Raw genomic sequence first — 144,179 nt, 5'->3', positions numbered from 1 at the left:
ATACATTTCAAAACATATTTCAGTATTTGTTTAAACAATTGTGATATGCATATGTTTTATATCTACGTATCTGATATCACTATATACTAGAGATGAGCGAACACTATTCGGAACAGCCGTTCCGAATAGCACGCTCCCATAGAAATGAATGGAAGCTGCCGTCACACGCAGACGTTGCCGGTGGCCGGTCGCTTAACCCCTCGCATGCCGGTTACGTCCATTCATTTCTATGGGAGCGTGATATTCGAAACGGCTGTTTCGAATAGTGTTCGCTCATCTCTACTATATACTCGTAGCTGTATTGGTGAACCTATGGCACACGGGCCAGAGGTGGCACTTAGAGCCCTCTCTGTGGACACCCATCTGGGGAACAGATTATTTTGTGTGGGGGCCACTGTGGAACATATTGTACTATGTGGGGATTTCTGTGGAGCAGATTGTACTGTGTGGGGGCCCCTCATTATTTATATTGCACACTATCTGTTTTATATCGGACATGAGATATTAGTACAGGCTGTAATAACATTGCAAGGCTACTATAAAACAGATCTTGTGTGATGTAACTAGTGGTGAACATTAATTGTTGAAAATGATGCCAAATGCAAACTTCTACCTTTCAGTATAAAGTTAAAGCCCTATTCAGTATTCAGTAAAGCCCTATTCACACGACTGTATTTTGCATGTCCGTAGTTGTCCGCAATCGTGAATCCAAACAGTATTCAGGTTATATTGTTGTGTTTGCACTTTTTGACAAATTAATGGATTTTGGGTTGCACTTTGGGCACTCGTTCGCTAAAAAGTTCGCCATCAATGATATATAGTATTAGACTTCTTACTCATTTAGTATTTGCCTTGTGTAAGCATAGTTTTTCAAGCATTTTTCTGTTGTTTTTATTCCTATAAAGAAATATAAGAAAATAAATAAATCTCCATAGCATGCTGCATTAGAAAAAAGCCAAAAGAAGCAAAATACGCCAGGAAATTGCTACAAAATGTCAAAGAATAAAAAAAAAGATTTCCTCATACATAGTTTATTCTGGTTGTTTTATTCTAGTTCTATTTTGGATATTATTGTTTTGTGTGTTTTATGCATACTCCATTTTTCAGGTGTCTTTTTCCAATAATAAATCTAAAATAGAAATAAAAGCCAGACAGAGTTTATTCTGTTTTGAAGAAACTGCACTGGAAGCAAAAACACAGTGAAATGCTGTGAAAATAGGCAATTTATGGCCTTTTATATTTGCCTATAGAGTTACCTGTGAAATCTGGTTGTGGGAGTATTTTGTTGTAAAAAAAATATGGCAAAAAAACACTTAGAAACTGCCCCCCAAAAAAGAAAATTAACATGCACCAATGCTCATTCAGAGAAATAAAGTAAGTGATTCCAGTTAAAGATGATATCACCTGTAAGTGGTTTATATGATATGACATATACAGATATGTAAGACCATGTGGAGGTGCCCATTTCCACAGGAGGGTAACAAATGAAACAATGGAAAGTAACAAAGGAACACAAACGGGAGAAACAAGGGGATGGAGACGATAAGTGAAGTAGGGAAGATGTCAAGTAAGCAGAGAAACACAGAGGCATGCCTAGAACAGGAGATCACAAGAATGAGACTAGAAAGTCAGCTGACTACTGGAACTCCACCTACGGCCGCCAGAGTGCATCAAACTTGGAGATGTCTCATGAGTCACCCACAACTAGAGTTTCCACACCTGTAAGTGTTTTAAAGAAGAAAAATATTGAAGTAGAAGTATCAAAAGATCAAAGGAGTCCTACCACTGCCTGAGATTCTCGCTTTGTTTCCAAACCTCTCTCTTTCCTTCCTCCATGTCCAACACCTGAAAACCTGCTTAAGCCTCCTTCCTCAGAAATTTACGCTCAGGACTAAGCTCACGGAGTTTGAGAAATTGATGGTTTCCAAGACCACCCTTCTCAGGAAGACCTCTCGTCTTTTACAATGATATATTGACCCTGTCCGCTATAACAAACCGCACTTTATCGACTCATGGAAACAGGAACTAGGCATTGCTTTCCCGGATCATGTGGTCGATTCCATTTTACAGCACTCTCACGGTCCGTCCAGATGCATACGCCTACAGGAAAGCCACTATAAGTTTTTAACGAGATGGTACCGCACTCCCTCCTGGCTACATTGCTAAGGTCTTGCCCCCACGAACCAGTGCTGGAGATGCCTTCAGGCAGAAGGCACTTACTTACATATTTGGTGGGAATGTCCCCTCATCCAACAGTACTGGACTGACGTCAGAGACACGATAAGATCCATTGGATACCCTCAGTTTGAGTTCATGCTGGCTATGATCTTCCTCTCCGCTTCATCACCTGAGTATCACCCCTCCAAACACATCCTTATTTCTCACCTCTTGGCTGCTGCGAAGACGCTCATACCCCTTCACTGGCTACAAACCGTCCCCCCGACTGCTCAGAATTGGATTTATAAAGTGAATCTCATTGCACGATTTGAGGAACGCCTTAGTTGGGCCAATAGGTCGCATGACAGGTTCTGTCAAGTGTGGTCACCTTGGTTGGACCGTGCCACTTGACCTTCCGCCTTCCTTCCTCCCCCCCCCCTTCTCCCCTGCAGCTCAGCAATTACCGGACTTATGATCCTAGGTGCCTATCTGGTGAGTTTCCCCTATTCCCACTTGATTCTACTCCCCATCTCCTATTCCCCTTCTCCCTTTGTAACCCCCTCCCCCTTTTTCCCCTCTCTTCTCCGCGTGCTTCCCCCTCCTCACTCGCAATGGCTTACTTTCTCTCATCCCCCCCCCCTCTTCCACCCCCCCCTTCAGTACATAAATTCTAATGGTGGTGTCCCGGGGGGTCTGCGTCCCCCCATTCCTGTTTGTCTTCTCTCCATTGACATGTAATCTACATGCCTCACTCTCATATTCCGCTCTTCTTGTCTCTATTCTTTGCTCCTCAATACCCATCATTGCACTTCCCTTTTCTGTGTGCCGTACTGCACGTTGTGTAGGTATTGATTGACGCACTTCTTTATACAGTTATTTTTGTTCATTAACTATACCCTCATTCTGTTTATAGTACTATGTTATTCCATACTCAATTCACTGTACTTTTTTATGTTTGCCATATATCGTTCAAAGCTTAATAAAACTTGTTGAATTAAAAATCCACTAATCCATTGCAGAAGCTCTGGCGATCCGCTGTCTAAATGTGGCCAGTATGTCTATATGTGGGCGCATACCTTACCACTGACATCATGGCTCACATCGGTGAATAGATATACCACCAGTAGGGCACATGACTAGGACCACTGATTGCTTGCAGAATTCCCCAGACTGTATGGACCTAGAAATATAGCAGGACTATGCATTTTGGAACAGGTTATGCTCCTTCCTCATGGCTATGTTTCTACACCATTAACCAACTCCCTGTGATTACTATTTAACGGTTTTACTGAACTAAGAATAAAAGTTATATTTTATTGAAACCACCTGGTTGACGCTGGATTTTACTACTTCAATATATTCAAGTACGTTCAAATCTGCCTTGATTCCATGCCTCCCAGGAAGGTGATATACAGAACAGGGTGAGCTGCAAAAACATTTGTTTCGTCTTCTGCAAGACTATGTGAACCACCTGAGCTTCTGCACTGGTTTCCTGGGTGATTGGATGACTTTTTATTTTTTGTTATTTTATAACATTTGCTTCTTTTTTCCACCAGGGACCAGTTTCAGCAGGACAATTTTTCTATGGCCCGGTGGGGGCAGGAAGGGGTGTGGATGGGGTGGGGAAGGGGTATAGTTGAGGGCGGGGTTAAGCATGGGGATGATCGCTGCGCAGACCAGAAGATGCTCCCCGGTAGACACTTTGCAAACTCATTTAAATGAATGGGTTTAAAAAGTGATTGCCGGTTTCCATCTCCTGTCCAGTTTCATGGGGAAAGGAGACAGAAAACTGAAAGCAGAGACCAGGCGCAGGTGTGAACCAGCCTTCATGTCACTGGGTCCATACTTTTATCCTCAGTTGTGAATAAAAAGTATGGTTATGTACATTACAGCTTAGTAACTCCATGTGCCTCATAGTAATAGCAGTTAACCCCATCATGTCCCTCACATTAACCCCTGTGTGCTTTACATAAGGGTTACTGATATGTGAGACATATAGAGGTAATAATTATCTTCATCATTGAGGTCCTTTATTAGTTCCTGAATATGTCTCACATATTAGTAACCATTATGTGAAGCACACGGGTTAATGTGAGGGACATGATGGGGTTAATTGCTATTAATCTGAAGCACATGGAGTTACTAAAACTAGTTTAATAACCCAAAATTCCTGACATTAATAGAAGTAGCCCCGCCTCCCCTCCCCCCGGTAGGTACCTGGTGGTTTTTCTTTTTCACTTTGCTCTATGGAGCTCTTCTCCTCCTCCTGGGGGAGACTTTGCAAGATGCAGATGCCAGGAGCTGAGCTGTAGCAGCAGCAAGGCTTCACACGGCCCCGCACCCATTGCTGAGCTTGAGACTGGAGGAGGCGGGGCTATAACCTCTCATACAGCAGCTCACAGAGCCTGCTTGCGCAGCTAGAAGTAACTACAAAGCCCAGCGGCCGCTGAACAATGAGTGCCCTCCCCCTAATGCCGGCCCTGCGGACCGGTGCAACATGCCCTGCGGCCCGGTACTGCTCCGCTGACTGGCGGTTGGGGACTCCTGTGCTAACCCATTTAAGCTCTTAATACCTTAAGTTTGGTAGTCTTGTTCTTAATGGCATGGCGTAATAATTAAAAGTATAGTGTGACTTTATGTGGATGCATCCTACTGTGATAACATTTACAAATCATATCAAATTAGATTGAAAATACTCATTTGTTTACTTCTGTCAAAATTATTTTGCTTGTCTATTTCCATAAAGATTATCTCAGTAAGCATTTCAAAGGAATAGAAATGATTGATGTAAATCCAAATGATTCCCACTTCACAAATCACTTGAGTATGTATGAAAGATTTGTGAAGTGATTAGAGCCTGTTTATGAACTTTTCATAGGAAAAGAAATTCTGACATATTTGTGTAGTGTAAAAATAATAGTATCTGGACTTTTGTTCCAGATCACTGTCACATGAGTGTAGACAAAATCTGCCCAAAATTTTTTTAATACAATTAAAAAGACTGTTGATGTTATATTGAAAACAAGATTCCCAAAATAGCTGTTTGGAGAAGGGTGTCTTTTCCTTTTGTAGCAGTGTAACATCTTTGCCCGTTCAGGCCACTGGGCCATCCTCTGGTGACATGATACAGTACAGGAGGGGTGTCCATTTGTGATCTTTTTCTCTTGCTGTTTTAGCACAGCTGAGTTTCGTTGCTATGTGTCAGTCCAGCCAGTGCTATTAGTCCTCTGGTCTCTAAGGAGTTAAAGTTGTTAGCTATTTGATTGACAATCAAGCCTAGTGCAGATTACCTTTATATAGTGTTCCTGCCCTTTCTATTATTCTTGCTATTGCTTCTTTGTGCGTACTATCTTTATACGGTTTTCTGATATTCTTATATATATTCCTGACCTTAGCTATTCCCTGTGACTACTCTTTTGGATTCTGATTCTGTACTTCGTTGCTAAATTGATTTAGATCCTTGGCTTTCTTGACTACCCGTTCCTGTTTGTTTGTCCTGTCTATGTTTTGTGTTTTCACTTGCAATATAGGAAGGGACTGTCGCTCAGTTGTCCTTTACTGCCTAGGGCAGTTGAGGCAAGTAAGCAGGGATTGGGGGTGCGTTCAGTATTAGGACTCACTGTCTTTGTCATTACTCTTCCTCCCAGGTTCCAGAAGCAGCTGCAGGTAGGGGCGTAACTTGAAGGAGTGCAGCGGATGCAGTCACACTGGGGCCCAGGAGCCTTAGGGGGCCCATAAGCACTCGTATTAGTATTGAGATTGCAGCTTTCATTTGGCCCATATGCCAAGGAGACCCACAGATTACCCTAACCACACTAGGGTTCATTAAACTCCTTAGCACCCGTAACCATCTCTATCAAGAATTCACTTTAGAGATGAGGTAGGGGACCCCAGACAAAAGATTGCATTGGGGCCCACAAGACTTTAGTTATGCCACTGACTACAGGGGAATTGCTCAACAGGCAAGTCCCTAACAAGCAGATCCCAAGTCATTTCACAAGGCTTGTTTTGGAAATTTGGGCATTGATATAGGAGCTACCATGCATTATGTGGCACTTCAGGCACAGTTTACTTTTTCCAACTAGGAAAACTAATTTGCAACCTTTTCCAAGAATTCCTAGAATTTCTAGCATACATGGCCTCTATGTTTCCTTGTTCTGGTACTGTGGTCTTTTCAATGACACAAAATACATTTGCCCTCCTAAACCATGTCAACAGCTTCTCCTGCACCAATAAGGGACAAAAACGCCAAAATAGCTGCCTGTGGATCAGTGGTCTTTTCCTTTTGGAAGGGATTTTCTGTTTTAGCTCATATCCCAAATCACAAATACAGAAGTTTTTTTTCTAACATCATAAGGACAGATTTAAGAAGTCAAAAATACAGCTGCCAGTTTCAGCAACTAAAAATGGCAAATACTGAACGATTGCTATGGGCACCAGTTTTCATAATTCTTTATACTCACCTTCAACAAATCAAGTTTGATTTCTCCACGGTAATAAGATATGAGTTTTCTGTATATTTATTCCAATACTTAAATTAATTTTAGAGCAAAATGAGGCGCATATATCTGTGCAAACTCATAAAACTAGTCTTCTGTGTTTTGCTTTTTATGATTTTTGCAAATGTGTGATAAAACGACCAGCATGATCTGGCTTCTGGTGCTTTATCATTATCTTTCTGCCTGTACTATTGCCTGTTAAAAGAAGCCATGCGAGAAGACTGTTACTAAAGAGGTATATAAAAATCTGGATAAATTAAGAAACAAGCATAGTGTGACTGAGATGAGAATTTAATGTATTATATGCAAACATACTGTTGGCTTGTAGGATTGTACAGTGTTTTTATAGATTAACTTAATTGACACCAAATATACTATATCAAAGCAAGGGTGATGGTTATAATTAGAGATGAGCGAACAGTGTTCTATCGAACACATGTTCGATCGGATATCAGGGTGTTCGCCATGTTCGAATCGAATCGAACACCGCGTGGTAAAGTGCGCCAAAATTCGATTCCCCTCCCACCTTCCCTGGCGCCTTTTTTGCTCCAATAACAGCGCAGGGGAGGTGGGACAGGAACTACGACACCGGGGGCATTGAAAAAAATTGGAAAAAGTCATTGGCTGCCGAAATCAGGTGACCTCCATTTTAGACGAATAGTGGATTTCAAATCCGGGTCATATGAGAATGTGAACTTTGTGACTATGAGACAGGGATAGCTGTACAGGCAGGGATAGCTAGGGATAACCTTTATTTAGGGGGGAATGTTATTAAAAATAACTTTTTGGGGCTCTATCGGGTGTGTAATTGTGATTTTTGTGAGATAAACTTTTTCCCATAGGGATGCATTGGCCAGCGCTGATTGGCCGAATTCCGTACTCTGGCCAATCTCTACTTCATCGGGCTAATAGAATGCATTGGCCAGCACTGATTGGCCAGAGTACGGAATTCGGCCAATCAGCGCTGGCTCTGCTGGAGGAGGCGGAGTCTAAGATCGCTCCACACCAGTCTCCATTCAGGTCCGACCTTAGACTCCGCCTCCTCCAGCAGAGCCAGCGCTGATTGGCCGAATTCCGTACTCTGGCCAATCAGCACTGGCTAATGCATTGTATTGGCGTGATGAAGCAGTGCTGAATGTGTGTGCTTAGCACACACATTCAGCTCTACTTCATCGGGCTAATAGAATGCATTGGCCAATCAGCGCTGGCCAATGCATTCTATTAGCTTGAACTGAGTTTGCACAGGGGTTCTAGTGCACCCTCGGCTCTGCTACATCAGATTGCTACATCTGATGTAGCAGTGCCGAGTGTGCATCAGATGTGTAGTTGAGCAAAACTGACTCAGCACTGCTAAGTCTCTGCATTCGCATAGGAATGCATTGGCCAGCCTTCGGCCAATCAGCGCTGGCTCTGCCGGAGGAGGCGGAGTCTAAGGTCGGACCTGAATGGAGACTGGTGTGGAGCGATCTTAGACTCCGCCTCCTCCAGCAGAGCCAGCGCTGATTGGTCGAGTTCCGTACTCTGGCCAATCAGCACTGGCCAATGCATTTCTATGGGGAAAAGTTAGCTTGCGAAAATCGCAAACTGACAGGGATTTCCATGAAATAAAGTGACTTTTATGCCCCCAGACATGCTTCCCCTGCTGTCCCAGTGTCATTCCAGGGTGTTGGTATCATTTCCTGGGGTGTCATAGTGGAATTGGTGACCCTCCAGACACGAATTTGGGTTTCCCCCTTAACGAGTTTATGTTCCCCATAGACTATAATGGGGTTCGAAACCCATTCGAACACTCGAACAGTGAGCGGCTGTTCGAATCGAATTTCGAACCTCGAACATTTTAGTGTTCGCTCATCTCTAGTTATAATAAGTGAAGCTTACCAGTGAAACATGATAGCTAAGATTAACCCCTTAAAGACCCGTCTAGTATGGTCCTTAAGGCCCTGGCATTTTTTTCTTTTTCTTTTTCATCCTTGAGTTCCAGAAACCATAACTTTTTATTATTTTGTCAATTAAATTTGTTTGTTTGTGAGACGATTTGTACAAAAAATATTTTAGGCTATGGCCCCACCTAACAGGCCGCAGCAAAGAAGAGTTGCAGAAAAAAACACTGCAGCAACGCATTGTGCTTTTTCCCGCAGCAGTTATCACAGAAAGTTCTGCGAGAATTTTGCTTCTATTATGCCTATAGGGAAATCACTGGCATTTCTGTAGGTATAATTGACATGCTGCAATTTTCAAAACCGCAACGGTTTTGGAAATCACTGCATGTATTTTTCCGCAATGTGTGGATGGTCCACTTTCCAGTGACTGTATAACACTGCATTTTTTTTCGTGGCGTTTATGCCGCAGAAAAACTGTGGCATTTATACAACAGTTTTGGGTTCCGAAATAAAAAGAGTGATTCCTTGCCAACTAGATCATGTGGTATAATTGACATGTTAATTACATTTGACAAATAGTGTCGTGGCAGAGGAATCCCCTTCCTCTGTCTAACTACTGCCATTGTCACTGATACTCGCACTAAGACAGCAAGCTCCAACTGCCATGACAACGCAATGGCACCCTACAATTGTGTTGGAGAAACGCTCACGCGTTCTTCTTATCCATTGATCTCTCTGGGATTGCTGGGATTGCTGGTGGATCCCCACCAATCAGAATCTTATATATTACTAGATGAAAATTGCAGTCATGTAGATCAGAGTATCATGATTCTATAATCCTTGCTCCAGACAGAGAAACACGGTTTAAGTTGTCACCACCCACCCACTGGTTACTCATGTGATGTTACTCACCAGAGCCTCCCTGCTCCTGAGATTCGGCTTGAAGTCATTAGATTCTTCTTCTTTTACCTCTGTCTCTATGCAGTCTTTCTCCCCCAACATTTTCACTTCTGGACATTCGTCCATGTAACAAACATGTCAAGTTTTCAGGCCTATTCACTTAGTCAGTATTCAATTTCACTCGGCCATTAACTTCATTAATATATATATCAAGAGAATGCCAAGAGTGTGCAAAATAGGAATCAAAGCAAAAGGTGGCTACTTTGAAGAACCTAGAATATAAGACAGATTTTCAGTTGTTTCACACTTTTTTGTTAAGCATATAATTCCACATGTGATAACTCATAGTTTTGATGCCTTCAGTGTGAATCTACAATTATCATAGTCTTGAAAATACAGAAAACTCTTTGAATGAGAAGGTGTGTCCAAACTTTTGGTCTTTACTGTATATATGGAAAAATGCCTAAGTAGGTGACACTCCATAGATAACGGTGAAAAAAATTGGGTTTATTGCCTTTTTCAAGCCTTTTTTCTGCCAAAATTGACTTTCCACATCAGGTGCAGCAGAATAATGCAGGGTCTCCCAGATGCGAGTGCCCAGCGGTGTACCCACAATCAGGCACTGGCTCCTAACTGATCGCGAGCATTTAATCCCTTAGATGCCACAGTCAATTGTGACCTATATATCCAAGGGATGTTGGAGGGAGGGATCAAGATCACAGGGGTCCGAGGCCTTTACATGGCAGCCAGGGACCTAATGAAGGCCCCTAAGGCTGCCTATGTACATTCCTATTAAGTCATACCTAAAAGCTGAATTTTTTAAAATTCAGGCCACGGCTCCATATTGCCGCAGCAATTTACAGACACTGCAAAACGAATCCCATCCAGACATTGCAGTAAAATATGCTTTCTGGTCATATACTATGATTGTGATATAGGAGCAATGGGTTACCATTATGCTGTTGCTTTGGTGCGACCTCCTTTTAGTGTGTGGGTCGGTCGTTTTCAATGGTCCTTTATGTATTAATATGCTTCTCATTAATTTAAGTGACTTTGAAATTGGTAATGCTGCTCAAGAAATGTATTTCTGCAGAAAGGCAGAGCATTGTTACGCTGTTGTGCGAGAAAATAAGTCCTTGAAGGATAATGAATACTTTCTCGCTTTTATGCAGTATTCTTGATTATTATGATTACTGTTGTTAGAAAGTGCAGGTTATGTTGATGTGAGGGATCAGATCATAGCAGCGTTGTATTACTGCTCTGGTATAAATTACTCCCTCTGAAACATTTCTTTTCTAAATAAAAGGTATCCCTTGTGAATGTGGCCTTGTGATGATGTGATATTCCATCACATAAATTAATCACTGCTTGGAGGATAGCAGAGAATATTAGTTGGTTGTATAAATCTAAAGACCACGTATTGTAATTATATTATTAGGATGAGACACCCACAATTTTTAGATGATTTACAAGGCTAAACCATATCCGACATGCTTCCCTTTATTAAACGCAATCACTATATGACGTAGACCACCATGGCATGGAGTCATACACACTCTATGTACCTAACTTTGGTGCCCAATTATAGAATTTGTTTCTCCTTTAAGGCGCTGTAATATAATATCTGATATGGAATAAGTAGTATATAGAGAAGACTATGTATTGTATTGTATTATGGCCCTGTATGACTTATATGGAGCTATAAGAAGCTATTGTAAATACACCTTTAGGCCAAAACAGGGGAAATACCAGATTTGCAGAAAACCAAAACTCACGTACAGATTGACAGTAAAGTTGCTGCAAGAGTAACAAATATGGGTGCTGAGACCCCAACAATCAATGACACAAAGGGCAGTAGTGCTGTGATCGTCTTTCCATGGTTCACTTTGGAAAATTAGGTTTAGGGTCAAAATGCGGTCCAAAATACCCCGTGTGAACCCGGCCTAACTTATGTGGTTGCTGAGACTTTCACCAATCACTGACACAAAGGGGCAGTAGTGATGTGATCATCTGTTCATTGTTCTCTATGGAAAAGTAGGATTAGCTGAAGTCAACATTTTCCGAGCTCTTCTACAGCTGCTAGAAAAGGTAAAGAAACACAGCTGAGAATTACAGAATTTTGGCTTGAAAACTGCAAATAGCATGAAAATAATTAAACCAGAACTTGTCTATGTAAGAGCAGAAATAGCTAAGATAAATGCTACATCCGACTCAATTGTAGATCCGATATTATTGCTTCGGACAAAACCCTGACTGCAAGGGGTCAACAATGTTCAAACATTCACAAAAAAAGTATGTCCAGCAACCATTGAATAAAATCTTACATGCTCCAGGAACAAGACAGAGGAAAAAATATCAGCTTACGCGTTTCGGGACATGTTGTTGCGTCTCTTAGTCATAGCTATGACTAAGGGACGCAACAACATGTCCCGAAACGCGTAAGGAAAGGGCATGCCGTATCTGAACGAATCTAAAGAATTGGTGCCTTGGAATCCCATGGGAGGAGGGCAGGGAATAAAAGTGACAAACACCCCTTGTGAATATAAGTCAGCCAAGGAAGACACCCCATATCTGGACCAGGACCTGGCATCAGGTAATACAAACAAATCAGGTAGCCCAGGATTGTCCCATAAAGGGGTCTCCGCAGGAATATCTGAATACGAAGACACCTTCCGGGCCTGCTTCCAGACCTGTGCTGCCAAGGTATCTTATTGGATTTTACAAGTCGCTCAGTGCTTTACATCCTTTTACGTCAATCAGTGTGTCAAGGGTGAGGGTTGAGACGTTTGGTTTTTGCACTAGTTCTGCCTCAACATAACGCATTATTTTTATTAGTTTGCTGCACGCCATCTTTTATTCAGTCTAATAAAGATTTTCAAATTGTTTTTTTTTTCAGTGATAGTGTATACATTTTCATCCCCTCCACCTTCTGTGATTTTGTGTTTATTTAGTGATTTATTTTGTATTTGTACTTTAATAGTAACATAATGTGGTTTTTTGCATATCTCTCATCTGGGAATATCTTCCAATTTTGGAGGTTATTTGCTACTGACATATTGAGGGTAATATACCTTTTAGATGGTTCTGTGTCAGGATAGGTCCTTGGTGGTTTTAAATTACAATATAAGTAATAGTACCAATTCGAAACACGTAGCAGACATATGGAGTTTTATATGATCTGCTACTTGACTTAATGTGTTAAAGTTGTAATAGTTGATTGGTGCTGGATTGTTCTTCTGTTCTGTTGAGTACTATTTCTTTTATTGTTTTATAACATTTGCAGCTGTTTTAATCATTTTTTTATTATTATTTTTGGATAAACTGCTTAACCCCTTCCCACTGCAGTCATTTTTTATTTTTTCTGATTTTCATTTTTATACTTCCTACCTTCCAAAAGTCATTTTTTTTGTTGTTTCCTTTACAGTGCTGTATGAGGGATTATTATTTGCAGAACAGATTGTACTTCATGGTTGTACAATTTAATATTTCATACAATGCACTAGAAAGCTGCAAAAAACATTCAGAATGTGGCGGAAGTGAAAAAAAAAAGCTTTTACGGCATTTTCTGCAATCAAAATGAAATTTTAGCCTTGTTCTGCAGGTCATTATGATTAGGGCAATATATATATATATATATATATATATATATATATGTATAGTTTTTGTTATGTTTTAATTCCTTAAAGGGGTTGTCCCATCTCAAGGATCCTATCCATACTGGTAGCTTATGTAAATTGAAGACTTTTCCTTTGCTTTAGAAATGCTGCTTTGTTTGCGAATTTATTCCTCTCATTGTTTACACAGCGTTGCTATAACCACGGACCAATAGGACAACTGACGTCACTTACATGCTCTTGCCGGCAGGACAATCCATTAAGATAATTGCAGTTTTGCTGATAAAATGTTAGGGAATTGCTAGGACAGCAATTCCCTAGTAGCTGTTGAACCCTGGGACTGGACACAAGAGACAGTGAGCCCTAAGCTGAAGCCCCCAACTGTCCCTTCCTATTGCCATGCCCTATCCTATGTAATAGGCGACAACCACGAAGACGATCCCTCCCTATATATGTGACACACAAAACGCAGACAAGACGGACAACAACAGAGGGAGGTCAGCTAGCCAAGGGTTCGGTAACAGTCGAGAGATGCAGTGCCAAATCAGAGTCCAAACAATAACAAGTAGGGAAAGCCAGAGGTCAAAGATTAGAATGCAAACAAAAATAGTGGCAGCAAGGAGCAGGTACGCACAAGGCAATAGCAAGCACTGGTGTGAATGAAAGCCAAGACTAAATAAGGAGGAAGAACCCGCCCATGGAGTTTACAGGAAGGCAGGCTGTCAATCACAGGGCAAAACAAAACTTAACTCTAGAGGAGCAGAGGGAAATGAAGGTGAAGGAGACGGGTGTGGTGGAAAATCAATTAACAAACTAGAGCCGTGTTCACACAGTGCAACCAAAAACTTTAAACAAAGAACCAAATGCACACGCCTCCTGCTCCGTCACATGCGAGCAGAGGGTGGTGCAGTGACCCGAACAGGCAGAGATGTTACATAAAGCCTGGTCTGTTATCTCTCTATGTAAACACATAGACAACACTGAGTCCATTCTGTACAAGCATATGCATATTAGCTGGCTTGTATAAGTGTTCTGTGTCCTGTTCAGCAGGAGGGAGTTGGGAGGAAGAGAAATTCAGGAAGTGAGAAGCAGACACTACAGGCAGCGTACAGAAACACTAAGATGGGAAAACCCCTTTAAGGAAAAAACAAAACTATGAAAAGTAAAAATAATTCTTGGAATCGCTATATTCTTTTATATTGTTATATATGGTGGCTCCCATGTGCTGCCAGTGATCTGATGTCTCAGTCGCATTTGACTGAGGCATCAGATGGATTATTTCCCACGATCAGAGAGGAAAGCTTAGACTTTGAGTGCGCCATCTGTAAAATGGTGATCTTCCAGGTACAGTAATAGTGCGATGGATGTTGGTAAGGGGTTAAGAACATGTTCTATATAGCCATATGTAAATGCTTACTGATGTGTTTTTGACTCTCTTCTATCTCTTCTCTCTTCTGGTGGGAACCAAGGAAAGTTTGTTTTATTTTATTTTTTCTTCAGCTTTTTTATTCTTGATATGATGTAAGTCTTCTAAGGATGTACTGAGATGGGAAGGCTTAGAAGCCAAGGCAAAGAAGACAAAATGTTTTTGCTTATTTTGTTCCCCATTGCAGTAACACAGTATGCTATGGTGCTATTTTTACATCCGGCAGCTGCATATTACACGCTTAGAGCTCTGGGTGGAGATGAAGTGTCTCTTGTTTTGTTGGGTTGAATTGTGTCTTCAGAATCATTGACTAAACGCTCATTATCTTCGCCTGAAACAAAATGTTTTCATTTCATTTGGGATACAAATCTCAGTCAGGAATCATTGTTCCCCTTAACTGTGAAGCAGCACTCACCGCATACAGGAAAGTACATTTCAGTACAGACTGATGCTATTGCATTTGTATGTAGAAAAGTTCAGTAAACTGATGATCATTTTACTTTCACAGACTTAATATCATAAGATCAGGGGTTTACCCAGGATATTCCAAAGCAGGGGTCTACATGTGCCACCATTCCCCTCCAGCTGCCCAAGACTGTTAGCTATCACTGCTAACCCAGTGCTAACCCAGGGGTCTCCAAACACTGGTCCACGGACCAGGACCAGGCTTGTCAGTGTTTTTATCCATTTTGATCCATGGGCCAGGCAGCGGTTTGCCCTCAGTTTTAGCAGGATACTTCTCACTAGCCTAGCTCACTGAGCATCCCAATGGAGAGCCTTCCCGTCCACATGGTGGAGCCCGCCTATAACCTGGCCCCCATATGACCAAAGCCCTGCCACTGTCCCACCCCCACACTGCCCTCCCGGGCCATGGAAAAAAGGTCTTGCTTGAAACCGGTCTCTGGTGCAACAGAGGTTGGGGACAGTGGCGTAACTACCGCCATAGCAGCGGAGGCAGCTGCCACACGGCCCAGGACATTTGGGGCCCGGTGACAGCTGCTATCATTATACTCGGGAGTCTTTTCGGACCCCCGAGTATAATGATTGGCGGACCGGGAGAGGTAAGAAACATAAAAAACATGTTACTTACCTCTCCACGATCCTGCCAGACCTCCTTTCCGACGTCCTTTCTGACGTCTCTGACATCACATGAACCTGGCCTGCGTCCCGGGTCATGTGAGGTCCGACGGCAGAGGAGAAGGCAGCGGAGAAGACCGCGTAGGAGCCGGGAGACAGGTAAGTAACAGTGGTTTTTTTATGTTTCTATTCTCCCGGCTCTCTGATTATTATACTCTGGGGTCTGAAAAGACCCCAGAGTATAATAGTTATTTATGGGTGTCCACAGTGGGACATAATACTGTGTGCAAGGGACACTATGGGGGATAATACTGTGTGCAGGGGCCACTATAGGACATAATAATGTGTGCAGGGGACACTATTGGGGATAATACTGTGTGCAGGGGGCCACTATGGGGGATAATACTGTGTGCAAGGGCCACTATGGGGGATAATACTGTGTGCAGGGGCCACCATGGAGGATAATACTGTGTGCAGGGGACACTATGGGGCATAATACTGTGTGTAGGGGCCACCATGGGGGATAATACTGTGTGCAGGGGACACTATTGGGCATAATACTGTGTGCTGGGACCACTATGGGGTATAATACTATGTGCAGGGGCCACTATGGGTCATAATACTGTGTGCAGGGGACACTATTGGGGATAATACTATATGCAGGGGGCACTATGGGGATAATACTGTGTGCAGGGGACACTATTGGGGATATTACTGTGTTAAGGGGCCACTATGGAGCATAATTGAACAAGCAGAAATGCGTAGGAGGGGGGTCGGTCAAGGTCTTCGGTGTCGGTCGGGGGGGGGGGGCATGGCAAAAGTTCGCCACGGGGCCCCGACATTCCTAGTTACGCCACTGGTTGGGGACCACTGCCCTAACTCATTGCAATCTTGGCTCTCCTGAAGTTCTGGTGCAGAAGAACGACTATGCTTGTATGAGATCAGTGCTGCCGCTCTTCTGCACTGGGACTTCAGGAAAGCATATGTTTCCTCTACTATCAGTAGCACCACTCTCCTTATGGTCATCATCATCATTCACGAGAGTGCAGGATTGCTGGGAAAAGCAAGGGGGCAGCTTTAACCGTCACATTGCCAACATTGTGCACGCCTATGGATATGATATCAACATGCAATTCTATTCAGAGTCTTAGACTGATCACACATTTAATTATATATTCCTTTTACAACTGAGAAAGCCCCTTTAATAAAGTATGTTAATTATGTTTTTTACTGCATTCTTAATTTTTAGTATATATTGTAAAAGAGGGCCACCTATGTGTAATTCATAGCATGGTTAGGTATATGGTATGTACAGAGATGTTATATAAAAGTCATGGCTCCAACACATAATCCGAAAAAGGGTCCCACATGGTCCACTGGGGTCTTTTATGTAGCAGAGGTGTCTTTGGCTTCCTTTATTAACAAGGCCCAGTAGTGACGGCTAACCCTGCAACTCCTATAACTATGCCAATGAGTAGGTAACAAAAGAGTCCAAGGCTGCACAACAAATTATACAACCTTCCACAGATCAATGGTTGCAAATCCAAGAAGACTGGCTAATCTGCTCCATTGGTAGAAACAGGAAAAGGCAGCCCTCTAGGTTCTAAAAGGAAGTGAATCTACTTTATTCCAGTGCAACGTTTCAATCCACGCACAAACCTTTCTCAAGCAGTATCTCAAGTGATATAAGACAAAGTGCAAATTGCAATTAATTATGCAAAGTCACTAATGCATATCCAAAAATTTATATTTGATCAATCAAGAATTATAATTTATACCAATAAGACTCACATTGTTATATTAGTGGGATAAAGTGCATAAATTGTGCAAAGAAACAAACAACAAAAACCCAAACAACAAATTAAATATGTAAATTACAAAGAGAAGAAACTGTAAGGAAATAATGAGTACTAGTGTAATCATGGGCAGGACAGACTGACAGACTATTGTTGATAGTTCCATGAGTCACTCTAGTATTAGAGATGAGCGAACACTAAAATGTCCGAGGTTCGAAATCCGATTCGAACAGCCACGCAGTTTGACTGTTCGAACGGATTTTGAACCCCATTATAGTCTATGGGGGGAAATGCTCGTTTCAGGGGTACGCAAAATTTGATAAAATTATTAGAGATGAGCGAACAGTGTTCTATCGAACACATGTTCGATCGGATATCAGGGTGTTCGCCATGTTCGAATCGAATCGAACACCACGTGGTAAAGTGCGCCAAAATTCGATTCCCCTCCCACCTTCCCTGGCGCCTTTTTTGCACCAATAACAGCGCAGGGGAGGTGGGACAGGAACTACGACACCGGGGGCATTGAAAAAAATTGGAAAAAGTCATTGGCTGCCGAAATCAGGTGACCTCCATTTTAGACGAATAGTGGATTTCAAATCCGGGTCATATGAGAATGTGAACTTTGTGACTATGAGACAGGGATAGCTGTACAGGCAGGGATAGCTAGGGATAACCTTTATTTAGGGGGGAATGTTATTAAAAATAACTTTTTGGGGCTCTATCGGGTGTGTAATTATGATTTTTGTGAGATAAACTTTTTCCCATAGGGATGCATTGGCCAGCGCTGATTGGCCGAATTCCGTACTCTGGCCAATCAGCGCTGGCCAATGCACTCTATTAGCTTGATGAAGCAGAGTGTGCACAAGGGTTCAAGCGCACCCTCGGCTCTGATGTAGGAGAGCCGAGGCTGCACAAGGGTTCAAGCGCACCCTCGGCTCTGATGTAGGAGAGCCGAGGGTGCACTTGAACCCTTGTGCACCCTCAGCTCTGCTACATCAGAGCCGAGGGTGCGCTTGAACCCTTGTGCACACTCTGCTTCATCAAGCTAATAGAATGCATTGGCCAGCGCTGATTGGACAATGTATTCTATTAGCCTGATGAAGTAGAGCTGAATGTGTGTGCTAAGCACACACATTCAGCTCTACTTCATCGGGCTAATAGAATGCATTGGCCAGCGCTGATTGGCCAGAGTACGGAACTCGACCAATCAGCGCTGGCTCTGCTGGAGGAGGCGGAGTCTAAGATCGCTCCACACCAGTCTCCATTCAGGTCCGACCTTAGACTCCGCCTCCTCCGGCAGAGCCAGCGCTGATTGGCCGAAGGCTGGCCAATGCATTCCTATGCGAATGCAGAGACTTAGCAGTGCTGATTCAGTTTTGCTCAACTACACATCTGATGCACACTCGGCACTGCTACATCAGATGTAGCAATCTGATGTAGCAGAGCCGAGGGTGCACTAGAACCCCTGTGCAAACTCAGTTCACGCTAATAGAATGCATTGGCCAGCGCTGATTGGCCAATGCATTCTATTAGCCCGATGAAGTAGAGCTGAATGTGTGTGCTAAGCACACACATTCAGCACTGCTTCATCACGCCAATACAATGCATTAGCCAGTGCTGATTGGCCAGAGTACGGAATTCGGCCAATCAGCGCTGGCTCTGCTGGAGGAGGCGGAGTCTAAGGTCGGACCTGAATGGAGACTGGTGTGGAGCGATCTTAGACTCCGCCTCCTCCAGCAGAGCCAGCGCTGATTGGTCGAGTTCCGTACTCTGGCCAATCAGCGCTGGCCAATGCATTCTATTAGCCCGATGAAGTAGAGCTGAATGTGTGTGCTTAGCACACACATTCAGCTCTACTTCATCAGGCTAATAGAATACATTGGCCAATCAGCGCTGGCCAATGCATTCTATTAGCTTGATGAAGCAGAGTGTGCACAAGGGTTCAAGCGCACCCTCGGCTCTGATGTAGCAGAGCTGAGGGTGCACAAGGGTTCAAGTGCACCCTCGGCTCTCCTACATCAGAGCCGAGGGTGCGCTTGAACCCTTGTGCAGCCTCGGCTCTGCTACATCAGAGCCGAGGGTGCGCTTGAACCCTTGTGCACACTCTGCTTCATCAAGCTAATAGAATGCATTGGCCAGCACTGATTGGCCAGAGTACGGAATTCGGCCAATCAGCGCTGGCTCTGCTGGAGGAGGCGGAGTCTAAGATCGCTCCACACCAGTCTCCATTCAGGTCCGACCTTAGACTCCGCCTCCTCCAGCAGAGCCAGCGCTGATTGGCCGAATTCCGTACTCTGGCCAATCAGCACTGGCTAATGCATTGTATTGGCGTGATGAAGCAGTGCTGAATGTGTGTGCTTAGCACACACATTCAGCTCTACTTCATCGGGCTAATAGAATGCATTGGCCAGCGCTGATTGGCCGAATTCCGTACTCTGGCCAATCAGCACTGGCTAATGCATTGTATTGGCGTGATGAAGCAGTGCTGAATGTGTGTGCTTAGCACACACATTCAGCTCTACTTCATCGGGCTAATAGAATGCATTGGCCAATCAGCGCTGGCCAATGCATTCTATTAGCGTGAACTGAGTTTGCACAGGGGTTCTAGTGCACCCTCGGCTCTGCTACATCAGATTGCTACATCTGATGTAGCAGTGCCGAGTGTGCATCAGATGTGTAGTTGAGCAAAACTGACTCAGCACTGCTAAGTCTGCATTCGCATAGGAATGCATTGGCCAGCCTTCGGCCAATCAGCGCTGGCTCTGCCGGAGGAGGCGGAGTCTAAGGTCGGACCTGAATGGAGACTGGTGTGGAGCGATCTTAGACTCCGCCTCCTCCAGCAGAGCCAGCGCTGATTGGTCGAGTTCCGTACTCTGGCCAATCAGCACTGGCCAATGCATTTCTATGGGGAAAAGTTAGCTTGCGAAAATCGCAAACTGACAGGGATTTCCATGAAATAAAGTGACTTTTATGCCCCCAGACATGCTTCCCCTGCTGTCCCAGTGTCATTCCAGGGTGTTGGTATCATTTCCTGGGGTGTCATAGTGGACTTGGTGACCCTCCAGACACGAATTTGGGTTTCCCCCTTAACGAGTTTATGTTCCCCATAGACTATAATGGGGTTCGAAACCCATTCGAACACTCGAACAGTGAGCGGCTGTTCGAATCGAATTTCGAACCTCGAACATTTTAGTGTTCGCTCATCTCTAAAAATTATACTTACCAAGTCCACGAGTGACGGTCGGGCTGGATTCTCCTTGAAGTCTTCTCCCGGCACAGCGTCCCCGCGGCCTCTTCCGGCTGGAATTCACTCTGCCTAGGCATCGAGGCCTAGGCAGAGCCGACTGCGCATGCGCGGTCGGCTCTGCCCAGCTCGACGCCTGAGCAGAGCCAACTGCGCATGTGAGGGCATGCCCGCGCATGCGCAGTCGGCTCTGCCTAGGCCGGATGCCTAGGCAGAGTGAATTCTAGCCGGAAGACGCTGCGGGGACGCTGCACGGAGAAGACTTCTAAAGGTAAGAGAAGAACTAGCGTTGATTGGCAGAATGTATAGCATTCTGCCAATTAACGCTGGTTCTGCATTGAACCTTAAACTTCGAACAGCTAGTAGTGTTCGATCGAGTACGAGTATTTCGAATACCGTAGTATTCGATCGAACACCTACTCGATCGAACACTACTCGCTCATCTCTATCTAGTATTGGTGTCATGTTAGAGGCAGTGGGTACACAGTGATACGTATGTACAGTATCAACAAGCACTATGGAAGTTTCTGTTGTTCTGTTTCTTTGAGTCTGTTAAAAATCCATTGATTGTTCATTAATAATACAATTCTGTTTTTTCGTCATACTCTCTGGTCATTGATCTGATGCTAGGTTCACACTTGCCTTTGGGTTTCCATCGGGGGCATCCACTTGGAGACCCCTGGAACAGAAACCTAATCCGCTTAAAAAAAGCGGTTACCTTCGGAAACTTGTGGCCCCATAGACTATAATGAGGTCCACTGGGTTTCCGCCTGGGCGAAAAGGCTGTAAAATGCGGAGAGAAAAGCGCTCCTTGCGGAATCCCGAGGTGGAGACTGCGTGCAGATGTGAACCTAGCATTGGATGGTGGTCCTTTTAAACGGTTAATATACACAGAAGTCAGGAATAATGAAAATCAGTCATAGAAAACTCTGGTTAGATAGGTATTTGTGACAGACTCTTTTAAAACATTATTGCACATCTTTTCAAATATTGGTGTACTATATCTTGGTTTTATGCATTGAGACAGTGAACTGCATTCTGGGGCTGTCCTGTGGTCTGTACAGGATGCTGAATGTGGTCATCTTCTTCTTCCTGTCTATCTCTGAGCTGATTGTAGAGCAGATCAGAAAATGGAGAGGATTGTGAAGTAATTTAAAGGAACACTAAACAGAACAAGCACAAGAAAACAATATCCCAGCGATTCTTCTGACTATCTCCTGTATCTCTTTCTCTTTTATCTTAAAGGGGTTGTCCCACGTCGCATACTCACCAGTCTTCGTTGTTGCAAAATCTTCTGTCTTCCGGCTTTGTTGCGTCATTGGTGGGCGGGGTCACATATGCAAAGCCAAGCGGCGAGATGCCACTGGCCCTGCGTGCGCGCTCATAGACCAGTCTAGCCTTCACAATGCATACAGACCCGACATCCGCCTCTCTCTATTACAGTGGGTGCCGGCTCTGTATTCGCATTGTGAAGGCTAGACTGGTCTATGAGCACGCACGCAGGGCCAGCGGCATCTTGCTGCTTGGCTTTGCATATGTGAATATGTGTAGACGCCGGCACAGATGCACAGACGCCGGCACAGACGCCAGCAACATCGCTATGCTTCTTCCCTGCATGAAGCCAGCAGCGGCAGAAGCGATGCTGTTATTCCTCTCCTGCCGCTGCTGGCTTCATGCAGGGCAGAAGCATAGCGATGTTGCAGGCATCTGTGCTGGCGTCTAACCGTCCCCGGCATCCGCCTTTTCCATTACAGTGGATGCCGGGTCTGTATTGGCGGCCCCTTCCCCCCCAAAGGGTAAACTACCCCCCCCCCTCCCTCCAGGCTCGCTCCAGTGCACTTAGCCCCTCCTCCCTCCCCCCTGAGAGCAGGCTGATACATCACTTGACTTATGACCAGATAAGTCAAGGGATATGTCCCAAAAAAATGAATAAAGTAATATAGCGGCCAAACAAAGCAGTTTTCCTGAAGCAATGTATTTAGGAAAAGTCTTACATTCACATTAACAAACAGTATAGATAGGATCCTTGTGATGGGACAACCCCTTTAAATATTGTGGGGAAGTTAGTTCGGTAGATGCAATGGTGTGGACCTGTCGGGGATATCAAGCGGTCCCCATAATAAGAGTATGTTGCAGAGTTCCAAATTAAATAACAGGCCTGGATGATCTCACCCATCCTTTAGCCTGGAGAAGCCACACACACAACTGATAGTGTATCAAGTGAGTTCTGATTTTAATAGTGCAAAAAGGCAGTTTAAATACAATACAGACAAAAGTAGGTTGGACTATTCTAATGACATAACATTGTAGAGTTTTAACATAAACCTGGCACATGACTATTGGCTAAAGGCCCAATGTATTTTGCATCTCATTACAGCTTTCCAGACTAGGATGGACTTTGTCCTTAAACACAAAGTTTCAAAATACTTACAGTCCTATGAAAAAGTTTGGGCACCCCTATTAATCTTAATCATTTTTAGTTCTAAATATTTTGGTGTTTGCAACAGCCATTTCAGTTTGATATATCTAATAACTGATGGACACAGTAATATTTCAGGATTGAAATGAGGTTTATTGTACTAACAGAAAATGCGCAATATGCATTAAACCAAAATTTGACCGGTGCAAAAATATGGGCACCTCAACAGAAAAGTGACATTAATATTTAGTAGATCCTCCTTTTGCAAAGATAACAGCCTCTAGTTGCTTCCTGTAGCTTTTAATCAGTTCCTGGATCCTGGATGAAGGTATTTTGGACCATTTCTTTCTACAAAACAATTCAAGTTCAGTTAAGTTTGATGGTCGCCGAACATGGACAGCCCGCTCTCAAATGATCTGAAAACAAAGATTGTTCAACATAGTTGTTCAGGGGAAGGATACAAAACGTTGTCTCAGAGATTTAACCTGTCAGTTTCCACTGTGAGGAACATGGTAAGGAAATGGAAGACCACAGGGACAGTTCTTGTTAAGCCCAGAAGTGGCAGGCCAAGAAAAATATCAGAAAGGCAGAGAAGAAGAATGGTGAGAACAGTCAAGGACAATCCACAGACCACCTCCAAAGAGCTGCAGCATCATCTTGCTGCAGATGGTGTCACTGTGCATCGGTCAACTATACAGCGCACTTTGCACAAATAGAAGCTGTATGGGAGAGTGATGAGAAAGAAGGCGTTTCTGCACGTACGCCACAAATAGAGTTGCCTGAGGTATGAAAAAGCACATTTGGACAAGGCAGCTTCATTTTGGAAACAAAAATTGAGTTGTTTGGTTATAAAAAAAGGCGTTATGCATGGCGTCCAAAAAGAAACAGCATTCCAAGAAAAACACATGCTACCCACTGTAAAATTTGGTGGAGGTTCCATCATGCTTTGGGGCTGTGTGGCCAATGCCGGCATCGGGAATCTTGTTAAAGTTGAGAGTCGCATGGATTCCACTCAGTATCAGCAGATTCTTGAGAATAATGTTCAAGAATCAGTGACGAAGTTGAAGTTACGCCGGGGATGGATATTTCAGCAAGACAATGATCCAAAACACCGCTCCAAATCCTCAGGCATTCATGCAGAGGAACAATTACAATGTTCTGGAATGGCCATCCCAGTCCCCAGAACTGAATATCATTGAACATCTGTGGGATGATTTGAAGCGGGCTGTCCATGCTCGGCGACCATCTAACTTAACTGAACTTGAATTGTTTGTCCAAAATACCTTTATCCAGGATCCAGGAACTGATTAAAAGCTACAGGAAGCGACTAGAGGCTGTTATCTTTGCAAAAGGAGGATCTACTAAATATTAATGTCACTTTTCTGTTGAGGTGCCCATACTTTTGCACCGGTCAAATTTTGGTTTAATGCATATTGCACATTTTCTGTTAGTACAATAAACCTCATTTCAATCCTGAAATATTACTGTGTCCATCAGATATTAGATATATCAAACTGAAATGGCTGTTGCAAATACCAAAATATTTAGAACTAAAAATGATTAAGATTAATAGGGGTGCCCAAACTTTTTCATAGGACTGTATGTGTGAACTGACATCTCACACTATGTCTATATGTATATATCATGGCAAGATAGAGAAGAATACATGCTGGTGCCAATCAATTCCAACCTTGAAGATAACGAATAGGCTACATAAACTCTAAGTATATACACTCTCTAAGTGTATACATCGAGTAAAAGAGATAAGAGATATACAAATAGTCAGCTGCATCTTCAAAAGATGAGACCCTTGAGATAGACAAAGATAAGGATTCATCTACCTAGCATTCCTTAACCACCCAAAAGGGCCTTTTGAACTTTAAACAGACATACTCATACACTTTATATGAAAAAGGTATCAAGATGGCTGACAAAATACAAAGATGGAGGACTTAACTCTAACAGACCCAACCAGTCAGAGACAGGGACACAAATCTTGCAGAAAACCGGTTTATATATATATATATATATATATATATATATATATATATATATTAAAAAAAACAGCAAAATAAGTACACCTTTACATCAGGCATAAAAAAAATGAGCAAAATAAAATACAGCTTTAACTTCAGGCAACTTTAACTTCAGACCCCAGAGTATAATAATCGGAGACCCAGGGGGAATAAAAACATAAAAAAACATTGTTGCTTACCTGTCCCCTGTCTCCGTGGCAGTCCTCCGCTGTCCTCCATCTTAATTGACGTCGGACGTCACATGACCCGGGACGCAGGCCGGGTTCATGTGATGCCAGAGACGTCAGACAACTAGGCCTGAAGCCTGCCCGGATCATGGAGAGGTAACAGTGTTTTCATACCTCCCAACCGTCCCGATTTCCGATTTCGGTGTTTTGTGCCACGGTCCCGGTACGCGGGAGGTATGTCCCGATTTGAACTCATCGGCCTCCTATGGAGGCCGATGAGCTAAATACATAGGCCAGGAGTCCTCAAACTGCGGCCCACCAAGCACTTCTGTCTTGCCCGCCGACAACGCCGGCAGGCGTGCATTTATAATGAAGCTCCTAAGGAGATCGGGCCAGGCCATGGAGCGCACTTCACTTTACCTATTGGAGGGCACCGCTCCTGATGTCTGTGCGACCTGCGCTGCTTCCAGTGTCAACCTGTGTCCTCCTGCCGCATCGCTTGTATGCGATGTAAGGAGGATACAGGAGGCACCGCTCCTTATGTCTACGTGGCCTGATCTGCCAACGGTATCCTCCTTACATCGCATATATGCGATGTGACAGGCGGATATCGGAGGCAGAGCAGGTCGCACAGACATCGGGAGCGGTGCCTCCTGTATCCTCCTTACATCGCATACAAGCGATGCGGCAGGAGGACACAGGCAGACACCGGAAGCAGCGCAGGTCGCACAGACATCAGAAGCGGTGCCCTCCAATAGGTAAAGTTAAGTGCGCTCCATGGCCTGGCCCGATCTCCCCAGGAGCTTTATTATAAATGCACACCTGCCAGGGCAAATTAAGGCGGGGGGGGGAGAACGGCATGACACTGGAGCAGATGAAGGGGGGAGAACAGCATGACACTGGGGCAGATGAAGGGGGGAGAACAGCTGTGCACGCCACACATTTTGTCCCTCTTTCTACTTTTCAAAAGTTGGGAGGTATGGTGTTTTTTATGTTTCTTACCTCTGTCTGGCCTCCGATCATTATACTCGGGGGTCTGCAAAGACCCCTGAGTATAATGATAGTCTTTGTGGGGCCCGCGGTGTCACTTACTGATCCCGGCCCAGCCAGGATTGGTAAGTAAATAGGGCCCGTTACCAACTGGAGTAACTCCAGCCGGTAACGGCCTATTAAGAAAAAAAAAAATGCAGCGGTAGGGGCTGTAGCCGGGCCCCCTAATATCCTGGGCCCTGTGGCAGCCACTACCACTGCTACTAGTTACGCCCCTGGTTTATAGGAACTATTGGGTGTATACGCAAAGAAATGTGAACACAGGACACCTTCAAGGCTCAATCTTCAGTGTAATAAAACTTGGTTCAAATATTAATAAGTTTTGACTTTTTATTTGTCTCAGATAAAAGCAAAGTATGTCACAGTGTCAGGGACCTTCTGTCTGTATAAGAGACCTCTAATGGTGCAATGGTAAGATTGTGTAGAAGGAGAAGCTATGTGAAAATGTGAAGTCGTAAGACTGAGAAATGCATTACTGACCTTTGACTTTCTAGAATAGATACTGAATTTATAACATTTGAGTGAATTATTAATTCATAGATTTAACATTTGAAAAAAGAAATTCCGGACAAAAATACATCCAGTATTTTAAAGTACAATGCAGTACTAGGAAAGCAAAAAGGATGTCGTGAAGAAAGGATGAGGGTGAATGTGTCCTTGGAAAGTTCTAAAAGTCAGGGGAACGAGGCAGAATTCACTGGCGCTATGTTCACATCTGTGCCAGGATTTAGTTTTCTGGTACATCAGAAGAATGAAAAAATGCACCACAAAAATATCAGGAACTAAAAGACCTAAGCAGACGTAAAGAACCCCATTATAGTAATGGGATCCTTTAGGTCTGATTAGGTCTTTTTGTGCCTGCAATTTTTGTGGTCCATTTTTTGATGTCTGTAATTTTTTAACTGAAATCGCTGGACAAAAATATCAGGTTTGCCGGACTCATTGTTTTGGCAATTTTTCACAGATGTTTTCTCGACAGAGACCCAGCATGAGGGCTGTTTTAACACATTAGTTGACCACTTCAAAGTTTTCATAAGTGGGTCACTCCAAATAACTTAATGTTTTCTCAAGTGGCCCAAACATAATTCTGCCTGCCCCCAGTCACCATTCAATCAAATATATTTCATACAAATAAAAAAAATGATACTTACCTAATCCTGTTTCAATAAAATCAGCCGCGGGGTCTGGCTGTAGGAATGTCTCTGGCTCGGTGGTCATTGCAGCTTCCTGGAACACCTTTGATTACTCTTCTACTTTTCACTCTGCCTTCTTTTCTCCACTTCCAGAAGCCACCCCCTAGCCCTTGTAGGTTCTCTATACACTCAGTTCTCCTTCACTTGCCGTTTCCCATTGCATTTGACCATAACACTGTGGTTTGCCCAATGTTTTATAGTCACAGCAAAGTGGATGGAATTCTAGCGAATCCTATCCTGACTTTCGGTAAAATACGTTTTTGAAACCACAGCATGTCAATTATACAATATGGAAACACCGGTGGTTTCCTGGAAGCAGAAGATGTGTCACCATTGCGGTTTTTCCCGCAGTACTTTTTTGAAGCAGGACGCTACATAGGGCCTTAGCCTTAAGCTGTACATTGTCATGCTGCGTCAGGAGCATTCCCCTTGTCTCTACTGTGCTACCCTTATATTTACATTTATCCCTTTGATATTTCTTCTTTTCGTGACCCTATACCTGCAGTTACTAGTGGTTATTTTGACTGTTCTCTCCTCCTTCCTTTTACTCTTCATATTTTTGTAGATTTATTGTTCTTTTTGAAAAATCTTAATAAAACGTTTTGACGGAAAGAAATACTAGAAGCAAAAAATATCATTGATAAAATCCAAACTTGTCAATAAATTACAGAAATGGAAAATAATTACAAATAGTAACAATATTAATTAGTAAATAAAAACACAAACAATTAAATAAATTGCACTAGATGTCTAAAATTACTGATAAGAGTCAGTTGAAGGCAAGAAAGAAAAAAAAAATTAAAATCACATACTTCTTTCAAACCACACATTAACTGTCCACCAAAAGAAAATAAGATTGAGATGATGCAGAGGGGGGAAGAACGAAACATCACATCAAATAGCGAAACTTTTAATCTTATTTAACCTTGTGCTGAACCAATGTGAGATCTCAGGATATCAGCTATACCTTGATCAAAATCCTTATATTAGAAAATGAACAGTAGTCAGTTTAATATCAATGGGCTCCATATCATCCATTATTGTAGCAGTCTACCTGTCTGTTGTTCTTGGTCTGCCAATGAACCAAAGCATTGGACAGTCCAGCGCAGATGACAACATATCCTATTGGACAGTCTAGATAAGAAGTCCTCCGCCACTATTATTGATGTCTTCACAACATAATTAAAAAATTGACTACTACCTGAAAATAGCAGTGAAATGACATTGGGGAAGTTTAACAATCCTGTCTATTATTTAGACAATATAAATTTGGACCAGACAGTCATAGATTCTCCAAATTTATCAAAACAGCTAATGCAATATTATATATTTTTTGCAAATATAAGACTAAAAATTTTGCAGTTTGAAAGATTTTCTCTATCTATCTTAGAGGTGACAGTCTTTTGTCTTGATCAGTTGCTAATGGATATGACCATGAATTCATGAACTTTCTATGGTATGGGCCTCCACCAGTAGTATAGCTTTGTGGAGGGTATACCCATTAGTAGGAGAATATACCTTTGGGCATGTATCAGAAGATATGAATATACAGCTGGATGGTATAGCACTGGGTATGCATCTAGAGGGTATATCTATGTCATTAGGTGGCAGGTATATTTATATACTGTATAATCAGAAAGTATACCTCAGCGAATGTATCTGGAGGGATTTCTCCTGAATACAGTTGGAAAATATTGAAAATATTGGAGTTGGAGAATATGCTCATCTATACAGCTGAAGCGCCTTATTCTGAAGGGTATGCCCATTTATAAATGTGGAGAGTATGCCAATGCGTACACTCGGAGAATATGGAAATGTTTACACTCAGATGGTATACCCATTATAGAAACAGAAGAATGCCCATGTATACAGTTGGAGGGTATGACTCTACATTCGGCATTTTGGCATATTCTTAGATATACAGATAATAAGCAGCTGAATTCTTAATCTACAATATGGCTGCCAGATTGCAATGTTGTCACAATGTCACAGTCCACCTTTACAGGTAGACCCACCATTATAAAACATCATAATTATCTGCCGCTACATGAAGACCCATCATTATGACGTCATCAGAACCTGCCACTACAGAGTTATCACTTGTGCCTTCACATTGCTCTTATATTTGCGTATTTGATATATTAGCGTATTTGAACAAGTCCTACTTGTAGTGCAGCGCTATAAGTCCTACTCCTGCACACCGTACAGAACTCAAAACAACTTATAGATAACCCAAACCATGAGTTATCGGGAATTGCTGCAGTTGGCCATTGAAGACAGCCTATGGATGAGCCGACCTGAAAACCAAAGTAAGTGAACCTTTCTAAGTACATGGGATCTGGGTGAGGGATTATCAGTGGGGTGGTCTGGACTTTATTCCTGTTATTCCAGATTATTATTAATGATAATAATAATAATAATAATAATAATAATAATAATAATAATAATAATAATAAAATATTTTTATAATGCCAACATATTCCGCAGCGCTGTACAATTTGTAGGGTTCAAATACAGACAAAAAGAGACATTACAAAGAAAGTCATTTCACACAATGGGACTGAGGGCTCTGCTCGCAAGAGCTTACAATCTATGAGGTAGAGGGGGTGACACAAGAGGTAGCAGGGGCGTCATTGCTTATGCAGAGGTCAGAAAATTTTGTGATAGAGGTTACTGTCATTACACAAACATAAAACTTTGAGCCGTCACCAGTCGTGTCCTTTAACATGTGGATGGTGCTTAGACATATAAAGTTAGCCTGAAATGGTATCATATCATGTGGGGTAATGTGGGAGCTGGAACAGAGGAGGGTTAAATTTTGGGGATTCTAATTACGGTATGGAAGGCTTTACATTAGGAATTGTGATAGGCCTGTCTGAAAACATGTGTCTTTAGTTTGCGCTTGAAGCTGTAGAAATTGGGAATTAATCTGATTGTCCAGGATAGAGCATTCCAGAGAAGTGGTGCAGCTCGGGAGAAGTCTTGTATACGAGCGTGGGAGGTTCTGATAATAGAGGATGTAAGTGTTAGGTCATTGAGTGAGCGTAGAGCATGGGTTGGGCGGTAGACAGAGATGAGGGAGGAAATGTAGGGAGGTGCAGCATTATGGAGAGCCTTGTGGATGAGAGTGATAACTTTATATTGTATTCTATAATGAATAGGCAGCCAATGTAGTGACTGGCACAGACCAGAGGCATCGCTGTAGCATCTAGCCTGATAGATGAGCCTGGCCGCTGCATTCAGAATAGATTGTAGAGGGGAGAGTTTAGAGAGGGGAAGACCGATTAGTAAGGAGTTACAGTAGTCAAGGCGAGAATGATTCAGAGAGACAATAAGTGTATTTAATGTATCCCTGGTAAGGAAAGGGTGTATTCTAGAGATGTTTTTGAGGTGGAGGTGACATGAACGTGCGAGTAAATTTTCCTTGTATATCGAGTAAATAATTTACTAAGAGCAGAGCTGAATTTGTCATTGAAATGTAGTTAATGTATGGTGTGCAAATGTAGTCTGAGGGGGCCCCACTGTAGCATTTGGCCCCCCTAGATATATATTATGTATTTGTTACTTACATTTACTCTAATTCTAATGTATAATCTATTTCTTTAGATCAGAGTATTGTAGTCAGAAGACTCCGTTCTGCTCAAAGAACAAGGCCAACAACTGACAGAACGAGGAGACACCAAAGAGAAGGAGATATTGACGATGCTGAACCTGCCCCGGAGAGCAGAGGAAGAACAATCAGAGTCCCTTCCAGGTGTCCACGACCCACTGAGAGCTACCACGGAAGCCGCTCCCCACAGAGACTGGTGCCTGAACGTCGCTGCTGTGCTGATACCGCACCATCAATTAGCAGGGATGATACCAGTCATGGAATTGAAGCGACAGCCACAACCTCAACCTTGTCTGACGAGCCTCAGCCTAGTTCTGCTTCCCCTGGACTCAGAAGTATGGAGACTGTCTGACCAGTCAGACCACGACCCAATGAGAGCAGACACAGAAGCTGCTCCCCACAGAGACCAGTACCTGAACGTTGCTGCTGTGCTGATACCGCACCATCAATTAGCAGGGATGATACCAGCAGTGGAAAGGAAGTGGTGGACTCCACTTCAACTTCATCTGACGAGCCTTGGCCTAGTTCTGCTTCCCCTGGACTCAGAAGCATGGAGACTGTCAGACAAGCCAGAGCACCTCCACAACTTGAGACTATACCGTGGCAGTGGATGATCGCATCACAATCATCGCGGAATGCTCGATTGGAGGATTTGAGGTTAAGATGGAGGATACAGAAAATTAAAAATCTTCCTACCAGGAGTGTAACAGAGCAGGATGAGATTAAATCATGTATCATCTGCCAGACTGAGTACGAGACTGGCAAACTGGTCACTATGCTACCATGCCAGCACATTTATCATGAGACCTGCATTGCAACATGGCTCCATGAAAGGCCTATCTGCCCCCTGTGCCGCCGTTACTTCTTTGATAACACGTAGAGGTGGATATTTTATACTTTTTAACAAATAAAAAGCTGAAAAGTGGAGCGTGCAAAATTATTTGGCTCTCTTGCATTAATACTTTGTAGCGCCACCTTTTTCTGCGATTACAGCTGCAGGTCACTTGGGGTATGTCTCTATCAGTTTTACACATCGAGAAACTGAAATTCTTGCCCATTCTTCCTTGCAAAACAGCTTGAGCTCAGTGAGGTTGGATGGAGAGAGTTTGTGAACAGCAGTTTTCAGCTCTTTTCCACAGATTCTCTATTGGAGAATTCATCTTTGCACAACCAAATTAACACATTCATTTGGCCACGGATGAGGCCACGCATTGCTTTCTCTACTAAGAATAAAACTCCCGGGTCATCGTGGTATGGGCCTTCCCAATCTATATCACTACCATTTAGCTTTTACTCTCAGCTACTTAAAATACTGGTGTACCAACTCCCATAATAAACTCTGGCCAGCACAGGAGACACGGGTAGCCCACTTTTCTGATATGAAAGTGTTCTTGCTATATCCTCCTGCAAGGCCGAGCACACTCCACATGCACCCCCATTCCCACTCCAGGGCCGGACACAGTCGAGGGGGGTCTTGCAGAGCGACCGGATGGTGATGGTGGTAGTAGTAATTCCCCCAGGGCACTTCTAGTTGGGAGAGGTCCCCCTACCTAAGCTGGTGTGGTGGTGTTCAGAAGGGCCCTGATGGTAATGCAGGAATGACTCAGGAGTCCAGGATGCAGTGAAAACCAAATAACAGTTTATTAACTGGTACAATGGGTAAACCAGTAGCTTGCAGATGGGGGTTGTAGTACATTGTCCACTGTCCAAACCACAGCCTTGGTTACAGAAGTTTGCCCAGGGATTTCCAGGCTCTTGAATGTAATCCACTATTTTTCCTCTCATTCCACTCCTAGCCAGGGCTGTTGAGGCAACAGGGAAGCTCTGACAGGGATCTGGTTACCTGAAAACTAGGCCCGAATAAGTTCCTCCTGTCAGAGTCCTCGGTAATTCCTCCTAGCATGGCAGACAAAAGTCCAAACGAGGATCCCCTGGTTGCAGGGTTGTCTCAGGAAGATTATTACATGTTGGGGCCACTGAGAGGACTGTTATACTACATATGGGAACGCTTAGGGAGCCATTATATAGCTGTGAACAAAGGCTCCAAAAGTTTTAGTTTGTTAACATTTAAGTGACCGCTACTTGGTAGAGACATTTTTAAACTCCATACTTTGCTGTGTTGTAAAGGTTGAAAAACACAGGTATTTTTTAAAATTCTTTTTCATCCTTTTTGCATCCTTTTCGCAGTTCTAAACAGTACAGCGGGATCAATGTATTCTATCTAATGCATACAAAAATGACAATTTGTGTGCTAAATGTACAAACACACATACTGTATACTGTAATAGATTTCCTCAGAACTGTTAGTCAGGGAGGCTCCCATAGGTGGTTAACAAATTTAGGTAAATCTTTGGTTGGCAACAATGACGGCGCCTTTGGATAGTCGCAGCTGTCCTCATAGTTGTCAAGTCACTTTTATGCCTAAAATTAACAGCTAAAATTTTCTCTATAGTTATCAATTCCCCCCATAATTGTCAGTCACAGCCCCCCTAAGCAATAGATAGGCATACCCCCCTCATAACATCCAGCCATAGCCCGTCAAAGAAGCCAACCAGAATCTCCTTTAATTGTCTGTCACATCCCCATAATAAATGTTAACTATGGTTCCCCCATAATTGTAAGCCACAGATCCCAAAGAATAGCTAGTCACAGTCCCCCATAAGGCCCTGAAGACTCACCTATTCAGGAAGGCCTACAACCTCCAGGAACACGGTGACCATATCACCATCTGTATAGTCTCTCCCCTCATCTTCCGTCTATATCACTCTCCCTTCATAGACTGTAAGCCCTTGCGGGCAGAGCCCTCTATCCCACTGTGCCAGTCGGTCATTGTTATTAATATTTATCTGTATATTTTGTGTACTGTATGTAAACCCTCAAATGTAAAGCACCAATGAATAAATATAATAATGTACAGTAACATGGAATTAATATAATAATGTACAGTAACATGGAATAAATATAATAATGTACAGCATACACTATATTGCCCTTGGGTCCAATTAAAACATAACCTTTATTTCATAAATACTAAAAGCAACTAAGCGTTTACCACCCACCTATGTGTATTAATGCTGCATATACCTGGAGATCCCAGACACACCCAACTCAATGTGAAATCCAACCCAGTGACATAAAAGCATAAAAAAATACCTATATCTACTTGGGACTGTAGATTGTTAATCCCTAGCATACAGGTCAATACTGAAAGCCACACTAAACCGTAGGATATGTGCTAGCGACTTTGTTGAACATATATGTAGCAGCATTAGCAGATATATTCGGTAATTTAGCTATTGGGTGTGGAGTTCTGACTATGGTTTGCCTGGTCAGCCTCTATTGCAATAATAAGCACCAATGAATTAATATAATAATGTACAGCACCATGGAATTAATGGTACTCTACAGTATAATAATAATAATAATAATAATAACAACAGCCACCGAACCCATAATTGCCACCCACAGTCCACCATAGCTCACTCATAATGGCCAGACACAACTTTCCATAGCCTCATAATAGCTAGCCATAGTCCCTATTTAATTAACAGTCTATTATAGTCAGCTCCATACCTCCCCTCATAATAGCTAGGCACAGTCCTCCCTCATAATAGCCAGTCCTAGTTTCCACATGGCCCCCTTTTAATAGCCATCCATAGCCATTCATACTAGTCAGACACATCCCCTTATATATTGCCTTCCCAGTCCCTTCCATATTTGTTAGCGGCAGACCCCATAGCCCTCTCTTAACAATCATCCACAACCCCTCTTATAATAGCCAGCCATAGCCACTGCACAGCCCCCTCTTAATAGCTAGCCACATCCCCCATAATAGCCGGTCACAGTGCCCAATAACTCACACATAATAGCCCCATCATAGCCATAACCTTGTAATAGCCCCTCAAAATAGCCAGTCACCAATCCTATTTAATTGCCTGTCACAGTCGCCTACTTTACCCAACCATGGACCCTCCATAGGCCCATCATAATAACCCATACTTGCCAACTCCCGCATCTGTAGAGTTCTCAGTCTCTTTATATGTGACTTTATGTGCTGGTCATACCCGAAAAGGGGTGCGCCATTCTCTCTGACATCCCTTGCCAAATGTTGGGAATATGAACTAGTCAGACACAGTCTCCCCTTATAACAGTCAGCCCGAGCCCCCCATTGCTGGTGGACTTTGCCTTAAACACATCATCCTGTTTATTATAAAGTAAGTGTACAAGCTGCCGGTAAGAGGGGCCCTCTGCTGTTTATAAGTGGTACTACACATTGCTCTTGTAGCTTCTGGATTTGTAAGATTCAGCTGACTATACCACTTTACTACATTCCCAGTGCCAGGATGTCAAGAAGTTTTTCTCTGATGAACAAGAAATAAGTTTAAGAAAAGTGACACTTCCATTTAAAATATGTGTTCAGAAATCTGATATTCAATTTATCTCCTCTAACCAGATTTTCCCTTTAAAGCTGGGTGCTCAGTAAACCATATTACTGTGTGCATGGGCTCCAAGTCAGCTCACCATAACTCATTTTCACAACTGAGCTGCATTAAATGAGAAGTCCTGAAAGTATTTTATGGATCAAGAAACTGCAGAAAATGGACTGAGCATATTGCTTGGTTTGGTTTTTAGATAATAAAAGTTTATATACAGGAGATAGGGATAGATAAGTGATAGAAGATAGATAGATGATAGATAGATAGATAGATGATAGATAGATAGATAGATAGATAGATAGATAGATAGATAGATAGATAGATAGATAGAATGCTTTCAGAAATAGAAGGGTTAATAGTTTACTTTTGTCAATTAACAAAATGAAGCGAATTAAGAAAAGAGAAATATATATTTGGTGTGACCTTTGCCCTTTGTCTTCTTTCAATCCTTCTCGGTACTTGCAGACAGACTTCTCCATGCATTGTCCAATAGAAACACTCCAGAGGGACGCATATATGCAATCGAGCGTTAGGTAGGGTGCACAGAGTGTCCTGGTTTACGCCCATGGAGGAGATCCAGAACAGAGACTGGTACTAGATCCTGCTGTTTTATGTTATGTGCTACAGGGACACAATTAGAGGGAATATTAATTGCTTATTAATTTTTACAGCTCCCTTTAAGTTCAATAGTAACTGCTTAAAATACTGAACTGAGGAAATAGTGCTTATAAATATGGCGTTAGGATGGGATCAGATTGCTCTTTTTGGAGTTGTCTGCCTCAAAAACATGTCCAAAAATGGCTGAAGGACAAAATCATTTAAAGAGGACTTTTCATCAGATTGGGCACAGGCAGTTCTATATACTGCTGGAAAGCTGACAGTGCGCTGAATTCAGCGCACTGTCGGCTTTCCTGATCTGTGCCCGGTGTAAAGTGCTATCGGTCCCAATACCCTAGCGCTTTACAGTCAGAAGGGCGTTTCTGACAGTTAGCCAGGGACGCCCATCTGCCCAGCAGCGCCTATCGCGCTGTACTGTGGAGCGGGGAGGAACTCCCCCCTCCCCTCCTGATAATACTCGTCTATGGACGAGCTGTGTGAGCAGAGGGAGGGGGCGTTCCTCCCCGCTCCACAGTACAGCGCGATAGGCGCCGCGAGGAAGAAGGACGTCTCTGGCTAATGGTCAGAAACGCCCTTCTGACACTAAAGCGCTACGGTAATGGGACCGATAGCGCTTTACACCGGGCACAGATCGGGAAAGCCGACAGTGCGCTGAATTCAGCGCACTCTCAGCTTTCCAGCAGTATATAGAACTGCATGTGCCCGATCTAATGAAAGGTCCTCTTTAAAATGGTTGTCCCATCACAAGGATCCTATCTATACTGCTTGGTAATGTGGATGTAAGACTTTTCCTAAATACACTGCTTCAGCAAAGCTGCTTTGTTCGTCCACTATCTACTTCATTCAATTCTTTGTTGACACAGCCCTTGACTTATCTGCTCAAAAGGGGGGCTAAGTGCAGGGAGCCAGCCTGTGTTTCTAGCTATTCCTTGTCTACACCACGTGACCTAGCTTCCTGCACTCAGATAGAGGAGAGGAGCTGCTTTCATTTCTTCTGTTCTCCCAGTTATCAGGCTAGCTAATTCAATTGTGTTCATTATGGAAGAGACAGGCAGTCTCTGTATGTAACACAGAATGGAGTTGCTGCTGCCTGTACTTCATAGCCCAATATGGGTGGGTGGAGCTACACGCTAATTTGGGGGTGGAGCTAAACGGCAGGTTGCATGTGAAACCCCGCCCACCAAATGATGCAAGAAACCAGGAAGAAGATTTTACAGTAGTGAAGACTGGTGAGTATGCGACGTGGGAATACCCCTTTAAATGGGTCAGCTAGCTCCAAATAAGTCCTAAATTTTAAAGAAAAAGTTGCGGAAAAGCTGCTTTTTTGTTGCAGATTTTGCTGCAGTTTTTCAAGCCAATGTCAGGAGTGGATTGAGCAGAAGGGAGAAGTATAAGAACTTCCCATATATTTCCCATATCTTCTGTAGTCTCTATAAGGTTTGGCTCAAAACAATGCAGCAAAATCTGCAACAAGTATAACAGCCTTACCGCAATGTGGTGCCTTAGCGTGAACCTTATTTTTGCAGTGTGACAAAAGAAGCAATGTAAACTTATCCTGACAGTGGACAGTAAATATAATTAAAAAAAAAGTTCTAGGCCGGTGCCTCACGTTGCGAAAACGCAGAATTATACATTACCTGCAAAGTGGATGGGATTCTGGCTAATTCCATCCATACATTGCAGAAAAATATCTACAGTGGAAATGCTGCGTTTTCAAAAACACTCACATTTTTTGTACTGTATATCGCAGTATGTCAATTATACCTATGGAAATGCTGGTATTTTTCGTATAGGTATAATAGGGGCAGAAAGTCTGCAGGGGGATGACTCTGCAGACTATTTGAGAAACCTGCTGCGAAAAGAACGCAAAGCGTTTCTGCTGCAGTTTTTCCGCAGCGTCTTTTTTTTTTTTCTTTACTGCCCCTTAGGGTTTGTTCATATGGCGGAATTTGAATTCCACGTGTGAACATTATGCACGGCTAACCGCGTCACCGGCATCCTGATGCGGCATTCCACTCCAGATTAAGCCCAAATGAATGGGCCTAACCGGGAGGTAGCCTCGCACTGCGGATGCTGCGGTAAGAAGCGTCATCTCGCTTTTTTTTTTCCGCTACTAGCTAGCGGAAAAAAGAAGCGAGCGGCTCCCATTGAACTCAATGGGAGCCGGTTTTGGCATCGGATTTTGAGGCGGATTCCGCGTCAAAATTCGATACCAAAACACTCCGTGTGAACTGAGCCTTACTATAGGGACAGGTTTACTAACCTATGGTAATCAGCATTTATTGCCGTGTCCCGCAAATTATGTAGCATTTCATTCTGGCCATTCAGATGAATCATGGGACACAGGAGTCTATGTAAAACATGACAGCAGCAGGTCTGCAGAAAGATTCTCCATTCTGGCTCATGTGGGAAGGGGTCCCTGACACAGACGACCCGCCTCAATGGCGTCCTGTGCCCCAATACAGCATATAGACGGGGGTTGTTGTTGTCGCAAGACAACCGAGTTAAAATCAGCCGCATCTACACACAGACTCCATGATTATAATTATTAAATCTTTATAACGTAAATTTATATTTGCATTTAAAGGGGCATTTCATTTGAAACTTCCACTTTAATTTCCCAATAGATTTTCATTCTCCAGCGAGTGGTATAATCAGCTGGGAACGGCGGAGACAAGTGATGGTAATAAGATTGCTTTAAAGCGTGCACTTAAATCATTGCCATCTAATCGCTCGGTAATCACCTAGCCGAGCTATTCAGCCTTCTCGGACAAGTTGTCTAATTTAAAATGCAATAAACTGGAATTTTATCAAGTTTGCTGAAAAGCTCCAATTAATTGTCTGTCAATAAATATTAATCACTGCGGATTGTTAAGGCTGGAAGCTGCAGGGAGCGAAAAATGAATTAGGTCCCGTCTTTGTTACAGTCATGTTCTCTGGCCTGCTGTGAGAAATGAGACATGATGATGCTTATCCACAGGAACCACGTGTGTCCGTATTACTGTAAGTAATGTCTATCTACATCTAATAGCAGTCGATCAGAAATATCTTTAGCATTTCAGCGTTCATTAAAATACATCATGTTTTTGTTGAGATTCTTCTTCAGTCTATAACGGACTGCAGTCTGAAACGCGTTAGTCATACCTGATGCAATGTCCCTTTATTCTTGTAATGTCAAGTTTTTATACTCCATAGAAAGGGAATTAAGTTAGAGGACCTTTCATATCCCTGGCCTCTTATGGTTTTATATACTGCTAGAAAGCCAACAGTGCGCTGAATTAAGCGCACTGTCGGTTTTTCTGCTATGTGCCCCGGTGCAAGAGATATATCGGTGCCCTTACTGATATCTTTTCACTGTCAGAAAGGTGTTCCTGACAGTTCCTGTCTATATTCGCCAATAACCCTGTACTGTCAGAGGGGACGTTCCTTACAGCTGAGCAATGACACTGAACTGTGAGGAACGCCCCCCTCCTCCTAACAGTACTTGTCTATAGACAAGGACTCCAGCTATTCCCATCCATTTCTCTTTGGGTCCCCACACAGTATAATGTCCCTTCACTCACCCTAACATGATATTCCTTCACATTATAATGTCCCCTTCTAATTGACCCCATATTATAATCTCCCTCTCCTCATACGTACTGTACACTGTAGATTGTTATCATGGGCACTGGTTGGAGCCAGTGTTGTTTTCAGTCATATACTGTATATTACTACAGCATTGACTGGTTGCTTTAGTACTCTATCGTAATGGTTTAATAATATGTTATTAGTACTTAGCACTTGCGCTATTGGATTAGGTTTGGTGTAAAGTGACTATTATCCAAATTCACAAAGGGAAGTCAGCACTCCGCTCTCCATAAAACTGATGGTGGATTATGTAGATAATCTGTTTCCTTTAGCAGCACAATGTGGGGTATTTCTGCCCCTGTGTGCTGGTAGGACAGGCAGTATTTTTAATCAGCAATTAATTAATATGCATGGCTAGGCCCTATAAGAGGGCACAGGACCCCCCCCCCCCCGCGTGTTAATACAAAAGTACAATAATAATACAATAGGGAGGGAAGCCTTGTGCTGCTGTTATGACTAAGGGAAAACAGATTATCTACATAATCCACCCTTCCTTGTTGTCATACCTGCAGCACAATGTGGGGAAATGTCAAGTAATCCCCCTAGGGAGGGTTTCTTCGACTTACGGAGCTCAAGACCAACCGCCCAAAGGCAGTAGTATCCGAAGCAAGTGAGCTAAGTCTATAGTGCTTCACAAATGTGTTATTAGAGGACCTAGAAGCTGCCGCACAGATTTGTTCCAACAGCACTGCCCTCATCTCCGCCCAAGTCGAGACTGCCCTCGTAGAGTGCGCCCTAAGGCAAGCCGGAGGAGAAAAACCTTGAGAAGAAAAAGCCACCTTAATGGCTTCCCTGACCCACCGAGAAATAGATGCTTTCGAGGCTTCTTGGCCTCTGAACCTTTCAGCCAAGTTAATCAGAAAACTATCAGTTCTTCTGAGAGATCTCGTATGCTCCAGATAGATTCAAAGACATCTACCTAAGTCCAGCGTATGAAGGCTTACTTCCTCCAAAAAGGAGGGAGCAGGAAAGTAGACTGGCAACGAAATCAGCTGATTTAGGTTTGCCAGGGAAGGCACTTAAGGCCTAAACTCCAGTAGGAAACGCACCCTGTCCTCTATGAAGGAGATGTAAGGCTCCTCCGAAGATAGAACCTGAAGCTTCCAAACTCTTTTGACCACAGTGATGGCCAAAAGAAAAGTTGTTTTATAGGTCAAAACTTTAGGTCCACTTCCGAGATCCCACTGCTGTAATGGAGCTGATATAGAGGGTCTAATCCTCGTTGCACCCTTTAAGAATCCACTGACCAAAGGGTGTTGAGTCAAACTCCTCCTCAGATAGGCGGACAGGGCGGCAACATGAACCTTCAGAGTGGAAGGAAATAGCCCTTTGTCTAGGCCGTCCTGTAGGAAATCCAACACCATCCCCACTGAGGGGTTAGAAAAAAACATATTGCGTCCAAGGCACCAAGACTTGAAGATTTCCCAAATCCTTTGATAATTCCTGTTTGTAGAATCTGCCCTGACACAGGCAAGGGTCCTCAGGATGGCCTCTGACAGTCCACTATTCAGTAATAGGGACTGGTCAACCTCCAGGCTGTCAGGTTGAATCTCACCAGATCCTGGCACGTCTGTCCTCCTTGAATGACCAGGTTCTGGGAGGGGGGAAAGGAAGTTGACAGAGTGCCCAAAGCAATAGACATAAGTGCTTTTAGTTTCTGCACTAAAACAGAGGAAAAGCTGAAAGAGGATTCAGCGTTACCTTACTGCTGGGCAATGAATCAAACTGCAACAGCTGAAAAATATGTTAGTAACAACCTGCAAAGCAAGTAAGACAAAAGACTGCAATATAAACCTAAATCTTTCTCCCAGAAAGAAAGAAAAAGGAAAAGAAGAAGAAGAAGAAGGATTGCAGACACCTTCTTCCAAACCATAATGGAGACGACAGAGGCCTCCTCCACCTGTCCCACCATCACAAGACAGAAAAAAACACGCGGGGAGGTTCCTGTGCCCTCTTATAGGGCCTAGTCATGCATATCAACTAATTGCTGATTAAAAGTTCCGCCTGTCCTACCAGCACACAGGGGCAGAAATACCCCACATTGTGCTGCTGGTAGGACTACAGGGAATGTCCTTTATTGCTGAATACATATACTCAAGGTAAAAACAGCATATGTAACTCCAAGGGTTAATCCTGTGACGGTATCCAATCCACATGGGATCCTTAGTCACAGTAAAGTGAGTATTAGTTTACTTTGTTAGGCATATTAGGTATTGGTAATAATATAACCCTCACCCACAAGGGCCAGTTATTGTGTTTGACTAACGCTAGGTTCACACCTACGTTCAGCATGCCGTTCTGTGGTTTCCGTCTTCTGCATGCAAGAAGACGGAAACCACAGACCGGGTCCGGCCGTGAGCGTTTTATGCTCTCCGTCGCTAAACCGTTTTTTTAAAATCTGGACACAGAGTACTGCATGTCCCACTCTGTGTCCGGTTTAAAAAACCTGGTTTCGCGGCGGAGAGCATAAAATGCTCACCAACGCTCACGGCCGGACATCTTTCTCACCCATTCGAATGAATGGGTATGAAGAGTCCTGCAGGTTTCCGTCTCCTGCTCTGTTTTATGCAGGAAACGGAAACCTGCATAACGGAGTGCCGGGCGCAGATATGAACGAGCCCTTAGCTGACCTGGACAGATTTATACCTGTCTATACAATAATGTAAGGCCCCGTGCACACAACTGAGTGTGCAGACCATAGCTCTTCCAATGGGGGGGGGGGGGGGGGGGGTCAATTTTTTGTTCCATTCCGATAGATTAGGTCTTTTCCTGGTCTGTGGCATTGGAACAGAATGAAATAGACCCACCCATTAAAGTCAATGGGGGATGGATGGCACTTGGATGTTATCTGAGTGTGGTTTCTTAGGTAAGCACTTTTTAATGCATATAAGTTTCTGTTCAGGGTGTCCCCAAGCTGAATCCTGAACGCTGATGTGAACCGGGCCTTATTCCGATGGGTCTCTACACTAACACTTTATAAATAGGGCAGTTACAGGGCAGTCTCTAAGAACTTGATTTGTGGGGTCTTGTCACACAATTCATGAAACTATTCACTAAGAACCTACATTAGGTGTGTTACAGGTGAACGTACCTGAGATTTTATATTCCCTGTTAGAGTTTGGTATCTCTATCTTGTCAGTGGTCAGTATGTGAGGGCAGGTTTTGCTCCTCTTCTGTCCACATGGAAATGTTCCTGTGTTAGTTGGAGGTGACAGTGAGCTGCTGACAACCATATTCCTGAGGTTTGGTGGCTGTCTGTAGCATACCTAATGTAGTGTATTTGATCATTTGCACCAAATGTTCCACTGAAAATCTGTATGTTGGAGAGACCGGTCAGAAACTCAGAATGAGAATTAATTCACATCGCCATACAATCAAACAACAGAGAACTGATCTTCCCGTGCCAAAACACTTCTGCCAGGAAGATCACAACATCATCAATGACATGAAAATCTTGATCTTAAAAGGGAACTTTAAATCAAGGAAACAGCGACTGATTTATGAGTACAAGGCCATGACCCTATTCCAGACATTGGACAATGGGATGAACATCTCACTTGGGTTTATGTCTTTTTATACAGATCATTAAGACAGCCATTAAGATAAGAACCAGGGATCTGGCAATTGTTTGTTGTTATAAATATATAGTAATAAGCCTCTTCCCCCCTCCCTCCTGTAATTCTAGCCCTGTGCCCAGTCATAAATATGCAGCCTCTACAGAGTGTTTTTTTAGTTATATCTGAAGAAGAAGCTCAGAGGAAGCTTCGAAACGTCATATTCTTATATCTGTAGTCAGTGATATATGAAAGTGCAGTCGAGGAATTTTATAATTTGCACTTCCTCTTCATTCTTCAGCCTCTTTGGGGCCCTATACGCCACACTTGAAGTAATTGCATCATAACTGCTGTGGGCAGAAGTGAGGATAGGTACGTTAATAGCTACAATTACTCCAGCAGATAGTGTCTATAAACGAAAGTTCCCTTTAGGTCTCCTTGTGAATGGAACACCAAGCGCTTGCATGACTGGTGCTCCATTCACTTCTATGGAGCCGCTGGGATTGTGATCTCCAGTAGTGCCTGTAGCCCCATAGAAGTGAATGGAGCACCGGTCAAGCAAGCGCCCCGATGCTCCATTCACAAGGGGGCTTTATGGGGACTTTTAGTACTCCTTCCTCCTGATCATTGGGGGGACTTTGTCATCAGGACCCTGTGATTGGACATTTATTCCCTGTCCTAAGGGTGGGGATAAGTGTCCATAACAAGACAACCCCTTTGAAGATCAGAATTGCTCACTGTTAGAGATGAGCGAACACTGTTCGGATCAGCCGATCCGAACAGCACGCACCCATAGAAATGAATGGAAGCACCTGTGACGCTGACTTTGCCGGCGGCCGGCGTCACAGGTGCTTCCATTCATTTCTATGGGAGCATGCTGTTCGGATCGTCTGATCTGAACAGTGTTCGCTCATCTCTACTCACTGTATTTATGGCTTTTATGGGGTATTTTTGTGCACATGCTTTTTCTGCATTTTTTGTGCAAATAACATTTCTTACAGCATTTACGTCAGGTGTTTTTTTTTTCCTACAATGAAAATTAAAGAAAAATGATTGGAAAAAAGAATTACCAAAAAAACCCCTAAAACAGTTTTTGCAGCTTGGCGGGTGGAATAATTTGTTTTTTAAGGCACATTTTATGTTTATATTTTCAACACATTTGGGTATTTTTATGTACACAGCTTTATTGTGGCTCCATACATTCTGTGAGTTATATGAAGCTGTAATAGAGAAAACAGGTTTTTGTACATAAGATTGTCTATAAATTCAACTGGCAAAAACTCAGCGCTGCAGCTTAACATCTGATGTTGTGATATAAAAAATCCCAATGCATCAAAAAAAAAAAAATTGCTCCTATTTCAATACAGACTTGTACATAGGCAGAGTTGAAATTATTTTAGGTAAAGGCCTCCTATTAGCCCCTGCAGCTGGATGAGCGTGGTCACGTGGTACATCTGTCTCTTTGTTTGGTTAAGGAAAGAGTTAATAACAGGAACAATTAGAATTTTCGGATAATAATAAACTAACTATGGAGATAAAAAAAAAAAAAATTACATAAATGACAGAAATGAGACAATACATAAACATGGCAGGCCGTGTCTAGCATCAACAAGCTATTAGCGTACATTCAGGGCCGTAAACAAGCAATTTACCTCGGTCCTGCTACATATTAATTGCAGCTAAGTTCTATTTTAGGAGATGAGATCTATAGACCTGTAATCTTAATAACTGGAGTGCTTCATGTTTTCTGGAGTTTGGAGAAATACCGGATGTGATGACTGTTCTAATGAGATGAGAGAGCCATAAGTGTTCTGTAAGGAGCTGCCGCATTATATCCGCTGTCTGTCGTCTGCTCCACAGTTATAGTGCAGCTCTATACAGGAGTAATTAAAGGGCCATATGGATGGCTAAATGGAAATTCTACATCTTAGCATGCAGGATTATAAGGCTGAGTTCACACAGGGTTTCTTGGTCCGGATTTTGACGCGGAATCCGCCTCAGAATCCGGCTACGAAAAACACCTCCCACTAACTTCAATGGGAGCCGTTCACTTCTTTTTCCGCTAGTGGTGTGTTGCCGCTCACAGAAAAAAGAAGCAAGCTGCCCTATCTTACAGCGGAATCCGCCACAGCATCTGCGGCACGACACTCTCTCCCGACTAAGCCCATTCATTTGGGCCTAATCCGGAGCGGAACGCCGCGACTGGATTGCAATGCACTGCACCGGCATCCTGTTGCATCTAGCTGTTTTTTTAATCGGATTCTGAGGCGGATTCTGAGCCGGCCTCCGTGTCAAAAACCAGGTCCAAAAACCCCCTTGTGAACTCAGCCTAAAGGAGTCAGGGAAAACAGTTGATCTTTAGCTTTTTTGATCTATGAATATGAAGCCGGCCAACAGCAACACTCATAGAGGTAAAGCAGTAGTATAGAGGGTGAATATACATTTTCATCATTTAAAGGGGTTTTCCCATTTTTCTGCTTTGCCTGCATGTCCGACTTTGTGTCTGGCAAAAAATAAAACGGACACTGGGGGTTGCTATTAAAATCCATTCGAATCAATGGGTTTTAAAACTGACTGCCGGGAAGCCGTCCCCTATGCAATTTTCCCGGGGAATAGGACGGAGACCCAGCGGGTGGACACGGGCGCAAGTGTGAACGCCCCCTTACAGACATTTTGCCACCTGGAAAAGCCCTTTTGCAAATGCAGCTGATATAATATGCAGTATTTCGTGGTGCCCAGTCCATATACAACATGGTCACATTGAGGAATAGAGCAGATACATGAATAAGGATTTCACATATTAATGCCAGCTGCATACCTCCCATCCGTCCCGCGTTAGGCATGAAAGTCCCGCTTTCATACCCCTGTCCCGCGGTCCCGTGCAGCTCCCCACATGTCCCTTTAATGTGTTACTGAACAATCCTTCCTCCGATCACCCCCTGCTCTTATACCAGATAAAAGGCTCTGGTGATCAGAAGAACGCTTCACTATGGTTCAAGGACCTTGTGTGGCATCACATGGTCACGTGACTAGGTGGGCGTGTCAGTGTCCTGTGCAGTGAAGAGATGCGTGTAAGGTATTGAGAAGGGGGGGGATGTGAGATGCAGGAGAGAGAGAGAGAGAGAGAGAGAGAGAGAGAGAAAGAGAGCGAGAGATAGTTGCCCCCAGTTTAATGTCCCACTTCGTCTGCCATTAATTTATTGTCCCCATCCAACTATCCAAACTGCTAATGTCCCCCTCCAGATGCTCCAATTTCATGTTTAAACTGGGGCACCAGGAGAGGGACTTGGGGCAATTGTAGGGGAACATTACAATGTGGGGGCACACAGTATAATTTACGGGTGTAGGAGAATTATACTGTGTCGGGGCACATGGAAAATTAATGGGAATGGGCGGAGTAAACAAAGTGGGTGAAGCTAAATTTGCACATTTTGTCCCTCTTTCTGTTCTCCAAAAGTTCGGAAGTATGCAACTGTGTCACGTACAAATCCAGGAGGTGACCCCCAGACCCTTACCAAATCTAAAATAAAATCATTAGACGTCACTCAGAGCAGAGGAGCCTTCAATGCAGTAAGACGTGAGTACTGAACATGCATGGCCTGCTGCCTGGGTACATATCATGTTACAGTCATGCAATTCACATGACCATCAACTCCGGTATATTGACATTGATCTTCCTCCATGTCAACAGCATTGTAAGGGGTGAAAACTGTTAATAGGTTTCTGTTCTAATTTCCATCTTGGCTAAAATATGGACAGCTTATAAAGAGTGTCTCTTGTTCTGGAGGACTTGTCCTGTGTGATGCTTAATTTCCCCTGTGGAGGCACTGTAGGGAAACTGAACACCAACTACTAGGTATCCCAAAAGATTACAGCTGATTGCTGAGGGTCTCAGCACAGGGACACTTCTTAAAAAGTAGAGATTGTCTAAGTCGACAAGTATCTCAGTGGTTAGCACTGTATCCTTGCAGCACTGAAGCCCTGGGTTCGAATCCAGCCAAGGGCAACACTACAAGAAGTTTGTATGTACTCTCTGTGTTTGTGTGGGTTTCCTCCCACACTCCAAAGAGTGACAGGGAATTTAGATTGTGACATCTGAATATGTTGGTGCTCTATAAGTTATCAAAGTAAATAAGTGTCTATGAGGCGGATGGGGGTGTAAAGGTTTCTGCACTGATATCAATACTGTGAATTGTAGCCCTTCAGGTTTTAGCCATTCTCTTAGAAAACATCCACACAATAATATAACCAACAACTATGACTATTATAAGATTTATTATAAAACTCATCTAAATGACGCCGTTCAAACAAATCTATGGAGAAAAGCGGCTTTTCAGGCATCATCTTTTTTAGATTTCGATACAATTTCATTCACTTTTCCTAGTTCTCCAAATGACATTGTGGCGGAGCCTCTCTTGGCTGGTTTTGCCTGAAAGTAGAAAATGAGAGAGAGAAAATGTTTGAGGTCTCTTAGTAATTTTCCTGCCGAGCACTCAGGCTAAATTGAATCACTACCCAATCTCATCGTCGCCACTATGTGTAATGGATGTGAGGCTGTTTTGTGGTCTGAAAACATTGGATTCATTTTATATAAAGTGCGATAAATGTTTCAGTTGTTAAATAATAGTGACAAACAGAAAAGTGTAACCTGACCGAGCGCTCATTTATAGGCTGATGGAGAAATGACGGACATGGACACCGGGGAAATAGCTATTATTTTTGCAAGACCTATTTTGTGCACTGTATGTAATATTTGTCATCATGTAATAGCAGCATGGCAGCTCAGTGGTTACGGTTCCGCTATCTTACGCCTCTGGGTTCAAATCTGCCAAGGACGTTGTTTGCATGGAGTTGTAAGGATTTCTTCTACGTTCTCCAGTTTTCTCCCATTGTCCAAAAACATGATAGGGCAGATGCACCATGTGAGCAAAAATTTGGGGGTAATGGGAAAAACAGCACAGACATTTTTTTTTCAACTATGTTCAACTGTATAAATAACTTCCTAAGGTTATTCTGTGGTGTGATCGGATGATGATGATAAAAAAAATTCAATATTTGTTTTATTGCTTTTGCAGAACAGACCCTTTAAAAAAAAATTCAGTGTATGAGCATCTAAGGCAGGGGCGCTCACACTATTTCAGCATGTGAGCTACTTTATAAACTGACCAAGGGATAAGATCTACTACCCACTTCTTGTGGGCGGGGCCTGTGGGCGGGGACAGGGTGGAGCGTGAGAGCAGGAGATAGCTCTCCCATGTCTGCTTGTTCACAGCACAGGCTGAGAATCATCTCCGGACACTGGCAGGCCGGGGCCTTGCACTCGTTCGCAGTCAGGGCTGCGGCGGCCCTGCCTGCAAGTGTCAAGGAGTGCTACTGCCACGTCAAGCACTTGTTCCCCGGTGGTCCCAGGTGTTGGACCACTGCTGTTCTTCAGTTTATGACCTGTCTTAAGTCTGGGTCATCAGTTAATAAGTTTCTGAAAATTCCTATATGGATATCATTCCTTGCCCCCAATGGGGCTCACAATATACGTTTTCATATGCGCGTAAACACTAGGACTGATTTCCCAGAAAGCCAATCAAAGCATAGGATAAGGATATCTTGCAGATCAGACCCCTACTGATCTGAGGACTCGGGGACCTTTGTCTTTATGGAGCAATCGAGCTGCGTGAGTTGCGATCAGTGACGATCAATTATCGGATCACAGTTTAGTCCAATTCAAGTGAATGGACTTAGCTACGATACCAAGCATAGTCGCCATACAAAGGCAACCTCACCTGAACACTGTAGTCTATTCAAACAACTGCTATGTAAGGCACAAGATAATACTGACAATATCTGAAGGTTTCTGATATCATACCGAAAATAAGACAGTGTCTTATATAACATTTTGGTCCTAAAGATATGACATGTCTTATTTTTGGGGATGTCTTATGTGCTTGCTTCACAAAGACTGTATGAAGAAAAAGGAGCGGCTGGAGCGGGAAACAACATCCCCTTAGCGGAGCGCCGGCATGACTGCCGGCTGTAGGTAGTGCAGGAGATTAGGGGAGGGGGGGAAGGTATGCTACTTACCTTCCCCGTCTTCGTAGCAGTGCTGGTGCTGCTGTTGGTTGCACCGACGGAAGTGGTGGGTGGGGCTTAGCAAGTCTTCTGGAGGTTGCGCCATGGAGCCTCACTTCGCGGGCATTGCAGCCGGCTGAACGCAGTGTGTGGTGCTCCGTGTGCACAGGAAAGCCGGCTGCTGCCTCTGCTGTGATACCGTACGTTGTATCTACTGTTCCTGCTGCCAGAATACCTGTGCACACAGAACAACATGCACAGTGTTCAGCCGGCTGCAATGTTTTTCTTATTATTGGGGGATGTCTTACTTTCGGGGGGTGCCTTATATTACGCACTTCAACAAAACCTCCTCTATGCCTTACTTTCAGGGGATGACATATTTTCAGGGAAACGCGGTAGGATTTTCCTGTGTTTGTAAGCAAAGTACTTATAATAAGTCCCAATATATTACCTGTGATTCATGAGGTTTCCACCCGATCATACAGTAAATCTGAAACGTGGCTGGTATGGAGCCATCTTCCTCTCCATACATCTCTATGGAATAACGAAACTGATATTAAACACATTTATACAGGGGATCAAAGGAAGATGAAATACAGGCTGAACTGTTTCCATTAGAGACGAGCCATCTGGACCGTAGCAGATCTGTTTGTGCGTGTTTGGGAAATATCCCTTCTAGTTTAACATGTCACCGATCCGGCCAATGCTTCGGGGATTTGTTTCAGTTAATCGGGAACATTAATCAATATTATTGTAAGACACATCATCGTATCGGGGGGTGAAAAAGGGATTAGTATGATAGAAGAAATCCCAATCTGTTCATAAATTCATATTTATTCCAATATATTAAACTACAGTATGTGTAATTATTGGTTCATTTCCCTAATTCTACATAATTTTATAAATTACATTAGAAAATGGAAAGATCTCTACACAATACACTAGTGTCAGCTAAACCAGCCAACGGGTATGGCCAACCGTGTATGGCCGATGTCTGTTGAGCCTATATTCTTGTTGCCCACAAAACAACATATTCCCTATCTACAGGACTGTTTGAACCCCCAACCCATTGAGACAGGTGTACAAGGGAGGGAAGTTTGGATCCTCATTGATATGCAAGATATCCCGTCAAAAAGGAAAAATTTGTATTTATGTGAAAAACCCTTTAACTATTAAGGGCATGTAGGTATTAGACCGCCCCTCCTTCTACAAGTCAAAGCACGAAGCCATTGCCAAGAGCAGTTCTTGCTGTGACGGACTCAGCATGACTAATTATTATTTTACTCGCTTACCTTGGCGATAATAGCTGATCACTGAAGGTTAAAGAGGTTTTTCCGATGGCTAAAAATTGTGTTCAAATCATGTAAATGGAGTGTGATTTATGACTTACTAATGCACTGTCTGTAGCTAAAATGTGTCCGTGCGACAGTCTCACCTGCAAGTCCGTCACAGAAGCAGGAAAGGAAAATACATCCATCCCCGCTCCGATGAACAGTATCAAGTTGGAACGTTCTGCATTTTACAATAAATGTGGAAGAAAAGACTAGAAAGAAGTGTGCATGGACAGCGGGTTACCTTGATATATGGCTGCAGCTGCTAGCATTGAATCCCTGTGCAGGAGGCCTCTTCTGTTCCAAGCACAGTTGCTCTCGCCCATAGCTAGAACATACACAAGCATATAAATGACTTTAACCCCCCCATCGGCTTTGTATCTTCTTTAAGATAGAAAGTGATAAGTAAAGAAAGTCGCCCTGTATGGAAAAGATAGAAACCTAAAGATTTATTCCCAACACAGTGATGTCCAGATAGTAATGTCCTGTTCCAGATGATCCCAAATCCTGTATACAGTATATGTCACTTTACCCAGTTCTAACCGTCAAACTAACATAATAGACAATGGGATTGTGAGTACTCGAATACATGGATGACCTTAAGACATGATGCAATTACCTAAGGAGGGTCTGTTATTTGTCATGACGTATCGGGCTTACTAAATACAGGACTTGTATTCCCCATAAAATCAAAATGCCAGAATTTTTTTAAAAATTTTTTAAACTCTTTATCTGTGCAGTTCTTCCTACTAGAAATTTAGAAATACACTAACAGATGGGGTGCACTCTACATAGTCAGGACTGGTTAAAATGTGTCTGTGTGCAGGGATAGACCGTCCAACCGGTAACACCCAGTTGTCAATTTATACATGGAGGAGACAGGTCCTCTTTAAAGATATTTAAACAGAGTGCAAAAATCTATGTGAAAGGATAACTGTACCAACTAATAAGTGGTTGTACTAATCTTAGCCACAACAACTGACTCCTTATGCTATATACTGTATGTGTGTATATATGTCAATACAGGATAGGATTCTTTACTGTAAGAACAGTGAGACTTCCAACCGAAGAAGAGAAGGCGGCCATGCTGTATTCACTAATCCACTAATAGAGTTCAAAAGGGGCCTTGACAACAGGATTGGGGAAAAGAGTTATAACAGTGGGGGTTCAACTGCTGGGACCCCCACTGACCCCAAACTTATGGGCCTTTTGGAGATCGTTGAGCACAGTGGATAGGTGAAGAGTCTTTCCTTGGCTAACCCTATTAAGTATGATATTATTACATGTTATGGATACCAGATTACTAGAAATGGGTTGTTACTCATGAAATGTATTCCGATTGCCAGATTTAGATATTTTTGCCCCTATTTTTAAATGGAAACTTTACACAGGAATGGCCAGTCAAGCACAAAGTTATCTAAGAGAATATCTCAATAGATAGCCTCAATTAAGCTTTGGAACCGTACAATAAGAAAACTGGCCAAAAACAGGGTTCATGGGAGAGTAGAGGTGGCCATATACCTTAGCTGTTAGTCCTACGTACACACACCCGCACATGTATGCTCAGCTTGGATCTCATGGATGATTTCAGATTTCACCAAAGTTGACAGATTCATCTTTCATCCAAAGTCCTATTCACATCACATTAGAGCCTTGCAGAGCATTGCCTGACATATACCTTCAATGGAAGACTCCAGCATATTCCACTGTAGACATAGGTATATGCCAACTATAGTCTTCTGTGTTATAGAGGATTGCTGCAGGATGCCTCTGTATAGTAAAGTAGAGCAGACTCCTTTTCTATACACTGTTTTTGACTCCATCAGGTGAATGAATCTCTATGGATCTGTTAATGGCTACTCTAACAAGGTGGAAACCGCTGATGTTTAAAGGAGTTTTCCAGGCTAAAAATATGGATGACCTATCGTAAGATTAGACCATCAGATTGGTGAGCATCTTGATGAGTCTGCACTTCAATCTAGCTCTGATGTTAGCTGTCTTAGCTGTACTTTAAGATTTCTAAAGTGTCTTGGTACTGTCTGATATAAAAGGTGTAAGGTCAAATTCTGCATCCTATTTTGCACCTCCACCGATCAGCTGTTCTCAGCAACTTACACAGACAGAGGAGCAGGAAGCAGACAGCGCTGTTCTCTGTGTAGTGGCCAAATTAGGTACTGCAGATCAGTTTCTCACTCATCTGAATGGATGCTAAGCTGCAGTGATTAAGTTCCACCACTACACAGAGAACAGCGCTGTCTGCTTCCTGCTCCATTCTCTGTGTATAAGTTGCTGAGAACAGCTGATCAGTTAGGTGACCCTTGCAAAGAATTAGCATACAGTTTGCACCTTACTAAAATCTCCTGAATGGACGCAACCTAGAGGTGATAATAACGATCACTACCAATCAGCATATAGACCACAGTATATCAGTTTATTAACAATGACTATTCAGTCCATACATATCATGATGTAGGCTAATAATCCCACATAAATAATACTGGCTTCAATGGTTTAGAGAAATGCTTTATTGTGTTCGGGACAAACAGATTGCAGTGTTCTGCTGGTTACACAGTTATCCAAACTGGGCCAGATCTATCACAATTATTTCTGCTTGTTATGACCGATATTACAATATTATTTTGGAACACACATACTTAGTAGCCATCTGCTCTGACATCCCTGATACTCAGATATGCTACAAAGTTGTGCAAGAATGTCATAAACTATTTCATAGACACAGAAGTCCAACACCGTGACCCATAGCAACTTGACAAATTCGCTATATTTTACGTCTGGTTACCATAGTGAGATAGTGGACTACTTAATTCCATATTATTAACCACTTACCAACTGGTCCAAGTAAAGACAAGGCCGTCTACAATGTGGTAGTTTGCAGGACTGCCATATATTTACAGTCCTACTAAAAATGAAATCCCCATACAGCGACATTGATGGAAATTAATTGATGGCTCTTACAATGCAGAATAAAATGTGTTTTAATGATTATGGACATCAGAAGCGGCTCCAAACAGCTGATATAGGCAGGGGGTAGTTGTTGGCACCCCACTGGAAAGATATCGATGGCCTATCCCAGGGAAGAAAGGATAGGCCAGAAAAAGAAAGTTTCTGCTCAACCTCTTTAATAAACGTCAATCATCCGCTCCTCACACAACCATCTCCAAGATTTCTCTCGTGCATCCCCCATACTCTGGAACTCCTTACCAAGACACATAAGACTGACCCCCACAATCACAGGCTTCAAGAAGGCCCTGAAGACTCACCTATTCAGGAAGGCCTACACCCTCCAATAACACTATCACCGCACTGCCATCTGTACAGTCTCCCCCTCTCCTTCTGTCTCTACCCCCCTTCCCTCATAGATTGTAAGCCCTCGCGGGCAGGGCCCTCTACTCCACTGTGCCACTGTTAGTATTATATCTACCTGTATATTCTGTGTACTGTATGTAACCCCCAAATGTAAAGCACCATGGAATTAATAGTGCTATATAAATAAACAATAATAATAATAATAATCAGTCATATATATCTCAAAATGGTGCCATTAAAAAAAAAAAAAAAAAAAGTCATCCCACAAAAATCAAGCCCTGGTATGACTCTGCCGACAAGATGTGGCTTTTAACAATGAGTGATACCAAGGCTACAACAGGGTGCAGTCCTGAGAAGGTTAAACTAATAGTCATACAATACAAAACCAAGTGTGAACTTACCTTGTAAATCTTTCATCAGCTCGAACATTCCAGGATAGTGAACCTGAATTTCATCTGTATCCTGCACAGAGACCCCCGTTACTAGGTGCACACAAGGCGCTAAGCCTCAGACTGAATGACTGGGTGTTCTCCCCTCTTCTATCATGTCCACAGTCGATATATCACACCGTGACGCTTTATGACTTATAGATGCGGTGCTAGGGTTAAAGAGGTGGCCAGTTCCCATGAGCAATATAACTTTATAGGTACGCCATCTACAGCTATTCTATGTCTATATAATGAATGGCATAGAGCAGACGAAATGTAACCGCCATAAAACATGTGCCTGTACAATCAGATGGTGAGCCTCCCTCAATAAACCTTCCTGAACAGCAATAGAAGGAAGGAAACATTCAAGAACTTTGTCTTCGTGTCTAGAGAGATGGATGGATGTAGGTGCGGGTCCCGGCAATTTACCACACTGCCTGTACAGTATATCTGCCGTGAAGGTTTATGGTGGGAATATTCTATGTCCGGGTGGTTATCGTCCCAATGTAAAAGGCTGCCGTGTAGCAATTTTATATGGCACGTTGTCTCCATAGAGAAGATTATGACTTACTTACCACAGTTAACATGTTAAAGCCAGCTCTCCCCATCAGATTCCCCAAGTCATTGACAGCCGTGAATGGCGACACGTGTGGAGAGAATCCGCCTTCTCTTTCAATCTCGGCCAGCTGCAGTGAGCAGCGGAGCTCATAGAGCGTTTCTCCACCAAACATGGCCCCAATGAAGACACCATCATTCTTAAGTACCCGAAAAATCTAGAAGACATAGGAAAGAAAAACTCATGGGGAATACTAAGGCAAGACAAAAAAATTAAAAATAGATGTATTCTTGACTCTCTCTTTAGTTTCCAACGCTGCCTCTAATATGGACGCTATCACCTATAATGCAGTCACTGACCCTTGAACCTATAAGGGCTAGTTCACACTGGGCCAAAGGGGTGGATTTTGACAGCGGAATCCACATCATAATCAGCCCCTTTACAATGGTGGTCTATGGAGACCACTAGCATTCCGCCTGAAGAAGCGAGCTGCCCTTTCTTCAGGCAGATTCCGTGGCCCGCTGAGCGCGCTTCCGCCTGGCAGCCGCAACTTCCGGCGTCGGCCTATTCATTTGAGCCGACTCCGGGGTGGGGGAAGCCGCGACCACGACATTGTGGCAGGCGGGTTTTGACCATATTTTGACTTGGCTCCCCAAGTCAAAATATGGTCAAAATCCGCCCCACCGCCCCCCGTGTGAACAAGCGCTGAGACTACCTCACAAGACATGCAGTCTATGAGTTAGGAGAAATGCCAGGCAGGACATGCAGATTGGTTTCCGTGTGTCATCCGAGGTTTTCACCGCCCATATTTCACCCTGCTCCATATTCTACGGCTCTTCAATTTGGCCTGGACACACTGTGTGTATGAGCCCAATGAAATGTATGGGTCCGTACTTTTATCCGCAGTTGCAGATATAACGTATGGTCATGTGCATGAGGTCTAAGAAAACTATTTACTGTCTTCATGTAACATGGGTAGGCCGGAGCGGAACTAGTTCTGGGTCTATTTTATTGTGGTATGTAAATACAGCTTAAAGGGGTTTTAGACCCCAATGTGTTTTTTGTACTGATGAGGGATCTACAACTAAGGTTCTCTAGAATCTGATTGGTGGGGGTCTGACAACTGGAACCTGCACTGCTCAGCTGATACGGCTGTCTCTGGGCACTGGTGTACTGGATCGTGCTCCTATTTAAGTAATAGACACAAAGCTGTGTCCCTGTGCGCCGCATAGTGGTGGCTCCAGGGTACTGCAGCTCTGTATCCACAGCTGCTGCAGGACCTGTCCAGTACAGTAACTCCCAATGCCCAGAGGAAGAGGGATCAGCTGAGCGGTGAGGTGTCCAGTTGTCAGAGCCCCACAGATCACATACTGATGATATATCTGGTGGATGGTTCATCTCATCTGCATATAGAAACTACTACCTGGGAGTGGAAACCAAACAACAAAAGCTGCATTTACCTTATATGTCATTAGCTCATAATAAAGCAATATTCACTGGATCATTGACAGAATTATTTTACCCCTGCTGGACATTAAGATGAATAAATTGCACCACTCCAAGATGTCAATATCGAATTCTGGGGCAGAATTGACCTTTTTAACAGTTTTTCGGTGGAATTGGTGATTTGCAACTATTTAAAGGAGTTATACGGTTACATCTGTAGTTCTGAGACAGCATTGTACTCGGTAATGTTTGCATACAGTGGGCGCCGCTGCTCACTAGCTGTACAAACTGGGGTAGCGATTGTAGGTACTGCAGCCTTGTCCCATTGAAGTCTATAGGGCAATGCTGCAGTACCTAGACTCGCCACTACACTTTGTATGGCGAGTGAGCAGCACAGTTTGTAGTATGTAAATGTTACAGAGATCTGCGCTATCGTGGTAAAGATAATTTGCAGGAATCCCTGGGATCGCAATAAACCTATGGGTCAGATTTGTATATGGTGCAGTCAACTACTTGCTATAGTGCTCGTACACTTGGATGGCAATACCGAATCGGATGCAGCTTCCAGAAACAAAGCAAGAATTAAAGGGATGGGTCTTGTCTTTAATCCAAAATTTTGACTTAAAAATAAATAAATATTGAAATGTCCACTTATCGCTTCCTAAAATGATAATAAATAAAAATAATAAGAAAAAAAATCCAAACCTCTTGAAATGCCCTAGGCAGATCGTTCACCCAGTGTAAACTGCAAAAAAAACACATAAAACAAATAACACAAAATACATGAGGTGTAATCAAATTATTATTGAAATTTTAAGAACAAATAGGATAATGTGAAACTGTTGCATAACAGTCTCATGAGCCACAATATGCATAAAAAGGAGGGCAAAACCCAATGGAGGTCAAATCAATAGGTCATACAAAAACAAACAGCTATGGAAAAGAAAGAAACAGAAACGAAAAACTAACGGGGACACATGACAACATAAAAAGGACACGACATCACAAAATACATTAGAATAAATAAATTTTTTTTTTTTTTTAAATGAAACAAATGAAAAGGAAAACTTCAGAAGGAGGCAGCGGAGAATGAAAAGTTCAAGCCAGAAGGTGTTGGAGGTCAAGCCTAGATCTTCAAAAGCAGCTGTCAAAGGGGTTGTCCCATCACAAGGATCCTATCTATACTGCTAGTTTATGTGGATTTAAGACTTTTCCTAAATGCATTGCTTTATCAAAACTGCTTTGTTTGGCCGCTATCTTAATTTATTCACTTCATTGTTTACACTCCGTTTCTATGGCCCTTGGGATTATCTGCTCATTTGTCAAGTGATGTAGCTGCTCTCAGGGAGTGGGAGGGGCTGGGAGTAGCTCTGAGCTGTTTGTGTCTGATAAGTAGCGGAGCTTCTCAGATAGGGGAGGTGAGAGCTCCGGAATTTCTGAACTCTTATCAGTCGGTTTAATTGAATTTGGCTGATAAGGGCTGAGATAGGGAGTCCCTTACCTCTGTATGTAATGCAAACTGACTCAAATCCAGCTCTGCTACATCAGCTTCACACTGTGGTAATTCATTTACAACCAATCCCGTGCAAGTGAAACCCCGCCCACCTATGTGCTGAGAAAAGCAGGAAGCGAAGAGAGCACAACAGCCTGCAGGTTAGTGAACAATATGGAAAGATCTAGATCTGGCAGTACCTGAATGGCCCGCTTCTAGGAAAGGGGAGTTAATAGTGCAAAGGAGGGCTGGTTTAACCACAGGACAATAGTGGGGGTCACCTCACCTGACCCAATCTGATAGAGCTGGACTGTCCCACATTTTTGGAGCTGTCCTGCTCTTTTGGGCAGCCGGCACAAATTTCAACTCTGTGTTCTTAAGATACAGACAGAATTGAATATAATGGTGAATCATCTCCATGCTCCAATATTCAGCCTTTAGCTGGTGATGTCTACAGCAGGGAGGAGTGGTGACCACTGAGCCATAGACATCATTGCATGCAGGTTCGTGGGAACAGGGTTAAAATAAAATAAAATATATATATATATATATATATATATATATATATATATATATATATATATATATTTGTATTTAATAGTGACTGAGGGGTCAGAGGAACTTATGTGGGGGTTACTTAAAGGGACATTAAATTATATGTTTAGGGGACCCACCAATCTATTAAAACAGCCCTGACACAAAGTCAATAATAGCATGGCTCCTGGGGGCAATAAGCACCAGCATACGCAACAACAGCAGCAAGTAATGAGAATAGGAGCATGAGGAATAAGGGTGCCAGGAAAAAGTAAGGAGGATTTCATAATGGATGGTGGATTCAGGTCAATGGGACAGAGACTGAACTGTCATCATGTCAGGACAGTTTTTGTACATGGAGATACACAGACTGAGACTGTGACTTTAAGACAATAACCAAAGGAAACTATCTAGGTGCTGATCTAGGATGGGATGGAGAGGTCTTGGTGAACTTGAGGCGACTGGACCACAACTATGTCACCAAATGGACATGTTGTGAAGTTAGTTAAATAGAGTCTGTCACCAGATCAGCCCTATGAAACTATAAGCACATTCAGATAGCTGGATTTCACAGGAATAAAGTACTTTTTTCTGCTTCTTGATCAGTCCCTCCATTCCTAAGGTATTACGTTTTTTTCTGATATGCTAATGAGCTGTTTGGTGCAATGAGGGTATCACCGGGTCTCTCATTGCACCAAAGCTCTATACTTTCCAGCCACCAATCCCTCCGTCCCTGCTATGATGAACTCCGGCTATCTGACTGTACTTCTTGTTCGACATGGACTATTCTGATGACAGACTCCCTTTAAGTTTACAGTGATGTGAAAAAGCATTTTCCCCCTTAGAGATTTCTGTTGTTTTTGCGTTTTCATCATACTTAAATTTTTCATATTATGAAACAATATATAAATATGGGATACATAAAGAAATCTTGGGGCAAAGGGGGGGCAAATACTTTTTCACAGCACTGGAATCAACGTCTCCTTCCTGTAAACGTATAGGCCACGTATATAAACTGGTAGAAATCTTGTATTATAATGAATTAATGTGGATACCTTAAACTGCTGACCACAAGGTCAAACGTATTCTCCTTAAACGGCAGGAACTCTTCGTCTGCTATTACATTTACTGTTGGGATTTCAGAGGCTGCGCAGTTTTTCTAGAGATATAAAGAATTACAAGAATTGATGAAAATTGTGTGGACGGCAACAAAAGTCTCGTGTGATTGTACAAGTGGCTCACGTGTCATTTTAGGCCAATTTTGTTTCTTTTTGTCTGACAAATATCAAGAACATAATAATACCCTGATATTACTTATATCGCTGTGTGGGTAAAAAGATTCCTAATATTTTGGCTAGAAAAAAAATCCAAATCTAGCTGTTACAGATATAAGGCCTCATGTACACGAGTGAGTGCGCTGTCCGAGGTGGGACCGATTTTGCAGTAGAGTGCACTTGGGTTACCCTAGAATAATGAAGATCATTAAGTGCACTGGCAGCTCTACCTGTTTATAGGGATCAGTTTTTAGCTCTATAACCTCCAGAGGGCACAGAATATTTTATGTTATTGATTTTAAAAAATAAAATAAAATAGATATCCTACTTTTGTTAGTAATTCCTCATTGATGAGGACTTTCACCATCTCCAAAAAGTCCAGATCTTTACATCACTGCTGCTCCACTGGTTTGGGTACAACCAGATTTTTTTCTCTAGCTCCCTCCTTTGTTGAATAATCAGTGCAGGTAGTTTTGGTGCCTGATATGTTATTTAGTCTCTGTACTGTCAGGTGCATGGTGTCAGGCAGGAGCAGACAAGGGGTGCGATTCTGATCTCTGACACTGGCTGCCTCTGATTGGAGATCTGAATCACACCCTCTGCCTGACACCGCCCACCTAACATTACAGAGCTTAAATGGCACCCAAACTACCTGCACTTGTTGCTCAGGAACCATGAGGGCTACAGAAAGAATATCAACTGCGCCAGAATCAGTGGAGCAGCACCTGATGCGGAGAACTACAATTGGTGAAGGTGGTGAAAGGTCCTGTTTTAGCTTCAAAGTTTCTCAAATGGGAGCCAGCATGTCATATTTTGAATGTATGTCTAGACAGGGAGCTAGGAGCTATGTATCAATAAAATAACCTCAAATATCAAAGATATTAAGACATTTATCAGCAAGGAATCTTGGATTTATAAAGGACAAGATGATAACTGGTGGAGACTAATTAGAAAAATAAGTTCCAACTTCGTCTCCTGAACTGGTTGCGTCTTCTTGGATTCGCAGAGCTCCCACTTTCTTTGCCTTGGTATATGATAACCCCTTGGCATGTTATAGATACATTAGATTCTCTATGGAATGGACTACGACCAGTTACAGACTCGTGGATTCTGCGCTGTGTGAATAGGATTTACAGGCGGCTGTTTTTGTATCTTAAGTAAACATAAAGGGCGATGTCTCTCTTACCAGCGCCTTCTCAGACATGTCGGCTTGGACTAATCTTTCTACCGTTTCCTACAAATAAAAGCAGAACAGGTCCATGAATTTCCAGTCCATACAAGTCTCCAAATATACAGCTCCTATAAATATAGTGTTGATAAGAACTGCCCACATAAGCAGAAAAAAAGACGAAACCCCATGTATCAGCCACACTTGCAGTGTTATTTCACTTTCCCAATAGTCTATGGCATTTTTCCAAGCAGTCGGCAGTATCTCAGGCCGTACATCACAGTATGAGTCAGCCTTGGTCATGTTTAGTACCAGCATTCCTGCACACACATATTTTATGGGGGTAATAACACACAGATATCAGCCATTATGCACAAACAGCAGCCGAGGAACGTTCAACCTCGCAGCAAAATTAGGATTCATAATGCAGCTCTATAGACACAAGTGGAAATTCCAATCACAGTGCATTGTGCAACTTTATTTAGGCATGTGATAGATTACTAGGTTTAATGCCGGGGATGGGAGAAGCGCTGATGCCTTCTGACAAGACTTAGAACCCAGCATGGTGGTAAATATGTCTCCGAATGCGGCCGCAGAGACATCTGTGCTTATTGATTGTCTGTCTGCACAGGTACGGCTCACAGAATGGCATCAGTTTAGGGGTTTGTGGAAAGATAACTTTCCACCGAATTCTCTAAGAATGACAGGAATAAAAATGCTGAGGACGAGCACATCTACAATCTTCAAATCTGGATTATATATATATATATATATATATATATATATATATATATATATATATATATAAAAAAGAGGATTAATTGGGTTGCACAAAGGGTTAAAAAAGTAAACCGAGCATTACTTACCTTTCTACTTTCTCTAGGCTATGCGTACATTGTTGTCATTGAAGTCTATTGTTCTGATCCATCATAGGATCAAAGCATCAGACTGAGACACCAATAGAATGAATGATGGAGATGGCAGAGAAAGTCGTACCGGCAGGAATATGTCTTAGGAAAGTTTTTAGTAGAAAAGTAAACCAGAAGAAAGAAAGTTTCCATGTTCTTTTTAACATTGCAGTGAATGGAGATGGATGTTGACGGGTGATCTGTCCCTCAGAGTGAGTTGCTCTGATCCTATAACTAATCAGAACAATGATAGCAGTGTGAACGTAGCCATACTGCGTCCCCGCTGGTCTCTACTTCCCATTCATGTCTTGACATACAAAATATACCATCTCAGCTGATCATTTTTAATGCGGCTCCAGGTCCAGGGCTGTTAAGTGCAACAGCTGGTGCAGATGCAAGAACAGTTCTTAAAGGAACCCTGTGGGATCCCTTGTGGACCCTCGTGTTCCAGCATGTATACTATAGCTCCATTCACACAGGGGACTGAAACATCCCTGTCCGCATAATCACTGAGTGTCCCAAGGATCGCACCTAATATATGGATAGGTGATAAACGTTGTGTATGTGAAAATGACTTAAGGGTTACATACATGATATTAACAGGGTATATAGTATGACCTATATCTATATCACCTATTCTATAGATCATGAATATCAGATCAGTGGGGGTCTGGATCTGCATGGAGTTTCTCCCTGTGTTTGTATGGGTTTCCCCTGGGTACTCCGGTTTCTTCCCACATGCCAAAAATACATATTAAGGTAAATTCCTATAAAACATTTAACCCTTGAGCGGCAGCCACTAACTTCCCTACTCCATAACGCTCCCTGGCCTTTGAGTCTCTTTGTGACAAATGTCTGTCATTGTCACTGATACATAGCATGGAGATGTCTGCTTACTGCTGATCTACAACTGAAAACAGCTGATCGATAGGGGTGACAGGTTTGACCCCCACCAATTTGATACTGACGCCCTATGCTTAGGATAGATCATCAATATTTTTCACCTGGAAATCTCCTTTAATACACTGCTTTGCACAGAGATGGGACATTTTTCGACCTACAGTAAAGCAACTATTTTTTCCAAAATTACTGAACATTTTTTTTATTTCTAAATGTAGATTGTGAGCCCCTATAAATATGTCTTTGTAGTATGGGAGGAAACCCACGCAAACACGGGGAGAACATACAAATTCTTAGTGGATCTTGTCCTTGGCAGGATTCGAACCCAGGGCTCCAGCGCTGCAAGGCTGCAGTGCTAATCACTAAGCCACCGTGTTGCCCCCAAAATTAATGAACATTTTATTCATCAGATTATTATAGAATAACCTGTAAAATGGGGTTATAGCCAAACCTACAGAGCTTCAATATGACCTGGTTTGTGATACGTAGAAGTTGTGCTATAAGTTTATTGAACTTGTCCGGTCACATTCTACGGCCTCTCTACATCATACCTTTGTATACAAGTACAAAGCTCCCAGCATACATACTATGTATATTGGTAGGACTTCATTCCATACCCCATTGTATGCCGCAGGATATGACGCAGCCTTGAATCAGAGGTATATATTGGGAGATCAGTATGTATGTGGAATGGAGGACCATAGTGTGATAGTAATAGAGAGTTTTACCCTTAGTTCAAATCTGCGTTTGCTAATCCGTTTGGGGAGTCCACATGGGGACCCCCTGAACAGACTATCGAACGCACTGGCAAGCGGTGAGCAGTGAGAGCACATGGACCCCATAGACTATAATGGGGTCTGTGTGCTTTTACTGCACACCGCTTGCCAGTGCGTTTGGTATTCCGTTTGGGGGGGTCCTCATGCGGACTCCCCCGAACAGTGTACCAATGCAGATGTGAACCAGGCCTGACTAAAACAGGTGTAACGACCTATGTAGGAGACGGCTGTCAGGGTCATAAATGTTGTAACATAATGTCAGAATATCAAACCACCCCAAAACATCCTTTTTCTGCCCATGGTTTGTGCCTAATGTTGAAGTTTATCTCAATCCAAGTAAATGGGGCAGAGTTCCTATGTCAAACCCAGCCCATGCAAAAAAGCGTTGCAGTTTTTCTTGGGGAAAAGCATCCCATTCCTTCTAATCCCAATCTCCCTCTAAGTCCCTGAACCATCCTACAGCCCATTCTGATTTTGGTTGGCTTCATATCAAACACCTAAGGGGCGTCAGAAAGCGGCACAATTACAAGACCAAAAAAATCTGCAGCAAAATTGTGTGTATATAGATGTGGTATTTGTTGTCATTTTCCTACAACTGCAGACAAAATTTTGCATACGATAAAAATGGAGTGTATTGAGAAATGTGAGAAATATAAGACTAAAAATACATGAACATAAGTGATTTAATTGCCTTGCTCTTTGCGGATCAGTGGTTACGTGCACCTGCACCACCTCCTTTATCCTATTTCTTGCTCCCTTTACTTTAAATGAGTGCTACAGACTGCAAACAGGGGAAAAAGCTGATTTTTGCTACACAGCTTGCTCCAATACTCTGGAGCTGCTTAGCCAGTGTGCAGACACTAAACAATGCTGCTTATTCACGGACAAACGCCAAAAGCAATGTGATGTATGGAAAGCAGGCCAGCAGATGGTAAATGATATGCAACAGCTATGCATATGAGCATTGCTATAGACAACTGGAGCTCGGGGGGGAAGAGTACATAGGACTTCAGATGTAAATCAAGATGAAAAAAAAAGTCACGACGATAAAAAATCCAAGCTAAAATAAAATATAGAAGTAATACAAAAAGTGTCACGCTTCTAAAATACAAGGCGAGCCTGCAAATGTGCAGTAAATTATATTACCTATTAGCTATGTTTTATAACGGCTATGCCAACAAAGGGAAAATGAAGCCCAGCGGTGAAGCTATTTAGCATCCATGACAAGGGCGACTTGGCATCTCTACTGGCAAACAAGATTTTATCAGTGAATGACTATAGCAGAATGGATTCCAGGGAGCGTGGAAACAAAAAAGTGAGAATCTATCGAGTTCCAGGCAAGGTGATTTCTTTCCACTTGTTTTCGGGTGCGATTTGCCAGACGTGCCATGAATCTGCTCTGAACTGTGCAAGTAACTGCTGCGCCTCTTCTGTGGCAAACCGTAGTCCCTCATTTATAACATCAGTAAAAACGTCAAGCGTCTCGGTGAACAGCTTGTCTCCCGCATTTAGGGATGGATTAGAGGACCCACAGCAGCCAGCGAGTGGGTGTACATTCATTTGACATCTGTGACAGAATCTGCAGCTAGCTCAAGCAGAAACGGCGATGTTAATGGCCGGTAGGAGGCAGAGAGTCGCGTCCGTCCATCTCGCAGGGAATGTGTCACAAAACTCATTTTACTGTTATTAATTAAATATAAAAAAAAAAAACTGAAGAAGAGAAATGTATTAAATTTATTTGGACTCTAGTTATATTATATATTTTATAGCTGTTTTATATATTTAATATAAAAATAAACTTCCTTGGCAGCCATGTTGGAGACTCATACTTCCTCCCGACATTGTTTTTATAAGCAGCACAGCAGTTTGCTTTATGGTAACTGGTAGAGATGAGCGAACACTGTTCGGATCAGCCGATCCGAACAGCACGCTCCCATAGAAATGAATGGAAGCACCTGTGACGCTGACTTTGCCGGCGGCCGGTCGCCGTGCCAGGTGCTTCCATTCATTTCTATGGGTGCGTGCTGTTCGGATCGGCTGATCCAAACAGTGTTCGCTCATCTCTAGTAACTGGGAGTTAACTGCTTAAAGGGGTATTCACACGTCGCATACTCACCAGTCTTCACTGCTGTAAAATCTTCTTTCTTCCTGGTTTCTTACGTCATTTGGTGGGAGGGGTTTCACGTGCAACCTGCCGTTTAGCTCCGCCCACCACATAGCGTGATCCTATGGGGCGGCTGAAGGACCTGTGATGTCATCAAAGGTCCTCAAACAACACTATATGTACAATATTGGACTATGAAGTACAGGCAGCAGCAACTCCATTCTGTGTTACATACAGAGACTGCCTGTCTCTGCCATAATGAACACAATTGAATTAGCTAGTCTGATAACTGGGAGAACAGAAGACGAGTTCTGAAATGAAAGCAGCTCCTCTCCCCTATCTGAGAGCAAGGAGGTAGGTCATGTGGTGCAGACACAGGAATAGCTAGATACACAGGCTCGCTCCCTGCACTTAGCCCCTCCTCCCTCCCCCCTGAGAGCAGCAGATACATCACTTGACTTTTGAGCAGATAAGTCAAGGGCTGTGTCAATAATGAATTGAATAAAGTAAGATAGTGGACAAACAAAGCAGTTTTGCTGAAGCAGTGTATTTAGGAAAAGTCTTACATCCACATTAACAAGCAGTATAGATAGGATCCTTCTGACGGGACAACCCCTTTAAAGGGAACCGGCCAGGGCAATTTGGGACACCAACCCACCCATGAACAGGGGTTTAGTATCCCAAATCACACTGTTTTAAATCCATCCAGGCCCGCATTTAAAAAAACAAAACAAAAAACCTTTATACTTATGTAGAGAATAGTCCGGTAAGTCTCATTAAAATCCTCTATGGTGCTCTCGACTCACAAGGACATACACCCTGGCTTCACTGCACAAGTTCTTGAGGTACAGCGCTTGTGCAGAACTGCATCGGCACGAGGAGTAGAGCGGATGGTTTAGTGTCTAAGATCATCATGACGGATTCCCTTTAAAGGGATTTTCTGGCCCTAAATTGATTTTTTCATACCAATGTCCTATTCACAGGATAATTCATCAGTATGAAGAAAAGGTAAAAAATTCCGCTCGTTTTTACCTTTTCTTCATATTGTTTCAACCTACCTGAGTCCGTATGGTATTCCTGCTCCTGGATTGAAGGTCACATTGCTATTTATATGGTGAGCTGAAAAACATACTTTTTTTGTGCAATAATTCATCAGTATATGATCTGTGGGGGTCTAACACTAAGAGCCCATGCAGATCAGCTGTCCCGGTAGCTTCAGGGCACTAGAAGATACAGCAATAGTAGAAGAGTATGTCTATAACTTAACATAAAAAACCAGTACACCCCTCTAGCTCAATGGGACTTCATTTATAATAGTAAGGTCAATTTAAAGCATACTTGGCAACATTTGACTTTTCCTACCTGGGAGAACAGTGCGTCCAAGGCCATGTTCTAATTGGTGTAATGGCACCCCCATATTTTGTGTTAAATGATCTGGGAGGTTTGCCGCCTCTTCCAGGAATCTGAGCGGTCACTCCTCCTTTTAGGAGTCTCTAGGACGTTCCTGGAGAGTTAGCAAGTATGCTTGAAAATGTTGAATGAGAATAAATAATTTTTTTTTAAAAAAAGCCGTTTTGTTTTCCCCCAAAGACGGCGCCACGCTTGTCCACAGGTTGTGTGTGGTATTGCAGTTCAGTGCATCTATTTCAATGGAGCAGACACAACCCATGAACAGGTATGGAGCTGCTTTAGGACGACTTTACTAATAATCCGGGACAACCCATTTAAGGATATGGACATTTTTTTGCCTTCCGGACCCCACCAGTAATACCTGGATACGGTGACTCTGATGTCACTGTTTTTTGTTCGTTGCTAGACAAGTATTTTTAGGCATCTTTTGAAGAACCAGTAAACTTTTATTTATTTCACTATGCATGAAATAATTCTGATTTTATTGCCTCTATTCCATGGGCGGCCGCTTATGGTTATTGGGATATCAAGTATATGTTGTTATTTCCAGATATGGGATGTTTTTACCCTTATCCTTTCTGCTCCCCTTATATATGTCAGTAGTGGAGACCACTTACTGTGTGATGGCCCATGGGAGGACGGCTGTGACTGACAGCCGCGTCTCTGCAGCAATGGCAAGAACTACACAGAGCTGTCACCGAGGTGAGTCGGAATAATAACATTCACAGCCACACATTGCACCTATGACCGGGGATTTATTTTTTCGATATCTGCATCTGTATGTGTGAAGCCTTGAGAACACATTGTACATTTAATGAGATTTATTTCAGAACATTTTTTTTTTTTTTTTGCATAAAAAAAAAGAGTGAATCCTAAATAAAATAAATATATATATGATAGAATTTTTATACATATATATCAAGAAAAAGATGCCCTGATGATGTCACTGATGATGATGGGACCAGCCCATAGGTGGACAGGTGAATCTGTTGGTGGGTCCCCAAACTTTACCATTGGGCCCTAGGGACCACAGTCCAACAGTGATTAAAATCCAACCACTAGTGAAAGTCTCTATATGAGGACTTCCTAAGGAGTCACACAACATGAAAGTCTATGAGCCTGCTACTGATTTTGAGATGTATTCTGTCCCAGATCAGCGGCAGATTCCATCATGATTCTGCCACCCATTGTATTCAATGGGAAGCAAGAATTGTAGCAGGACACATAAAACAGATAAGCGTCCTGCTTCATCTTACCTCCAGGATCCCCACTGATAAGGCCCATTCATCTGGGCTTCAACAACGTCAGAAAACCGCTCTGCATCGTCATTCCAGCGCAGTGAGCAGAGAATGGAGGGGAATCCGATATGGACGACAGTCACATGACAATTCCATTTTTTCACGTTTGGCAGTCATGTGACTAAAACCCTAAAGCATTTGTTGACCGTCTATGCTTCTGGTTATGAAAAGGAAAAAGTCAAGATGCAGATGACCTATCATTAGGCTATCAGATGAATGGCTGTCTAAGTCTCGGCACTCGTAGCCACTTAGTACCGATCGTACATGATACTGCAGCATTGTACCATTCAAGGACTAACCTGTAATCCATGGCCTATCCTAAGACTATCCTAATCCTGTTATAGCCCCTTTCACATGAAAAACCCAAAGTACAGTAAGAAAATGTAAAACAGCCTAAAAATATCATATTTAACAATTTACGCAATTCTAAAATGCAATAAAGATGGCGGTTCACTTTAATGACAGAGGACATAACTGTAATACTACTATGTATTAGGTTGTTATTTCTCTAGATAGAATACAAAAAATGGTCAAGAACCCCCCCGCAATTATAAAGGCATAAATTAAATAAAAAAGCATTGACGCTACAATTCCAATAGTTTTTTGATTTTTTTTTGCTTCTTTAATTTCTTATACTGCAGTGACACCTGCTGGTTGTATTCAGTATTTTCCCTAAATAATGGATATTTTATACCATAGTGGGATCGAATCCCTTTGACAAAAAGCAGGGAGACCATTCCAGGTAGAAATACATAGGGATAGAAGCCCGGTCTGCCTAGAGAATCCACTCACAAGGCAGCTCTCATTTCTTTTATTGCTCTTGTATAATGGGAACTGCTAATATTGCCGAAATGGGAAATAAAGACAGTAGACATTTTCATAAATCTGCTCAGGGATCGAAGAGCAAAAGTAATGGGATTTATGTGGTCCTGGTGGGTTTGGGGCAGGACTTAAATGTACAGATTTTCACCGTGCGGTATGAGTGTGTATGCCAGGAAGAACACATGCTATACAGCTTGAGCATATCCATACAGCTCCATTTGCCCAACAGAGACCAAAAGGACCCTCTTTTGGCCTCTATTGAAAGAATGGCGCACCACTGAGAAAACTAGTGTAATACAGTATTGGAAAAAGCACACAAATGCAATGGAGCCTTATAATCCACATCAATAAGAGGCTGGAGACGTATAGTGATGAAGAGAATAAAAACACCTAAGAAAACAAACAGCAATAGCAATAGACAAGGTCAAAAATCGGAGCAATAAAGGCAAATACGGTAGATGTTTTAAAAGTGCAGATGTAGCCTAAAGTAACCGTGCACAATAGGAAAATGAAAGGATTGATGTGATTTTAATATTTAGGGCCAGGGCTTTACATCTTCTCTGCACTCACTTTTATATAAGATATAATAATATAATCAGCAAAAAACATCTAAGAGATATGGCATTGATTGAAGCAGACGCTCGAACAGACAAAGTGCAGCACACAGAAACCAGTTTTCAGGTAGCACAAGTGTTCAGTTCATTTAGTAAAAATTGTTCCCAAAAATTAAACTATACAACAAAATTAGCCTAAAAAAGGCAAACTACCACACAGAAGACAGCAATATTCTAAAATGTATAAATTTATTGAAAAATATTAATAAATAATGAACAAAGATTCAGAGATAAGTGGTGCAACCACACATGAGTGTAATGAAATACATACACTTAGGCTTAAATGAAAAGTCTATGCTACATACTAAGTCAATGCAATATAGAGAAAATGATCTATAGTTGCCCCATGAATTGAAAAAGGAGTATACGTTTGCTGTTTTTAGATTAATACATGGAGAAACCTAAAGAATCTAACAACTTGTTGAAGATAACAGCATCTTCATAAAATATTGCAGACAAAAAGAATATAAGCATATTGAATAATGACTTTACCTTGCATGTATATCAAACACTGGTACGCGCCCCATTTAAACTATGTTTTATTGGTCAGAAAAAGTATTGTCCCTGTTATTCAGGTATATCAGCGGAATATATAGATAGCATCATTACACAGGTTAACTTAAAGAGGACCTTTCACCATTTTGCCCACAGGCAGGTCTGTATACTGCCGGAAAGCTGACAGTGCGCTGAGTTCAGCACACTGTCGGCTTTCCCGATCTGTGCCCGGTGTGAAGAGCTTACGGTCACGGTACCGTAGCTCTTCTATGGTCAGAAGGGCGTTTCTGACAGTTAGCCAGAGATGTCCTTCTTCACAAAACAGCCAATCGCGCTATGCTGTGTGAGCCGGGAGGAACACCTCCTCCCTCTGCTCGCAGTACTCGTCCATAGACGAGCATTATCAGGGAGGGAGGGGGCGTTCCTCCTGAGTATAGTTATCTATCCTGGGAGAAGGACTCCTAGTAGTATAGTTATCTATGCCAGGAGAAGGACTCCTAGTAGTATAGTTATCTATGCCGGGAGAGGGACTCCTAGTAGTATAGTTATCTATGCCGGGAGAGGGACTACTAGTAGTATAGTTATCTATGGGAGAGGGACTCCTAGTAGTATAGTTATCTATGGGAGAGGGACTCCTAGTAGTATAGTTATCTATGCCGGGAGAGGGACTCCTAGTAGTATAGTTATCTATGGGAGAGGGACTCCTAGTAGTATAGTTATCTATGCCGGGAGAGGGACTCCTAGTAGTATAGTTATCTATGCCTGGAGAGGGACTCCTAGTAGTATAGTTATCTATGGGAGAGGGACTCCTAGTAGTATAGTTATCTATGCCGGGAGAGGGACTCCTAGTAGTATAGTTATCTATGGGAGAGGGACTCCTAGTAGTATAGTTATCTATGGGAGAGGGACTCCTAGTAGTATAGTTATCTATGCCTGGAGAGGGACTCCTAGTAGTATAGTTATCTATCCCGGGAGAGGGACTCCTAGTAGTATAGTTATCTATGGGAGAGGGACTCCTAGTAGTATAGTTATCTATCCTGGGAGAGGGACTCCTAGTAGTATAGTTATCTATGTTGGGAGAGGGGCTCCTAGTAGTATAGTTATCTATGGGAGAGGGACTCCTAGTAGTATAGTTATCTATGCCGGGAGAGGGACTCCTAGTAGTATAGTTATCTATGGGAGAGGGACTCCTAGTAGTATAGTTATCTATCCCGGGAGAGGGACTCCTAGTGTATAGTTATCTATGCCTGGAGAGGGACTCCTAGTAGTATAGTTATCTATGCCAGGAGAAGGACTCCTAGTAGTATAGTTACCTATCTATGCCGGCAGAGGGACTCCTAGTAGTATAGTTATCTATGCCGGCAGAGGAACTCCTGGTAGTATAGTTATCTATGTCGGGAGAGGGACTCCTAGTAGTATAGTTATCTATCCCGGGAGAGGGACTCCTAGTAGTATAGTTATCTATCCTGGGAGAGGGACTCCTAGTAGTATAGTTATCTATCCTGGGAGAGGGACTCCTAGTAGTATAGTTATCTATGTTGGGAGAGGGGCTCCTAGTAGTATAGTTATCTATGCCTGGAGAGGGACTCCTAGTAGTATAGTTATCTATGTCGGGAGAGGGACTCCTAGTAGTATAGTTATCTATGTCGGGAGAGGGACTCCTAGTAGTATAGTTATCTATCCTGGGAGAGGGACTCCTAGTAGTATAGTTATCTATCCTGGGAGAGGGACTCCTAGTAGTATAGTTATCTATGTTGGGAGAGGGGCTCCTAGTAGTATAGTTATCTATGCCTGGAGAGGGACTCCTAGTAGTATAGTTATCTATCCTGGGAGAGGGACTCCTAGTAGTATAGTTATCTATCCTGGGAGAGGGACTCCTAGTAGTATAGTTATCTATGTTGGGAGAGGGACTCCTAGTAGTATAGTTATCTATGTCGGGAGAGGGACTCCTAGTAGTATAGTTATCTATGGGAGAGGGACTCCTAGTAGTATAGTTAGCTATGCTGGGAGAGGGACTCCTAGTAGTATAGTTATCTATGCCTGGAGAGGGACTCCTAGTAGTATAGTTATCTATCCTGGGAGAGGGACTCCTAGTAGTATAGTTATCTATCCTGGGAGAGGGACTCCTAGTAGTATAGTTATCTATGTTGGGAGAGGGGCTCCTAGTAGTATAGTTATGTATGCCTGGAGAGGGACTCCTAGTAGTATAGTTATGTATGCCTGGAGAGGGACTCCTAGTAGTATAGTTATCTATCCTGGGAGAGGGACTCCTAGTAATATAGTTATCTATGTCGGGAGAGTGGCTCCTAGTAGTATAGTTATCTATCCCTGAAGAGGGACTCCTAGTAGTATAGTTATCTATCCCGGGAGAGGGACTCCTAGTAGTATAGTTATCTATGCCTGGAGAGGGACTCCTAGTAGTATAGTTATCTATCCCGGGAGAGGGACTCCTAGTAGTATAGTTATCTATGGGAGAGGGACTCCTAGTAGTATAGTTATCTATCCTGGGAGAGGGACTCCTAGTAGTATAGTTATCTATGTTGGGAGAGGGGCTCCTAGTAGTATAGTTATCTATACCGGGAGAGGGACTCCTAGTAGTATAGTTATCTATGGGAGAGGGACTCCTAGTAGTATAGTTATCTATGCCGGGAGAGGGACTCCTAGTAGTATAGTTATTTATGGGAGAGGGACTCCTAGTAGTATAGTTATCTATCCCGGGAGAGGGACTCCTAGTGTATAGTTATCTATGCCGGGAGAGGGACTCCTAGTAGTATAGTTATCTATGCCTGGAGAGGGACTCCTAGTAGTATAGTTATCTATGCCAGGAGAAGGACTCCTAGTAGTATAGTTACCTATCTATGCCGGCAGAGGGACTCCTAGTAGTATAGTTATCTATGGGAGAGGGACTCCTAGTAGTATAGTTATCTATGCCAGGAGAAGGACTCCTAGTAGTATAGTTACCTATCTATGCCGGCAGAGGGACTCCTAGTAGTATAGTTATCTATGCCGGCAGAGGGACTCCTGGTAGTATAGTTATCTATGCCGGGAGAGGGACTCCTAGTAGTATAGTTATCTATGGGAGAGGGACTCCTAGTAGTATAGTTATCTATCCCGGGAGAGGGACTCCTAGTGTATAGTTATCTATGCCGGGAGAGGGACTCCTAGTAGTATAGTTATCTATGCCTGGAGAGGGACTCCTAGTAGTATAGTTATCTATGCCAGGAGAAGGACTCCTAGTAGTATAGTTACCTATCTATGCCGGCAGAGGGACTCCTAGTAGTATAGTTATCTATGGGAGAGGGACTCCTAGTAGTATAGTTATCTATGCCAGGAGAAGGACTCCTAGTAGTATAGTTACCTATCTATGCCGGCAGAGGGACTCCTAGTAGTATAGTTATCTATCCTGGGAGAGGGACTCCTAGTAGTATAGTTATCTATCCTGGGAGAGGGACTCCTAGTAGTATAGTTATCTATGTTGGGAGAGGGACTCCTAGTAGTATAGTTATCTATGTCGGGAGAGGGACTCCTAGTAGTATAGTTATCTATGTCGGGAGAGGGACTCCTAGTAGTATAGTTATCTATGTCGGGAGAGGGACTCCTAGTAGTATAGTTATCTATGTTGGGAGAGGGACTCCTAGTAGTATAGTTATCTATGCCTGGAGAGGGACTCCTAGTAGTATAGTTATCTATGTCGGGAGAGGGACTCCTAGTAGTATAGTTATCTATGTCGGGAGAGGGACTCCTAGTAGTATAGTTATCTATCCTGGGAGAAGGACTCCTAGTAGTATAGTTATCTATCCTGGGAGAGGGACTCCTAGTAGTATAGTTATCTATGTTGGGAGAGGGGCTCCTAGTAGTATAGTTATCTATGCCTGGAGAGGGACTCCTAGTAGTATAGTTATCTATCCTGGGAGAGGGACTCCTAGTAGTATAGTTATCTATCCTGGGAGAGGGACTCCTAGTAGTATAGTTATCTATGTTGGGAGAGGGACTCCTAGTAGTATAGTTATCTATGTCGGGAGAGGGACTCCTAGTAGTATAGTTATCTATGGGAGAGGGACTCCTAGTAGTATAGTTAGCTATGCTGGGAGAGGGACTCCTAGTAGTATAGTTATCTATGCCTGGAGAGGGACTCCTAGTAGTATAGTTATCTATCCTGGGAGAGGGACTCCTAGTAGTATAGTTATCTATCCTGGGAGAGGGACTCCTAGTAGTATAGTTATCTATGTTGGGAGAGGGGCTCCTAGTAGTATAGTTATGTATGCCTGGAGAGGGACTCCTAGTAGTATAGTTATGTATGCCTGGAGAGGGACTCCTAGTAGTATAGTTATCTATCCTGGGAGAGGGACTCCTAGTAATATAGTTATCTATGTCGGGAGAGTGGCTCCTAGTAGTATAGTTATCTATCCCTGAAGAGGGACTCCTAGTAGTATAGTTATCTATGGGAGAGGGACTCCTAGTAGTATAGTTATCTATGTCGGGAGAGGGACTCCTAGTAGTATAGTTATCTATCCTGGGAGAGGGACTCCTAGTAGTATAGTTATCTATGGGAGAGGGACTCCTAGTAGTATAGTTATCTATGGGAGAGGGACTCCTAGTAGTATAGTTATCTATGCCTGGAGAGGGACTCCTAGTAGTATAGTTATCTATGCCGGGAGAGGGACTCCTAGTAGTATAGTTATCTATGGGAGAGGGACTCCTAGTAGTATAGTTATCTATGCCGGGAGAGGGACTCCTAGTAGTATAGTTATCTATGCCTGGAGAGGGACTCCTAGTAGTATAGTTATCTATGGGAGAGGGGCTCCTAGTAGTATAGTTATCTATGCCTGGAGAGGGACTCCTAGTAGTATAGTTATCTACCCCGGGAGAGGGACTCCTAGTAGTATAGTTATCTATGGGAGAGGGACTCCTAGTAGTATAGTTATCTATGGGAGAGGGGCTCCTAGTAGTATAGTTATCTATGGGAGAGGGACTCCTAGTAGTATAGTTATCTATGGGAGAGGGGCTCCTAGTAGTATAGTTATCTATGGGAGAGGTACTCCTAGTAGTATAGTTATCTATGGGAGAGGGACTCCTAGTAGTATAGTTATCTATGCCTGGAGAGGGACTCCTAGTAGTATAGTTATCTATGTTGGGAGAGGGGCTCCTAGTAGTATAGTTATCTATGGGAGAGGGACTCCTAGTAGTATAGTTATCTATCCCTGAAGAGGGACTCCTAGTAGTATAGTTATCTATGTTATGAGAGGGGCTCCTAGTAGTATAGTTATCTATGGGAGAGGGACTCCTAGTAGTATAGTTATCTATGCTGGGAGAGGGACTCCTAGTAGTATAGTTATCTATCCCGGGAGAGGGACTCCTAGTAGTATAGTTATCTATGGGAGAGGGACTCCTAGTAGTATAGTTATCTATCCCGGGAGAGGGACTCCTAGTAGTATAGTTATCTATCCCGGGAGAGGGACTCCTAGTAGTATAGTTATCTATGGGAGAGGGGCTCCTAGTAGTATAGTTATCTATGCCGGGAGAGGGACTCCTAGTAGTATAGTTATCTATGCCGGGAGAGGGACTCCTAGTAGTATAGTTATCTATGCCTGGAGAGGGGCTCCTAGCAGTATAGTTATCTATGCCAGGAGAAGGACTCCTAGTAGTATAGTTATCTATGCCAGGAGAAGGACTCCTAGTAGTATAGTTATCTATGCCGGGAGAGGGACTCCTAGTAGTATAGTTATCTATGGGAGAGGGACTCCTAGTAGTATAGTTATCTATGGGAGAGGGACTCCTAGTAGTATAGTTATCTATGGGAGAGGGACTCCTAGTAGTATAGTTATCTATGGGAGAGGGACTCCTAGTAGTATAGTTATCTATGCCGGGAGAGGGACTCCTAGTAGTATAGTTATCTATGGGAGAGGGACTCCTAGTAGTATAGTTATCTATGCCGGGAGAGGGACTCCTAGTAGTATAGTTATCTATGGGAGAGGGACTCCTAGTAGTATAGTTATCTATGCCGGGAGAGGGACTCCTAGTAGTATAGTTATCTATGCCTGGAGAGGGACTCCTAGTAGTATAGTTATCTATCCCGGGAGAGGGACTCCTAGTAGTATAGTTATCTATGGGAGAGGGACTCCTAGTAGTATAGTTATCTATGCCGGGAGAGGGACTCCTAGTAGTATAGTTATCTATGGGAGAGGGACTCCTAGTAGTATAGTTATCTATGGGAGAGGGACTCCTAGTAGTATAGTTATCTATGCCTGGAGAGGGACTCCTAGTAGTATAGTTATCTATCCCGGGAGAGGGACTCCTAGTAGTATAGTTATCTATGGGAGAGGGACTCCTAGTAGTATAGTTATCTATCCTGGGAGAGGGACTCCTAGTAGTATAGTTATCTATGTTGGGAGAGGGGCTCCTAGTAGTATAGTTATCTATGGGAGAGGGACTCCTAGTAGTATAGTTATCTATGCCGGGAGAGGGACTCCTAGTAGTATAGTTATCTATGGGAGAGGGACTCCTAGTAGTATAGTTATCTATCCCGGGAGAGGGACTCCTAGTGTATAGTTATCTATGCCTGGAGAGGGACTCCTAGTAGTATAGTTATCTATGCCAGGAGAAGGACTCCTAGTAGTATAGTTACCTATCTATGCCGGCAGAGGGACTCCTAGTAGTATAGTTATCTATGCCGGCAGAGGAACTCCTGGTAGTATAGTTATCTATGTCGGGAGAGGGACTCCTAGTAGTATAGTTATCTATCCCGGGAGAGGGACTCCTAGTAGTATAGTTATCTATCCTGGGAGAGGGACTCCTAGTAGTATAGTTATCTATCCTGGGAGAGGGACTCCTAGTAGTATAGTTATCTATGTTGGGAGAGGGGCTCCTAGTAGTATAGTTATCTATGCCTGGAGAGGGACTCCTAGTAGTATAGTTATCTATGTCGGGAGAGGGACTCCTAGTAGTATAGTTATCTATGTCGGGAGAGGGACTCCTAGTAGTATAGTTATCTATCCTGGGAGAGGGACTCCTAGTAGTATAGTTATCTATCCTGGGAGAGGGACTCCTAGTAGTATAGTTATCTATGTTGGGAGAGGGGCTCCTAGTAGTATAGTTATCTATGCCTGGAGAGGGACTCCTAGTAGTATAGTTATCTATCCTGGGAGAGGGACTCCTAGTAGTATAGTTATCTATCCTGGGAGAGGGACTCCTAGTAGTATAGTTATCTATGTTGGGAGAGGGACTCCTAGTAGTATAGTTATCTATGTCGGGAGAGGGACTCCTAGTAGTATAGTTATCTATGGGAGAGGGACTCCTAGTAGTATAGTTAGCTATGCTGGGAGAGGGACTCCTAGTAGTATAGTTATCTATGCCTGGAGAGGGACTCCTAGTAGTATAGTTATCTATCCTGGGAGAGGGACTCCTAGTAGTATAGTTATCTATCCTGGGAGAGGGACTCCTAGTAGTATAGTTATCTATGTTGGGAGAGGGGCTCCTAGTAGTATAGTTATGTATGCCTGGAGAGGGACTCCTAGTAGTATAGTTATGTATGCCTGGAGAGGGACTCCTAGTAGTATAGTTATCTATCCTGGGAGAGGGACTCCTAGTAATATAGTTATCTATGTCGGGAGAGTGGCTCCTAGTAGTATAGTTATCTATCCCTGAAAAGGGACTCCTAGTAGTATAGTTATCTATCCCGGGAGAGGGACTCCTAGTAGTATAGTTATCTATGCCTGGAGAGGGACTCCTAGTAGTATAGTTATCTATCCCGGGAGAGGGACTCCTAGTAGTATAGTTATCTATGGGAGAGGGACTCCTAGTAGTATAGTTATCTATCCTGGGAGAGGGACTCCTAGTAGTATAGTTATCTATGTTGGGAGAGGGGCTCCTAGTAGTATAGTTATCTATACCGGGAGAGGGACTCCTAGTAGTATAGTTATCTATGGGAGAGGGACTCCTAGTAGTATAGTTATCTATGCCGGGAGAGGGACTCCTAGTAGTATAGTTATCTATGGGAGAGGGACTCCTAGTAGTATAGTTATCTATCCCGGGAGAGGGACTCCTAGTGTATAGTTATCTATGCCGGGAGAGGGACTCCTAGTAGTATAGTTATCTATGCCTGGAGAGGGACTCCTAGTAGTATAGTTATCTATGCCAGGAGAAGGACTCCTAGAAGTATAGTTACCTATCTATGCCGGCAGAGGGACTCCTAGTAGTATAGTTATCTATGGGAGAGGGACTCCTAGTAGTATAGTTATCTATGCCAGGAGAAGGACTCCTAGTAGTATAGTTACCTATCTATGCCGGCAGAGGGACTCCTAGTAGTATAGTTATCTATGCCGGCAGAGGGACTCCTGGTAGTATAGTTATCTATGCCGGGAGAGGGACTCCTAGTAGTATAGTTATCTATGGGAGAGGGACTCCTAGTAGTATAGTTATCTATCCCGGGAGAGGGACTCCTAGTGTATAGTTATCTATGCCTGGAGAGGGACTCCTAGTAGTATAGTTATCTATCCTGGGAGAGGGACTCCTAGTAGTATAGTTATCTATGCCTGGAGAGGGACTCCTAGTAGTATAGTTATCTATGCCAGGAGAAGGACTCCTAGTAGTATAGTTACCTATCTATGCCGGCAGAGGGACTCCTAGTAGTATAGTTATCTATGGGAGAGGGACTCCTAGTAGTATAGTTATCTATGCCAGGAGAAGGACTCCTAGTAGTATAGTTACCTATCTATGCCGGCAGAGGGACTCCTAGTAGTATAGTTATCTATCCTGGGAGAGGGACTCCTAGTAGTATAGTTATCTATCCTGGGAGAGGGACTCCTAGTAGTATAGTTATCTATGTCGGGAGAGGGACTCCTAGTAGTATAGTTATCTATGTCGGGAGAGGGACTCCTAGTAGTATAGTTATCTATGTCGGGAGAGGGACTCCTAGTAGTATAGTTATCTATGTCGGGAGAGGGACTCCTAGTAGTATAGTTATCTATGTTGGGAGAGGGACTCCTAGTAGTATAGTTATCTATGCCTGGAGAGGGACTCCTAGTAGTATAGTTATCTATGTCGGGAGAGGGACTCCTAGTAGTATAGTTATCTATGTCGGGAGAGGGACTCCTAGTAGTATAGTTATCTATCCTGGGAGAAGGACTCCTAGTAGTATAGTTATCTATCCTGGGAGAGGGACTCCTAGTAGTATAGTTATCTATGTTGGGAGAGGGGCTCCTAGTAGTATAGTTATCTATGCCTGGAGAGGGACTCCTAGTAGTATAGTTATCTATCCTGGGAGAGGGACTCCTAGTAGTATAGTTATCTATCCTGGGAGAGGGACTCCTAGTAGTATAGTTATCTATGTTGGGAGAGGGGCTCCTAGTAGTATAGTTATGTATGCCTGGAGAGGGACTCCTAGTAGTATAGTTATGTATGCCTGGAGAGGGACTCCTAGTAGTATAGTTATCTATCCTGGGAGAGGGACTCCTAGTAATATAGTTATCTATGTCGGGAGAGTGGCTCCTAGTAGTATAGTTATGTATGCCTGGAGAGGGACTCCTAGTAGTATAGTTATCTATGCCTGGAGAGGGACTCCTAGTAGTATAGTTATCTATCCTGGGAGAGGGACTCCTAGTAGTATAGTTATCTATCCTGGGAGAGGGACTCCTAGTAGTATAGTTATCTATGTTGGGAGAGGGACTCCTAGTAGTATAGTTATCTATGTCGGGAGAGGGACTCCTAGTAGTATAGTTATCTATGGGAGAGGGACTCCTAGTAGTATAGTTAGCTATGCTGGGAGAGGGACTCCTAGTAGTATAGTTATCTATGCCTGGAGAGGGACTCCTAGTAGTATAGTTATCTATCCTGGGAGAGGGACTCCTAGTAGTATAGTTATCTATCCTGGGAGAGGGACTCCTAGTAGTATAGTTATCTATGTTGGGAGAGGGGCTCCTAGTAGTATAGTTATGTATGCCTGGAGAGGGACTCCTAGTAGTATAGTTATGTATGCCTGGAGAGGGACTCCTAGTAGTATAGTTATCTATCCTGGGAGAGGGACTCCTAGTAATATAGTTATCTATGTCGGGAGAGTGGCTCCTAGTAGTATAGTTATCTATCCCTGAAGAGGGACTCCTAGTAGTATAGTTATCTATCCCGGGAGAGGGACTCCTAGTAGTATAGTTATCTATGCCTGGAGAGGGACTCCTAGTAGTATAGTTATCTATCCCGGGAGAGGGACTCCTAGTAGTATAGTTATCTATGGGAGAGGGACTCCTAGTAGTATAGTTATCTATCCTGGGAGAGGGACTCCTAGTAGTATAGTTATCTATGTTGGGAGAGGGGCTCCTAGTAGTATAGTTATCTATACCGGGAGAGGGACTCCTAGTAGTATAGTTATCTATGGGAGAGGGACTCCTAGTAGTATAGTTATCTATGCCGGGAGAGGGACTCCTAGTAGTATAGTTATCTATGGGAGAGGGACTCCTAGTAGTATAGTTATCTATCCCGGGAGAGGGACTCCTAGTGTATAGTTATCTATGCCGGGAGAGGGACTCCTAGTAGTATAGTTATCTATGCCTGGAGAGGGACTCCTAGTAGTATAGTTATCTATGCCAGGAGAAGGACTCCTAGTAGTATAGTTACCTATCTATGCCGGCAGAGGGACTCCTAGTAGTATAGTTATCTATGGGAGAGGGACTCCTAGTAGTATAGTTATCTATGCCAGGAGAAGGACTCCTAGTAGTATAGTTACCTATCTATGCCGGCAGAGGGACTCCTAGTAGTATAGTTATCTATGCCGGCAGAGGGACTCCTGGTAGTATAGTTATCTATGCCGGGAGAGGGACTCCTAGTAGTATAGTTATCTATGGGAGAGGGACTCCTAGTAGTATAGTTATCTATCCCGGGAGAGGGACTCCTAGTGTATAGTTATCTATGCCGGGAGAGGGACTCCTAGTAGTATAGTTATCTATGCCTGGAGAGGGACTCCTAGTAGTATAGTTATCTATGCCAGGAGAAGGACTCCTAGTAGTATAGTTACCTATCTATGCCGGCAGAGGGACTCCTAGTAGTATAGTTATCTATGGGAGAGGGACTCCTAGTAGTATACTTATCTATGCCAGGAGAAGGACTCCTAGTAGTATAGTTACCTATCTATGCCGGCAGAGGGACTCCTAGTAGTATAGTTATCTATCCTGGGAGAGGGACTCCTAGTAGTATAGTTATCTATCCTGGGAGAGGGACTCCTAGTAGTATAGTTATCTATGTTGGGAGAGGGACTCCTAGTAGTATAGTTATCTATGTCGGGAGAGGGACTCCTAGTAGTATAGTTATCTATGTCGGGAGAGGGACTCCTAGTAGTATAGTTATCTATGTCGGGAGAGGGACTCCTAGTAGTATAGTTATCTATGTTGGGAGAGGGACTCCTAGTAGTATAGTTATCTATGCCTGGAGAGGGACTCCTAGTAGTATAGTTATCTATGTCGGGAGAGGGACTCCTAGTAGTATAGTTATCTATGTCGGGAGAGGGACTCCTAGTAGTATAGTTATCTATCCTGGGAGAAGGACTCCTAGTAGTATAGTTATCTATCCTGGGAGAGGGACTCCTAGTAGTATAGTTATCTATGTTGGGAGAGGGGCTCCTAGTAGTATAGTTATCTATGCCTGGAGAGGGACTCCTAGTAGTATAGTTATCTATCCTGGGAGAGGGACTCCTAGTAGTATAGTTATCTATCCTGGGAGAGGGACTCCTAGTAGTATAGTTATCTATGTTGGGAGAGGGACTCCTAGTAGTATAGTTATCTATGTCGGGATAGGGACTCCTAGTAGTATAGTTATCTATGGGAGAGGGACTCCTAGTAGTATAGTTAGCTATGCTGGGAGAGGGACTCCTAGTAGTATAGTTATCTATGCCTGGAGAGGGACTCCTAGTAGTATAGTTATCTATCCTGGGAGAGGGACTCCTAGTAGTATAGTTATCTATCCTGGGAGAGGGACTCCTAGTAGTATAGTTATCTATGTTGGGAGAGGGGCTCCTAGTAGTATAGTTATGTATGCCTGGAGAGGGACTCCTAGTAGTATAGTTATGTATGCCTGGAGAGGGACTCCTAGTAGTATAGTTATCTATCCTGGGAGAGGGACTCCTAGTAATATAGTTATCTATGTCGGGAGAGTGGCTCCTAGTAGTATAGTTATCTATCCCTGAAGAGGGACTCCTAGTAGTATAGTTATCTATGGGAGAGGGACTCCTAGTAGTATAGTTATCTATGTCGGGAGAGGGACTCCTAGTAGTATAGTTATCTATCCTGGGAGAGGGACTCCTAGTAGTATAGTTATCTATGGGAGAGGGACTCCTAGTAGTATAGTTATCTATGGGAGAGGGACTCCTAGTAGTATAGTTATCTATGCCTGGAGAGGGACTCCTAGTAGTATAGTTATCTATGCCGGGAGAGGGACTCCTAGTAGTATAGTTATCTATGGGAGAGGGACTCCTAGTAGTATAGTTATCTATGCCGGGAGAGGGACTCCTAGTAGTATAGTTATCTATGCCTGGAGAGGGACTCCTAGTAGTATAGTTATCTATGGGAGAGGGGCTCCTAGTAGTATAGTTATCTATGCCTGGAGAGGGACTCCTAGTAGTATAGTTATCTACCCCGGGAGAGGGACTCCTAGTAGTATAGTTATCTATGGGAGAGGGACTCCTAGTAGTATAGTTATCTATGGGAGAGGGGCTCCTAGTAGTATAGTTATCTATGGGAGAGGGACTCCTAGTAGTATAGTTATCTATGGGAGAGGGGCTCCTAGTAGTATAGTTATCTATGGGAGAGGTACTCCTAGTAGTATAGTTATCTATGGGAGAGGGACTCCTAGTAGTATAGTTATCTATGCCTGGAGAGGGACTCCTAGTAGTATAGTTATCTATGTTGGGAGAGGGGCTCCTAGTAGTATAGTTATCTATGGGAGAGGGACTCCTAGTAGTATAGTTATCTATCCCTGAAGAGGGACTCCTAGTAGTATAGTTATCTATGTTATGAGAGGGGCTCCTAGTAGTATAGTTATCTATGGGAGAGGGACTCCTAGTAGTATAGTTATCTATGCTGGGAGAGGGACTCCTAGTAGTATAGTTATCTATCCCGGGAGAGGGACTCCTAGTAGTATAGTTATCTATGGGAGAGGGACTCCTAGTAGTATAGTTATCTATCCCGGGAGAGGGACTCCTAGTAGTATAGTTATCTATCCCGGGAGAGGGACTCCTAGTAGTATAGTTATCTATGGGAGAGGGGCTCCTAGTAGTATAGTTATCTATGCCGGGAGAGGGACTCCTAGTAGTATAGTTATCTATGCCGGGAGAGGGACTCCTAGTAGTATAGTTATCTATGCCTGGAGAGGGGCTCCTAGCAGTATAGTTATCTATGCCAGGAGAAGGACTCCTAGTAGTATAGTTATCTATGCCAGGAGAAGGACTCCTAGTAGTATAGTTATCTATGCCGGGAGAGGGACTCCTAGTAGTATAGTTATCTATGGGAGAGGGACTCCTAGTAGTATAGTTATCTATGCGGGGAGAGGGACTCCTAGTAGTATAGTTATCTATGCCGGGAGAGGGACTCCTAGTAGTATAGTTATCTATGCGGGGAGAGGGACTCCTAGTAGTATAGTTATCTATGCCAGGAGAAGGACTCCTAGTAGTATAGTTATCTATGCCGGGAGAGGGACTCCTAGTAGTATAGTTATCTATGCGGGGAGAGGGACTCCTAGTAGTATAGTTATCTATGCCAGGAGAAGGACTCCTAGTAGTATAGTTATCTATGGGAGAGGGACTCCTAGTAGTATAGTTATCTATGCGGGGAGAGGGACTCCTAGTAGTATAGTTATCTATGCCGGGAGAGGGACTCCTAGTAGTATAGTTATCTATGCCGGGAGAGGGACTCCTAGTAGTATAGTTATCTATGCTGGGAGAGGGACTCCTAGTAGTATAGTTATCTATGCCTGGAGAGGGACTCCTAATAGTATAGTTATCTATGCCTGGAGAGGGACTCCTAGTAGTATAGTTATCTATGCCTGGAGAGGGACTCCTAGTAGTATAGGTATCTATGGGAGAGGGACTCCTAGTAGTATAGTTATCTATACCGGGAGAAGGACTCCTAGTAGTATAGTTATCTATGGGAGAGGGACTCCTAGTAGTATAGTTATCTATGCCAGGAGAAGGACTCCTAGTAGTATAGTTATCTATGGGAGAGGGACTCCTAGTAGTATAGTTATCTATGCCAGGAGAAGGACTCCTAGTAGTATAGTTATCTATGCCGGGAGAGGGACTCCTAGTAGTATAGTTATCTATGCCAGGAGAAGGACTCCTAGTAGTATAGTTATCTATGGGAGAGGGGCTCCTAGTAGTATAGTTATCTATGCCGGGAGAGGGACTCTAGTAGTATAGTTATCTATGGGAGAGGGACTCCTAGTAGTATAGTTATCTATGGGAGAGGGACTCCTAGTAGTATAGTTATCTATGCCGGGAGAGGGACTCCTAGTAGTATAGTTATCTATGCCTGGAGAGGGACTCCTAGTAGTATAGTTATCTATGCCGGGAGAGGGACTCCTAGTAGTATAGTTATCTATGCCAGGAGAAGGACTCCTAGTAGTATAGTTATCTATGCCAGGAGAAGGACTCCTAGTAGTATAGTTATCTATGCCGGGAGAGGGACTCCTAGTAGTATAGTTATCTATCCCGGGAGAGGGACTCCTAGTAGTATAGTTATCTATCCCGGGAGAGGGACTCCTAGTAGTATAGTTATCTATGCCTGGAGAGGGACTCCTAGTAGTATAGGTATCTATGCCGGGAGAGGGACTCCTAGTAGTATAGGTATCTATGGGAGAGGGACTCCTAGTAGTATAGTTATCTATACCGGGAGAGGGACTCCTAGTAGTATAGTTATCTATGCCTGGAGAGGGACTCCTAGTAGTATAGTTATCTATCCCGGGAGAGGGACTCCTAGTAGTATAGTTATCTATGGGAGAGGGACTCCTAGTAGTATAGTTATCTATGGGAGAGGGACTCCTAGTAGTATAGTTATCTATGCCTGGAGAGGGACTCCTAGTAGTATAGTTATCTATGCCTGGAGAGGGACTCCTACTAGTATAGTTATCTATGCCTGGAGAGGGACTCCTAGTAGTATAGTTATCTATCCCGGGAGAGGAACTCCTAGTAGTATAGTTATCTATCCTGGGAGAGGGGCTCCTAGTAGTATAGTTATCTATGCCTGGAGAGGGACTCCTAGTAGTATAGTTATCTATCCCGGGAGAGGAACTCCTAGTAGTATAGTTATCTATCCTGGGAGAGGGGCTCCTAGTAGTATAGTTATCTATGTCGGGAGAGGGACTCCTAGTAGTATAGTTATCTATGGGAGAGGGACTCCTAGTAGTATAGTTATCTATACCGGGAGAGGGACTCCTAGTAGTATAGTTATCTATGCCAGGAGAGGGACTCCTAGTAGTATAGTTATCTATCCTGGGAGAGGGACTCCTAGTAGTATAGTTATCTCTGTCGGGAGAGGGACTCCTAGTAGTATAGTTATCTATGCCAGGAGAGGGACTCCTAGTAGTATAGGTATCTATGCCGGGAGAGGGACTCCTAGTAGTATAGTTATCTATGCCGGGAGAGGGACTACTAGTAGTATAGTTATCTATGCCTGGAGAGGGACTCCTAGTAGTATAGTTATCTATGCCTGGAGAGGGGCTCCTAGCAGTATAGTTATCTATGCCAGGAGAAGGACTCCTAGTAGTATAGTTATCTATGCCGGGAGAGGGACTCCTAGTAGTATAGTTATCTATGCCTGGAGAGGGGCTCCTAGCAGTATAGTTATCTATGCCAGGAGAAGGACTCCTAGTAGTATAGTTATCTATCCCGGGAGAGGGACTCCTAGTAGTATAGTTATCTATGGGAGAGGGACTCCTAGTAGTATAGTTATCTATCCCGGGAGAGGGACTCCTAGTAGTATAGTTATCTATCCCGGGAGAGGGACTCCTAGTAGTATAGTTATCTATCCCGGGAGAGGGACTCCTAGTAGTATAGTTATCTATGGGAGAGGGACTCCTAGTAGTATAGTTATCTATGCCGGGAGAGGGACTCCTAGTAGTATAGTTATCTATGCCTGGAGAGGGGCTCCTAGCAGTATAGTTATCTATGCCAGGAGAAGGACTCCTAGTAGTATAGTTATCTATGCCGGGAGAGGGACTCCTAGTAGTATAGTTATCTATGGGAGAGGGACTCCTAGTAGTATAGTTATCTATGCCAGGAGAAGGACTCCTAGTAGTATAGTTATCTATGGGAGAGGGACTCCTAGTAGTATAGTTATCTATGCCAGGAGAAGGACTCCTAGTAGTATAGTTATCTATGCCGGGAGAGGGACTCCTAGTAGTATAGTTATCTATGCCGGGAGAAGGACTCCTAGTAGTATAGTTATCTATGCCAGGAGAAGGACTCCTAGTAGTATAGTTATCTATGGGAGAGGGGCTCCTAGTAGTATAGTTATCTATGCCGGGAGAGGGACTCCTAGTAGTATAGTTATCTATGGGAGAGGGACTCCTAGTAGTATAGTTATCTATGGGAGAGGGACTCCTAGTAGTATAGTTATCTATGCCGGGAGAGGGACTCCTAGTAGTATAGTTATCTATGCCTGGAGAGGGACTCCTAGTAGTATAGTTATCTATGCCTGGAGAGGGACTCCTAGTAGTATAGTTATCTATGCCAGGAGAAGGACTCCTAGTAGTATAGTTATCTATGCCAGGAGAAGGACTCCTAGTAGTATAGTTATCTATGCCGGGAGAGGGACTCCTAGTAGTATAGTTATCTATCCCAGGAGAGGGACTCCTAGTAGTATAGTTATCTATGCCTGGAGAGGGACTCCTAGTAGTATAGGTATCTATGCCGGGAGAGGGACTCCTAGTAGTATAGGTTTCTATGGGAGAGGGACTCCTAGTAGTATAGTTATCTATACCGGGAGAGGGACTCCTAGTAGTATAGTTATCTATGCCTGGAGAGGGACTCCTAGTAGTATAGTTATCTATCCCGGGAGAGGGACTCCTAGTAGTATAGTTATCTATGCCTGGAGAGGGACTCCTAGTAGTATAGTTATCTATGCCGGGAGAGGGACTACTAGTAGTATAGTTATCTATGCCTGGAGAGGGACTCCTAGTAGTATAGTTATCTATGCCGGGAGAGGGACTCCTAGTAGTATAGTTATCTATGGGAGAGGGACTCCTAGTAGTATAGTTATCTATGGGAGAGGGACTCCTAGTAGTATAGTTATCTATACCGGGAGAGGGACTCCTAGTAGTATAGTTATCTATGCCTGGAGAGGGACTCCTAGTAGTATAGTTATCTATGCCGGGAGAGGGACTCCTAGTAGTATAGTTATCTATGGGAGAGGGACTCCTAGTAGTATAGTTATCTATGGGAGAGGGACTCCTAGTAGTATAGTTATCTATCCCGGGAGAGGGACTCCTAGTAGTATAGTTATCTATGGGAGAGGGACTCCTAGTAGAATAGTTATCTATGCCTGGAGAGGGACTCCTACTAGTATAGTTATCTATGCCTGGAGAGGGACTCCTAGTAGTATAGTTATCTATCCCGGGAGAGGAACTCCTAGTAGTATAGTTATCTATCCTGGGAGAGGGGCTCCTAGTAGTATAGTTATCTATGTCGGGAGAGGGACTCCTAGTAGTATAGTTATCTATGGGAGAGGGACTCCTAGTAGTATAGTTATCTATACCGGGAGAGGGACTCCTAGTAGTATAGTTATCTATGCCAGGAGAGGGACTCCTAGTAGTATAGTTATCTATGTCGGGAGAGGGACTCCTAGTAGTATAGTTATCTATACCGGGAGAGGGACTCCTAGTAGTATAGTTATCTATGCCTGGAGAGGGACTCCTAGTAGTATAGGTATCTATGCCGGGAGAGGGACTCCTAGTAGTATAGTTATCTATGCCGGGAGAGGGACTACTAGTAGTATAGTTATCTATGGGAGAGGGACTCCTAGTAGTATAGTTATCTATGGGAGAGGGACTCCTAGTAGTATAGTTATCTATCCTGGGAGAGGGACTCCTAGTAGTATAGTTATCTATGCCTGGAGAGGGACTCCTAGTAGTATAGTTATCTATGCCTGGAGAGGGGCTCCTAGCAGTATAGTTATCTATGCCAGGAGAAGGACTCCTAGTAGTATAGTTATCTATGCCAGGAGAAGGACTCCTAGTAGTATAGTTATCTATGCCAGGAGAAGGACTCCTAGTAGTATAGTTATCTATGTCGGGAGAGGGACTCCTAGTAGTATAGGTATCTATGCCGGGAGAGGGACTCCTAGTAGTATAGTTATCTATGCCTGGAGAGGGACTCCTAGTAGTATAGTTATCTATGCCTGGAGAGGGGCTCCTAGCAGTATAGTTATCTATGCCAGGAGAAGGACTCCTAGTAGTATAGTTATCTATGCCGGGAGAGGGACTCCTAGTAGTATAGTTATCTATGCCTGGAGAGGGGCTCCTAGCAGTATAGTTATCTATGCCAGGAGAAGGACTCCTAGTAGTATAGTTATCTATCCCGGGAGAGGGACTCCTAGTAGTATAGTTATCTATGGGAGAGGGACTCCTAGTAGTATAGTTATCTATGCCGGGAGAGGGACTCCTAGTAGTATAGTTATCTATGCCGGGAGAGGGACTCCTAGTAGTATAGTTATCTATGCCGGGAGAGGGACTCCTAGTAGTATAGTTATCTATGCCTGGAGAGGGGCTCCTAGTAGTATAGTTATCTATCCCGGGAGAGGGACTCCTAGCAGTATAGTTATCTATGCCAGGAGAAGGACTCCTAGTAGTATAGTTATCTATGCCGGGAGAGGGACTCCTAGTAGTATAGTTATCTATGGGAGAGGGACTCCTAGTAGTATAGTTATCTATGCCAGGAGAAGGACTCCTAGTAGTATAGTTATCTATGGGAGAGGGACTCCTAGTAGTATAGTTATCTATGCCAGGAGAAGGACTCCTAGTAGTATAGTTATCTATGGGAGAGGGACTCCTAGTAGTATAGTTATCTATGCCAGGAGAAGGACTCCTAGTAGTATAGTTATCTATGCCGGGAGAGGGACTCCTAGTAGTATAGTTATCTATGCCAGGAGAAGGACTCCTAGTAGTATAGTTATCTATGGGAGAGGGGCTCCTAGTAGTATAGTTATCTATGCCGGGAGAGGGACTCCTAGTAGTATAGTTATCTATGGGAGAGGGACTCCTAGTAGTATAGTTATCTATGGGAGAGGGACTCCTAGTAGTATAGTTATCTATGCCGGGAGAGGGACTCCTAGTAGTATAGTTATCTATGCCTGGAGAGGGACTCCTAGTAGTATAGTTATCTATGCCTGGAGAGGGACTCCTAGTAGTATAGTTATCTATGCCTGGAGAGGGACTCCTAGTAGTATAGTTATCTATGCCTGGAGAGGGACTCCTAGTAGTATAGTTATCTATGGGAGAGGGACTCCTAGTAGTATAGTTATCTATGGGAGAGGGACTCCTAGTAGTATAGTTATCTATGCCAGGAGAAGGACTCCTAGTAGTATAGTTATCTATGGGAGAGGGGCTCCTAGTAGTATAGTTATCTATGCCTGGAGAGGGACTCCTAGTAGTATAGTTATCTATCCCGGGAGAGGAACTCCTAGTAGTATAGTTATCTATCCTGGGAGAGGGGCTCCTAGTAGTATAGTTATCTATGTCGGGAGAGGGACTCCTAGTAGTATAGTTATCTATGCCAGGAGAGGGACTCCTAGTAGTATAGTTATCTATGCCAGTAGAGGGACTCCTAGTAGTATAGTTATCTATGTTGGGAGAGGGACTCCTAGTAGTATAGTTATCTATACCGGGAGAGGGACTCCTAGTAGTATAGATATAGTATAGGGATAGATAACTATACTACTAGGAGTCCCTCTCCCGGCATAGATAACTATACTACTAGGAGTCCCTCTCCCAGGATAGATAACTATACTACTAGGAGTCCCTCTCCCGGCATAGATAACTATACTACTAGGAGTCCCTCTCCCAGGATAGATAACTATACTACTAGGAGTCCCTCTCCCGGCATAGATAACTATACTACTAGGAGTCCCTCTCCAGGCATAGATAACTATACTACTAGGAGTCCCTCTCCCAGGATAGATAACTATACTACTAGGAGTCCCTCTCCCGGCATAGATAACTATACTACTAGGAGTCCTTCTCCCGGCATAGATAACTATACTACTAGGAGTCCCTCTCCCAGGATAGATAACTATACTACTAGGAGTCCCTCTCCCGGCATAGATAACTATACTACTAGGAGTCCCTCTCCCAGGATAGATAACTATACTACTAGGAGTCCCTCTCCCGGCATAGATAACTATACTACTAGGAGTCCCTCTCCCGGCATAGATAACTATACTACTAGGAGTCCCTCTCCCAGGATAGATAACTATACTACTAGGAGTCCCTCTCCCGGGATAGATAACTATACTACTAGGAGTCCCTCTCCCATAGATAACTATACTACTAGGAGTCCCTCTCCCAGCATAGATAACTATACTACTAGGAGTCCCTCTCCAGGCATAGATAACTATACTACTAGGAGTCCCTCTCCCAGGATAGATAACTATACTACTAGGAGTCCCTCTCCCGGGATAGTCTAATTATTCTCATTTAATGTAAAATTAAATGTAATTCTTTAACAGAATGTTGCACAATTTTTCCATTATCTGTGTTCTGTATTGATTCCTTATGTTTTTCAAGATCTCTGTTTACTGTCATTTGATGGGGGTCCTTAGGTGGGAGTCCTAATTAGGGATGTCCCATCACACAATCAAAGGCCGCCATGTGGGCAGATATCTTGATAAAACCGCGAGGAACTAAACTTTTTATTTTAGAGTTTGAGAATTAGACTATGCCTGCAATTGTTCTCCATACAACTGTGTTCAGGCAGCAGCAAAAATGATTATATTAATGATGAAAGCCATAGGAACCCGGACTTACCTTTGTAAGATGACGCGCTACGTGACCTCTTCCACAACCAATATCTAAAGCAAAAGGAAACGTTCTGCAAAAGAAAAAAAACAACTCATATTATGATAGAATATAGCACTGAATGAAGCGAACAATATACTGTAGCTCTAACATTTTATGCAAACTAGTCCTATGGAACATCTGTAGCTGGCTGCGGGTATTAGGCTCATAATATGTTACATTGAGGATCCTGGTATATGTTGCAAAACTAAAGACATTATGTGTAGCAAGCACTGACATATACTGTATCATCCATAAACCCCGAGAAATACCTAAAGCCGTAGTTTTCAATTTCTGCACTGTACTGCCAGCAGATTCCACAAGGCATGACTCGGCATTCATCGGGTCTATGGACTTTTTCAACATATGCACCACAAATTATCTTCAGTCACATATCTACAACATGTCAGATACCAAAGCCTTAGCTTTTATTAAGGTGGATCTGCTGACAATCTGACATTTAAAGCTGGTCCTAGGCATTGGGCGAATATAAGCCGAACATGTTACGTGCCATGTGTATGGGGGCAGGTGGATGTCAACAAGGAGATAAGCCACTGCCAGAAGAGTCATGAGGAGACAGAGGTGTCTAGTAGTGGCTTACAGCCCTCTACCAATTGAGAAGACATACACTCTTGCACAAGCTGAGACTGTATGGGGATTTTTGGGGAAAATGCTGATTGCTGATGTGTATGGTCAGTGTAAGGGGGCTAACAGGTAATCCCCCCCCCAAAGTTTGCTATTAGGAAGAAACAGGCTGAATTTATCTCCTTAATCCCATTATTCCCCTACACGTAAATGGTGTTAGAGGTGTCAGGTTCTCAGCATCCTGCCATCTGCTACTGAAACTGCATGTGAAATGTTCATTTTTATGGTGACATCAGTGCTGGATATTTGCTTAACTAGTGTCTATGGCCTTCTTTAGGACTCATCAGTTCCACTGAACAGGTAGCCATACACCTGCTGCTGGAGATTTTATTTGGGACCAGAGGAATGGGTAAAACCACAAGGTATTCTGTATCTTCTCATCTTTGTCAGAGTTTGCTTTTGCATTGCAATGTAAAGATAAAAACATGTCCTGGCCAATACTTCCACTGGTCAGTAAGCAGCATGTAGGGTAGCGTGCGGTCACTTACCTGGCCACATCAAACACCCGATCTGCAACTCTGTCTCCAATCTACAAGAAAGCCCCCAAAGAACTGTTAAATGAAAGTCACACCTTTTATTAGCTGATCTTAGACTAAGTAGGTTTTAATAAAATTGAATTCAGTCTAAGGGCTCATGCACATGACCGGCAGATTGATATAGCCATGTTTTCACAGCTAGGACCTTCACCCCATTAATTTCTATGGTCCCATATAAACAACCCTGTATTCTCATGACCCATGTATGTGCTCAAAAGAGCAGTGAATGGGGCAGGCGGTACACGGATGTCATCCATGTGCTGACCTTATCCTTCTATCATGGCCCAGTAACATGCACGTGGTTTTGTGCATGCACCCCAAGACCCATTCTTATCGATGCAATTACAGTATACCAGAAAACTATATATATATATATATATATATATATATATATATATATATATATATATATTACACACACACACTCTTATATATATATGTATAGCACTTTTTCTTGTTATCATAGAATATCCTTGTTAAAAGGGTCCTTCAGGGTTTTAGGCAAGACTGGCTTTGTCCCCAGGTCATTTGACTGAAAGAACAATTGGCCCCCTGAGTAGTTTCACCTCCTTTCCAGTGGTCGCAGGTATCAGTTACCTGTACAATGGAGCTTCAGTTTTGCGAGGTTAGGGTAGTACTAAGCTGCTTCTATCAGCCCTATGAACAGTAAATGTGGAGGCAGGGCTCCGGGGACATGGAACAACTAATTTAGTGTTCATGAAGGGTCCCACCAGTGGACTGGTGATAAAAGTGGACTGTGAGAAAATCCCTTAAAGGGATTGTCCAGACCAATATTGAAAGACAAACGTTATTGTTTGTATAATAAAAATATAAAATTTTCCGATATACTTTCTATATCAATTCCTCACTGTTTTTCGAGATCTCTGCTTACTTTCAATCATTCTGCTCACCACTAGGGGTTAAAAATCTGGTCATGGTCATGTGATATATGGCTTAAGGTCATGTGATGTATACACAGCCTGGGTGTTCATCACATGACCATGGTCAGAGTTTTATCCACTAGAAGTAAGCAGGATGAATGACAACAGGCAGAGATCTAGAAAGCCGAGAGGAATTGATATAGAAAGTATATTGGAAAATTGTACAACTTTTTATTATACAAACAATAACATGTGTTTCTCAATATGGGGCTGAAACTGGACAACTCTGAAACTTTCCCTGGCCCTGGTGGGATAGAGGTGCACGGTTACAGGCGGGTGTCAGATCCTGGGGTGTCGGGGGTGATCAGGTATATTAGACCGCTATAGATGGCTGTCACTCACCTCTTCTCGCAGGTAGTCATACTGCTGGACATTGGCCTGAGACGCCGCCCAGTTCTTCTGTCTCCTTTTCATGCTCCTGTCAAACACATTGAAGAGACTCTCTGTCCTGGAGGTTGCTGCCCATCGTACAGGGACATAATTAGAGGAGTGGGATCCATGTGTGAGCCATGCACTGCTGTGACCCCTTGTGTATACCAGCAGAGAGCATCTCCTACACACTGACCCCCCCAGTGCACTAGTGGCCATAGCAATACCTAAGCAGTAGCCAAGTACTAATGCTGTGCCCTATAGAAACCCACCATATGTATCAATGACAAGCACAACCGCACAACTAATAAGTGCAGTAAGTATGAACACAGCTCAATCACATGCTGGAGACTGTACACAACCAAGGACAGCAGTGCAGGGCATGGAAACGCGAAACTGCTTGAACTCTCGCGGCTTCCGTACCCGGGGTGAGAGGTCACCGCCGCGCAAAGGATTGTTGGGAGGAATCACGTGGTGAGCGGCGAGGAGTAAGAAGCAGGTAGGTGAGCGGCTGTGGATGGCTGGTAGTGTGTGGTATATACAGGTATATCGGAGGGGTATGTGGCTGCTGTAGGGTGCTCAGGTCTGCTGGAGCTTGTAGTTCCACAGAAGACGAGATCATACCCTGGCAGAGAATACTCTCTATTATCCTATGGTGCACGAGCGATCAGATGGAATTGCAGCGTTTATATGAAAATCGATGGATGTTTGTGATTTGTTTTATGATGGGGATCAGACACTGCACCCTGCTTCTTCATTTATAGCGCCCCCAAATGTGATGTCAGTAGGTGCACCCACAAATAGACTGATCACGTGGCTGTAACTGTGTACTCTATACTGATCCTGTATAGTGGCACACAGTATCTATGGGGTCTGTATTATAGACCAGGAGCTAGTGCTGCAAGTCACTGCTATGGATTATCATTGACAATATTTAGTCTGGACTTAGAAAGGCGACTACAGGTTATCTCTATATAAATCATCAGCAATGTAGTATGAGCCCTTGAAAATGTTGAGGTGCCATGTTACAGACCTGTGTATGATAGTGTGTGCGCTAGGGAGGTTGCCTGGGCATTAAAAGTGCCAACCGGGGTGCAGGATCTATTCAGCTACATGATACTGAATTAGTTTTTAGGGTGTTTCACCTCGTACAAATCCCCATTGTGTATCTATAGGCAGCAGGTTATAGAGCAGATTGATAGGCCGCTATGTAGGAAAAGATTTAAAGGGGTTGCACTAAATATTAATCTACAGGATAGCGGATGACAAGCTGATTGGTGGGTGCAACTCCTCGGACCCACACCAGTCACAAGAACCGGGGTCTCTTTCCCTGGGCCGAGCATTCGCACTGTTCCATTTACTGTCTACGAGATTGCCAGAGATAGCTGAATATAATGCTCTGCAACATCTGGAATTGCTATAGAGAGCAGATTGTTCGGCGGTGTGCTTGGCCTGATCCATTTGGATGGAGGAATGGGTCCCTTATTCTTAAGATTGTTAGGTGTCGTAGTGGTTGGACCCCCACCAGTCACAATGTTAACCCCCTTTCCTGTGGAAAGGAGATATCATTAAAACTTGGACCAACCACTTTTAACATAATTTGTTATGTTATTGATCTAGGTTGGACAGAAAACAAAGAGGAATTCTGCTTCATTTTCCGCTGTGTGAATCTACCCTAAGGGTGAATTCACACTGAGTAAACGCTAGCTTATTCTGAACGTAAAACACGTTCAGAATAAGCGGCGTCTAAAGCAGCTCCATTCATTTCTATGGGAGCGGGGATACGAGCGCTCCCCATAGAAATGAATGGGCTGCTTCTTTCACTCCGTGCAGTCCCATTGAAGTGAATGGGGAGTGCCGGCGTGTACGCTCAGGCATGAGCAGAGCTTGCCGTATACGCCGGCACTCCCCATTCACTTCAATGGGACTGCACGGAGTGAAAGAAGCAGCCCATTCATTTCTATGGGGAGCGCTCGTATCCCCGCTCCCATAGAAATGAATGGAGCTGCTTTAGACGCCGCTTATTCTGAACGTGTTTTACGTTCAGAATAAGCTAGCGTTTACTCAGTGTGAATTCACCCTAAGGCTGCGTTCACATGGATTTTTTTGGTCTGGAGGAATTTGAGTCAGTTTCCTGACCAAAAAACTCAGTGTGAACACAGCCTAAGAGTCTTAGTTTTATCTTGCAGCCAGGTGACATGTATCACCTGGTGTTACAGTTATCAAACCTTCACTGACATAGCATTTATCACCAGTGTAGTGTACCAGAAAGCCCCTGTAAAGGGGTGATCTACTTAGGACGTTCTCTCTGTTCATATGATTTATTGGACATATGATGATGCATATAGATAATGGTTGTCTTAACTGGTCTAACCCATAATTAAACACGCTGTAACCTGTTTTGTTATTAAATGAATGAATTATTCTTCCACTTATTTCTTTATTTTTTGTTATTTCAGGGTCTTCCTTCGTTTTTTTTTTTTTTTCTATTTCTTTGCTTGGCCCGATAATATTAATAAGATGGCCTCTAAACAAGGACTTACTTCTGACCAGCGCTTTAGTCGGGTCGCTAAAGACCCTAGATTCTGGGAGATGCCGGAAAAAGACAAGAAAATTAAGATTGATAAACGTTTCCGGGCCATGTTCCATGACAAAAAATTCAATCTTCAATATACAGTGGACAAACGGGGACGTCCCATGAACCACAACACCAGACAAGACCTGAAACGCTACTATGATCTTTCCGATTCTGATGAGGATGTGTTGCCTGATACCACTTTAGATACCAAAAAAGAGAAGAAGAAAGCTAAAGAGAAGAAAAAAGATGAGCCAAAAACTAAAGAAGCCGCAACAAAAATCACAAAGGAGAAAAAAGAAGCAGAAACCTCTGAGGAAATCAATACGAGCAAAGCTGGAAAAAAAGCGAAAGCTAAAGGGAATAATCTGCAAATAGACAATGAGAAAGCAACCAAGACTAAGGGGAAGCTTTCCACCAGTGCCCCTCCAAAAGGTGCTAAGAAAGCTGTAAAAGTGATGGAGCAAGAGGAAGAATCTGAGGACGAATCAGGTACACTGTGTATTCAAAGAATGTTTTTTGTCTTAAGGGTGCATGTACATGTGCAGATTTTGTTTAGGTTTTTTTATGTAGTTTTGAAGCCAAATCAGGTGTGGATCATATCATGTTTTGTTGAGTTCAATCCTGTCTTAAAACCTGCATTAAAAAACCTATGTGTGTAAATATACTCTACAGGAACATTAAATTATACCCTGTATCATGAGAGGACTGAGCTTAAAGGGATTCCATCATTCATCATAGTCATCAGTGACTTTTAACTAAGCATATATTTGTATGACCTTTAGAAAAGCTATTCCAGACATACCGTTTATGTACAGATCCTCCCAGCCGGTTTTGAATTAGACCGTTTTTATTGTTATGCTAATTATACAGCACTCCGAAAGTCTTTGTGATGTTCCCTGAGCACTACTTGTGTCATAAACCTTCCCTGGTTCTCACCTCCCCCTGGTATGTCTGGAATAGCCTTTCTAAAGGTTATGCAAATATATGCTTCGTTAAAAATCACTGTAGCCAATGACAGATTCCCCTTAACTCTTGGCACACACTGTTGCATCTTGTCCAGGAATTACAGGTTTCTGTAAGGGCTCGTTCACATCAGCATTGTCCTCTCCGTTCTGCAGGTTTCCGTTTCCTGCATTAAACAGAGCAGGATACGGAAACCTGCAGGAGACTTTCTCACCCATTCATTTGAATGGGTGAGAAAGCTGTCCGGCCGTGAGCAGCGGTGAGCGTTTTATGCTCTCCACCGCGAAACCGGGTTTTTTAATCCGGACACAGAGTCGGACATGCAGTACTCTGTGTCCGGATTAAAAATTCCGGTTTCGCGGCGGAGAGCATAAAACGCTCACGGCCGGACCCGGTCTGTGCTTTGCGTCTTCTGGCATGCAGAAGACGGAAAGCACAGAATGGAAGGCTGAACGCAGGTGTGAACCTAGCGTAAGAAGGTTATGGAAGGTGGGAAACACCCCCCCCAAAAAAATATACTCACCTGCCCCTGATGTCTCTCACCGCTATCCAGTCCAACAGAAGTCTTTGCTGCATGTGACCGAATCCAAACAGCAACCTAAGGAAAGGATATGGGATGTCACGTTACGTATGCGAGTGACTTCCCTTACTGATTGGCTTCAGTGGTCATGTGCTGCGAGCAGTTCAGCTGAAACATGCCCTTTAACTCACTGCGGCAGAATAAAATGTGCCAAAATTCTGGTGTAATTTGTGTAAAAAAACTGGAATATGTGTCCATACATCATGTTTATGAATAGTTATAGACACGTTCAGTGCTTTGTTTGACAAGGGGAATGGAGTTAGGACAGGGCTTAAAGGGGTTGTCCAGGAATTACAGTTTTCTGCAAGGAGGCCAGGGAAGGTGACATATATATAAAATACATACTTTCTATTCCCTGGTGCTCTGATGTCTCCCACTGCAGTGTGATCCAGCGGTGCCCCGGGCATGTTTTGGCTGAATTTCTCACAGCACATGACCACTGAAGCCAATCAGTAAGGAAAGTCACTCTTATACCTAACATGTGACATCCCGTGTCCTATCCTTAGGTTGCTGTTTGGCCTCGGTCACATGCAGCGAGGACTTCTGCTACACTGGACAGTGGTGAGAGACACCAGGGACAGGTGAATATGTTTGGTTTTTTTCCCACCTTCCACTGCCTCCTTGCAGAAACCTGTAATTCCTGGACAAGATGCAACAGTGTATGCCAAGAATGTACCAAGATTAAGATATTGATGACCTATCTGAGATACTCAGCAATCAGCATTGACCTCATGGCTTCATTTACTTGAAGTGGAACGCCCAATAAACAGACCATGAACATGACATCACATAACCTATGAAATGAAGAGGCATTTAAGCTTTGCTCTGTGGGGGTCCCAAAAGTTGGACCTCAGTTGATCTGATATCTACGGATTAGTCATCAATATTTTAGTCCAAGGAACCCCCTTTAATTTTGTGTAGCTGACATGTGTTCCAGAATTGTCTTTCTCATGGTGACTTTATTATGACTTTGTAGGGCTTGAAGATGAGAGTGATCCGGACAGCAATGATGAGATCAATTCTGAGGAAGACATGAGTGGAATGGACCTAGAGGAAGATGAGGAAAGTGATGGAGAAAGTGAGGGTGATGATTCTGAAGAAGAGGGGTCGGAAGAAGAAGAGGAGGAAGATGAAGAGGCTAGTTCCGAAGAAGATGAAGACAGTGACCAGGGCCCAGATCTGGCCAGAGGTAAAGGAAACATTGAAACAAGTTCTGAGGATGAAGATGATGACGATGATGAGCTGGATTTGCCAGGGAAACAAATGGAAATAGAGCATTCCTGGAGGGAAATGGACAAAGATGCGCCTCGTGGAGATGAGGTAACAATCAACACACCTTCAGCTTAGATATTTCATGATGAGCATTCTTATGAAATAACTTTTTACATGGATGTAGATGGATTTTCCCACCATGGTTATAAGATAAGATAAGCCATAAATATCAGATAGATGCAGGTCCTACCACTCCTGCCCACCTAGAGTGTGAGACAATGGAGAGGTGGCAGCATGTGTTCTGTTCTCTCCATTCACCTTGCGAGTTATAGAAGCAACCAAGTAGTCGTGTTCGGTCAATTCCTTAATGGCTGTAGAGGTGAATAGAGAGAGAGTTGCACTTTTGGATGTGGCAGCACCTTAAAGAGGACCTTTCACCACTTTTGGGCACATGCAGTGTTATATACTGCCAGAAAGCCGACAGTGCGCTGAATTCAGCGCACTGTCGGCTTTCCCGATCTGTGCCTGGTGTAAAGAGCTTACGGTGCCAATACTGTAGTGCTCTATGGTCAGAAGGGCGTTTCTGACCATTAGCCAGAGACGTCCTTCTGCCTCGCGGCGCCAATCGCGCTGTACTGTGGAGCGGGGAGGAACGCCCCCTCCTTCTCCTGATAATACTTGTCTATGGACGAGCTGTGTGAGCAGAGGGAGGGGACGTTCCTCCTCGCTCCACAGTACAGCGCGATAGGCGCCGCGAGGCAGAAGGACGTCTCTGGCTAATGGTCAGAAATGCCCTTCTGACCATAGAGCACTACGGTACCGGCACCGTAAGCTCTTTACACCGGGCACAGATCGGGAAAGCCGACAGTGCGCTGAATTCAGCGCACTGTCGGCTTTCTGGCAGTATATAACTCTGCATGTGCCCGGATATGGTGAAAGGTCCTCTTTAACCTCACAGGTCATGGGGTCCCCACTCTCCTAATAGGTGTTGGTTACAGAGATGGGACCTGCATCTAACACTATATTACATTATATCCTGTTTCTTGCTTATTTCACTGGGGAATACAGCACTGTGGGTATAGATCTGGCCACTAGGTGGCTGACACTAGGAGGAAGAAAAGCTGTTGGCTCCGCCTCATGGTCTATACCCTCTCACAGACAGTGTACTAAGCCAGTTTGAACCTAGTTTCTTAGGAGGTAGACACCACCTGACTCAGGTCTTTCTGTCTTGTTTGGTACGCGAGTCTTATGCTCCTGATGGCGGACACTCCTTGGCCACTTCCCCTGCGGGAGGATCTTCTTTCTCAAGGATCGCTATCCCACCCCACCTCAGATCAGCTGCGTGGCTGTTGAAGCTGAGATTCTGAGGCACAGCGGGCTTTTGGAGCCTGTTATCCAGACCATGCTCAAGGCCCGAAAACCTCAGTCAGCCAAGATCTACCATTGCACGTGGAAGACTTACGTCCACTGGTGTGCGAGTAACACGTGTCATCCGCTCTCCTTCCTGCTTCTTATGGTTCTGGCTTTCCTTCAGTCTGGTGTGGACCAAGGTCTTGGTCTTTCTTCTCTTAAGGGTCAGGTTTCTTCCCTTTCTATCCTCTTTCAGAAGAAACACTGGCCTTCCTCCCTCAGGTGATGACCGTCCTCAAGGGTGTGGCACACTGCGTCCCCCCTTATCAGCCACCTATCAGTCCTTGGGATCTTAACCTCGTCCTTGAGGTGCTTCGGGCTCCCCCTTTCGAGCCTCTGAGGGAGATTTCTCTTCGCCTTCTGTCCTGGAAGGTCACTTTCCTGGTGATCATTACTTCCATTCGCAGGGTCTCCAAGCTTGCTGCCCTGTCTCGGCAGTCCCCCATTTTGGTTCTCTACAGGGACAAAGTTGTCCTTCGTCCACCACCGTCTTTTCTTCCTAAGGTGGTTTCCTCCTTTCACATTAACGATGACATAGTCTTGCCAACCTTTGGTTCTGATCCCAAGCATCCTTGTGAACGTTCTCTTCACTGCCTGGATGTTGTTTGGGCGATTCGGGTCTACTTGTCGCTCACTGACCCTTTCCGGCTCTCTGGCGCTTTGTTTGTTCTCATGTCCCATCGCTTCAGTGGAGATTCTGTTGCTGAATTGTAGGCAAGGGCAGGACTCGGCCTTGTCGTTTCCTTCTATTGAAAACAATGGGAGGCAAATTGGGTGGTTTTTGGAGCAAATTTTGAGATTTGCTGCAAAAAAACTGCAATGTGAGCCCAGCCTTACATGCTGCCATATACAATATCTAGGCAAAAGTTGCATAGATAACATCTCCAGCAATGCACTGCCAGTAAAAGGCGATGTGAAAAAAAACCCAAGGTGCAACATGGTGGCTTAGTGGTTAGCACTGCAGCCTTCCATCGCTGGAGTCCTGAGTTTGAATCCCGCCAGAAACAACATCTGCAAGGAGTTTGTATGTTCTCCCCGTGTTTGTGTGGATTTCCTCCCATTCTTCAAAGACATACTGATAGGATAAAAAAAAGTACATTGTGGTCCCTATATGGAGCTCACAATCTATATTTGTAAAAAAAAAAAAAAAAAAAAATCATGAATTTACCACATATCACACATTTATCTTCATAGATAAGCAGGCGACTGGCTGTTTGCAACATGGATTGGGATCGGCTAAAAGCTAAGGACCTGCTGGCACTATTTACCTCCTTTAAACCGAAAGAGGGGATGGTGTATTCTGTAAAGGTAAGTCATTACTAAAGAAGATTTTTAGAACTAATGGATATACCTGAACTTACTCATCACTCCTGACATATATAATCATATATTTCTTTATAAAATTCATTAATGGGTGTTACCGGGTGGGTGGAGATCTGACACCGTCCAATCACTGCTGACACTGCTGACGCCCCTATGACAAAGAGACTAGTAACACCCATTTGTCAGTTTGTTTATAAACTTTCAGGAGGAATAACAAATGAACGACACAGCACAGAATGAGAAGGAGAGATGCTCGAGTTATTTAATGGGGGAGTACAAGTATGTAGGAATACAGACATGGCAGGAGAGCTGTTTATGCATGCCGTTTTGTTGCCATCCACTTGCCTCCATTTTTGCATATCTATTGAACAGATGATAAAAATGTGATGTGAATGACCTCTAAGAACAAGACATACTTTGCGTAGGTAAAATTCCTTAGCATGACCATGTGCTAATACACGTGAGAAACAGACTGAACATCTGGGTGCCATCCATGCTTTCCACAGATCCATACACTTTAATGAATAAATCAAACAGTAATAGGACATGCCCTGAGTTTTTGCAGCCAAGCCTCATGGCCCCTATCCATGAGCATCACAATCTGTATGGGGCCTTAAATGAGTGAATACATTCATTTTTATATAGCACCAGCATATACCACGGCGCTTTACAAACATAGTGTTTATGAACAGACTAAATGACGTTACAGGGTAATAATTCAGTGGATACAATAGGAGCCAAGACCTTACAATCTATGAATGGATCTGAGTCCTATCCATTTAAAACAAATGTGTAGCCCACAATCCAGAAATTAGTCTTGTGTATCAGGCCTTTTACAAACTGAAAAGTAAGCCATTTGTCCAGTTATCTGAGTGTGAGGCATGACAAACAGTATAAGTTCAGCTTTCTGATACTGTGTTATATATGTATATATATATATATATTTATATATTAAGTGTCTGATCACTGGTGGACCCTCAGCGGTCAAGAGAATGGGTATCTTCAAGTCTCCTGTGTGAATGGAGGAATTTCGTCCATGCAAAATTGCTTCACACGTCCCATAGACGGGAATACAGTAGTCGGTGGCTGTGTATGCCCGCTTTAGTGACACAGGGCACTCATAAGAGACTTATCCGCGGTGCACAGGGAAAACAATTTATATGTTGAATATAATTATTTGTTGATATGATATAGCAGCTATACATAATGCAGCAAGTCAGCCCATTGTATATATCTACATATATATATATATATATATATATATCTATCTATCTATCTATATATATATATATATATATATATATATATATATATATATATATATATATATATATATATATATATATATATATATATATATATGCACTTCTACAATATGTTCTCTGTATGTAAATGTCATTAATATATTTAGCTTTATATCTTTGTGTTAATTTACTGTACCACATGAATCTCCAGATTTACCCCTCAGAGTATGGAAAGGAAAGATTGAAGGAGGAAGAACTTCAGGGACCCAGAGAACTAAAGAGCTTTACAGAAGAAGTATTAGAAGATAAAGCGTAAGTGTTGTGAAAACGAGAAAACATATATAGTGTGCACGTGCGGAACCTAGGTCCTATTCAATTGTATGAGAGCTGGTCTGCAGTACCTGGTGTGGCCACTACACAGAGAACAGCGCTGTCTGCTTCCTGCTCCATTTTCTGTGAATCAGCTGCTGAGAACTGATCATTGGGTGGTGTTGTGTATCATTCCCCACAGATCTGATATTAGTGATCAATCTTTAGGATAAGTGATCAGGTTTTTTAGCCTGGAAGAGCCCTTTAGTAATTGCAGACTACTATGACACTTTTTGATCTTGTCTCTGCATACTGACATTTGGGTATCTATGGAAATCTTAGGTTGTTCAGTGTAAAGTACAATACATGTGGGTTCATTTTACATCCACATATGGTGGTAAGCAATTGGACAGATAACAGGGCAAATTAGAGACTTGCCCCTTCTGTTGTGGGCATGCTGTAGCAATACAAAGGACGAAATCTACACGTACTACATGGACTTTTTGCAGCGGATTTGCTTAAGATAAGATAAGATAATCCTTTAATAGTCCCGAAATGGGGAAATTTTTTAATTTTACTATCACCTTCCGATCCAGACCATTCTTGTATCTGCCCATCATGCCGCCACCCTAGGCTTCATGGATTGCTTGCTGTCTGTAACAACTGTACATATACCTGATAATGGTTTTCTCTTTCACTGCTTCAATTAATACGATTTTTACAATTGGTGTATCCCTATTGGGGAGGGGGGTAAGGCACATTCCTTTATTTGTAATGATGTACAGAGGCTGCTGTATACCCACAGTAACAAACCGTGCCCAGTCATGTGTACAGTAATAAGATGTTCTGTAACGTCTCCATTTCTCACCCGTAGGTTTTACAAAGAGAAGTTGCGTGAATACCAGTTTAACCGTCTAAGATACTACTATGCGGTGGTAGAGTGCGACTCCCCAGAGACCGCCAGTAAAATCTACGAGGATTGCGATGGACTGGAGTTCGAAAGTAGCTGTTCTTTTGTGGATCTTAGGTAAAGTGTAATGGAAATGAAGGGTTTAACCCATTGAACAGGTTGTACTGGATTAGAAAAGACGTTTTCTTTTTTCCAGAAACATTGCCACTTCTGTCCACAGGTTGTGGGTGGTGTTACAGCTCAGCTCCATTCGCTTCACTGGAGTTGAACTGCAATCTATGCAAACCATGAATAAACGGGGCAGGGGTTATGAAAAAGGCAGCCATGGACAAGCCCTTTAACTATAGTGTGTTGTGGGTTCCCATCAGGAGGGGCAGTTACTAGTTTGGTATATTCTCCTGCCCTTTTCTGACATCAGGCATGGTGTAATGAAACTGCAGGTAGATTCAATATTCTGATGTCTAGTGTGTTTTGTACATGGATCCTAAAACCTGTGCACTATGCTCCCTGGGTATCGGACATTTGCTTCAAAATTTGTCACAGTCAATTGCAGAGTTGAAAATTTGTATTGTTGGTTCATTGGAGAAAACTTCAATGTTCCGAACCGACTGCTCTGGAGGTCTTTATGTGGCAGAAGTCCCCGCCAAATGTGACCACTGAGGCCAATCAGCGGCCTAAGTAAAGGAAGCAGGACATCACTTGCAATGTCCTGCATCCTTTCCAAAACAAGGTTCCAGGAGAGCAGAAGCGGATCGCAGTGGGAGATACCAAAGTACCGTATTTTCCGGACTATAAGGCGCACATAAAAACCTACGATTTCCTCAGAAATCGTAAGTGCGCCTTATAGTCCGGTGCGCCTTATATATGGATGGAAGCGGCGGCAAAGTCTGCGTGCCGCTTCCATACATACATAAAAGGCACCGTAAGGGTGCATTCACACTACGGAACGCCGGCGTGTATCATAGCCGTACACGCCGGCGTTACAGCAGGGCTGCCGGACACTTCCTATTCATTTCTATGGGAGCCGGCATGCGAGCGCTCCCCATAGAAATGAATGGACAGACACTTCCCATTCATTTCTATGGGAGCCGGCATGCGAGCGTTCCCCATAGAAATGAATGGAAAAAAGCAGTCCATTCATTTCTATGGGGAGCGCTCGCATGCCGGCTCCCATAGAAATGAATGGGAAGTGTCCAGCAGCCCTGCTGTAACGCCGGCGTGTACGGCTGTGATACACGCTGGCGTTCCGTAGTGTGAATGCACCCTTAAAAGTTATATTAAACTACCCCCCCGTTTTAAAATAAAACCCTGAAACAGAATGTGAAACTTACTGAGCGGTGCAGGGCGGGCAGGCATTCAGGCCTCCTCTTCCTCCGATGTCCTGACCACTTCCTCCGGCGCTCGCGAACTGATAATGGCCTGGGCGCATGCGCAATATCATAATGCTTCTACTACGGCTACTGTGCATGCGCCCAGGCCATTATCAGTTAGCAAGCGCCGGAGGAGGAGGACGGAACATCGGAGGAAGAGGAGGCCTGAATGCCCGCCCACCCTGCACCGCTCGGTAAGTTTCACATTCTGTTTCAGGGTTTTATTTTAAAACGGGGGGGGGGGGGGGGGGGGGGGGGGGGGGTAGTTTAATATAACTTTTACGGTTGGGCTCTATTAGCATGATTTTGCTGATAGAGCCCCTCCTCGCCTGCCGAGCGCTTCCAATAGAAGCGGCTGGCACGGGGGGGGGGGGGTGTTAAGCGGCCGCTGGCAAAGTCTGCCTGCCACCGCTTTCAATAACATATAATGCGCACCGGACTGCGGCTTATAGTCCGGTGCGCCTTATATATGAACCGAGACGGACTATAAGGCGCTCATGGGCAATGCGCCTTATAGTCCAGTGCGCCTTATAGTCCGTAAAATACGGTAGGTGAATATGTGGTTTGTTTTTTTCTTTTTTTTTTTTTTTTTACCTTCCCCGTTTCCATGCAACAAAATGGGTTATCAGGGACAACCCCTTTAAGAGGCTCTGATCTCTTAATAATTCTGGCACACCATGGGATGAGAGGTCTCTAAAAAGTGGCGAACAGACCAGAATATGGTCAAATAGCTTTAAAAAAACAACAGCAGAAAACTGTTCCTTCCCAATGCCTGCAAGATTCTTTTCAGTTTGTCCTTGGGGCTTACTTTTAAGCGAACCTTATACCTGTATTTTTGATATTCAACCCCACAGTTAGGCTGGAGTACTGCTTAAAGGGATTTTCCAGGATAATTTTTTTTTTTTTTTTTTTTGCAAAGGGGCCAGGGAAGGTGAAAAAACCCAAACATACCATACTGTCCTGTCCCAGGTGCTCGGGTGTCTCCCACCTGAGGTCCGGTCCTGCTGCTCTGGGGTCTTGTTTTGGTGAAATCTCCGCCGCACGTTATGGCCAATCAGCGGCCTAAGGAAAGGACATAGGACATTACAAGTAGTCCTGCCTTGTGAACATACCTTTACAACGATTTTTTAGTAAAGGCTCCATTATAATGCAGGTCAACAGCCCTACAACCTGGTAGTGCAGGTTAAACATTGCAAATCCAAGTTCCCTATAAATGCTCAGCCTATGATCCCAAATTCAGACAGAAAGTAGGTTCTTATTTGGGCTTTTGTCTGTTCCTCCTCTCAGGTTCATCCCAGATGATGTTCAGTTTGACGATGAGCCCAAAGACTCTGCGATCGAGGTTGATCTCTCTGCTTATCAGCCACGAGTTTTCACATCTGCAGCGATGGTAACATCCAAGGTACGTCTGATTTTTACTCTTCCATAACTGTATTAGTGCGTGTGGATTGTAATATCAGCCTAAGAACGGTTTCACTTGTTTTTAGGTGGACTTGACGTGGGATGAAACTGATCAGGACCGAGTCACAACTTTAAATAGGAACTTCAGTAAAAATGAAATACTTGACATGGATTTTCAGGCTTATTTAGCATCCTCTAGTGAAGAAGAAGAGGAGGAAGAAGAGATTACTCCAGGTATATTCATCCAGTCCTTGTCTAGTTATGGTAAAGGAGAGCCATTAAAAGAACATCTACAATAGATATCATAATCTGCATTAGGATGAGACATCACTGAATAGGCAATCTACATTATGTCTGAGTAATACCCAATATGTGTGAGCACCGATCAGCCATGGAATAAATGCCACTGACTATATGAGGACAATGGCATCTGTTAAAGGGGTTGCCCAGAAATAAGGCCTAATTCACACAACAGAGTGTGCAGGCTGATGCTCTCCCAATGGATTGTACGATGGACTGTTTTGTTCCAGTGAATACAGAGCAGGTCCTGTCCTATTCTGTGAATGAATATTTGCTGCACACATACACAGGTTTCTTGTGTTGAGAAAAGTGGTCGTTTATTGAAACAGTAATCCATAACAAGTGGATGCTTCAGGAGAATTACAAAGCCATTAAATGTAATAAACGATAAAGTGGAGATAAAGATCAAAACTGCTGCAACGTTTCCGCCATCAGATCTTCGTTCGGCTACATCAAGTATAGCATTTAGCCTTCACTCTTCCATCAGTCTCCGTTCTTTTTCAGAAGAAGAAGCTGCTGGGAACGGAGACTGATGGGAAAGTTAAGGCTAAATATTTGTTATGAATTCTTGTTTCACTAAATGACCACTTATCTCACCTCAAGATACCTGTATGTGTGCAGCAAATATTCATTTTCTGGACTCTGGGTTGGAGAACCCTTTATGTGTAGCACCACACCTCTCTAGAGTGTGCGGTACCAGCGCAATTTTCTCTATCCTGTTCTGTGTCATTGGAACAGAGCGATTCGAAAGCCTCCTCCCCTGAGGTGAGTACATTGTGGAGTGCACTTGGAGGACACTCAGATGTCATCAAGTGAATTCCACTGCAAAATTGGCCACCCCTTAGATGGTACACTTGGTCGTGTGCATGTGGCCTAAGTCATAAATATCTGATTGGTGCGGGGACCAAAGGTGGCAGCTCCGAGGATCAGCTGTACAGGGCCACTTCCGATGCCTATACTATACAAAGCACAGAGTTTGGAGCACTTGGCTCCTTGCCCTGTATAGTGGCCGGGCGTTGATTCTGCCACACCTCCTCCATTGACTTCAGTGGGAACTGAACGGCAGTACTGCTGCCCGAAAATTACACAGGGCATGGTTCATGCTTCTATATCCATGCAATACATTGTACTGGTGTTGGAAGTGGCCGCATAAAGCTGATCATTGGGGAGGGGGCCTGAGAGGTGGCCCCCACAATCAGATATATATGATCACTACTATGTAGCCTTAAAGGTCTGTTATGGAAGCCCAAATGACAGATTCCATATAGGAACCAAAAGAATTTGGACTTTGGATGACATTACTGAAGGAAAAAATATCATTAAATAATTCCTAGTGTTTTTTTTTTTTTGTTTTTTTTTTGTATGATAAAATTCAGTAAATCTAATAATTATTATTTCTTCATTTAGAAGCTGAAGTGTCCGCGAAACCCGAAGAGGCAAAGTCTAAAAAAGGCTCAAAAGATGATGACGAACAAATACAACGCTATAGAGAGCTGCTTAAAGGTATCCAGGAAAAGGAGAAGAAGCAGCAGGAAAAGGATATAGAAATGGAAGTAAAATGGGTGCCGGGTAAGTCATTTCTCATAAGGCGATATTCACACAACAGAATGCTAGCTCATGTGCTGTCTGTGATTTGTGAGAAAGTAGTGCGTGCACATTCACCTATTGAAAACAATGGATCCCTGAGAATTGTCTCAGTTATGTGCCCATGACCTTTGTGGTTTTTAGTGACTGCAAAAACTGATCCAAAGTCTGCAAAAAACAAGTCCGTATGTTATCCGCAATGACGGATCTGCAATCTGATCCCCTACACTTGTATCTGTGAGTCTGTGCCGCAGCTACAGACTAGACTAGAACCTGCACCATAACTTGCGGATAGGTTCTATGGCCCGGACAGTGATCAGTAACAACTACAGACTTGTGTATGAGGCCATAGATATGAATTGGTCCATATACTATCCACAATTGCAGACAATACACTGAACACAACTTCGGTCGTGTACATGGGGCCTTATTCAGGGCAATGCAGAAAATGGCCACTGGGAGTCACTATCTCCTAATGTGAGAGTGGAAGAAAGTCCTTGTCACCTGCACAGCTGGATCTAGCCATAGAATATATATAGTGCGGATCATGTAATTGTACAGCACGCTACACCGCAATAACCAGGAGCCTATTTTAGTGTTGCTTATTTTTGGGTTAGAAACTTGGGTCCACGTTTGTCACTGTGTTTGTGCCTCTGCTGCTTTTTACTCCATAATAATGTCTAACATGATGGAAAACATTAAACATTTGCTACAGAAAATACAGCAATTTTATTTGTTGTATTATTATAGTTTCATCATGTGGCCAAAATGACATATTTCCTACATTCTGGGGGCAACACGGGGGCTCATTGTTTAGCACTGGGTTGAGTCCTGGGTTCGAATCCCGCCAGAAACAACATCTGCAAGGAGTTTGTATGTTCTCTCCGTGCTTGTGTGGATTGTTTCCCATTCTACAAAGACCTATTGATAGGAGAAAAAAATGTAATTAATATTTACCAAATGTGAAGAATTCTTTAAAAAAATTCTGAAATGTAAATTTTAAATTCTGTGCAATATATTTTATTATTTTGTTCCATATCACCATAGCAGATCCGATCCTTATATATTAACATAGATAGTCCAACCTCAATCTCACCAGGGTGATCACGGCTACTACTGAGCATTTCAGTTTAGCTTTGTCCCTCTGCTAAAAAAAAAGACAGCCTTCCTTGCTTGTTAGTTTCTGTCTTCCAGTTCGGCATGTGCACTGCACATGGTCGCTATGTTGAAGAGTGTGGCACTTCAGAATGGACTCTGACGTAGTTACCTTGAAGTCAGTATTCACATAGATAAACTTGACACAACCACAGCGTATGCTTTAACACTTGACGTTCCTTGTTTTTCACTATAGCATACAAGGCAGATAGCCATCCATTATTAAAATACATATATTTACCCACCGCATGGAGCCACTGCACAGAGTATATAGCTAGGTCATGCACATCATACAACATTTCAGGATCTAGTACAATGGCCAGGCCCCTGCAAAGTTGTACAATGAAGCTGAAATTTCCCCACTGTGGGACTATTAAAGGATTATCTTATCTTACACGCTCCTTCTGCTCTGTGGTGGATGAATCCTGGATGGACATTGCAGAAGACTTGTGAACTGTAGGGGAATACGTATTTGGACATTGGATGGCTGCCTGTCTTGTTTGCTGTATTGAGAAGCAAGTGAAGCCAAGACATAGACAATGTTAGGGCTTATTCTTTGTGTGACTGGTTGTATTTTTAGATGGAAATGTTTTATTAAGCTTTATAGTTTTGGGGGGGACTTTAGGGGGCAATTCTATCTTTTTTTTTTGTTTGTTTCATTTTTCACTGCGCTTTACAAAAGTTAGGTCATCAAATCGGATCATTGGGGGTCTGACTCCTGACACAGTTGTTTGAGGAGCAATGGTGCACCGTAATAAACACAGCTCTGTACATCGTGTAGTGGCCGTGAGTGGTACTGCAGATCTCTCCCATCCGAGTGAGCTGCAGTACCATGCACAGCCACTACAGAATGTATGGCGCTGGATCTATTCTGTAGTACTGCGGCCCTTTAAATGGGGTGAATGTAGTCTGTCTCCAACTTGAGGCTAAGTCACTATTACTAAAGTCCCCTTTAACAGATTAGATCTTGGCTGCACTATTTGAATTGGTAGGCTATTGCTTACTGGGTTACGATTTCCCTGTTTTGGAGACCCCTTGATTATATAGGGGCGGTGACCCTGTGATCTGCATTGGGCTGAGGGGCTCTTGTATAGTGTTTCTGCAGGGGAATCAGCTTGACAAGACATCTTTTGTTGTCGGTAGACATCCGTGCTTCCTTAGAGGAGCAGAAAATCACTTTAAGTAAATATTAATGTACGCCCGGTCATTGCTTTCTTCCTTTACCATAGTACATTATCATTCAGGATGGAAAATCTTGCCTTCGTAGTCTATGACCTTGCTAATGGTTACAAGCTTTCACTGAGATTAGATTTTCTGTAATTCTCAGTCATCTGAAGTATAAATGTGAACCAGTTGCTGTTGGGAGAGGTTTATAAAGGAAACATTTAGTATAAAGTGTGGAGGATGGCGGCGGCGTCCAGCACGGCACGACTTCAATGGAAAACATTGTGATTTTTTATGGGTGTTGCATTAGATTGGTTTCCAGCAAAAGGTCTTTGTGAATGTCTATGTTTATTGTAGACATTGGAGGTTGTATAATCCATAATGGTCACATAGTTCTTCTCAAGCTTATATGCGTGCTTCCTGTGTTAATATTTACAAACCACAACTAAAGGGGTCGTCTCACATGCTAATGGAGTATATAGACAGCTAGAACATAATGTCACTAATATAAAGTGGCACTTGTTATGTTTGTGGGCCCGTCCATATCTTATAGGCTTGGCGGTTCACTGGAATGGTCAGCATGTAATACTACATTTCCCCTGTAGTGGCCACTTGAAGCACGATCACTTGGTCAGTCAATCGATTGGCAAATCCAATATACACATTAGGACACAACCACAAGGCAGGGTTCACATTTGCGTTGAGTCTCTCGAGTTTGGAGATTCCGTTAGGGAGGGTTCACACGGTGTAACGTGCCGCGTGATGTGGCACGTCTACGCCGCGGGAGCTTTTGCGGGCCGTACACGCTCCCATTGATTAAAATGCGGGGATCGTATGCACCACGCTATTTTACGGCCGTGATTTTGTGGCACGTTACACCGTGTGAACCCTCCCTTACAGTGACCGCCCATTTTGCATCCATGTGACATCTGTTTTTCATAGATCCTCATTTGAGCCTTGGAGGAATCTATGAAGAACAAAACATAAGCCTGGAAATAACAACGCTAGCGTGATCCCAGGGTTATATTGTCTTTTGGTTGGTGAGATCCTTGTTAAGCCTCATGCACATGACCGTAGTCCATCTAAGGTCCACAAATACTGATCTGCGATCTGCATATATACATGTCTGCATTACATCATGAAAGTCATCAGCCATCGCAGATTCTGTATGATTCCTTACACTGGTCTGTGCCGCAAATGCAGACAAATATAGGACATGCTTCAGAATTTGCGGACCCCAAAAAGCAGTGTACGGGTCAGCATTTTTATCCACGATTGCTGACCTGCAAATGACAATAACATTATAGTCGTGTGCATGAGGCATTAGTATTTTAGCAGCTTTTGGGAGGGGGGTTTGTTATGGCACGCAGTGTAGCCAGCCTTGTTTATTAAAGGGGTTATCCATGTTAATAAAATTGGTCCTTAAAGGGTTTTCTGGGGGCTATGATAATGTTTGTTGGGGCTCCCTCACTACTTGCCGAGCACAGCGCAGGACATTATAGTATAATGTATTCCTATTATTATAGTGGCCGTGCTTGGTATTGCAGGTCAGCCCCATTAATTTGAATTGAGACTGAGCTGCAGAATGGCCATGTAACCAATGGATGTGATGTCCCTGGCCTGAAGAGGAAGCGGAGCTCAGTATCTTAGTGCTTGGACAACCCCTGCAAGACAGGCTTCTTTTGATTGATTGGGTCCGATTATTGGGGTCCCTGTACAGCAGATGTTTTCACGGGACCTCCGATCCTGCCATTGTTTCCGTGTCGGGATCTGCAGTGCTGACTCGCAGTTATGAGTACAGCTGTAGCGGTGTGCTATGCACTCGAATGGGACAGTTGGACCCCCGTTATAGACTATCAATTTTTTGATGCTGAAACTTTTTACATGAATTGGCCCTGACCCATCTTGTGATTTTGTAAATAGGTGACCCCCTGCTCTTGAAAGCATAGTTATGGGGAGGGGTCCTATCCAAGTCACTTTGTCATTTATCATTTTTGTTTAAGCTTTCCCATATATTGCCGCTGCCAGTAATCCATCTAGATGAGCAGATCTGCTGGGGAAGTTTTCTTCCTGTTGAATTGCAGCTTCAGCCCTTGTGTGGCCGGTGTCATGTCCTTTATCAAGGCCATCCTTGAGGTTCAAAGCAAGTTTATTTTGCTGTGCTTTGAAGCTGCAGACAGACTCGCTTTTATCTCTGGAGCTCTGTTTTTCTTAGCTTTCTCATAGACTTCAGACTCCAGAGTTAAAGGTAAAGATATTGTAGCGTAAAGATGGACATTTGTGATGGCTGCTCCATCAGATGGATCCAGGGTGCGGGGCTCAGTTATTTTTGCATAACTTTTAGTGGTTGGGTGCAGGGAATTGTGCGCCTTGCCATCCCTATCCTCGCACTGCGATCAAACCTTTCTCCACCATTGATGATGCAGGAAATGCTAATTTAATCACTTTTTCCTAGTGCGCGGATCTGATAAAAGGCCAGGGATTTAAGCCATGGTCTGGTGATTATACCTCCCAGTGGGGGGTGAAAGGTCCCCCACAGCACTTTGATCTGTCACTATGCATTGCTGCGAAATGTAAAATGAAAAATCCAAGTAATATGATAAGACTGAACAAATAAGTCTGAAATTGGTCTGTTTACATATACTAAATACATGCCATTAAGCCCCATTTTAATTTAAGAAATGACTGGGGTTGACAAGTCGCCCATCTGCTGATGGATAAAGCATTAGGAAAAACACACACATATGGACAGCTCTTATGGCACTTATAGCTGTAGTGCTGTATCATTATTCAATATAATGGTATTCTAGCAAACTGCTTTGTAAGTAATTTGTGAGCTATCCGAGGAGGGGGGTGGAATTTGCAGCTGTAAGCACCCAGGTGACATTCAGAGTGACATCCAAGAGGCATCCATGATGCTTGCACCTCTATGTGGGCTTCCAATCCTATCTGTTATGATAAGACAGAGCTTGATAGGATCTGCCCTGTAATCATCAAAATAGGGCATTGGGGGCCCCCTTGGGAGAGCCTTGGCTGGCATACTTGGTCGTGTGTTTTAGGCCTAAGGCCGCATTCACATCTGCATTGGAGTCTCTGGTGCAGTGTCCAGCAGAAATTCCCGGCAAAATAAGTAATGTAAGGCTGACTTGTTTTTCTATTAATGTAGATTATGAGCCCCACATAGAGTTCACAATGTACATTTTTAACTATCAGTATATCTTTGGAGTATGGGAGAGAACATACAAACTCCTTGCACACGTTGATACTGGCAGGATTCGAACCCAGAACTCCAGCACTGCAAGGCTGCAGTGTTAACCACTGAGCCACCTTGTTGCCCCTAGGCTGACTTTTTTGTCCAGCAATATTAGTTAAAATATAACAGACAGCCGACGGTCCCCATTAGTCAGTGGGTTCCTTTTGGAATTTGTGGCGGTCTGTTATTTGACGGATCGTTTTTCACTTCTTCTGGTCCTGTGACTAGAAGAACAGATACAGTACACAGTGTGAACTTGGTGTAAATGGGTTCTCACAGGAATATTTTTATAGTGAAAGTCCTGAACGATGATTTTCAGTGGTACTGAGCAGAATCCGTCATCTTCCCCCTCTAGTAGCTGACATCATATGGTTGTCTCTTCTACTGCCAAAGGAGTCCCCTCCGCTATACTGCCATGTTACTGCAGAGACTCCTTATCTGACAACAAGCAAGAAAGCTACATCTAGATTCGGCAGAGGATCTCTATGCAGAGGCCAAGGTGTGGGGAGTCGCTGAGCTGCAGTGACATGAGACTTCCGGCTATATAATAGTTCCAGTGATTGTTTGTGGTGTTGGCCCCCCACAGGTCTCATATCCTAAAGATAGGTCATCAATATCATAAGCCCAGAAACCCCTGGTAGTCCACAATGTTCTGGCGCCGAGCGGTGCATCTGGAATCTCAAATAACTAACAATACAAAATTTTAAGAAATAACATATTTTGTGCTCAAATTTTTGGGGGCATTTTCCTGGAGATTCTTTACTCTTAAAAAGCTAGCTTATAAAAGCCAGGAAATTTTTCACAAATCTCAACTGCACAAAAATGTGGTGGTTTTGCTCCATCTATAGCTTCAGAACAGCGTATGTCATGGTGGTCTTCATAACGTCTTTCCTGTGTATGTAGACTTCTTAAGAATTTGCTATAGACTTAGTTACCTCTACCCACAGCTGTGTAAGTGTGGGCCCGAGAGGCTACTATGTCTCCTTAGGAAGACTGCTTTTGCAGACCACCTTTGAAGTCTAGTGTCTTACAGACCTTACATGCCCTACTAGGAATTCTGGGAAAAGAATATGCAAATACGTTCTCTTTGATAAAAAAGGAAAACTCTAGCGCCACCTTTTGGAAGGCAAGGAGACATACTGTAGTACCGTACTTCTTCTTACCTATGTCTATGAGCTCTAGCCCAGCTAAACCAGTACCTTGCCTTACATTGAGGAGGGGCAATAACCCTGAAACTGTTATCTGCAGATGGGGTCGATCTTCCTTTTGGAGGAGTTGTTCTGGTTTCGCTGTGATCCTAAGCCATGTCACTAAGTTTCTTAGTAAATCTGACTGACCTATAGGGGGAGCTATCTTCCATTCTGTGTGACCCTAGCTGTAAAGGGTTTTTCCAAAATTATAATATTGATGACCTACTATATCCTTAGGGCGGTCGTCCACATCAGATTGGTGGGGGGTCCAGTATCCTCACCAATTTACTATTTGAAGAGGCTACTTTGCTTGGGCCAGTGACATCTCTTTCAATGATCTGAGCTCAGTCCCATTTGACTATTTGACCTGCACTACAAGTGCACAGTGCTATCCTTGGTAACCGTGAATAGGCTGCAGCACATGTCAAACACCGCGGCATCCAGGGTCGGACTGGGGTGCCTAGGGCCCACCAGTGGGATTATTTCCAGGGGCCCACCCTACTGCCATATGTAATATCGCCCGTCCAGTTTTTGACATTATACACGTTTAAAGTGCATTTTCACGCACAATACAGTGTGCAAAACAGCTATGGCTACACTACTACTTCCTTCATGCAACCAAAGATCGCAGTGTCCCTTTAGGACTCTTTCACATTAGTGAATGGAGTCGCATTGGGTCCCTCAGGTTGCAATGTGACTCCATTCACTAACATGAGTGAAAGAATCACAGGGCGACATCTTTGGTTGTATGACAAAAGTTATAGTGTAGCAACAGCGGCAAGCTCTCCGTCATACAGGTCCACAATGGGACCAGAATGACGGAGAGGTGGACTATTAAAATGGCGGTTACACACAGACAGTGGCAGACCTCATTAACATAATGAGGTCCGCCAGGTGTCAGCCATTTTCAGGCAGATAAGGGTATGTTCACACATCAGTATGCCATCCGTCCGTTTGAATTCAGTTTGACACTTCAAAACGGACTGAGGCACATACTGATTGCATACTGACACCTTTTTATGCTGATAGCAAACGCTCTCCGTCCCCTAGAGGACAGATAAGGGGATTAAAAGTAGCAATTGTAACCAGAGTAGAGATCAGTATGTGTATCAGTCCGTTTTGAAGTGTCAAACTGAATTCAAACGGACGGATGGCATACTGATGTGTGAACATACCCTAAGTCCTCAGCGTTTCTGAAACTTGGATATTGTTATGCTGGAGCTCTAGAAAAGGGCACCAGCATAACATTAGAGTGGGACATCATCTATGGGGTGGGTGGACTACAACTCTCAACAGGGAGTTGTAGTAATTGAAAGATTTGGGGGCATCTTTCGATTGTCCACTTCAGACAGCGGGGGGATTGGGGGTGCTAGCAGTACCATTACAATAAATCACAACATTACAATAAATACAATGCAGTAATACTCACAGGAGACGTCTCCCCACATTTCCCGTCTCTTCCCTTTGGACCGCCATGACCACTTCTTCCAGCTGTGACTTGACTCTGTGTGTGTATATATATATATATATATATATATATATATATATATATATATATATCACAGCAGCCCCTGCAGCCTATATTATGCCCCACGGTGGCACAATAGACTGTAGGGCATAATAGAGGTTACAGGGGCCACAGTGGACCTTTCAAGCTCTATTATGCCCCACAGTTGCACACCCATGAACTATTATTATACTCGGGGGTCTTTTCAGACCCCCGAGTATAATAATCGGAGCCCCAGGGGAGGTGAGAGAACATAATAAACACTGTTACTCACCTCTCCGGGATCTGATGTTACTCCTAGCAGGCTTCGGGCCTATATGGTAATGTGTCAGACGTCACGTGGTCTGGGATATTACCATATAGGCCCAAAGCCTGAGCTAGCAGTAACATATAGGCCCAAAGCCTGTGCTCGCAGTAACAGGTTATTACTACTACCACAGGCTTCGGGCCTATATGTTACTGCTAGAACAGGCTTCGGGCCTATATGGTAATATTCCAGACCACGTGACGTCTGGGCATTAACATATAGCCCCGAAGCCAGCTAGGAGTAACACCGGATCCCGGAGAGGTGAGTAACACTGCTTATTATGTTCCCTCACCTCCCCTGGGGCCCCGATTATTATACTCGGGGGTCTGAAAAGACCCCTGAGTATAATATTAGCGGCAGTGGGATCGCGGCCTGGCCCGGGCCTATTCACTACCGCCCGCCGCGGCCTAAAGTACAAGGGGAAGCGGGGGCGGCAGTGAGCAGGTCCGGGTTGGTAAATAGGCCGCTGCCTGCTGGTAGATACTCCAGCAGGCAGCGGCCTATTATAAAACAAAAAAAAAAAGTTATTATACTTACCGTCCGACCGCGCGCTGCTGATCCCGCTGCTGCCGCATCCTCTTCTGTCAGACGTCTGTGTATCAGCGTAGGCGGCGTGATGACGCCGCCTACGCTGATACGTAGATGGCTGAACAAGCGCAAGGAGATCAGTAGCTCTCCTTGCGCTGGTTCTTAGGATTAGGGGAGGCACCCTTAGGGCGCCTCCCCTAATCCTCCTCTGACATGGGCAGGGGCCCGATTGAAATCATTTTAGCATAGGCAGGGGCCCGATCGGGCCCCTGCCTATGCTAAAATGATTAGTAGTATAGTCCGGGCCCGGGGGGCCCACCGGGGGATCCCCCGGTGCTCCGGCGGGCCAGTCCGACCCTGGCGGCATCTTTGAACCGTAGGGGTGCCCAGGTGTTGGACACTTACCGATCTAATATTAATGACCTATAGACTTAGTTGAAGAGGTTGTATGAAATTAAAATAAAGTGTACCTTCTCCTAGAAACAGCGCCACTCCTGTCCATGGACAGTGCTTGATACTACAGGTCAGCCCTTTTAAATGAAAGGAATTGATCTACAATATAGCTGCAGGAGTGGAGTTATTTCCACACTTAAGCAATCGTTTTTTTCAAATCTTGGAGAGCCCCTTTAAGAGGAATGCTTAGTCTCTGCTCCGTTAACAGCATTTAGTGATCTGCTTTACAGCATAGCCAATGCCATAGGCTGCAACAGTCTGGAGCCAACTCATTGAGGTCTATGGGAGAGTTTTGTAGACATCCTCCGTGCAAGGAGACAGAGCAGATACATCATCTGTTGTCAGTAGGGGATGCAATGATAGCTCAGGGATGTTCTCTATAAAGGTGTTATCTCTTATTGTAATCTTATTTTTGATATAAATGAGAGAACTGTTGCAAAGAAAATCCCTGCAGGATTGTCAATTGTTGGTATATGACTAGGCTTGGTGAAAATTATAGGATATAGTGCCTGGAAAAATAAAAATCAAATAATTAAAAAAAAATATTAAAAATAATTTTTCATATAAAAATGTTTAAAAAAAAAAAAAAAAAGGCCATTTACTCTTTAAGTAATGTGTAAGACCAATGTGAAACCAAGGCCCTGGGTAAACTTGAACACCAAAATGAAATAAAAACCACACGATCTGTAATATTCCTAAAGCCCTTTGGTGCTGCTCGGAGATTTCTGTCCTAGGAAATCACGAATACAATACTCCAGCAAATCTGCATGCATTATGAGTAAGTTACATTTGCTAATGCAGAGATCTGATTGAATCCTGTGTTGTGGGATTTGGCCTGCTAAGGTTTCGGAAACTTTGTATTGGTGCCAGCTCATATTCCATGGTGGTCCTCCGTCCATTGGCAGCAGTCGCTTTCTCGCCAGACAGATTACTTTGCCGTTACTGAAAGATCTGAGCGTTAATTAGAAGATGTGGTTCATTAACACTAAATCCAGCATTCGGCTCTGGCCAGCGCCCCCGTCTGCTACAGGTAATCACAGTATCATTTATTTGCCTTTGCTCCAAGCTTGAGATTTCCAGGCCTGACGCTAAATGAGGCGTTACCCAAGATCTTGTAATTAAGTACATTATCATGCGCGTCTTCAAAGACTCCTTAAAATGGAATTACAAGCCAGACAACAAGAAAATACGGCGCTCTGATTTATGTCGCAGCCATTTTTATTGTTTCTTTTAAAATACCAGATGCGGGAAGAAACTTATACCGGGCGTAAATGATCCGTACAATATTTTACGTTACAATTGCAATAATAAATCAAGATATCACAACCTTCTACTGGAAGGACGGCGGATAAATTGTCCTTATATAGTTATATAGATTGTGAGCAGGGCCCTCCATCCCATTGCGCAGAATTATTTATTACTTCGTAACGTCTTTTTGTCTGTACTTTAACCCTATGATTTGTAAAGGGCTGTGGAATATGTTGCCACTATATAAGTAAAATTTATTATTATTATTAATAATAATTAGAGATGAGCGAACACTAAAATGTTCGAGGTTCGAAATTCGATTCGAACAGCCGCTCAATGTTCGTGTGTTCGAACGGGTTTCGAACCCCATTATAGTCTATGGGGAACAGATACTCGTTAAGGGGGAAACCCAAATCCGTGTCTGGAGGGTCACCAAGTCCACTATGACACCCCAGGAAATGATGCCAACACCTCTGGAATGACACTGGGACAGCAGGGGAAGCATGTCTGGGGGCATCTAACACACCAAAGACCCTCTATTACCCCAACATCACAGCCTAACAACTACACACTTTACACACTCAATACCACCTCTCTGACAGTAGGAAAACACCTTGAAACATGTGTATTTGGCACTTGCAGTGAGGAGAGCTTGTCACCAGCAGTGAATTTGGCCCTTGTAGTAAGTTGAGGTTGGCACCAACATTTGTTTTGAAAATCAGGGTGGATTGAGCCTCTAACCAGCAGAGTTTGGGCAAATTCATGGTGGAGGGAGCCTCTAAAAACCCCAGTTTGGGCAAATTCATGGTGGAGGGAGCCTCTAAAAACCCCAGTTTGGACCAATTCATGGTGGAGGGAGCCTCTAACCAGCCCAGTTTGGGCAAATTCATGGTGGAGGGAGCCTCTAAAAAACCCAGTTTGGACCAATTCATGGTGGAGGGAGCCTCTAACCAGCCCAGTTTGGGCAAATTCATGGTGGAGGGAGCCTCTAACCAGCCCAGTTTGGACCAATTAATGGTGGAGGGAGCCTCTAACCAGCCCAGTTTGGACCAATTAATGGTGGAGGGAGCCTCTAACCAGCCCAGTTTGGACCAATTCATGGTGGAGGGAGCCTCTAAACAGCCCAGTTTGGGCAAATTCATGGTGGAGGGAGCCTCTAAAAAACCCAGTTTGGACCAATTCATGGTGGAGGGAGCCTCTAACCAGCCCAGTTTGGACCAATTAATGGTGGAGGGAGCCTCTAACCAGCCCAGTTTGGACCAATTCATGGTGGAGGGAGCCTCTAAACAGCCAAGTTTTGGGAAATTCATGGTGGAGGGAGCCTCTAACCAGCCCAGTTTGGACCAATTCATGGTGGAGGGAGCCTCTAAACAGCCAAGTTTTGGGAAATTCATGGTGGAGGGAGCCTCTAACCAGCCCAGTTTGGACCAATTCATGGTGGAGGGAGCCTCTAAAAAACCCAGTTTGGACCAATTCATGGTGGAGGGAGCCTCTAAACAGCCCAGTTTGGGCAAATTCATGGTGGAGGGAGCCTCTAACCAGCCCAGTTTGGACCAATTAATGGTGGAGGGAGCCTCTAAACAGCCCAGTTTGGGCAAATTCATGGTGGAGGGAGCCTCTAACCAGCCCAGTTTGGACCAATTCATGGTGGAGGGAGCCTCTAACCAGCCCAGTTTGGACCAATTAATGGTGGAGGGAGCCTCTAACCAGCCCAGTTTGGACCAATTCATGGTGGAGGGAGCCTCTAAACAGCTCAGTTTGGGCAAATTCATGGTGGAGGGAGCCTCTAAAAAACCCAGTTTGGACCAATTCATGGTGGAGGGAGCCTCTAACCAGCCCAGTTTGGACCAATTAATGGTGGAGGGAGCCTCTAACCAGCCCAGTTTGGACCAATTCATGGTGGAGGGAGCCTCTAACCAGCCCAGTTTGGACCAATTCATGGTGGAGGGAGCCTCTAAACAGCCCAGTTTGGGCAAATTCATGGTGGAGGGAGCCTCTAAAAAACCCAGTTTGGACCAATTCATGGTGGAGGGAGCCTCTAACCAGCCCAGTTTGGACCAATTAATGGTGGAGGGAGCCTCTAACCAGCCCAGTTTGGACCAATTCATGGTGGAGGGAGCCTCTAAACAGCCAAGTTTTGGGAAATTCATGGTGGAGGGAGCCTCTAACCAGCCCAGTTTGGACCAATTCATGGTGGAGGGAGCCTCTAAACAGCCAAGTTTTGGGAAATTCATGGTGGAGGGAGCCTCTAACCAGCCCAGTTTGGACCAATTCATGGTGGAGGGAGCCTCTAAAAAACCCAGTTTGGACCAATTCATGGTGGAGGGAGCCTCTAAAAAACCCAGTTTGGACCAATTCATGGTGGAGGGAGCCTCTAAACAGCCCAGTTTGGGCAAATTCATGGTGGAGGAAGCCTCTAACCAGCCCAGTTTGGACCAATTAATGGTGGAGGGAGCCTCTAAACAGCCCAGTTTGGGCAAATTCATGGTGGAGGGAGCCTCTAACCAGCCCAGTTTGGACCAATTCATGGTGGAGGGAGCCTCTAACCAGCCCAGTTTGGGCAAATTCATGGTGGAGGGAGCCTCTAAAAAACCCAGCTTGGACCAATTCATGGTGGAGGGAGCCTCTAACCAGCCCAGTTTGGGCAAATTCATGGTGGAGGGAGCCTCTAAAAAACCCAGCTTGGACCAATTCATGGTGGAGGGAGCCTCTAACCAGCCCAGTTTGGGCAAATTCATGGTGGAGGGAGCCTCTAACCAGCCCAGTTTGGGCAAATTCATGGTGGAGGGAGCCTCTAACCAGCCCAGTTTGGACCAATTAATGGTGGAGGGAGCCTCTAAACAGCCCAGTTTGGACCAATTAATGGTGGAGGGAGCCTCTAACCAGCCCAGTTTGGACCAATTAATGGTGGAGGGAGCCTCTAACCAGCCCAGTTTGGACCAATTAATGGTGGAGGGAGCCTCTAACCAGCCCAGTTTGGACCAATTCATGGTGGAGGGAGCCTCTAACCAGCCCAGTTTGGACCAATTCATGGTGGAGGGAGCCTCTAAACAGCCCAGTTTGGGCAAATTCATGGTGGAGGGAGCCTCTAAAAAACCCAGTTTGGACCAATTCATGGTGGAGGGAGCCTCTAACCAGCCCAGTTTGGACCAATTAATGGTGGAGGGAGCCTCTAACCAGCCCAGTTTGGACCAATTTATGGTGGAGGGAGCCTCTAAACAGCCAAGTTTTGGGAAATTCATGGTGGAGGGAGCCTCTAACCAGCCCAGTTTGGACCAATTCATGGTGGAGGGAGCCTCTAAAAAACCCAGTTTGGACCAATTCATGGTGGAGGGAGCCTCTAAAAAACCCAGTTTGGACCAATTCATGGTGGAGGGAGCCTCTAACCAGCCCAGTTTGGACCAATTAATGGTGGAGGGAGCCTCTAAACAGCCCAGTTTGGGCAAATTCATGGTGGAGGGAGCCTCTAACCAGCCCAGTTTGGACCAATTCATGGTGGAGGGAGCCTCTAACCAGCCCAGTTTGGGCAAATTCATGGTGGAGGGAGCCTCTAAAAAACCCAGCTTGGACCAATTCATGGTGGAGGGAGCCTCTAACCAGCCCAGTTTGGGCAAATTCATGGTGGAGGGAGCCTCTAAAAAACCCAGTTTGGACCAATTCATGGTGGAGGGAGCCTCTAAACAGCCCAGTTTGGGCAAATTCATGGTGGAGGGAGCCTCTAACCAGCCCAGTTTGGACCAATTAATGGTGGAGGGAGCCTCTAAACAGCCCAGTTTGGACCAATTAATGGTGGAGGGAGCCTCTAACCAGCCCAGTTTGGACCAATTAATGGTGGAGGGAGCCTCTAACCAGCCCAGTTTGGACCAATTAATGGTGGAGGGAGCCTCTAACCACCCCAGTTTGGACCAATTAATGGTGGAGGGAGCCTCTAACCAGCCCAGTTTGGACCAATTCATGGTGGAGGGAGCCTCTAAAAAACCCAGTTTGGACCAATTCATGGTGGAGGGAGCCTCTAAACAGCCCAGTTTGGGCAAATTCATGGTGGAGGGAGCCTCTAAACAGCCCAGTTTGGGCAAATTCATGGTGGAGGGAGCCTCTAACCAGCCCAGTTTGGACCGATTAATGGTGGAGGGAGCCTCTAACCAGCCCAGTTTGGACCAATTCATGGTGGAGGGAGCCTCTAAACAGCCAAGTTTGGACCAATTCATGGTGGAGGGAGCCTCTAAAAAACCCAGTTTGGACCAATTCATGGTGGAGGGAGCCTCTAACCAGCCCAGTTTGGACCAATTAATGGTGGAGGGAGCCTCTAACCAGCCCAGTTTGGACCAATTCATGGTGGAGGGAGCCTCTAAACAGCCCAGTTTGGGCAAATTCATGGTGGAGGGAGCCTCTAACCAGCCCAGTTTGGACCAATTCATGGTGGAGGGAGCCTCTAAAAAACCCAGTTTGGACCAATTCATGGTGGAGGGAGCCTCTAAACAGCCCAGTTTGGGCAAATTCATGGTGGAGGGAGCCTCTAAACAGCCCAGTTTGGGCAAATTCATGGTGGAGGGAGCCTCTAACCAGCAGAGTTGGTGGAAATCAGGGTGGAGGGAGCCTCTAACCAGCAGAGTTGGGGGAAATCAGGGTGGAGGGAGCCTAGTATTAGCAGAATTGTGCAACGCTTATGGTGGATGAGTATGAGGATGCGGAGGAATTGGAGAGGTTGAGTACAGACATGGAGTTTCATGTTGGGGTGCTTTACACAGGTGGGCACAAAAATGACGGCTCTACCCAGTGGTGGTTCATTTTTATCAAAGTGAGCCGGTCGGCACTCTCAGCTGACAGACGGGTGCGCTTGTCAGTGATGATGCCACCGGCTGCACTGAACACCCTCTCAGATAGGACGCTGGCGGCAGGACAGGACAGCACCTCCAAGGCATATAGGGCAAGTTCAAGCCACAGGTCCAACTTCGACACCCAATACGTGTAGGGCGCAGAGGGGTCGGAGAGGACAGGGCTGTGGTCGGAAAGGTATTCCCGCAACATGCGCCTATACTTCTCACGCCTGGTGACACTAGGACCCTCCGTGGCGGCACTTTGGCGAGGGGGTGCCATCAAGGTGTCCCAGACCTTAGACAGTGTGCCCCTCGTTTGTGTGGACCGGTGAGAACTTGGTTGCCTACTGGAGGAACTGCCCTCCCTGCCGCCAACGTCACATGCTGGAAACATCTCCATCATATTCTGCACCAATTGCCTGTGGCAAGCATTGATGCGATTGGCCCTCCCCTCTACCGGAATAAAAGACGAGATGTTGTTTTTATACCGGGGGTCAAGGATAGCAAAGATCCAGTACTGGTTGTCCTCCATGATTTTGACAATACGCTTGTCGGTTGTAAAGCACCCCAACATGAACTCAGCCATGTCTGCCACAGTGTTAGTTGGCATGACTCCTCTGGCCCCACCGGAAAGTTCAATCTCCATTTCCTCCTCATCCTCCATGTCTACCCATCCGCGCTGCAACAATGGGACGATTCGAAGTTGCCCGGAAGCCTCCTGTATCACCATCACATCATCGGACAACTCTTCTTCCTCCTCCTCCTCCTCCTCCTCCTCCTCCATTAAACGCAGTGAAGCGGACAGATGTGTGGACCTACTCTCCAGCTGTGACGGATCGGATGCTATCCCTAACTCCTCTGTGTGATCTGAGTTATCCCTGATGTCAATCAGGGATTCTCTCAGAACACACAAGAGCGGGATTGTAAGGCTCACCATCGCATCCTCAGAGCTCACCCTCCTTGTGGACTCCTCAAAGACCCGTAGGATGTCACAAAGGTCTCTCATCCATGGCCACTCATGGATGTGAAACTGAGGCAGCTGACTTTGTGGCACCCTAGGGTTTTGTAGCTGGTATTCCATCAAAGGTCTCTGCTGCTCAACCACTCTATTCAACATCTGAAACGTTGAGTTCCAGCGTGTGGGGACGTCGCACAAAAGCCGGTGTTGTGGCACATGCAGGCGTTGCTGGAGAGATTTTAAGCTAGCAGCGGCTACTGTCGACTTGCGAAAGTGGGCGCACATGCGCCGCACTTTCACTAGTAGCTCTGGAACATTGGGGTAGCTCTTTAGGAAACGTTGCACCACTAGGTTGAAGACGTGGGCCAGGCATGGAACATGTTGGAGTCCGGCAAGCTCCAGAGCTGCTACCAGGTTCCGGCCGTTATCACAAACGACCATGCCTGGGCCCAGGTGCAGCGGCTCAAACCATATTGCCGTCTCATCGAGGAGGGCATCCCTCACCTCGGAGGCAGTGTGCTGTCTGTCCCCCAAGCTGATCAGCTTCAGCACAGCCTGCTGACGTCTACCAACGCCAGTGCTGCAACGTTTCCAACTCGTAGCTGGGGTCAATCTAACAGCGGAGGAGGAGGCGGTGGCGGAGGAGGAGGCGGTGGCGGAGGAGGAGGCGGTAGAGGAGGAGGAGGAGGGGGGTGTTCTTCTCGTGTCCCTGCCAGGAATGTTAGGCGGGGAGACGAGGTACACCGGGCCAGTTTGGGAAGCAGTCCCAGCCTCAACTACATTCACCCAGTGTGCCGTCAGTGAAATGTAGCGTCCCTGTCCGCATGCACTTGTCCACGCGTCGGTGGTCAAGTGGACCTTTGTGCAAAGCGCGGAACTAAGGGCCCGCCTGATGTTGAGTGACACGTGCTGGTGCAAGGCGGGGACGGCACACCGGGAGAAGTAGTGACGGCTAGGGACGGCATAGCGAGGTGCCGCAGTTGCCATCAGGTCCAGGAAGGCGGGAGTTTCAACAAGCCGGAACGCCAACATCTCCTGGGCCAGCAGTTTAGCGATGTTGGCGTTCAAGGCTTGCGCGTGTGGGTGGTTAGCAGTGTATTTCTGCCGCCGCTCCAATGTCTGAGAGATGGTGGGTTGTTGTAAAGAAACGCCTGATGGTGCCTTTGATGGTGCAGGAGAAGGAGATAAGACAGGACCAGGGGAGGATGAGGTAGAAGTCAACAAAGTGGCGGAGGCAGATGAAGTGGTGTCCTGGCTCGTCCTCTGGAGTGCATCGCCAGCACAGTCAGCAGTGGCAGTGGCAGAGGCAGTGGCAGAGGCAGTGGCAGTGGCGTGAACGGCAGGCGGCCTTTGTCCTGCCGTTGCTGCCTGCCACTGATTCCAGTGCTTGGATTCCAAATGACGGCGCATTGAAGTGGTGGACAGGTTGCTCTTCTCAGAGCCCCTAATCAATTTCGAGAGGCAAATTGTGCAGACAACACTATATCTGTCCTCGGCGCATTCCTTGAAAAAACTCCACACCTTCGAGAAACGTGCCCTCGAGGTGGGAGTTTTTCGGGGCTGGGTACGAACTGGAACATCTTGGGAGATTCCGGGTGTGGCCTGGCTTCGCCTAAGCTGCTGACCTCTGCCTCTGCCTCTAGCTACCCTTTTTGGTGCTGCACCTGCCTCAACATCCACACTACTTTCCCCGCTTGACATCCCCCCTGTCCAGGTCGGGTCAGTGTCCTCATCATCCACCACTTCCTCTTCCAACTCCTGTCTCATCTCCTCCTCCCGCACAATGCGCCGGTCAACTGGATGCCCTGACGGCAACTGCGTCACATCATCGTCGATGAGGGTGGGTTGCTGGTCATCCACCACCAAATCGAACGGAGATGGAGGAGACTCTAGTGTTTGAGCATCTGGACACAGATGCTCCTCTGTTAGGTTCGTGGAATCGTGACGTGGAGAGGCAGGTTGAGGGACAATGAAAGGAGCGGAGAACAGCTCTGGGGAGCAGGGACAGTTTGGGTTATTGTTCTGTAAAGCTTCGGAATTTTGGGAGGAAGGAAGACAAGACTGTTGGGTAATAGGAGGAGAGGAGGCAGAGTCTGACTGGCTGCTGGACAATGTGCTGTAAGCGTTCTCTGACAGCCATTGCAAGACCTGTTCCTGGTTCTCGGGCCTACTAAGGTTTGTACCCTGCAGTTTAGTTAATGTGGCAAGCAACCCTGGCACTGTGGAGTGGCGCAATGCTTGCTGCCCCACAGGAGTAGGCACGGGACGCCCTGTGGCTTCACTGCTACCTTGCTCCCCAGAACCATTCCCCCGACCTCGCCCACGGCCTCGTCCACGTCCCTTTCCGGGAGCCTTGCGCATTTTGAATTCCTAGTTAGAAATTGGCACTGTATACCAGTAGTAAAAATTGTGGGTGCACGTAACCCCAATATATTCTTTGAATTCCCAGTCAGACACTGGCACTATATGGCAGTAGCAAGAAATGAGGGTATTTGTATTCCCAATATACTCTTTGAATTCCCAGTCAGACAATGGCACTGTATACCAGTAGTAAAAATTGTGGGTGCACGTAACCCCAATATATTCTTTGAATTCCCAGTCAGAAACTGGCACTATATGGCAGTAGCAAGAAATGAGGGTATTTGTATTCCCAATATACTCTTTGAATTCCCAGTCAGACAATGGCACTGTATACCAGTAGTAAAAATTGTGGGTGCACGTAACCCCAATATATTCTTTGAATTACCAGTCAGAAACTGGCACTATATGGCAGTAGCAAGAAATGAGGGTATTTATAACCCCAATATATTCTTTGAATTCCCAGTCAGACAATGGCACTGTATACCAGTAGTAAAAATTGTGGGTGCACGTAACCCCAATATATTCTTTGAATTCCCAGTCAGAAACTGGCACTATATGGCAGTAGCAAGAAATGAGGGTATTTGTATTCCCAATATACTCTTTGAATTCCCAGTCAGACAATGGCACTGTATACCAGTAGTAAAAATTGTGGGTGCACGTAACCCCAATATATTCTTTGAATTACCAGTCAGAAACTGGCACTATATGGCAGTAGCAAGAAATGAGGGTATTTGTATTCCCAATATACTCTTTGAATTCCCAGTCAGACAATGGCACTGTATACCAGTAGTAAAAATTGTGTGTGCACGTAACCCCAATATATTCTTTGAATTACCAGTCAGAAACTGGCACTATATGGCAGTAGCAAGAAATGAGGGTATTTGTATTCCCAATATACTCTTTGAATTCCCAGTCAGACAATGGCACTGTATACCAGTAGTAAAAATTGTGGGTGCACGTAACCCCAATATATTCTTTGAATTACCAGTCAGAAACTGGCACTATATGGCAGTAGCAAGAAATGAGGGTATTTATAACCCCAATATATTCTTTGAATTCCCAGTCAGACAATGGCACTGTATACCAGTAGTAAAAATTGTGGGTGCACGTAACCCCAATATATTCTTTGAATTACCAGTCAGAAACTGGCACTATATGGCAGTAGCAAGAAATGAGGGTATTTATAACCCCAATATATTCTTTGAATTCCCAGTCAGACAATGGCACTGTATACCAGTAGTAAAAATTGTGGGTGCACGTAACCCCAATATATTCTTTGAATTCCCAGTCAGACAATGGCACTGTATACCAGTAGTAAAAATTGTGGGTGCACGTAACCCCAATATATTCTTTGAATTCCCAGTCAGAAACTGGCACTATATGGCAGTAGCAAGAAATGAGGGTATTTGTATTCCCAATATACTCTTTGAATTCCCAGTCAGACAATGGCACTGTATACCAGTAGTAAAAATTGTGGGTGCACGTAACCCCAAATATATTCTTTGAATTACCAGTCAGACACTGGCACTATATGGCAGTAGCAAGAAATGAGGGTATTTATAACCCCAATATATTCTTTGAATTCCCAGTCAGACAATGGCACTGTATACCAGTAGTAAAAATTGTGGGTGCACGTAACCCCAATATATTCTTTGAATTACCAGTCAGAAACTGGCACTATATGGCAGTAGCAAGAAATGAGGGTATTTATAACCCCAATATATTCTTTGAATTCCCAGTCAGACAATGGCACTGTATACCAGTAGTAAAAATTGTGGGTGCACGTAACCCCAATATATTCTTTGAATTCCCAGTCAGAAACTGGCACTATATGGCAGTAGCAAGAAATGAGGGTATTTATAACCCCAATATACTCTTTGAATTCCCAGTCAGACAATGGCACTGTATACCAGTAGTAAAAATTGTGGGTGCACGTAACCCCAATATATTCTTTGAATTACCAGTCAGAAACTGGCACTATATGGCAGTAGCAAGAAATGAGGGTATTTGTATTCCCAATATACTCTTTGAATTCCCAGTCAGACAATGGCACTGTATACCAGTAGTAAAAATTGTGGGTGCACGTAACCCCAATATATTCTTTGAATTCCCAGTCAGAAACTGGCACTATATGGCAGTAGCAAGAAATGAGGGTATTTGTATTCCCAATATACTCTTTGAATTCCCAGTCAGACAATGGCACTGTATACCAGTAGTAAAAATTGTGGGTGCACGTAACCCCAATATATTCTTTGAATTACCAGTCAGAAACTGGCACTATATGGCAGTAGCAAGAAATGAGGGTATTTATAACCCCAATATATTCTTTGAATTCCCAGTCAGACAATGGCACTGTATACCAGTAGTAAAAATTGTGGGTGCACGTAACCCCAATATATTCTTTGAATTACCAGTCAGAAACTGGCACTATATGGCAGTAGCAAGAAATGAGGGTATTTGTATTCCCAATATACTCTTTGAATTCCCAGTCAGACAATGGCACTGTATACCAGTAGTAAAAATTGTGGGTGCACGTAACCCCAATATATTCTTTGAATTACCAGTCAGACACTGGCACTATATGGCAGTAGCAAGAAATGAGGGTATTTGTATTCCCAATATACTCTTTGAATTCCCAGTCAGACAATGGCACTGTATACCAGTAGTAAAAATTGTGGGTGCACGTAACCCCAATATATTCTTTGAATTACCAGTCAGAAACTGGCACTATATGGCAGTAGCAAGAAATGAGGGTATTTGTATTCCCAATATACTCTTTGAATTCCCAGTCAGACAATGGCACTGTATACCAGTAGTAAAAATTGTGGGTGCACGTAACCCCAATATATTCTTTGAATTACCAGTCAGACACTGGCACTATATGGCAGTAGCAAGAAATGAGGGTATTTGTATTCCCAATATACTCTTTGAATTCCCAGTCAGACAATGGCACTGTATACCAGTAGTAAAAATTGTGGGTGCACGTAACCCCAATATATTCTTTGAATTCCCAGTCAGACAATGGCACTGTATACCAGTAGTAAAAATTGTGGGTGCACGTAACCCCAATATATTCTTTGAATTCCCAGTCAGAAACTGGCACTATATGGCAGTAGCAAGAAATGAGGGTATTTGTATTCCCAATATACTCTTTGAATTCCCAGTCAGACAATGGCACTGTATACCAGTAGTAAAAATTGTGGGTGCACGTAACCCCAATATATTCTTTGAATTACCAGTCAGAAACTGGCACTATATGGCAGTAGCAAGAAATGAGGGTATTTATAACCCCAATATATTCTTTGAATTCCCAGTCAGACAATGGCACTGTATACCAGTAGTAAAAATTGTGGGTGCACGTAACCCCAATATATTCTTTGAATTCCCAGTCAGACACTGGCACTATATGGCAGTAGCAAGAAATGAGGGTATTTGTATTCCCAATATATTCTTTGAATTCCCAGTCAGACAATGGCACTGTATACCAGTAGTAAAAATTGTGGGTGTATATAGCCCCAATTCTATTGCTAGGGGACTTGCAGGGTATTTCTGGGGTGAAGGTGGGGGGGCACACCGTTGGAACGGGTATCGGGGTATATATCGGGTATACGGGAATACACTGACAGTGTATTCCATTCAGGATCCTGGGAAAGCTGGGTTGCGGCGATTGAGCCCGTCAGTGCCACGTTACACTGACAAGCTTCTCCTTGGAATTTAGCTCTTACAAGAGCTGTTGGTTGTCTTCTCCTTCCTATCCTAGCCTGTCCCTGCCTACCCAGAATCTAAGCCCTAGCTAGCTGGACGGAAACCTCCGTCCTCGGTGAATTGCAAGCTCAGAATGACGCGAAGCTGGGCGTCGCTGTTCTTTTAAATTAGAGGTCACATGTTTTCGGCAGCCAATGGGTTTTGCCTACTTTTTTCAACGTCACCGGTGTCGTAGTTCCTGTCCCACCTACCCTGCGCTGTTATTGGAGCAAAAAAGGCGCCAGGGAAGGTGGGAGGGGAATCGAGTAATGGCGCACTTTACCACGCGGTGTTCGATTCGATTCGAACATGCCGAACAGCCTAATATCCGATCGAACATGAGTTCGATAGAACACTGTTCGCTCATCTCTAATAATAATAATATAATACCAATGTGAGATTCCTGGTACAGAATTGATCCATGTAGTAATGGAAGTAAACCAGCAGGTGGCAGTGTTCTGGGCCGTATCTAGCATAAGATTACCGGCATTACCCACCTTGATATTTAATAAACATGAATTAATATTTGGATTTTTTTTTTCTCCCCAGGGCTAAAGGAAAGCGCAGAACAGATGGTTCAAAGCAAACTAGAGAGCAAAATAAAACTAACTCCATGGGAAAAGTACCTGCAGAAACAAAAAGATAAGAGGAAGGAGAAGAGGAAGAAGAAGGTAATATTACTATCTACGATATTGCGTTGAATAGATCTTAATAGGCTTATGTGGGTTGGACGACTTCTGGCATTGTATATTATCTAATATAGTTGCCGGTTTCCCATCGCACCGATTCCAAGCGTTACATATTGCTGCAGGGGACCAGAAGTCTTCTATTCCAACCTGTTATTTGACACTCCGACTTCCATCAGATGACCGACCTGCTCTACTCAGAATAGAAGAAGCAGGAGTAGAGCAGAGTCGCTCACGTGACAAAGGGTCTGAAATAGAAGATTTCCAATCCCTCACCAGTGCTATGAAAACAAATTGAGACCTGAACCTATCTATATTTGTAACTTGACCACTCAGGTGCAGTATATTCAGATCCAGAAGTTTTTCTTCCCCATGAAGTTCCTTTTAACTAACTGGTGATATAAATGCCTGGTTGTGTGTGTTTTTGTGTGTGTGTGTGTGTGTGTGTGTGTGTGTGTGTGTGTGTGTGTGTATATATAATATATATATATATATATATATATATATATATATATATATATATATATATATATATATATATATTATGGGTCATGGAAGATATTGCAGGATCCCTGGGAGGACTGAGAGAAAGTCGCTAAGATATGGATACAGCTTGAGTCACGGCTGGATCCTGTATCCATTGTAGTGACTGACCCTTACTGATGAACGTCAGCTGTTTGATCGAAACGTTTAGTACTGATGGTTAAATGATACACTATATCTGATGGAGCTGATGCCTGTGCCTGATGGCCATGTTTTCTACATTTATTACTAGTGCTGTAGATTGTTAGTCGTACTATTTGGGCTGGATAAACCCCCATAAGCAGGAGTGCCTGGTGTATATCTATCTTGGTGACAGGGGCGTAACTTGAGGGGGTGAAGAGGGTGCAGTCGCACCAGGAGCCTTAGGGAGCCCATAAGCACTGGCATCAGTATTGAGATTGCAGCTTCCATCTGGCCCAAGGAGACCCACAGATTACCCCTAACCACACTAAGGTGGATTAAACTCCTTAGTACCTGTAACCATCACTATCAAGAATTTGCTGTAGGGGTGAGGTAGGAGGCCCCAGGCAAAAGATTGCACCGGGGCCCACAAGACATTAGTTACTCAACTGCTTCCTGACACACGGCCCCCCCACTAAATCGATAATAATAATAATAATAATAAATTTTATTTATATAGCGCCAACATATTCCGTAGCGCTGTACAGTTTGTAGGGTTGAAATACAGACAGATACATAACAAAGAACGTCATTTCACACAATGGGACTGAGGGCCCTGCTCGCAAGAGCTTACAATCTATGAGGTAGAGAGGGTGACACAAGAGGTAGCAGGGGCGGCATTGCTTATAAAGAGGTCAGACACTTTTGTAATAGAGGTGACTGTCATTACACAAACTAAACTTTATGAGCCGTCACTAGTGGTGTCCTGTAACATGTGGATGGAGCTTGGACAGATAAAGTTACCCTGATAATAATGGCATCATAAGGCTAGGCCATCAATACAGTATGTGATCTCGAACAGCCCCTATGATTACCGTACTTATTATGGTGACTGCATGGATATTGCTACTTGAAAAATGCTAGGAAAAAAATAAGTTTTTCAAAAACTCTTATTTGGGTGCATACCACAATGACAAGGGTGCTTCTGAAAATGAAGAAACTGACGGCGCCAATATCCTGGCAATGCAGTGCTTGTGCGGCTTCAGCTCTTCAGGGGTTAATATATCTGCCATCTCCAGCCTCATCTAGCACGCGATAGAACCCAAAATGCTGAATCTGTGTACATGTGTACCGCCTGCCACGTGTTCTCATGTCGGCCAGGCACTCTAACTTGCACATCAATCACAAACATATGTGACAGAGAGAAAAATAAGCTTGTTACGACCGTAGCCGTGCGCGACTTTGATCTTTGTTTTCGCTGTATTTTGGAATGTTTGAGAGGCCTCTGAAAAAAAAAAAAAAGGCTCATTTGTGTCTGTGAACATATCAGAAGATCTCGGGTCGCTGCTGCTCGGGCTATAGGGAACTCGTGTATCAAAACTGCACAATTACTTGTCTTTATTTATTTAACTTTTTTGCCCGAAATAGCAAAGGCGCTGGTATTGTACGGCCTGAACCCGTGCGGTAATCCTCAAATGTTTTTGTAGTACGTACGTTGCAGTCAATTTCATTTGTTTAATGTTTCCTAATGACTGGGTTATTCCTAGCGGTGCATTACACAAACAGCAATTACATGACAGGGATCAAAACGTCAGCCATAGAGGCTTCATGTAGGACATCAGTCAGTATTATCTGATTCACATTATGGCGTTTATCTTTATATGGTAATAAAATGTATTATTTTTAAAGGGTTTTCCAGGACTCTTTAATAGGGTGTCCGGTACCTGGGACTCCATCATATCGGTGCTCCCTGAATACCACCTGATAACCGACCACAATAAGGAAATCATGGATGGGTTCCTGACAAGTCCCAGACCATAGAAAGTTCCTGCAGTCATCGTCCTATCCATTTGTAATGGATCAAAGACAACAGACTGTCATTTCCTTAAAGCAAATCCAACACGTGAATTTCTAAAAACAGAAGTTGCCGCAGCCCTCGAGTCTTTGACGAGACTGTCTTCATTTTTAATTGCATTGTATTTTGCAGGAGAGTGACGAAGAATCTGACGATGAGGACGATATGCCGTCCGATGTGGATCTCAATGACCCATTCTTCTCTGAGGAGCTGAAGAAGCCAGGTATGTGAATATGAAAGTACATCAGTGTCTTGGGCCATGTTCACACAAGTTGATTTTTTACATAATATGTGTGCACATGCGAAATTTTATCATATCTGTTGTGATTATTTCTGCACCTCAGGTCTGCAAAAGAAATCTGGCAAGAAGCGGGAAGAAGAGGAATCCTCTGGAGATGAGGAAAAGACAGAAAAACAGAAGGTAAGTGTGAGAATTCAGTGTCGCATTTTGTGTTCATCTAGATACCCAGCTATGGACCAGTCTATACATAGAGACACTTTCTTTCCTTTCCTCCTTTCCACCTTCTTCTATATTGGAAGTCATTGGTGCTATAACTTAAATTTGTTTTCCACTTTTTTTTTTTTTTTTTTAATATAAATAGAAGTTGGCTTTGGGACAGAATACTTGGTCCATGTATTAGCTGGATTTTCCAGCATTTCCGTTTAGTTCTGCTCAGTGGCGTAACTAGGAATGGCGGGGCCCCGTGGCGAACTTTTGACATGGGGGCCCCCCCGACCGACGCCGAAGACCTCGACCGACCCCCTCCTACGCATTCCTGCACGTTCTATGATGCCCCATAGTGGCCCCTGCACACAGTATTATGTCCCATAGTGGCCCCTGCACACAGTATTATGTCCCATAGTGGCCCCTGCATACAGTATTATGCCCCACTGTGGACACCCATAAACAATTATTATACTCTGGGGTCTTTTCAGACCCCAGAGTATAATAATCGGAGACCCAGGGGAATAAAAACATAAAAAACCCACTGTTTCTTACCTGTCCCCGGCTCCTACGCTGTCGGCCTCCGCTGCCGTCCTTCTTCTAAGACGTCAGACGTCACATGACCCGGGACGCAGGCCGGGTTCATGTGACGTCAAAGACGTCAGGAAGGAGGCCTGGCAGGATCATGGAGAGGTAAGTAACAGTGTTTTTTATGTTTCTTACCTCTCCTGGTCCGCCAATCATTATACTCAGGGGTCCGAAAAGACCCCCGAGTATAATGATAGCAGCAGTAGCGGCTGTCACCGGGCCCCTAATGTCCCGGGTCCTGTGGCAGCTGCCTCTGCTGCTATGTCCAAACAGAAATGAATGGGTCTGTTTATTACATATGTAACAGCGGACTGATGTCTGAATTACATTTGTTATAAGCAGGTCAGTGGACTGAGACCAAAACAAGAAGAAAGGAAACAACCTGTTAATAGCGGATGACCCTCGGCTGTCAAAAACAGACACGTAATGGATACAAAATGGCTGTTGAAAACGAGCTGATTCGGCCATTTTTCATGGCTCGAGAAACAGGCACGTTCATGTGAATATAGCCTAATACTATTGCAGAATAATTGGTTGCAGCTTTCCAGATATTAAGGGGATTTACGAAGACCGTTATTTCATAAGTCCGTCTTATCCGATAATGCTCTGGCATAAGCAGATTTCTGGCGTGAATTACTTCACGGCAAATCTGACAGTGGATGGATCTATGATCCTGCAGTAAAAATGATGAGTAAAACACAAAAAAAATTGCAAATTATTGCGGCAATATTAAGTGCAACAAAATTTTTAACCGCATTTACTAAGATAAATTCTGCTCATTTCATGTAAAAAAAACAAACAAAAAAAAACCCCTGTCACATGTGCCATATTATATGTTTTAGACACTAGTACCAAATATTATCCCGGCTACTCCCGCCAATCTGCTTGTACCTGCGCTGTATCAATTGACTTTAATGACATGTATGAATGTAAACTAGAACCTCAGCGGGAAGGAAACCCAAAGAATCCCACAAGGCTGCTCCAGGGAGAAAGAAACAACACAAACAATGGAAATACTGAGATAGATTGAATTTTATGGCTAGTTAAGGGAAAAATAGGGTTGCTGTGTAATGCTGGAAAGTGAAATGAAAATTTTTTTTTCAACGAAATGCCTGTGGACTGGCAGCGGGATCACAAAACCACCGCAGTGTGTAATGATACATTTCATGGTTTGTTTCAAGCGGGTAAACACATGACAGAGGATTTATGTATTCGCTTCGTCTATTTGGTCAGACACCTTTGTCTGCACCGGGAGTGTTTATACTGCATGCTAATGAAATTACTGGCCTGGAGGAAGTGGTCGTGGTACTGACAGTGATCGGCTACGCTACATTTCTGCTGGTTTGCTCTAACAAACAGCGCTGGAATACCGTTCGCTTTGTTACGTGTCCTCACCGCATACACTGTCAGTACAACTGTTAGTTTGATATCCATAGTGGACAGGAAGTATATCATGGTGACCCCTTATCAAAGACCTGAGAGGTTCGATAAAATACTGTTAATGGTTATCGCTATGTAATTCGTGGGGGTTCGACACCTGGACCCCGCACAGATCAGCCTCTGTACACTGGGCGCTGAGGGTGTATAGGTTGTTCCAGGACCTGGCGGATGCCAGAAGAGGTGATCCGTGTGCGGTCTGGATGTCAGACCCACAGAAATCACATACTACTGTCCTATACCTTGGATAGGTCATTACTATGAATACTTCATTTGGGGCCGGGAAGCTCCTTTAAGCCTCACTTCACTGTAATACCAACATGCACATAGTTTACTATTTTTAGTATTAGATTCCACTACTGAAGGTTTAGTACTCTTAGTATTATATCCCACTTTGTGCTAATTCTTCCTATTGTTCATTTGCTTTCTAAACAACACTCTAAAGCAACTTCATATAGAAAAAATTTCCTACCGTTTTGCTGTAGTAGAGTGTATGAAACGCCTTCACTTAGCTGACTGTGTTGTTGAATCTGTTGTAGATCCAGTAGTAAACTTGACTCTGCTCTTCCCCTTCCCTTTCCTCAGTGTTAGACAGTCAGGGGGAAGAGAATGCAGATAGCAAATCACAGTGTGGATACTATCCAAGTTATCAAGGAGTGTGACTTTTCTTAGGGTCCATTCACAGGGAGGAAAATGGTGAGGAATTTGGTGTGGAATTTCAGCGCTGGGAGACTTTTCTTGAGCACTGAAATTCCACGCCAAATTCCTCACCATTTTCCTCCGTATTAATGGGCTGTTAATACTCAGGCTTATACAAGTGTAAAGATAAAGCTGAAATCTTGACCAAAGGGGTCTGACAACTTAAGACCCCCTGATCCTTAGAAAGGGAGAGCTAATCCCTTGAGATTTTTTTTTTTCTTATTTTTTACCACTGCTGGTGCAGAGATTGCAACACCGACCCTTCAATGGCTAGTCAGTGCAGTAAATGGACCGGAGCGCCCAACTGCAGGGAAAAAGATGAAAGCAGCCAAATCACAAGCCGGTTATTTGACTGTATTAAATATTTTATTTCCCAAACGAACATAAATCTAATAAATTGCCAACTGTCATGTTTATTCTCAGTAAATTTAATACATTTGATGGTAAAAATCCTACTCGACTCCTTCTGATTAAAACACATAAATTCCTTTTATGTTTCAGGCGGAAATGGCATTGATCATGATGGATGATGTTGAGGACGACCGAAAACATTTCAATTATGATAAGATTGTAGAACAGCAAAACTTAAGTCGCAGTAAGAAGAAGAGGCTGAAGAAGAAGGATGAGTTAGTGGAAGACGACTTCCAGGTATGGGTTTCTTATGGTGACCATGGTATTGTACAAGGTGCAGAGCCTTCACGTATACTGCTGCAGGTTCTCTGTCCTGTTCCCGTCCGGCAGTTCCCCAGTGCGCCATCTCATGGTGGGGAGGGGGATGTGCACAGCAGCATATCTCGGCCCGGTCTTACATTAATGTTATTAAGTTAAAGTTCCTACCAGTATAATTTTGACATATAGAAAGAAACTAATGGTACCTGGAGAAAACACAGGGAGAACATACAAAACTAACATGGACCCAAAACCTCAGTGCAAGGCAATGGCGCATTATACTGCAGAATTGCTTTTATAATATTTTTAATAATGGGGTGGGGAAGCGAGGATTAAAGGGATTTGACATTGCAATGATATTGAGCTCCATTTCCTTTATTCTGGTTATGGTAACACTGCAGCTCAGTCCCAAAAAAAAAGAATGGGCCTGAGCTGTAATACTGAGCACAGATACTATATATATACAATGTATGGTGCTGGGCTTGCAAGTAGTGGAGAGGCCACAGCCATCAATATTATAGGCCCCGACAACCCCTTTGATTCCCCAAACATGGATTTTAGTATTTAAAGCAACCGGTCAGGATATGATAGGTGGAAAGAAGTGGAGCTTTGTGTTATATAAGATTTATATAATTTGGAGCAGGAGTTCTGAATGAAAAGCTTAGAAAACCCTGAGGATGCCTAGAAAAGAAAAGTCTTGATACCCGCTCCACACCCTGTGATTGACAGCTTTCCCTGTATCAGTGTGTACAAAGCAGGCTGTCAATCACTGTGTGTGGGCGGAGTCATCAGGACTCTCAGTCTCTCATAGGAGTCCTGTCAGGATTTACAAAGCAATGCTGCTCCAAATTATATAACCCTATATATTACAGAGGTCAGCTTCTCTCCTCTATCCTATAACCCTATATATCACAGAGCTCAGCTTCTCTCCTCTATCATATAACCCTATATATCACAGAGCTCAGCTTCTCTCCTCTATCCTATAACCCTATATATCACAGAGCTCAGCTTCTCTCCTCTATCCTATAATCCTATATATCACAGAGCTCAGCTTCTCTCCTCTATCATATAACCCTATATATCACAGTGCTCAGCTTCTCTCCTCTATCCTATAACCCTATATATCACAGTGCTCAGCTTCTCTCCTCTATCCTATAATCCTATATATCACACAGCTCAGCTTCTCTCCTCTATCATATATCCTATATATCACAGTGCTCAGCTTCTCTCCTCTATCATATATCCTATATATCACAGAGCTCAGCTTCTCTCCTCTATCATATAACCCTATATATCACAGTGCTCAGCTTCTCTCCTCTATCCTATAACCCTATATATCACAGTGCTCAGCTTCTCTCCTCTATCCTATAACCCTATATATCACAGTGCTCAGCTTCTCTCCTCTATCATATAACCCTATATATCACAGAGCTCAGCTTCTCTCCTCTATCCTATAACCCTATATATCACAGAGCTCAGCTTCTCTCCTCTATCCTATAACCCTATATATCACACAGCTCAGCTTCTCTCCTCTATCATATAACCCTATATATCACAGAGCTCAGCTTCTCTCCTCTATCCTATAATCCTATATATCACACAGCTCAGCTTCTCTCCTCTATCATATAACCCTATATATCACAGAGCTCAGCTTCTCTCCTCTATCCTATAACCCTATATATCACAGTGCTCAGCTTCTCTCCTCTATCCTATAACCCTATATATCACAGTGCTCAGCTTCTCTCCTCTATCATATAACCCTATATATCACAGTGCTCAGCTTCTCTCCTCTATCATATAACCCTATATATCACAGAGCTCAGCTTCTCTCCTCTATCCTATAATCCTATATATCACAGAGCTCAGCTTCTCTCCTCTATCCTATAACCCTATATATCACAGAGCTCAGCTTCTCTCCTCTATCCTATAATCCTATATATCACACAGCTCAGCTTCTCTCCTCTATCATATATCCTATATATCACAGAGCTCAGCTTCTCTCCTCTATCATATAACCCTATATATCACAGTGCTCAGCTTCTCTCCTCTATCATATAACCCTATATATCACAGTGCTCAGCTTCTCTCCTCTATCCTATAACCCTATATATCACAGTGCTCAGCTTCTCTCCTCTATCATATAACCCTATATATCACAGAGCTCAGCTTCTCTCCTCTATCCTATAACCCTATATATCACAGAGCTCAGCTTCTCTCCTCTATCCTATAACCCTATATATCACAGTGCTCAGCTTCTCTCCTCTATCATATAACCCTATATACGGTATCACAGAGCTCAGCTTCTCTCCTCTATCATATAACCCTATATATCACAGAGCTCAGCTTCTCTCACAATATCATATACTACTCTTAGAGCAGCAGAAATAACCTGATAGGGTTGCTTTATTTTTGGATATTTTTTATTATACTACTTTTTAGTAATCTGCACTTTCCTATGGGATAAACCTTGCAGACTAACACTAGTTTTAGTAAGATGTATTAATTTCTGTATCCTTTTATTTCGGGCCCATTCATGGTGCAGAACAAAAGCCCACAGTTTAGGCTACACAAGTTCTCATGACACAAACGCGTTAGATGGTGGATATTCTACCCTCCGCCTGTGGTTGATGCCGGCACATAATACAAACATACTTCAGCATCTTAAATAAAAGCCTTATGCATCCAGCGAGTAAAGCTGGTTAGAGTTTGGGGTGGATCCATCCATCCAGACTTTTTATTATAGCATTCTTCTAAAGCGGAAATAAAACACACGGCTATTGTTGTCTAGTTTGGTTCTGTTCCTCCTGCCCACAAAGGACCATGTGTTTTCTTTGCAGCTCCTCTCAGACATAATTTTCCTAATTTTAGCAGAAATATAATAATGTTCTTCCCCTTTTCTTTTTATTCTGAGATCATATCAGTGGTTTTCTTTTGCCTCCAAAAGTTGTTGGGGTATTTTTGCAATAACCATTTAAATGCCTGTTTGTTTTTGCAATGGACTTTAGTGAGGAATGTTTAAATCCCATTTGCATTTGGCAGCAAATATTGTATTGTATTCTACTTCGCTTGTTCTCTTTTCTTCAGATGGAGTATCATTTCCTTTACAGGCGGTTCAGTTTTCCCTGTTTTATATCTATGGTTTCCAAATTCAATTCGTAAATGAGTGTATAGTAACTCGCTGGCTTTGGCAATGGTTTGTTAAGGAGCAAACCCTGAATTTGTAAGGGAGCTTGCCAGGTCATTTTGCTTTTTTTGCAAAAGACTCAGCACATGGTAGGGCACTTACACAAGTCCACATATAGATCGGTCTACTTTGGCTGCAGAGTTTTGCAAGAAAGATTTGCAAAATTAATTTGCAAGTGCAACAGGAGGTGTTTCCAAACTCTGCAAGTGCACCAGGTTTAGTCTGCTAGGCAAGGGAGATTATTGTACATGTGCTGGACTGTGAGCAATCGGAGCAAATGCAAGATTTATGTGCAGATACCACTGGTATCGCAAAAACCAAGGCTCATGTCCTGTTAAAGGATTTATCAGACAAATGTTTCCAATGCAGGAACTAACATAGAGGAACTAACAAAGAAAAAACATCATCATAGATCTATTTGAATGTGTTTTATTACTTGTGCACATCATTGTGCACCCAAAATCGCCAGCCGAAAAAGTCCTGCAAGTCCTTTTTCATCCTGTGATTTTTAGCTGGATTCCCGTCTGATCCCATATAGTTAATGGGGTCCATCAGACTCCATATGTGACCACTACTGTAACGGTTCGCCTATCTTTTGTTCTGGTCCTCCGACGTCCCAGAATAACGGATAGATTATTAACAGGTAAGGATAGAGTCATTTATTGCGACATGCATACAGTGCGGGGTATTGAAACCATGGCTTTGTGGATGTTGATCTTCAGAGATAGGTGGCAAGAGTAGGGTAAGAAAAACCAAAAGAAACATTGACCTTGTAACCAACTTAGATAATGAGGTCAAAATGGCGTGTCTTAAAAAGAACTTTGTAGAACTACAGGGAGATATGTTCCTTCCATTAGTATACACAGCAGGTGAAGCTTTGGGCGTCATTGTGTCAGACTATAACAGAATTTCAGAAGTTGGTGCTATTTGGGTAAAGATCAGGGCGAGTGGGGACATTTGTAGCTAGAAATATTCTTAACTTTTTTTTTCTTTCCTCGCTACAGATAAATGTTGAAGATTCAAGATTCCAGGTGATGTACACATCACATTTATACAATGTAGATCCTTCAGATCCCAACTTCAAGAAGACCAAAGCTATGGACAAGGTATTGGAAGAAAAAGCAAGAAGGAGAGAAAAAGAGCAGAAGAATTTAACAGAGACAATAAAGCGACAGCAGGAAAAACTGGAGGCCGGTGATAAAGCAGAAACATCCGGTAAAAAGGCCGTAGATCCAGCTCTGTCCTCACTGGTGAAATCTATAAAGACTAAGACCCAACAATTCCAAGCTTCAAAAAGACAGAAAACAAAGTAGTTGTTTCCCCCCCGAGACCGAGGAGCCATCCCACATCACAGAGATCTCTGATAGACCTTGTATATATCACTGCACAGAAATAAATCCTTTTATTGTGAATCTAGTGTGCAGTAATGATGATCTATAAAACATTGGTAAAGTGCTTGCCTATAGAATGATCATTTTCATACTAGAAGTCCCAAAGGTCTGCAATGTTACTAGTACAAAAATACAGTTTTCATCAGTTTTCCTTCTACGTGTCCACGTTACTGCCCCTTCTCACTGACACATTTTGACTATACTGCAGAGATCTAGCTGTCGGACACAGTGAATAAGCATGCGTGTCCACCATGAGCGCTCCATTAGGTGGACAGGCACATTGCTATACACTGTGAACACAAGGTGGCGCTGAATACAATGTTAATAAATGTCATAACTCTCTGCTAGATTTGTTTTATCAATGGCTTGTAAGCTGAAGGAGGGCACTGAAAGTGTTAACGTAATTAAGTGTTTATTATGATTCCAGAATAACCAAAAATAATTACTTTAAGAGCAGTATCTGGGGCAAGAAGGTTTTGAGTGCCGTACCTCAATTTAGAAGTTATATGTATTGGGTGGTCCTTGACAATGGGACACCAAAGGTTCAGACACTGCCTTACTCTATCTACATTGACCTACAGGAATGCATTTTACGATTAACTTTCAATAGTTTGTAAATGTAATTTTTTTATATTTTATTTATTAAATCTAATATTTTGGTACTGTGATAAGACTACAATATCGATGGACTATGCTAAGATTAGGTTATCAGTATCAGACCCAGAGGCTTCAGGACCTGGTAGCGATTAGTAACTCTTCACCCCCCTATATCTACGCCCCTGATCAGGCTAGTTGGGGCCTGACGCCCCTTCGGATCAGCTGAGTAAATGAGTGATGTTCCCTTTATGGTTTACCGGGCTCACCTAAGTACATTTGGTAGTGGCCATGCCTGGTAATGCAGCTCATAGAAGTTTGGTCTTGTTCTTAGT

General features: G+C 43.6%; 2 protein-coding genes across 2 annotated transcripts; one reads left to right on the top strand and one right to left on the bottom strand.

The window, feature by feature from the left end:
- Positions 1-47,573: 47,573 nt before the first annotated feature.
- Positions 47,574-94,168, bottom strand: NDUFAF5 (NADH:ubiquinone oxidoreductase complex assembly factor 5). The gene is made up of 11 exons (XM_075267387.1): positions 93,738-94,168; positions 92,407-92,447; positions 91,244-91,307; positions 60,944-60,991; positions 59,539-59,642; positions 57,163-57,202; positions 55,031-55,228; positions 54,429-54,489; positions 50,945-51,028; positions 49,821-49,903; positions 47,574-47,735 (listed from the first exon to the last, which is right to left on the bottom strand). Exons 1-11 carry the CDS (start codon positions 93,981-93,983, stop codon positions 47,640-47,642), a joined length of 1,065 nt encoding a protein of 354 aa, XP_075123488.1. The 5' UTR covers positions 93,984-94,168; the 3' UTR covers positions 47,574-47,639.
- Positions 94,169-94,204: 36 nt separating this feature from the next.
- ESF1 (ESF1 nucleolar pre-rRNA processing protein) lies at positions 94,205-143,718 on the top strand. The gene is made up of 14 exons (XM_075267379.1): positions 94,205-94,263; positions 96,224-96,831; positions 98,862-99,205; positions 101,702-101,815; positions 103,286-103,386; positions 104,258-104,410; positions 106,951-107,065; positions 107,151-107,298; positions 108,772-108,933; positions 132,183-132,304; positions 134,970-135,060; positions 135,182-135,258; positions 138,508-138,654; positions 142,864-143,718. Exons 2-14 carry the CDS (start codon positions 96,285-96,287, stop codon positions 143,170-143,172), a joined length of 2,430 nt encoding a protein of 809 aa, XP_075123480.1. The 5' UTR covers positions 94,205-94,263; positions 96,224-96,284; the 3' UTR covers positions 143,173-143,718.
- The last annotated feature ends 461 nt before the right edge of the window (positions 143,719-144,179 follow it).

Source organism: Leptodactylus fuscus, chromosome 3 (assembly GCF_031893055.1).
Source record: "Leptodactylus fuscus isolate aLepFus1 chromosome 3, aLepFus1.hap2, whole genome shotgun sequence".
Taxonomy (NCBI): domain Eukaryota; kingdom Metazoa; phylum Chordata; class Amphibia; order Anura; family Leptodactylidae; genus Leptodactylus; species Leptodactylus fuscus.
Note: the sequence above shows the minus strand (reverse complement) of the source record. Positions and strands in the feature narration are given on the sequence as shown.

Bases quoted from the DNA above. Each gene is read 5' to 3' on its own strand.
- NDUFAF5 (XM_075267387.1), bottom strand. From the start codon at position 93,983: ATGGCCACTAGTGCACTGGGGGGGTCAGTGTGTAGGAGATGCTCTCTG. The intron at 55,229-57,162 runs GTTTGGATTTTT...TATGTCTTCTAG, and splicing joins TGCCTAGGGCATTTCAAGAG to ATTTTTCGGGTACTTAAGAA. The intron at 51,029-54,428 runs GTAAGTTCACAC...TGTATGTTCTAG, and splicing joins GCTGATGAAAGATTTACAAG to CTATGGGCGAGAGCAACTGT.
- ESF1 (XM_075267379.1), top strand. From the start codon at position 96,285: ATGGCCTCTAAACAAGGACTTACTTCTGACCAGCGCTTTAGTCGGGTC. The intron at 103,387-104,257 runs GTAAGTGTTGTG...TCTCACCCGTAG, and splicing joins GAAGTATTAGAAGATAAAGC to GTTTTACAAAGAGAAGTTGC. The intron at 104,411-106,950 runs GTAAAGTGTAAT...TCCTCCTCTCAG, and splicing joins TGTTCTTTTGTGGATCTTAG to GTTCATCCCAGATGATGTTC.